Source organism: Brachyhypopomus gauderio, unplaced genomic scaffold, assembly GCF_052324685.1.
Source record: "Brachyhypopomus gauderio isolate BG-103 unplaced genomic scaffold, BGAUD_0.2 sc148, whole genome shotgun sequence".
NCBI classification, from domain to species: domain Eukaryota; kingdom Metazoa; phylum Chordata; class Actinopteri; order Gymnotiformes; family Hypopomidae; genus Brachyhypopomus; species Brachyhypopomus gauderio.
In genome coordinates, this window is record NW_027506969.1 from 1 (window position 1) to 120982 (window position 120982).

General features: G+C 43.1%; 4 protein-coding genes and 1 long non-coding RNA gene across 6 annotated transcripts; all 5 read right to left on the bottom strand.

Annotated features, from left to right (window-relative positions):
- Positions 1-152: 152 nt before the first annotated feature.
- Positions 153-66484, bottom strand: LOC143500408 (calmodulin-binding transcription activator 2-like; the record flags this gene model as incomplete). The annotated part of the gene is given in 23 exon segments (XM_076994530.1): positions 153-214; positions 216-236; positions 238-348; positions 4050-4070; positions 4607-4678; positions 23610-23826; positions 25475-25641; positions 30643-31052; positions 31820-32081; positions 32297-32372; positions 32486-32667; positions 34517-34689; positions 46865-46999; positions 48159-48285; positions 48550-50639; positions 52690-52827; positions 55391-55535; positions 56007-56078; positions 56529-56664; positions 56974-57041; positions 58281-58378; positions 62766-62863; positions 66292-66484. Coding segments are annotated over 22 exon segments (4814 nt in total), but the record flags the coding sequence as incomplete, so codon positions are not given.
- Positions 66485-69509: 3025 nt separating this feature from the next.
- On the bottom strand, positions 69510-78224 carry LOC143500418 (stress-associated endoplasmic reticulum protein 1-like). Its single transcript, XM_076994541.1, has 3 exons — positions 77863-78224; positions 72227-72302; positions 69510-70411 (listed from the first exon to the last, which is right to left on the bottom strand). The coding sequence occupies exons 1-3, from the start codon at positions 77944-77946 to the stop codon at positions 70371-70373; spliced, it is 201 nt and encodes a 66-aa protein (XP_076850656.1). The 5' UTR covers positions 77947-78224; the 3' UTR covers positions 69510-70370.
- Positions 78225-90561: 12337 nt separating this feature from the next.
- On the bottom strand, positions 90562-92253 carry LOC143500414 (uncharacterized). The gene is made up of 2 exons (XR_013126786.1): positions 92115-92253; positions 90562-91593 (listed from the first exon to the last, which is right to left on the bottom strand). It is a non-coding gene; the product is annotated as an uncharacterized LOC143500414 (long non-coding RNA).
- A 9000-nt stretch (positions 92254-101253) lies between these two features.
- On the bottom strand, positions 101254-105980 carry LOC143500403 (beta-enolase). Of its 2 annotated transcripts, none has more exons than XM_076994522.1 (12): positions 105862-105980; positions 104232-104317; positions 103567-103662; positions 103384-103442; positions 103163-103232; positions 102854-102987; positions 102486-102708; positions 102173-102370; positions 101886-102087; positions 101652-101760; positions 101511-101569; positions 101254-101433 (listed from the first exon to the last, which is right to left on the bottom strand). In XM_076994522.1, the coding sequence occupies exons 2-12, from the start codon at positions 104314-104316 to the stop codon at positions 101364-101366; spliced, it is 1305 nt and encodes a 434-aa protein (XP_076850637.1). In that variant the 5' UTR covers position 104317; positions 105862-105980; the 3' UTR covers positions 101254-101363. The 2 variants fall into 2 exon arrangements, with proteins under 2 accessions (XP_076850637.1, XP_076850638.1); XM_076994523.1 differs by lacking the exon at positions 105862-105980 and adding an exon at positions 105182-105339.
- Positions 105981-111042: 5062 nt separating this feature from the next.
- LOC143500404 (profilin-1-like) lies at positions 111043-113854 on the bottom strand. Its single transcript, XM_076994525.1, has 4 exons — positions 113700-113854; positions 113331-113477; positions 111729-111924; positions 111043-111582 (listed from the first exon to the last, which is right to left on the bottom strand). Exons 2-4 carry the CDS (start codon positions 113460-113462, stop codon positions 111485-111487), a joined length of 426 nt encoding a protein of 141 aa, XP_076850640.1. The 5' UTR covers positions 113463-113477; positions 113700-113854; the 3' UTR covers positions 111043-111484.
- Positions 113855-120982: the final 7128 nt, after the last annotated feature.

Here is a 120982-nt window from a genome sequence, read left to right on the forward strand (position 1 = left end):
GTGTATATATGTGTGTGTGTGTGTGTGTATGTGTGTATATATGTGTGTGTGTGTGTGTGTGTGTGTGTGTGTGTGTGTGTATGTGTTGTTATATATGTGTGTATGTGTGTGTGTGTGTATGTGTATATATGTGTGTGTGTTGTGAGTCGTACCTGATTCTGCTGCTGAGAGGTGCAGCTGTGCGTGATCCTTGTTTGAGTCGTTCGTACTCTTTTGTAACTACGGTAGTACTGCTGTTATCAGCACGGCGGCACGACGTGACTGCTGGAAACGTTTCTGCTCGTAGTAGCTACGGAACTTACTCTGGATCAATATGGCCGCCTGCGTCATCTTCTTATAGAGGGCATACTGACAGGAGAGAGAGGGAGCTGTTACACACACACATTTATACACACACACACGCATACACACACACACACACACACACACACATTTATATATACACACACATGCATATATACTAGTGGTGGGCCGTTAACGGCGTTCGTTAATTTGATAATCTTATCGGGCGATATAAAAATTATCGCCGTTAATCTATTCTTAAAGTTGGGTTGGGAACTGGGTCAAAATGGGTAAGCAAACTATGATGACTTTCAACTTGATAGTTTAGCTCGGCTGTATTCCTAAACCAAATTGCACAGTAGGGGGCTAGAACAAGTTTTCAAACCTGTGAATTACAAATCGTACGTGTTTTTACATGGATGCAGCCACGAAGTCGCCAGGTTTTGCTTCATGAAAAAATCATTTTTAGGAACGTAAGATGTTACCGGAGCGGAGCTCGGAGCGGTCGTTTTCTGCATGGTCCTAGCGCTAGATTCGTCGCTATTTAAATATTTCTTTTTAACCGTTAAAACTGCAGAGGACCAAAACCGACTTTTGAAAAAGTCCCCCCCCCCTCCCAAATTACGTCCGTGAGGTTAAATGTACTAAATGTTGGCTTACATTTCAAATATCATGTTTAGCTGAATAAATATGTTATCAACCCCTTTTAATGTACAGTATGTAGACTTACAAATTCATGTTTAACTGAATAAACCGTTGAACACGAGTAGCCTACATTTTATTGAGCATGTTTTTTTTTCTTCAAGTATCAAAGTAGAACAGCTTTCTCAAGCAGTCATTGATGCATTTTGGAAACAGGAGATGAGCCCCTGGTCTAATGCACCCTCTGTATTAAGAAACCCTATCTCAAAAACTGACTTTTAGTCATTACGTGGGTAGCACGCATATGAGCCATTTTAATATAGATTAATCTAGATTAATCTAAAACTAGATTAATTTCAAGATTTCAGTGAGAATAATCTAGATTAAAAAAAATTAATCTATGCCCACCCCTAATATATATACACACACACACACACACTCACATTTATATATACACACACATGCATATATATACACACACACACACACACACACACACACACACACACACGCATATACATACACACACATTTATATATATACCAGGGTATCTGCACATTTTTAAATCTCAAATTCAATGACTTTTAAGACCTTTTTAATACCTCTCACAAGAAAAAAATAATACTATTACTGGGGATGCAGGTGTGTTCCACATCGTTGACGGGGGGGGGGGGGGGGGGGGGGGGGGGGGTATGGTGGCGAACGAGAATTGTTGACGGGGGGTGGGGGGGGGGTTGGCGAACGAAAATTGTTGACGTTGTTGAGGCCGTATACTCCAACGCTAGGAATCTAGCACTAGGACCCTGGAGCGGTTATTTTCTGCATTAGCGCTAGATTCGGCAAAGTTCACATTGCGCCAGAACAACTGAACAGCACACACTATTTAATGCCTCCCCTCATAAAATTCCAGACATTTTAAGACATTTTTAGGCCTTGAATATGGAAAACTAAATTTAAGACATTTTAAGACTTTTTAAGGACCCGCGGGTACCCTGTATACACAAACACACACACATATATATATTCAAACACACTTGCACAAATACACACACAAACACACACACACACACTCTTCGTAATGAATGTATATTCATACAAATTGAGACAAACACTCATTTGATTCTGATACCTAAATCTGTAAAAAACATAAAAGTAATAAATGTACTGAATCTTGCACTATTTAAGAAAGTTAGAAAGAGTTCTAGGGTTAGGGTGTACCTGACCCTCACCTTTGACCCTCACCTATAACCATGAAACAAAAATACAGCTAAAACATTGACATTACTTCCTGTGTAAATCAAATAGGCTGACCCAAAACAGTCAAAACACTGAATTTAGACAATCCTCAGAACTACAACTGTTTACAGACCATCCTCAGAACTACAACTGTTTACAGACCATCCTGGATGGTAAACAGACCATCCTGTCTCCTGCAGTAATAGATGATTTTAGTAATCTGAGGCATGTTGAATGGAAGTGTTGTTAAACACTGTTTTGAAGAAACTGGTGTAGCAATGAAATATATCGTTGATATGAACACAAACACCAAACAGATTAGTTTACACACAGGATAAGCAGGCCATCTGCTATCTGCTATTCTGGCCTGAACAGGTCACTCAGTAGAGCTCAACATTTGTGTTAACTGCACTGTAATGTCTACTGCACAGACACATTCCACATCTCTGTCTGGATCTGTTTTGGTAGAATTCATCACTCATGTAGGTAGTGAACAAGTCACTTGTGCATCTTCTGTAAAACAGCAGCGAAATTACCTCCTGAGTCATGCATGACCTCCTACTGTGATCCTCTCCCACCCACACAGTGATCCACTAGTGTGATCCTCTCCCATCCCACAGTGATCCACTACTGTGATCCTCTCCTGTCTCCAGTGATCCACTACTGTGGTCCTCTCCCATCTCCACAGTGATCCACTGTGATCCTCTCCCATCTCCAGTGATTCACTACTGTGATCCTCTCCTGTCTCCACAGTGACCTCCTACTGTGTGATCCTCTCATGTCGTCAGTGATCCACTACTGTGGTCCTCTCCTGTCTCCACAGTGATCCACTACTGTGATCCTCTCCTGTCTCCACAGTGATCCACTACTGTGATCCTCTCATGTCATCAGTGATCCACTACTGCGATCCTCTCCTGTCTCCACAGTGATCCACGACTGTGTGATCCTCTCCTGTCTCCACAGTGACCTCCTACTGTGTGATCCTCTCATGTCATCAGTGATCCACTACTGTGATCCTCTCCCATCTCCACAGTGATCCACTACTGTGATCCTCTCCTGTCGTCAGTGATCCACTACTGTGATCCTCTCCTGTCTCCACAGTGATCCACTACTGTGATCCTCTCCTGTCTCCACAGTGATCCACTACTGTGAGCCTCTCATGTCTCCAGTGATCCACTACTGCGATCCTCTCATGTCATCAGTGATCCACTACTGTGATCCTCTCCCATCTCCACAGTGATCCACTACTGTGTGATCCTTTCCTGTCTCCACAGTGATCCACTACTGTGTGATCCTCTCATGTTGTCAGTGATCCACTACTGTGTTATCCTCTCCCATCTCAGCAGTGATCCCCTACTATGTGATCTGCTGTTTCCGCAGCGATCCCCTACTGTGTGATCCTCTCCTGTCTCCAGGAAAAAAACTTTTAAAAAGTTACTTCTGGCTTTTTAATACAATTTTCCCACCTTTCTATTGTAGAAGTAATAACTTCTGGATAACACGTTTTCTGAATATCTTGTCACCTGGATTACCTCTGGATAACTCCTGGATAACCCGTGGATTACCCCTGGATAATCCGTTACCTGGGTTACCCCTGGTTAACCCGTTACCCTATGATCCTGTCACCCAGGAATCCGTTACCTGCATCTACACAGGCGTATTTGGTGAAAACACTCAATTTCAGGCATGACACACTTCCATTCATGATACACACACACTTCAGTTCTCGATACACACACAGTTCAGTTCTCGATACACACACAGTTCGGTTCTCGATACACACACACTTTCATTCAGGACACCGTTCAACGGGGAGACAGAGACTCAAGGGGCACAGTGAGGGAACTGCACTAAAGGGAGACAGGACTTCAGTTTGAGTTTGAGTTTACCTTCAGTGCAATCCATGTTAGCTAGCAAGACATCAGAGAGAGAGAGAGAGAGAGAGAGAGAGAGAGTGAGAGAGAGCAAGTGAGAGAGTGTGAGTGAAGGAGAAGAAACGAGAGAAAGATGGGGAGAGAGTGAGGGAGAAGGAAAGACAGGCAGAGAGAGACAGGGAGAGAGGGAGAGAGAGAGAGAGAGAGAGAGAGCAAGAGTGTAAGAGGTCAGTTATATTAGTGAATGTTAGTTACAGAAATATACCAAAAATACACATACATAAATACACACAAACCAAAATACACACACATTCATAATAACACAAACCAAATAAAACCTAAATACACATACGCAGACAGACATACACAAATACATGCAACAACGTGTATGTGTGTGTGTGTGTATGTGTGTGTGTGAGTACATCAGTGTGTGTGTGTGTGTGTGTGTGTGTGTGTGTGTATGTGTGTGTGAGTACATCAGTGTGTGTGTGTGTGTGTGTGTGTGTGTGTGTATGTGTGTGTGAGTACATCAGTGTGTGTGTGTGTGTGTGTGTGTGTGTGTGTGTGTGTACCTGTTTGTATTTGCGGTAGCATCTCTGTATCACTGCTGCTGCCATGTCCTGCTGCTCCTTCAGTCTCCGTCCCTGCAGACGATGAGATGTTTGATTGAGTGTGTCAATGTGTGTATGTGTGAGAGAAAGTGTGCGTGAGTGTGTGTGTGTGTATGTGTGTGGGTGTGTGAGCACATGGGGTGTGTGTGTGTGAGTACATGAGTGGGTGTGTGGGTGTGTGAGTACATGGGTGTGTGTGTGTGTGTGTGTGTGTGTGTGTGTGTGTGTGTGTGTATGAGTACATCAGTGTTTGTAAAGCTTATAACATGGGAACGTGTGTCATTGTGGGGACCTAAAATCGGGTGGGCATAGATTAATTTTTTTAATCTAGATTAATCTCACTGAAATCTTGAAATTAATCTAGATTAATCTAGATTAATCTATATTAAAATGGCTCATATGCGTGCTACCCAAGTAATGACTAAAAGTCCGTTTTTGAGATAGGGTTTCTTAATACAGAGGGTGCATTAGACCAGGGGCTCATCTCCTGTTTCCAAAATGCATCTATGACTGCTTGAGAAAGCTGTTCTACTTTGATACTTGAAGAAAAAAAACATGCTCAATAAAATGTAGGCTACTCGTGTTCAACGGTTTCTTCAGTTAAACATGAATTTGTTAGTACATTTAACCTCACGGACGTAATTTGGGGGGGACTTTTTCAAAAGCCGGTTTTGGTCCTCTGCAGTTTTAATGGTTAAAAACAAATATTTAAATAGCGACAAATCTAGCGCTAGGACCATGCATAAAACGACCGCTCCGAGCTCCGCTCCGGTAACACTTTACGTTCCTAAAAATTAATTTTCCATGAAGCAAACCTGGCGACTTCGTGGCTGCATCCATGTAAACACACGTACAATTTGTAATTCACAGGTTTGAAAACTAGTTCTCGCCCCTACTGTGCAATTTGGTTAGGAATACAGCCGAGCTAAATTATCAAGTTGAAAGTCATAGTTTGCTTACCCATTTTGACCCGTTTCCAACCCAACTTTAAGAATAGATTAACGGCGATAATTTTTATATCGCCCGATAAGCGTATCAAATTAACTAACACCGTTAACGGCCCACCACTAATATATATTTATACATACACTTTTGTAAATTTGCCATTATTTATATTAATTATATTTTTATTTACCACTTATTTTATAATTACTGTTGCTCTTGATTTCTTGTTACTTTTGTTGTAATGCTTTGGCAATACTGTTGTAATTACAGTCATGCCAATAAAGCTTAATGAATCTGAATGAGCCAATGAGGTTGCAGATTAGCAAGCAATTTAGTTCTCGACGTCGGAGAAGCTGCGTTTCATATGTGAGTTAGTTTTGGCTGTGAAACGACATGTTTGTTTTATACCACTTAAAACTATAAGTGCTTCATTAACCAGACTGTGGTGGAGTATAAACCATTAATAGTGCCGGATACGTTACATGTTAGCGTCAGTACCACAGCGTTCGGACTTGCGGTTAATGCTAGCTAGCTTTCATCCCTTCTGAGGCATTTTAGGGGGTCAGTGCGTGTTGTGTCCATGAACAAGATCGGGGAGTGTTCGCCATGTCCAAAAAAAAAATAAAAATTTTCTACCACATAGCACTGTCAATAAGTTTGTACTTTTGGGCTTATTAGTGATGGTTGTGTCTGTTTCAGGTGACAAAGCTAAAACGGCACTGGGTAAACATCAAAAGTTTCCTTTTAGCAACACGGTAAGAAACTGTTCTATTTCATGTGTTTTTCACTGGGTAAACGTCAAGTTCCCACAATGTACAATGTACCCTGACAGTGCTGGCAGAAGATTTCTTTGGGCTTACAGTGAGTCCTCACAATGGTCTTTAATATGCAAGTTCTCACAATGGTCTTTAATATGCAAGTTCTCACAAGGCAGTTGTCAGATCAAGTGTTCTTTCCTTGGTAGTCTTTCTACATACTGATGCTTTCAGACTGATTTGTTAGTTTAAATGTAAAAAAACAAATGAAAAATTTGTTTGTAAAACAATTTGTAAAAAAATTAAAATTGTTTAAATTAAGTCTAAACAGACTTTTGGGATTAATTGTCACTCATTGTCACACGTGTTCATTTGAGATCTGCCTCTCTGGAGTACTAGTGTTGCCTCCCACTCAAAATAATGTTTGACTTGTTTTTACCAGTGAAATCTTTGTCTCTTTTTTTTCCAGACAAATCAGGTTGCAGATGATGTGGTTTTGTTATACTATACTGGTCATCAACAAATACAAGTGAAAAACACTCCTCAGGTTAGACAAATTATCATGTTTCTGAATATAGAATAACTGATGACATAATAATCCTTTTAGCAGTGTTTACATGTGAGCTTTATTGTCTTCTATAGCTGGATGCCTGCTCCATTAGTAGTGTGGAAGGCAGTGAAGATGAATATGTTGCTGGGTCTTTAGAAAGTAGCTCAGATGAAAGAGCCTGCAGTCATAGGATTCAAGTTTCTGCAAGAAAAAACAAGACAATGAAGAAATAGCATTTATACAGCCCTAGTTGTGGTCAATCCAGTCCTGCTCCTGACCAGTCGAGCTCAGTTTTGGTCAGAGGAATTTCAAAGATGGCTAATAAAGCCAGCGTAGCCTATACAACAAGAATATACCGTTTGCAACAAACCACTGTCCAAAATGGCAAGACAATCTGAAGTTGCAAAAGCTTTGAGTTTTCCAAAAGGATCGAAAGAAAGCAAAAACTTACTAGAACACCTCGGGAATAGAGGGAATTTTGCACACAATGCTGAGGTCCTACAGTTTGGAAAAGGTGATCTTGGGCCTTGTAAGAAGGCCCAAGCTTTGTACACTGCTGCAACTGTCAAGGTCTCTTTGCAAAGACGTTCCTGTAGAAACATGTGAAAAAGTGTAAGCTGGGGGAAAAATCTCAAGCAGGAAAGAATAGGGTGCTTATATGGGACCTGCACCTCATGGAACTAGTGGACTGTGGAATCTTCTCAGTAACATGTGTCACGATAAGGTGCAACTTGCCATTGCCGGACATGTACATCAGATGATTGGGAGAGTATTTTTACAACAGAGTTGGCTCAGACACTGGTAAACACGAATATGTACGACAGAAAATGAGAGAGGTTGGAAGATTGTTAATTATAGCAAGGGAAGTCACTCCTTTGTGTAAAATGGAGGATTTTGTTGACCCAGCTAACTTCATGCATGTGGTCACTGCTGTCAGGAAAGCCAGTGGTTATGATGAAGAAAAGTGCACTTTTCAGCGACCATCTCTTGCCCTAAAGCTGGGTCATAGCTTACAGAAGATTGCTTCTTTGGTCTCATTTCAAGCAATTATGGATCGGGACACTGAAGGAGCTGAGAAGGCACGCAACTTTTTAGACATGTATGCAGCAAGATACGGTGAACTTATATCATCACATGCACTTCGGACACAGAGAGAAGTTAAGTGGAATGCTCCGCTTGTTCTTCCATTCACTGAGGATGTGAAAAAGCTACATTTGTATCTTCATCAAAAGCAAGAAGAGTATTTTCAGATATTGTCAGCAGATGCCTCTGCCAAGAACTGTACACATCTCGCGAAGGTTACTCTGGCTCAGACTATGCTCTTCAATCGCAGAAGAGAGGGTGAGGTCTCAAAATGCCTATAACCTCATTCGTCAGCAGAAACATGGATGACTTGCATGATGACGTTGCTCTTGCACTTTCAGAGCTGGAAAAAAACTGCCATCATTTTTCTCGCATTGAAATTCGTGGAAAGCGAGGATGGAAGGTTGCAGTTCTTCTCACACCGACAATGCAGAGAAATATGGAACTTCCTAAAGAAAAAAAGAGAAGAATGTGCAATTGCATCTGAAAATGTTTATATGTGTTATATTATTGCATATCCCCTGTATATCGCATTTAAGAACAGCATTTTGTAGTAGACGCCACAGCAATTTCAGTTTGGGATCTTAATGCATAGCTCTCTGTCTATAGAGCTTTTTCTCCCTGACAAGACACCATAACCCTCTTTCACCCATTCCTCCATAGAGTAGATTCACACACTAGCAACCATCGAGCAACACTGTAGAAACAACATGGCAAAATTGCAAAAGCTTCCTAGTATGATCACTGATATAAAACATATTAGCCACGTAAATAGTTGCTGCAGGCATAGACAAGGCACCTTGGTCTCAGGGTTCTACACTCTCAATCAAATGATGCAGACCTTTTATTGCACTCTGTCACATGTGACGTATAGAGTTCCTTTATATAATGTGTGTCATTAAAAGCAGGGAGTGTCATTAAAAGCTGGGGTTCAGTTCATTTCTACAGTCTACTTGGATAAATAAAAACATTCAGCATCACTTAGCATTGGTTTACTACCTCTTTACAGACTACATATGATCTATGTCTTTTTTGGGCCTTAGTATGGCTTTAATTGTGTAATCCCGTGTGATGTGCTGAGGAGTTGTTGACAATTTTCTAGTCACCATTGTTATTGGATGTACTTTGCCCCTTTTTTATGAGTACTTTTACTTAACTAGATCTTGATGCAGAAGTGGATGTAGAACCATCTATAATGCAGAAGCTGGAAACCACTCAAAATCAGGATTGGAATCAACCAGTACCACAAGCGTCGGAGCCAACCAGGTGTTCCCAAAGGTATTGTCTGACACACCATGGAAAGCTGTAGAGGTCGAAAAACATTATTTGACTAATGTTGTCTTCCATTTATTCAGGTGTTAAGGTGGTTAAGAAAAGGAAATGGGAAAACGATGAAGTGAAAGCTGTGGAAAAACACCTGAAACAGGTTTATTAAAACTTGCACTGTGCCAGGAAAAAACAACAGTGTGAGGCATGTATAAAGGCTGAACCTATTGCATTGAAAGACAGAGATTGGTTGGCTATGACATTTTTTGTAAAGAACAGGATCACTGCTCTTAAAAGGAAGCTGTAAATCTGAACACTTCTTTAGACTACACTTTCTTTTGTTCATTGTTCATTATAGAACACAGTCTTTAGTAAAAAAAAAGTTTGGAGAGACATCTTTAAACAGTTTACATTTCTTTTATTTTTTCATACACTTTTTGTATTTAAGGCTTAGCAGCTTACTGTTGAGCTTTTGAAAGGCTTAAAGCATTAAATTTGTTAGATACTGCATCACAAATGGCTTAAGAGCTAAAGGGCCTGTTATTTAAAAAACTATACCAGTTGTCTTTCCTTGCAAATATGCATTCTAGCTGCAACCTAGTTGTTAGTAAAAAAATCTGTCCCCAGATTTGGTGTGTGTCTCTCTGCTGGTACTCACATCATAGTTCCTATGGGTCTTTGATATCCTTGAGTTTGTGAATCTGAAAAAAGTTCAAGGCCCTGAAAAGTTTTTGAAAACAGGTATAAAAGACAGCCGTCCTTGAAAGTCCTTGAATATTTTAGGAGGTTTGAAATTTCACATGGATGAAGACCGCAGTCAAGGAATAATAGGGCACAGTTGGTATGAAGTCAGTATTTAGAAATGATTGCTATCGGGGAGAAAGATGGCGGCGTAGAGGCAGCACCGTGTAAGAGCATGCTCCAGTAATCTTCATAAACTCATATGCGATTATTTTTTCCCGCATGGTTAAGAATACATAACTCGTAAGTTAACGTACTTTAATATGACTTTACCTTATTATTTCACCAAGAACAACAAGAATATGCCTAAAACTAAGAAAAGTTTGAGAAAGGCCACGCTTGACGAGGCCGAAGAAGTGCTAACGGCTAACGCTACTGCTGAGATGAGTGGGGAGCAGGTGAATATTACTACTGCATCCAAAAAGAACGAAGGACTGAATGTGGTAGTAACTTCTGAGGAGAACGAGCAGTTGAGTACTAATACTTTACTCGAAGTTAACAATGAGAGACTGTGCTGAACATATGCCCGACACTTCTGCAACCGCGTGTAACACCATTGAACCGGGAATAGTGCGAGCACTACAAGTCTTGACGGATAATCTTACTAAGGTGTTTGATGTCAAAATAGCGGCGGTTCTTGATGCTATCAACAAACAAACTGCTAAGATGATAGCCGTGGACGCTAGGATGGAAGAAGCCGAACAGCGGATTGCAGATGTGGAAACTATGGCCACTAACTCTGAATCAAAGATCGCAGACATGGAGAAGCACATCGAGCGTATGTCAGAGCGCATCGATGATTTGGACAATCGAAGCCGCAGGTGTAATGTACGCATACTCGTTGTACCAGAAGGCACGGAGGGTTCTGATCCAGTTAAGTTTTTTGAAAAATGGATTCCCGAACATTTACGCCTGGAAACATCCACTGGCTGCATGAAGCTGGACAGAGCTCATCGTTCTCTAATGCCGAGGCCGGATCATAACCAGCGCCCGAGGCCGCTCATCGTAAAGTTTCACTACTTCACAGATAAAGCTCGTGTAATGGAGGCCGCTCGGCGCATTGGGTCCCGACATTCAGATCAGAGAAGTCTGAGAATTTCTTTCTTTAATGATTATTCTGCAGTTGTGGTACGGAGAAGGAAAGCGTTTGATGAAACGAAATCCCGTTTAAGGAAAATGAATATGGTTTATTCCCTGACATACCCGGCCACTCTGAGGATAACGGTAGCAGGAAAACAGCGGAGATTTGATTCACCAGAGGAAGCCGCGGTGTTTGTGAGTTCTTTGGAACAAAATTAACATTTTATAACTGTGATGAATCAGAAGTGTGTTACGTTAACTACAATGACTATTTTTTTCTCTATTTTTCTTTAACCATGTGGAGGACTAGGGAGTTTTTCCTTGCCACTGTCGCCTTTGGCTTGCTCACTGGGGGCTAGGCCTCGGCACTTGTAAAGCTGCTTTGTGACAACAACTGTTGTAAAAAGCGCTATATAAATAAAATTTGATTGATTGATTGATTGATTATTTAACCTGAGGAGCATGCTCGGATACGTTTTGTGTCTCCTATGTTAAATTACAGGGAGGAAAGAAACTGCAGTCATGTTGGCTTTTCTGTTAATGATTCATTACTTTACATTATTTTTTTGGGTCATGGGCTGTGGGGGTGAGGTTTTGAGGCTGGTAACAGAGTTTGAAGTCTCCTGTAGACGGGCTTGTGGAGACACTCCCCATAAAGTTTATTCCTTTTTATGGGAATGTTGTTGGTTTGGTTGTTTTTTGTGTGTTCGCTGGTTTAGCAGTTTTTGTTTACACCGGGCATGTTTGTTTATAATTAAACTCGACACAATGGTATTTTTTTGGAGCACATGTATGGTTGAATCTTGCAACATATGGTATGACATCTAACAAACTTCGTTGTTGTACATGGAATGTAAAGGGGATCAATAATCCTATTAAGAGGCGCAAAGTATTAACCTTTTTGAGAAGAGAACACGTGGATATAGCTTTGCTGCAGGAAACTCATCTAGGCAATATAGAGCATCTAAAATTACAACAAAGTGGCTTTAATCAGGTGTTTTCATCATCATTCAGTTCAAATAGTAGAGGGGTAGCAATTCTGGTGCGAGCAGGACTTACGTTTACAATGTTGGAATGTTATACTGATAGCAGAGGTAGATTTGTTATTATTAAGGGTAAAGTTCTAACAACCGTAATTTCTATACTTAATGTCTATTGCCCACCTGCTCATCCATCAGATTTCATGACCAAAATTTTTCAAAAATTTTCTGAAATCCAGTCAGATATTGCCATAGTGGGTGGGGACTTTAATTGCATCCTAGATCCGAGAGTAGACCGATTTCCACATAAAATCATGCCTCTCTCTAAGCTGGCTAAATCATTGACTGCAGTCTGTGCAGATCTAGGAATGGTGGATGTCTGGAGGACATTACACCCTTTGGGAAGAGACTATACATTTTTTTCGGCATCCCATACGTGCCATACAAGAATTGATTATTTTTTTATGCCAGGACACTCTCTGAATCTGGTGCTATTTTGTTCTATTGGTAGCATTTTAATCTCAGATCATGCTTGTGTGACACTGGATATAGCTCTTAAAGGTTCTGGATTTAGCCCTAGACAATGGAGGCTGAATAATACAGTTTTGAAGGATCATACTTTTATTTCATATTTTAAGGACAATTTTGCTACCTTCCTTTCTATCAACTCTGAGTCCACAAATGATCACGGTTTACTGTGGGAAACTGGCAAGGCATATGCTAGAGGTATAATAATAGCTTTTGCTGCTAAGAAAAAGAAGCAAAAATTGATGAAACAAGAAATGCTTAGTGCAGAGCTTAAAATTAAAGAAAAAACCTACATAGAAGCACCATCCCCTATACTGTTGAAGGAAATAACAGCAATCAAATCATCACTTAATAGCTTATTGACACAACAGGAAGAAACAAAACTTAGATTTGTAAAACAGAGATTTTTCGAACATGGTGATAAATCAGGAAAATACTTAGCATACCTCACCAAGAAAAGGGCAGATTCATATTCGGTTGCAGCTGTATGCAATGATGAAGGCATCAGAGTACATGATCATATTCAGATAAATGACACCTTTAAACATTTTTACCACAAATTATATTTATCTGAGCAGCCAGAAAATGCATATGACCTGATGGAAAATTTTTTCTCAAACTTTAAGTTACCCACTTTGTCTCCAGAGCAACAGACTGCCCTTAATTCACCTATTTCTAGAGAAGAGGTTGTTAGTGCAATCAAAAAACTCAAAAACGACAAGCTCCTGGTCCTGATGGGTTTACTGCAGACTATTATAAAGAATTTATGGACCTCCTAGTAGACCCAATGCTAAATATGTTCAGTGATTCATTCAGACAAAATAGTTTGCCAGAGACGCTCAGAGATGCAAATATAGCTCTTATTCTTAAAAAGGGGAAGGATTCGGAACAATGTTCCTCATACAGACCTATAACATTACTGAATGTAGACAGGAAAATTCTGTCAAAGGTGTTGGCAATCCGTCTTGAAAAATTTTTGCCTTGCATTGTCAAGGAAGATCAGACAGGTTTCATTCAAGGTCGCAACTCTGAAAATAATGTTAGACGCCTCCTGAATGTCATTCAGGCTTTCCTTCATCAAAATACTGATGGCCTAGTGCTTTCTCTAGATGCTGAAAAGGCCTTTGACCGTGTAGAATGGAACTATTTGTTTTATACATTATACAAATTCGGGATTGGCGATAGTTTTATTCGATGGATCAAGGTGTTATATGATAGCCCGCGGGCATTTGTTGTGACAAATGGGGTCCGCTCAGACACCATTCCACTTTATAGAGGAATTCGACAGGGATGCCCTTTGTCTCCACTTTTGTTTGCTCTTGCTATTGAGCCTTTGGCAGAAGCAATAAGAGCCACACCCTCTATACAGGGTCTTTCCCTTAACAATATACACCATAAGATATCCTTATATGCAGATGACATTTTAATATTTATCTCTAATCCACAAATCTCTCTGCCAGCATTGATAGGGGTCATAGATTCATTTAGTAGATTCTCTGGGTACAAAGTAAACCTGGGTAAATCAGAAGCAATGCCACTCGGGAGTCTCAAATCGATACCTGTAATTCAGCCCAGTCACCTGAAATATATATGTGACTGGATTTCAGGTCATCCTCAGTCGATTTGGCTAGACATCGAGAATTCAATGTCAAAATACAATCTGAAATTTTTGCTGTTCTTCAGTAAGATTAAAGATGTGCGGCTGAGTTGCAGTAATCCTGTTACTTTGAACACAGTAAAGGCCTGGCGATTAACACGTAGGTTAGAAGGGAGATCTAAGATCACATCTCCTTTTACCCCAGTGATGAATAACCTTGACTTTCAGCCTGGCTTGACAGATACAGGTTTTCGTGTATGGTGTGACAATAGCATTGTTATGTTAAAGGATGTCTTCTACAATGCTAAACTCATGTCATTTACACAAGTGACAGAGAAATATAATATCCCCAAGCAAGACTTCTTTCGCTATTTACAATTACGACACTATATAAGCAATAATACAACTCTTATAAATGAGGTAGGAGCTTCACCAGTGGAAAAGAGGTTATTTCTAGAAAAGGGAAATGTTTCCATTAGTGATTTGTACAAACTAATGATACCCATCTCTCCAATTCCTCTGTGTAAACTGAGGGACACATGGGAGCGAGAACTTTCAGTTGTAATTAATGAAGAAGATTGGAGTAAAATTTGGAAATATGCTAAAACCATCTCTGTGTGTAATAGAGTAAGATCAATACAACTTAAAATTGTTCACAGGATGCATATTTCACCAAATCGCAGAAACAAGTTTAACTCAGATCTTTCTCCCATGTGCCTTAAGTGTAAAACAGTAACTGGGACTCTAACACATTGTTATTGGTCGTGTTGTGAGATAAGAAGATACTGGTCTGATATAGTTTGTGAAATGCAGAAAATATTAGGAATGGACATTGAAATGGATCCTATGACCCTTCTTCTGGGTTTACCGAACAAGAATATTACATCAAAAATTAAAAACAGATTGTTCTGCATACTGACTTTTGCTGCAAGGAAGAATATTCTACTGCAGTGGACTAGTGTAAAAGGACCTACAGTTGGAGGATGGCAGAAAGTCTTGTTTGATTTGGTGTCACTGGAATATTTAACATCTATAATAAACTCTAAATCAGACATTTTCTTTCGTGTTTGGGAACCGTACCTGACATATGTTGAACCAGAGGTTTCAACAATTATGCTCCAGGGATTTGGTTGAAGTACTATGTGTTTGTTATGTGCTAAGAATGTACCGGTGTTGTTTTGTTTTGTTCTGATGTAAAAATGAAAAATCTAATAAAAAATAAAGATAAAAAAAAAAAAAAGAAATGATTGCTATGAAAAAGATTGTCATGATGTTTTACATTTCTCATCATTTTGTTAAAAAATATGATCTGATATGATAGTTGTTATAAAGATTTTAAGAAAGTCTGCAAAGTGATTCCTTTAGCATTGATTCAATTAATAAAAAAAGAAGATTTAAATTTGATGTGGATTCATGTACCTTTTGTAAGTCAGAAAATGAATTCCAGGAGCATGTGTTTTTTCATGTCAATACTCACAAAGTTTTTGCATGGACACTAGAAACTGGATTAATCTCAAACTGGATTAATCTCAAACCATTTTACTTTATGTGGAAAACTTAAGTTTGGATTTCTCTGATGCCATAAATGTAGTCGTACTTTTAGCAAAATACCACATTCACTACAGAAAGTGGAATTAATTAAATTCATATTACTCTTCATTAAGTATATTAAAAAACTTGGACAATGCTAGAATCTCACCAGATTTCTCAAGAAATCTATAGTTCTAATCTAATGTGTATATGCATATGTGTATTACTGTTATTATTATTGTTATTATTATTATTATTATTATTATTATTATTTGTCTACCGTCAACGTGTCATTATTTTGCCAGCACAAGTTCATTTAAAACAGGGGTCTCCAACACGTCGCTCGCGAGCTACCAGTAGCTCGCCACCCCTTTCCGAGTAGCTCGCCAAAGGTCCAATAAATTACATATAAATTTGTAAACCTAATTGGTCCCATCAAGAAATCTACTTAAATTTATGTCCAATCAAAATTCACAGTTGTCCCTCCCCTTCTAACACTAAATGATTATTCGCCAATTATACAACAGTTAGTTCACAATCCGACTGGTTGAGAAGTGTTCTAACCCTGCAGATATGTGTGATAACAGCACGGTATTCTCATTCTCTGTATCACTCCGCGGACGCGTTGTCAAGTAACGGCATGTACATATATTCACGATAACACACTCCCTCTCATGTTCTATTGCTCAATTCGCTGTCAATCAAAAAGTTAGGCTGCCGTCAATATTGAATAAACCAGGGGTTACCCACGTCATGAGTCACCCGCAGGCTTGTTTTAAAAATAGCTCACTATAGCGCCATGCACCAAAGCGCTGCATCGTTTATGTTTTTGCTACTATTATAGATTGTCCGCGGCTGCTAGCGGTCTTCCCGCTTAGCAATTGACACTCGCACACGCAACTTTCGTTCGCCACCCCCCGGTAGCCCTCCGCAATAACTGGTATCCAAGAAGTAGCTCCCAGTTCCAAAAAGGTTGGAGACCCCTGATTTAAAATTACATTGATTCTACAGGGCCTATGCAAAAGGCAGGGCCTATGCTTATACTTTGCAAAAGTTTGGTCATTCTCCTGTAGACAAATTTGTTTGTTCAGCACCGAAAGCTAGTGTTTCCTGTATGTAGTTAATGTATGTGTAGCCACTTTACGTGAATGCCACCTTCTCACAGGTGCATTACTAAATTGCCAGTCATGTTGAGTTTTTGTTGAATCAGCAATTAATGACATCAGCCCCGTCGACAGGGGGGGACAACCGGGTCTGTTGTCCCGGGCCCCAGGGCCAGGGGGGCCCATCAAAGAGCCCAGCAATTTATTTTTTATTTAAAGTCTATAATTTTAAATAATCCTGAAATCTTTCATAAAATATGAAAATATAATTGCCTGCCGTTTCCACAAAAAAAGTGGAGATAACTTTTTTTTCACACCTTTTTTTGTTTTCCCACCACATTATTAACTGAAAGCTGCGTGTGATTGGTCAGATGTGTGGAGCACATGCTTGACATGCGGGCAGTGGAGACATTCTTTGCAGTGTTGTTCGAAACGATATGTGGTAGTATAAAGAAACACCCCTCAAAAACAGGGGAAGGAACATTTACCTGACTTTTACCTGGTCTTTTATTAGTTCCACAAATTAATAAGGTAACAGCAGGGGGAAGAGCCTTTTCTTATAAGGCCCCCTAGCTTTGGAACAACCTCCCAAAATGCGTACGGGACTCTGACACAGTCACAATCTTTAAGTCTAGGTTGAAAACCCACCTATTTGGTTTAGCGTTTGATAATTAATATCCCACCTTAGATAAAGGTACAGATCCAGGGGTTCATAGATGAAGGGTTTTAGACGGGCGCTGGTGCTGTCGTCCTGTCACTGCTCGTGGTCACTCAAGTTTGTTGACAGTGCAGTGGATGGATGCCATTGTCTCAGAATGCCCCCAAGCCTATGTTACCTTCTGGTTCTGCCTTTTTAGCTAGGCTGAAATAGTTTAACTTAATGCCGGAGTTGCTGCCACACTCCAGAAATGTGTTAAATCTCATCTTGTATCTGTCCTCATACAGAGCTAATTTTCCCTGTTTTATTTTCTCCACATGGCTGCCCGCCTGCTCGAGGAAAAATGAGATGAGGAGAGGCAAGCGAGTTATCCAGTGCCAGCCACCTACTGCCTGACCGGATGAGCCTACACCATGATGGACATTACTACATCTTTTCCTTTTCTTTATTTCTTTCTGTCTAAATTGTTGTTGTTGTCATGGTGACCGGTGTCGGCCAGAGGAGGATGGGTTCCCCCCCTGAGTCTTGGTTCCTCTCAAGGTTTCTTCCTCATGCAAAAAAAACTAGGGAGTTTTTCCTTGCCACTGTCGCCCTTGGCTTGCTCACTGGGGGCTAGGACTCGGCACTTGTAAAGCTGCTTTGTGACAACAACTGTTGTAAAAAGCGCTATATAAATCAAATTTGATTGATTGATTGATTGATTGATGAAAATTAATGTTGCATTGTGTTCCAGGTTTGAAAAGTGCTAAAGTAGGCACTTGAAAATGTAACTGTATTTTTTTTCACAACAAATAGCTGTCTGACTGAATCGCAGGCCTGATAGTTTTCAGGCGCCACGCCGGAATTCCGGCGTACCGACATATACGAGAGAAAAAAAAAGGTTTGCTTAGTGCATGAGTTAAAGTTCTCCGTCACCACGATTTCCGTCATTTTTTGGGGGGGAAATCCGTCAAATCATAATAATAAACCACATGCGCGCGCGTGCTATCTGTTTTGAGGATGAAATATGATCCTCTCACTGGCGCTCATCAGCGCTGGATGGATGACGGCGGTGTCATTTGATTGACTTGCGGGTCATCCCGCCTTCTGATTTTCGGACATTACGTAAAAAAGCTACCTCCCTCCTGCCTTAAGTCCAGTTTGTTTTGGTCAGTTTATGTTTTCAACTTGTTTGGTCGTGCCGAAGACATTATTGCTCCCGATTTAATCGACATAATCATCATACAGGTGGTCCACGAGTTACGATTTTCCGTGGTTACTACACATCTCCCATTTACCAGATAAAGCCTCGTTTGGACCCAAGTGGTTCTGCGTCGTAAACGGAATTTGGTGTTTGGTGTGCGCGGCATCAGGATAGGCCTTTAGCCTTAGTTAAATGAAGCTACGGATAAAGGTATTTGCCAAAAGGCTAGCTTTAGGATAGGATAACTGCGTATAGTACGTTATTTACGTACAGAATGTACGTATGTTCCGATTTACACCGAAAATCGATTTACGACAGATCGACGTCGTAACCCGGGGACTGCCTGTATTTCAGACATCGGAAGAACTTCAGAGGTAGATACAAGATAAATTCAGTATTTTATCTTTATTCTGATGAAGTTTAATTATAAGAAAGTGGTTTTTTTTTGAGCCGGTACAGGTGGTCAGACGATCTGGTTCATCATGGCCGCCTTACGGCGTAAGGTGTAATACATGGGCTGTGTTCGAAATAGTCTACTACATACTACTGGCATACTGATCGAGCCCCAAATCAGTATGTCGTATGCAGTATGTGACCAAAATGAAAATTTCCAGTACGCGAAACATACCCGGATGACTTACTACTTCCGCAAAATATTCCAGTACGCGAACAGAGCTATCTTCGTGGTGTACTGCATCCCATCATGCAACGCTACGTTCACGTGACCCCGTAGTGTGCTTTGCTTTTGTCGCATACTGGAAACTGTACTGCATACTACTACGAGGACCAGTATGCAGTATCCAGTATATACCGAGTCCAGTATGCAGTATCCAGTATGTAGTAATCTATTTCGAACACAGCCATGAACAAAAGCACAAAATGTATGTCCTAATAATCCAACACAAAATATTTATTAAATATTTATATATTAAAACTAACTATAATCATAATACTTGTAATTATTTTTAACTTTATTTGCATAATTCTTTGAGTTGTCTGGTATCCTTTGATTTACTAACAGTAATGAATAAATAATTAATCATGCCGGTTTTTAACATATTGTGTCTAATTGTGTTAACAGAATCTTTAGGTTACAGCATTTTCTCAGAATATTAATAGAAATTTGTTTTTTTTATTTCACCATAATGAGTTATTTATTATTAATTAATTTAAAGATTAATTATAAAAAATTTAAAATATGGTACACTTCCACAACACCCCGCGATTGCGTCATTTTCGGCGCAGGGACCCTCGCGCTGGTCACGACGTGCCAAGTATAAACTTAGCTTAGGCACTGACTGAGGAAATAAACTCTGTAATAATAATAAATATAAAAACCACTGGCAGAAGCAGAGCAATACGCGCAAGGAGAGGAAGAGACAGCGAGGCACCGAACGACAAATAAAAACGATGTTGGACAAAAACTGTGGCACTGTGGCACGTGCAGAGCACAAGCGCAATACTGAAGGAAAAAGCGGCTCCCAAATAGGATCCTAAAACGGCTCCCATTGTGGAGCCGGTTCCAATCGTTCACTTCAAAGAGCCGGCGGCTCTTAGAACCGGATTGTTCGCGAACAACACATCACTACGTCCAACAGCGGGAAATACAGTGGTGGATAGTTAAAGTAAACAGAAATCTGAAGCACAGAAAAGAAAGGAAAAACATTTACCTGACGAATTTTAATGTTGCATTGTGTAAAGTGATGGCTGCCCTCCCTCACACTCTATGTGGATACAGGAATTGTGCAGTGTTAAGTTAGAAAGGATCAGGTGCATTAAATGTAATTCTACAGAGATAAAACCTGGAACCCCTTTTCCCGCTATTTGGAGAATCTGTCCTTATTAGACTTCCCCTAAGACCTTTACGTGGGTTAATATCTTATATTATTGTTCTTTCTGATGTCCTCAAGTATGACTGCAATATATTGTGAACTTTGTATCTCATTTACTTATATTCTATTTAACTTTATTTATTATTGTTTACTTATTTTATTTTTTGAGGGGGGGGTTCTGATTTCTGTTTGTATTTGTACAAAATTGTCAAAACCCTAATAAACAGAAAAAATAAATAAATTGGTATCCGCAAAAATTAAGAATTAAGAATCGATTTATTTCGATTTAATCTGATTTAATCGATTCGATTCGATCCAATTTGGGGTTTAGTGTTATTAAAAATGTATTTGAGCTGTTTCCTGACTATGTACAGAAGCAACATGTTAAAACTAGTATTATATCGATATTAATCAGCAAATAGTTACTGGTAGTTACTGATGTCTGGACAATAAACAGAGGACATCTTTGAGGTGTCTATATCTGCAACAGTGGACTCCTACTGGGACACTAACCAGTGCATTATTATTATGATTGAAATAATTAAGAATTCACCCAAAAGCTGTTGCTACTAAATGCATTTTTATTTTAAAAGTGCTCACACTTAATAAACTGAAAGTATAAAATGTAAACGTGTATTTTTCTTTAAAGTGCGAATATAAGAACAGAACTGTCACGTTACGGTCCCTGACCCCTCCCTGTTGGGCGTGTTAACATTGTCTGCGTCTACTCGTCTGCGTCTGTAGATCTCCGTGGGTGCGGGTGCGTCTTGTGATAGTCCTCACCTGTGACTCGTCTCGTCATCACGTGGGGTTTATGTGGTTTGTCTATTTAATGTGTGTTCGCGCAGCGTCCTGTGCTCGTCGTTGTTTGAGTCACACATGTTATATGTAAACGTGTTTTATGTGCGCTGTCTGCGCTTTGGTAAATGTAATAAACGTAACGATTTGGAAAGTGCAAAGGATTATGTCTCGTCCATCGCCTTGCGCCCAACGTTACAAGAACATTTTTAACTTTTTTAAACTGTAAAAACACTGGGTAAACTGTCAGTGACATTAACTAACTGTAAATAGTCACTGACACTGGATAAACTGTCCTTCTGCTTTTAGATTGCCGATTTGACTATCGTCGATACCGGCACTGTCCGACGCCATGTTGTTTTACAGTTAGTTAGACCGAGCACGCCTGCGTGAATTCAGTGACGAGGCGGGGGTAAAAGTTCACTAAAAAATCGATCTTTGGACGTAGGAATCAATTATCAGATCATCTTATGCGAATCGATTCTGAATCGGAAAATCGATTTTTTCAACACAGTCCTAGTGTGTGTGTGTGTGTTTGTGGGTGTGTGAGTACGTGTGTGTGTGTGTGTGTGTGTGTGTGAGTGCACGGGAGTGTGTGTGTGTGTGTCAGGGTTCCCACGGGTCCTTGAAATCCTTGAAAGTTTGTGAATCTGAAAAAATAAGTTCAAGGCCCTGGAAAGTTTTTGAAAACAGGCATAAAAGACAGCCGTCCTTGAAGGTCCTTGAAAATTTTGGGGAGTTTGAAATTTCACATGGATGAAGACCGCAGTCAAGGAATAATAGGGCACAGTTGGTATGAAGTCAATATTTACAAAAGATTGCTATGAAAAAGATTGTCATAATGTTTTAAATTTCTCATCCGTTGTTGAAAAATATGATCTGATATGATAGTTATTATAAAGATTTTAAGAAAGTCTGCAAAGTAATTATTTTACCATTAATTAAATTAATCAAAAATGTCATTTTATATTCAGAGTTGACTGTTTTGATGCCCGTGTTAAAAGAACTTAGTTGACTTCAAGTGTAATAACAAGATTATCACTTATGGTAAGAGACAAAAGATGTAATAGAGATTCTTTCAAGAAACGTCCTAATACAAATTCTAAAACCACAATGGCTTGTCAAATGGCCCATATCATCTAAAGTAAAAGAGACTCATTTCAAAATAATAAATAAGATATATCCTGTAGCCATGTTTCTTGAAAGAAGATTTAAACTTGATGTGGAGTCATGTACCTTTTGTAAGTCAGAAGATGAATTCCAGGAGCATTTGTTTTTTCATGTCAACATTGACAAAGTTTTTGCATGGACACTAGAAACTCGATTAATCTCAAACTTAACATTCGTTCTTTTGATACCATTTTACTTTATGCGGAAAACTTAAGTTCGGATTTCTCTGATGCCATAAATATAGTCGTACTTTTAGCAAAATACCACATTCACTACAGTAAGTGGAGTGGTTAAAAGCCTTCTTTTCTCTTTACGAATGAATTCAATTCGTATTACTCTTCATTAAGTGGATAAAAAAAACTTGGAAAATGCTAGAATCATCTCACACCAAATTTCTCTAGAAATATATAGTTCTAATCTCATTATATGGCTTTGCTCCTCTGTTTTATGTATGTACTGTATGTGTATATGCACATGTGTATTATTGTTATTATTATTTGTCTACTGTCAAGGTGTCATTATTTTGCCAGCACAAGTTCATTTAAAATTATATTGATTCTACAGGGCCTATGCTGACTTTTACTTTGCAAATGTTTGGTCATTCTCCTGTAGAGAATTTTTTGTTTGTTCAGCACTGAAAGCTAGTGTTTCCTGTATGTAGTTAACGTATGTGTTTGTTTGTTCAGCACTGAAAGTTAGTGTTTCCTGTATGTAGTTAACGTATGTGTTTGTTTGTTCAGCACTGAAAGCTAGTGTTTCCTGTATGTAGTTAACGTATGTGTTTGTTTGTTCAGCACTGAAAGCTAGTGTTTCCTGTATGTAGTTAACGTATGTGTTTGTTTGTTCAGCACTGAGAGCTAGTGTTTCTTTTGAATTTGCATTGAATTAACATGGTTTTTTGATAACATATTCAGGGGTAACAGTAGGTAAATGGTGCCAGGTGCAGTCCTTGAATTTGAGGAAGTTGGTCCTGGAAAGTCATTGAAAGGTCCTTGAATTTGATGTTAACCAAGGTGTGGGAACCCTGGTGTGTGCGCGCGCGCGTGTGTGTGTGTGTGTGTGTGTGTGTGTGTGTGTGTGTGTGTGTGTGTGTGTGTGGGTGAGCAAGTACATGGGTGTGTGTGTGTGTGTGAGTACATGGGTTTGTGTGTGTGTGTGTGTATACCTTATATCTACGGAAAGCGTTCTGTATGATGCGTGCAGCTTCGTAGAGTTCTCGCTGCTCACTGTCGGTCAGTGTCAGCAGAGCAAAGTCCCTCTCCATCCTCCCATTGGCTGAGGCGTTAAGAAACTCCGCCCACGCTACACTGCTGGGGGGGCGAATCCGCTGCAAAGCTAGAGATCTTAAGGGGGAAGGGAACTGTGTGGTTGGAGACACACAGCTAGAATACCACCATATACACACACGCACGCACGCACACACACGCACACACACACCTTTAGGAAGACAGCAACTTACAGAAAATGAGTGAGCAGGCAAACCATAGCAGGCTAGCTGGATACGATATACAAAAATGGATTTCTAAAGTCCCTTGTATTACCTCACAATGCTTATCACGTGTATACATTTGTTTATGATTGATGATAGTAAAAAATAAACAAAAATGCCCCACTAAATCCAATTATTGAAACCTGACACTCGAGAAGCAAACCAGTCAGACCAGATCCACACTACTATAAGGATATTCTCTGCCTCACACACAGTGTTTTACAAACTAAATCCACATGTAACTCTCTCCCTTCTGTGCCCGCTCAAACTCCAAAAACGCATGTGAACCAACAGATCAAACATGTCAAATGGACAAACACTTGAGGGATTAGCTGTAACCTCACCAATCTGTGAAGTACATGTTTACGCCATAAGCCCTATAAAAGTGCCACAGGTGAGTGTAGGGTTAGGGGTTAGGGGTAGTGTTAGTGTTAGGGGTAGTGTGAGTGTTTAGTTAGTGTTTTTTTACATTATTTAAAAATATGGCACATTACATTAGTGTTAGGGGTAGTGTTAGGGTTTAGGGGTAGCGTTAGTGTTAGGGGTAGCGTTAGGGTTTAGGGGTAGCGTTAGGGTTTAGGGGTAGTGTTAGGGTTTAGGGGTAGCGTTAGGGTTAGGGGTAGCGTTAGGGTTTAGGGGTAGCGTTAGGGTTTAGGGGTAGTGTTCGGGATTAAATGAAGACCAGTCTGTGCAGGTCACATCCCCTTCAGTCCTGTGTTCTGCACAAAACAATTTCATGTCAGTTTCTAGTAGGTGTAGACAACGTTCTCTTTCTTCAGAGAACTGTGCCAATGTGACAAGTGACGATAAGTGCTGCGTTAACGTGGTGGTAAGACCACGATGTGTGCTGCGTTAACGTGGTGGTAACACCACGATGTGTGCTGCGTTAACGTGGTGGTAAGACCACGATGTGTGCTGCGTTAACAACGTGGTGGTAACACCACGATGTGTGCTGGGTTAATGTGGTGGTAAGACCACGATGTGTGCTGCATTAACAACGTGGTAACACCACGATGTGTGCTGGGTTAATGTGGTGGTAAGACCACAATGTGTGCTGCGTTAACAACGTGGTGGTAACACCACGATGTGTGCTGGGTTAACGTGGTGGTAAGACCACGATGTGTGCTGCGTTAACAACGTGGTGGTAACACCACGATGCGTGCTGGGTTAACGTGGTGGTAAGACCACGATGTGTGCTGCGTTAACAACGTGGTGGTAACACCACGATGTGTGCTGGGTTAACGTGGTGGTAAGACCACGATGTGTGCTGCGTTAACAACGTGGTGGTAACACCACGATGTGTGCTGGGTTAACGTGGTGGTAAGACCACGATGTGTGCTGCGTTAACAACGTGGTGGTAACACCACAATCTGTGCTGCGTTAACGTGGTGGTAACACCACGATGTGTGCTGTGTTAACAAATTTATAGGACATCACATTTCAAACTATTTAGAAACCACAACAAAAATGGGTCACAAACTGCAGTGCACTTTTTCAATAGAAAACAACTTCAAGCAGTGTGTGTGTGTGTGTGTGTGTACCTGTCAATGTTATTCAGGTAGGGTGCAAACCAAGGTAGGGTGTCATGACTAGCAGGGTTGTCCCGCCTCTCTCGGAGTGGAGACTCCACCTGCCTGGAGAAATCCTCCTGTTTGATTCGCTCAGGTGTTGCCTCAATGATTTGTTCTGCCAGTGTTGCCATGTCAACCTTAAAACAGCAATAAACATCAAGTCAAGTCAAGATGTTTTATTGTCATTTCAACTACATACAGAGTACACAGTGAAATGAAACAACGTTCCTCCAGGACCATGGTGCAAAATAAAACAGTGCAGACAGGACATAAGTGCAACAGACAGACAGTACAACACAATACAGACAGTACAATATACAGAGTGCAAAATATAAAACAGACACTTCACTAGAGAGAGAAGTGTAAGAGGTAGGTTTGGTTAGTGCAAATTGTGCCGTGTGCAATACGCAGTATATATAAAAAGGGAGTCCCTGTCACAGTGAAGTAGTGTGTGTATCACCACCAGAAACCAAAACATATACAGCTGTGTAAATGCACAACACAACCAACCCCTAACTACAAACAACCAACCCCTAACTATACACAACCAGCTCCTAACTATAAAACCAACCACTAACTATACAACTAACCCCTAACTACACACAACCAACCCCTAACTATACACAACCAACCCCTAACTATACACAATCAACCCCTAACTATACACAATCAACCCCTAACTACACACAACCAACCCCTAACTACACACAACCAACCACTAACTATACACAATCAACCCCTAACTATACACAACCAACCACTAACTACACAATCAACCCCTAACTATACACAATCAACCCCTAACTACACAACCAACCCCTAACTATACACAATCAACTCCTAACTATACACAACCAACCCCTAACTACACAACCAACCCCTTACTATACACAATCAACTCCTAACTACACAACCAACCCCTAACTATACACAATCAACTCCTAACTATACACAACCAACCCCTAACTACACAACCAACCAACCCCTAACTACACACAACCCACGCCTAACTACACACAACTAGTCCTTAACTATACACAACCAACCCCTAACTACACACAACTAGTCCTTAACTATACACAACCAACCCCTAACTACACACAACCAACCCCTAACTACACACAACTAGTCCTTAACTATACACAACCAACCCCTAACTACACAACCAACCACCAACTACACAACCAACCAACCCCTAACTACACAACCAACCCCTAACTACACAATAATAATATAATAATAATAATCTTTATTTGTATAGCACCTTTCATACATACATGTAACTCAAAGTGCTTTACAGTATAAATAAAAGAAACATTAAAAGGAGATAAGACAAAGACAAAAAGAAAATGTTAAAAGAAATTAAAGATAAAAATATTAAAATAACATAAAAAGTAAAAAGTGAACTAAGATAATAAAAAGTAAATTAAATAAGATAAAACTATTAAGATAAGAGTTTCTTAACTAAAAGCGGATCTAAACAGGAATGTTTTGAGACTGCTCTTAAAACTATGCAGGGATGAAATGCCTCTGAGCTCTTCAGGAAGAGAATTCCAGAGCTTTGGGCCATAGTGGCTAAAAGCACCCTCGCCAATCTTTAATCGGCTTTTAGGAATCACCAGTAGATTACTGTTTGAAGACCTGAGAGACCTGACTGGAACATATCTAACAATCATTTCACTTAGGTAAAGAGGGGCAAGACCATGAAGACATTTAAAAACCATGACTAGAACCTTAAAATCTATTCTAAAGCTGACAGGTAACCAGTGCAGTGAGTGGAGTGCAGGTGTAATATGATCTCTCTTTCTCCTGCGGGTCAGAACCCTTGCAGCCGCGTTCTGAACTCGCTGTAGGTGCGAAATAGAGCTCTTTGGAAGAGCAGATAGAACAGCGTTACAATAATCTAGCCTTGATGTGATAAATGCATGGACAAGTTTTTCACTGTCAGCAGGAGAGAGCATATCTCGGACCTTAGCGATGTTTCGAAGATGAAAGTAAGCTGTCTTGCATGTAGTCATGATGTGTGATTTGAAGCTGAGCTCATTATCAAAGGTGACGCCCAGGTTCTTAACACATTGTCTGGCTTTCAGATTCATTTGATTTAAATAAGTCTGGACATCATTCCTTTGTGAATCACTGCCAAGAACAAGAACCTCTGTCTTCTGTTTATTTAATTGCAGAAAATTGTCAGACATCCATGTCTGTATATCATCTATGCAGTCAAACAGTGAGCAAATTGATTTTAGGGCTTTAGGTTCTAGCGAAATATAAAGTTGAGTGTCATCTGCATATTGATGATAACTAATACCATGTTTATTAATGATGTGTGGTAACGGAAGCATATATAGGTTGAATAGTAACGGCCCAAGAATTGATCCTTGGGGGACTCCACAAGTTATTTTTTGACGTGTGGAGGAAGAGGTACCTAATGCTACATAGTAATCACGCCCAGTTAGGTACGATCTAAACCAGTCTAAGACTAAGCCACTAAGGCCTACCCAGCTCTGTAGTCGATCAAGAAGTATTTCATGATCAACGGTGTCAAAAGCGGCACTTAAATCTAGCAGAAAAAGGACTGAGAGTTTGCCTGCATCCTTATTCAATCTCAAGTCATTTACTACCTTAACTAGGGCTGTTTCAGTGCTGTGGAGAGCTCTGAAACCAGATTGAAGTGTGTCATTTATTTGATTTACTTTTACATAGTCATTCAACTGGATTGACACTACTTTTTCAATGATTTTGCTAAGAAAGGAAAGGTTAGATATAGGTCGATAATTATTAAGAATTGTGGGATCAAGATTTCTGTTCTTTAATAGTGGTTTAACCATTGCAGTTTTAAAAATTTTAGGGAATTCACCCAATTGCAGAGACTGATTAACAATCGTTAGAACTTCATTTGCTAATGAGCTCAGAACCTGCTTGAAAAAGCTTGTTGGTAAAGGGTCCAGTTCACAAGTAGAGGATTTTAGTGATGAAATCACATCAAGTAGTGTTACCATGTCAACTTCTTGGAAATAAGACATATTAAAGTTAGGTTGAGTAACTGATATAAGGGTTGATGGTCTATTAGTGCTTGTTGCTATGTTCTGCCTTATACTAGTAATCTTGTCCCTAAAAAATATAGCAAACTCCTCACATTTTTCAACTGAAACAGTCTCAGGGAAGCCACAGGAGGTGGGGTTTACTAGCTGATCTATGCTTCTGAACAAGACAGCTGAGTTATTATTGGATGAATTGATTAAGGTAGAGAAATAGTTTTTCCTTGCTGATTTCACTTCACTGTTGTAATTCTGCAATGTTGTTTTATAAATATCAAAATGTACTTGCAATTTTGACTTTCGCCAACGTCTCTCAGCCTGCCTACAATCTTGCCTAAATTTTACAATAGATGGAGTGTTTCTCCAGGGCATCTTAATTTTACCAGAGATTATTTTAGTTACCTTTGGTGCCACAGCATCAATACAGTTCCTAACTCTGTATGTGAATGTTTCAACTAGCTCATTCCCATTTTCTGAGAGGGGAGGGAGGGACTGTATCATGTCTGTGAAGGCCACGGCACTGCCAGCACTGAGATAACGCTTGGTTATTGTGCGCTTTTCACTGAGTGTTCTAGTAGATAATGACATGTTGAAAAATACACCAAAATGGTCAGAGATTGCAACATCAGTAATTTCAGTATTATTAACCTCTATACGTTTAGAAATGACCAAATCTAAAATGTGGCCATGCTTATGAGTTGGGCCTGATACATGCTGTATGAGATCAAAAGAGTTAAGCATCCTCATGAATTCTGAAGTGATTGGATTTGTGGATATATCCATGTGAATATTAAAATCCCCAGCAATTAAAACATAATCAAAATCCATTAAAATCCTTGAAAGCATTTCTTCAAAATCTTCAAGAAAATCTGCATGTAGTCTGGGAGGATGATAGATAACAATCAAAAGAACTGAATAAGTACTGTTGAGTTGTACTGCCAGATATTCAAACGTAGGATGTTCCCCTAATGAGATCTGCTTACATCGGAATGCTTTATGGTAAAAACATGCAACACCACCACCTCTCTTATTTACCCTGGAGACATTAAAATAGTTAAAGTCGGGAGGTGAAGCTTCATTTAGCACTATTGCTCCATTGCTATCAAGCCAAGTCTCTGTTAGAAAAAGAAAGTCCAGACAGTAATCTTCAATTAATTTAGCTATTATAAAAGACTTGTTTGTGAGTGAGCGGACGTTTAGTAAGGAGACCTTGAAGACTTGATGTGTTTGATCAGCATCGCTTACATCACTTGTGCATTTCACTGGGATCAAATTTTGTTTGTTACAATGTTTTGTACCCTTATGTTTTCTTCTGATTACATTTTTATTTCGATTCTGAGAGCCATGCCACCGGCTATTTAAAATAACTGGAATGTAGCACTGACTAGGAGCATGGGTTCCAGTGTGTCAGACCTGAGAATTCACTGAGTGTGCAGGAGAAGTGGGTGAGTTCCTGCAAGACAGCAGACTGTAGTGTTGCAGAACCTCTTCAATCTCCTGGAGTTTACCTCTGAGACTGTGGACAGATTCTCTGACAGGAGATGGTGGGCTCCTTTGACTGACATTACTGACGTTACTGCTGGCGGTTGGGTGCAGGTTCTGCCTGCACCCAACCAACCCCTAACCCCACACAACCAACCCCTAACTATAAAACCAACCCCTAACTATAAAACCAACCCCTAACTACACAACCAACCACTAACCACGCTTATCCAGAGCGACTTACAAAGTACTTTGCATCCAATCACATAATTCATCCTAGGTAATAGTACAGATAGGCCAGAATTCAAGATACCCATGAGTAAGACTACTACTAAACTACAGGAGTCAATGTCCTTACCTAGTGTTTTGCAAGTTAGACATTTGCCAAGAAGCACAAATAACCATAGACAGACATACAATTTAAGAACAAGTATTATTATAAGTATCACCTGTATTATGTCTGTGTCTTACAGTGTTACATCTGTGTGTGTCTCACCTCTTGTTTATGTGTGTCTCACCTGTGTTACGTCTGTGTGTCTCACCTGTTATGTTTGTGTGTCTCACCTGAGTTATGTCTGTGTGTGTGTCTCACCTGTGTTACATCTGTGTGTGTCTCACCTGTGTTACATCTGCAGACACGTAGTGCTCATTTTCAGCATTCTCACTGTAGTTGAGTAGCTCAGCCTCAAAGGAAGTGTGTGTGTATGGGTGTGTGTGTACTGAGTGTGTATGTGGAGGTGTGTGCACCAGATGTGTGTGTGGAGGTGTGTGTTCTAAGAGTGTGTGTGAGGGGGGGTTCATAAGGAAGTGGTGGGACGATCCTCCGGTGTAGCTCCTCCCCCCCACCTCCTGAACATGCTCCCACAGACCTGGGGAGCAGGGAGGGGAGGAGCTAGAGGAGGTGTCCATGGGGTCAGGGGGGGCGGAGAATGGAGAATTAGGCTGCACTGAGCCACTTGAGTAGGCGGAGCTGGGGGAGGGAGAGGGCGGGTCACTGGGGGAGGGGATACTGCTAGATGAACTCAACCCTGAGAGAGGAGAGAGAAAAGACAGAGAGAGGATGAAGAGTGAGACAGATCCCACTGCAATTACTGATTAGAAAATGCACAGACGCATAAGCCAGTGTATACATAGGTTTGTACTTTGTTAAATGAATAGCCACCCATGTGATGTAAGAGGAGAATGCTAATGTAAGAGGAGACTGTTCATGTAATAAAAGGTTGATAATGTAACAAAAGGCTGCTAAAATTATACAATGTTAATGTAATAGATCATTAATGTAAAAGAAGATTATTAATGTAATGCCAAATGTTTTGGATGCCTATGTTTATAAGTGTGTGTGTAAGAGGGTCAGAAAGAGAGAGAGAGAGGAAGAAAGAGAGAAAGTGAGAGTGAGTGAGTGAGTGAGTGAGTGAGTGTGTGTGTGTGTGTGTGTGTGTGTGTGTGAGTACCCAGTGAGTTGCTGTGGTGTAGGTTACAGGTTAGGTTAGGGTGTAGGGTTAGGTTGGAGAGTTAGGGTGTACGGTGCAGAGTTAGGTTGGAGTTAGGGTGAAGATTTATGGTGTAAGGTTAGGTTGAAGTTAGGGAGTAGGGTGTAGGGGTAGGTTGGAGTTAGGGTGTAGGATGTAGGGTTAGGTTGAAGTTAGGGTGTAGGGTTAGGTTGGAATTAGGGAGAGCTGTTTGAGAGAGCTCGGTTCTGAGACAGGTGCGAGTCAGAGACGTGCGTGTGTGTGTGTTTGTGTGTGTGTGCGTGTTTGTGTGTGTGTGTGAGAGAGAGCACTTGTATCCGTCTCACCTGTATCAGGGCTAGCAGACAGTGGAGACTGTCTGGGTGGTGATGTATCCAGCATTAGTGTATGTGTGTGTGAGTGTAGGGGGGGTGAGTCCAGAGTGTGTGTGTGTAAGTCCTCAAGGCAGTGCGCTAGACGTGTGTGTCCGCGAGAGCGGGCTACAGCCAGGGGGAGGCGCCCTAGAGAGTCAGGGATCCACAGTGCTTCACTGTTCCACTGGTACAGCAACACAGCAGAAGACTGGTGGCCCAGAGCACACGCCCACATCTACACACACACACACACACACACACACACACCAACAAACACACACACACACCAACAAACACGCACAAAGGTGTACACACGTGTACACGCAAACATGCATTCACATGCACACACAAAAAACAAGTCAGCATGTGTAGTTAACTGTATCTGGGGTGCGTGCATGTGTGTATGTGTGTGTGTGTGTGTGTGTATGTGTGTGTATGTGTGTTACTGACCAGAGGGGTACAGGAGAAGTGGTCAACATTAAGTGGATCAACCTCTTGCTCTAGATTCAGATCAGTACTCAAGTTCCTGTGAGGCAGGAACACACACAGAACATACTGGAGATCAGAAACCTACAACATTTAGAATTTTAAAGTGGAAAAAAATGTAGCAGCTTGTGTGTGTATGGTGAGTGTGTGTACCTCCAGCGCATGAGTGTGTGTATGAGTTGTGTGTATCCCTGTGCAGCGGCCAGGTGCAGTAGTGTCATCCCTCTGTGTGTGACGGAGTGTGTGAGTCTCTCTCCATCACCTGCAGCCCAAGACCCACTCTGCATCATCCTCTCACACACTCTCACGATACGCTGCTCAAACCAGGGTCCTGACTGAAAAAGAGGAGAGAGGGAGAGATAGAGAAGGAAACAGGAGAGAAAGATAGTATACACCTGTGTCCGTGTCCCGAATACACCTGTGTCCGTGTCCCGTATACACCTGTGTCCGTGTCCCGTATACACCTGTGTCCGTGTCCCGTATACACCTGTGTCCGTGTCCCGTATACACCTGTGTACGTGTCCCGAATACACCTGTGTACGTGTCCCGTATACATCTGTGTACATGTCCCGTATACACCTGTGTACACATCCCGTATACACCTGTGTATGTGTCCCGTATACACCTGTGTCCGTGTCCCGTATCTACCTGTGTACACGTCCTGTATACACCTGTATCCGTGTTCTGTATACACCTGAGTGTCCGTCGCGTATACACCTGTGTCCATGTCCGGTATACACCTGTGTCCGTGTCCGGTATACACCTGTGTCCGTGTCCCGTATACGCCTGTGTCCGTGTCCCGTATACGCCTGTGTCCGTGTCCCGTATACACCTGTGTCCGTGTCCCGTATACACCTGTGTCCGTGTCCCGTATACGCCTGTGTCCGTGTCCCGTATACGCCTGTGTCCGTGTCCCGTATACGCCTGTGTCCGTGTCCCGTATACGCCTGTGTCCGTGTCCCGTATGCACCTGTGTCCGTGTCCCGTATGCACCTGTGTCCGTGTCCCTTATGCACCTGTGTCCGTGTCCCTTATGCACCTGTGTCTGTGTCCCTTATACACCTGTGTCCGTGTCCCTTATACACCTGTGTCCGTGTCCCTTATACACCTCTGTATGTGTCCCGTATACACCTGAGTACGTGTCCCGTATACACGTAGACATAGATAGAGATGTATATACTGAGATCTGTCACCAATTGTGTAAGCAGAGGGTTTCTGAATTTCTAGGAGATGAAGTCAGCTTAGAGAAAATAGATGTTTAAATCATAACTTTCATTCCATGGGGTTCTAAAGTTCAGGGAGTTCCCTCCCTCCCTCTCTCTCTCTCTACCCCCTCTCTCCCTCTCTCTCTGCCCCCCTCCCTCCCCCTCCCTCCCTCTCTCTCTCTCTACCCCCTCTCTCCCTCTCTCTCTGCCCCCCTCCCTCCCCCTCCCTCTCTCTCTCCCTCTCTCTCTCAATCTGTCCTCTCTCCTTTCACCCTTTCCATCAGACTAAAATGACTAGTGAGTTTTCCACTGTGAGTCACCTGATAGGAAACATTACATCCATACCACATCAACACACACATATGCAACACACACACCCACACACACAGACAACAACACACAAATGCGCACACACAGACACACCTTAGCCCCTCCCTCAGATTTTTCCCCTTACAACACCCCACCCCCCCCCCCCCACCCCCCCCGCACTGGTCTGACGCATGATTTAAAAAAGTTAAAGTAGCAGGGCAACATCTGGGTAGTGTGTGTGTGTGTGTATATATATATATGTGTGTGTGTGTGTGTGTGTGTGTGTGTGTGTATATATATATATATGTCTGTGTGTGTGTGCATGTGTGTGTGTGCATGTGTGTACATGTGTTTGTATGTGTAAGTGTGCATGTATGTATGTGTATTTGTGCATGTGTGTATGTGTGTGTGTGTGTATGTGTGCATGTGTATGTATGTGTGTATGTGTGCGTGTATGTATGTGTATTTGTGTGTGTGTGTATGTATGTGTATTTGTGCGTGTGTGTGTGTATGTCTGCGTGTGTGTATGTCTGCGTGTGTGTATGTATGTGTGTGTGCGTATGTATGTGTATCTGTGTGTATATGTGTGCGTGTATGTGTGTGTGTGTGCGCGTATGTGTGTAGGTGTGTGTGCGTGTGTGTGTGTAGGTGTGTGTGTGTGTGTGTATACCTGGTTTTCAGTTGTGAGGCATGGTGAGGAAGCAGGTAAACTCTGCTGCCGTGCCAGGTGCTGCTGCTGCTGTTGCTGTTGGTGTTGTTGGTGTTGACTGTTGTTTGCCATTTCTGCCATCCTCCTCTCCATCTGCTCCAGCCTCTCCAGGATCGACATACGGAACTGGTTATCTGCACAGAGACAGGACACCAACACTGGTTATCTGCACAGAGATACGATACCAACACTGGTTATCTGCACAGAGATACGATACCAACACTGGTTATCTGCACAGAGACAGGAGACAAACACTGGTTATCTGCACAGAGACACGATACCAACACTGGTTATCTGCACAGAGACAGGACACCAACACTGGTTATCTGCACAGAGACAGGACACCAACACTGGTTATCTGCACAGAGACAGGATACCAACACTGGTTATCTGCACAGAGACATGATACCAACACTGGTTATCTGCACAGAGACAGGACACCAACACTGGTTATCTGTACAGAGACAGGACACCAACACTGGTTATCTGCACAGAGACAGGACACCAACACTGGTGATCTGCACAGAGACATGACACCAACACTGGTTATCTGCACAGAGACAGGACACCAACACTGGTTATCTGCACAGAGACAGGACACCAACACTGGTTATCTGCACAGAGACATGATACCAACACTGGTTATCTGTACAGAGACAGGACACCAACACTGGTTATCTGCACAGAGACAGGACACAAACCTTTTATTATAAAATTAGAATTTTATTATAATTTTATAAATTATTTTGTTGAAATTGAAAATAAGATTTCTGAAAGAGTGCCAGTGAAAACACCACTGTATAAATGCACAGGGAACAAACCAGTGTAAACTCAACTCAACGCGAGAAGGGATAAAATAAATCAACTCTAACAAAGGACAACAAGAGAAGTAGCTGGCTCTCCGACTGTAGCCAAAAGTAACAAAAATCGCTTCCCAAAACAACTAGCAACGAACAGAGAAAAACACAGTGAAATTAAACTTGAGATAGGCCAGGAAGAACTGCGTGAGCATAGCATAGGGCTACAAACAATTCAGCAGTGAGACACTGCAACTGCCTACCCCCCCTTAAATAGGGGACAAGACAGCTGCAGGTCATCACTGCTGATTGTGCCTGAGATTTCGGGAGCTGGTTTGTGGGTTTACCCTGGTGGTGGCAGGGGGAACGACCCTGGAACCAGCCCTGACAATCCCCAAAAACTGTACAACTATAGGCCACTCTCTAATTTTACTGATTTAAGTAGTAAATGAACTCTGAACATCCTCTGACAAAGGACACGTTACTTTTCTTATACTGTTAGACCTCAGTGCTGCTTTTGAAACCATTGATTATAATATCCTACTTAATAGGCTGGAGACACTCATTGGCATAAGAGGTCAAGCACTCTCCTGGTTCAGGTCCTACCTGACAGATCGAATGCTCAGAGCATACTAAGGTAAAATATGGTGTCCCACAAGGATCTGTATTGGACACCATATTATTCTTATTGTATATGCTACCGCTGGGCACAATCATTCGCAGGCATGGTATTAGCTCCCATTGCTACGCAGATGATATATTGCATATTGTATATTGAGATATACTCAATTGTATATATCCTCCAATCCAGATTTTGTCAATACTACTCCCAAAATTGAGAAATGTGTCTAGCAGGCATGAAAATGGGTCAGGGGTTAAAAAGGTGAGAAGACCGGGGGGCGGGGCATGTGACGTCATGGGGATACGGCGACGGGGCGTTGACATGTGACGTCATGGGGATACGGCAACGGGGCGTTGACATGTGGAGGGGGGGCGTCGACATGTGACGTCATGGGGATACGGCGACGGAGGGTGGAGGGGGGGGGGGGGGGGGTTGTGGCTGCTGGTGTACGGGGGTACAGCAACAGGTGATTCCAAATATTACGGAGCCCGTAAGGTGACATCAAGTAAAATATATAATAACGCGTGGCCACGACTTACTAACGCGTGCGAACGACTTACGTGCGAACGAGATAATTAACGCGTGCGAACAAGATAATTAAGTATTACTTTATATAAAGCCAGGTTTACCTTCCTTGGGCAGTCAGTTCGCGAACATCCCTGGGATCTGCTTGCTTTGCTGTGAAAAAATAAACTTTTTTGCCGCGTGTGAAAGGCGACATTAGTATCTCGTTCCCACGGGTTAATAAGTCGTGACCACGCATTATTATTTTTTTACATTATGTCACCTTACGGGCTCCGTAAAATATAGTAAAATCCATAAAAAAAAATTTTTTTGACTGACTTGTCAATAGATTCAATGTATGCAGCCAGATCCGTAAACGCAAGAAGCCGCTTTCGCCATTCCAGATGGCTCAGTCAAAACCATTACGTCTTAATAAACCAATAAATACATCAGCGGCGAAAATGAGTGTAAAAAATACCAGGGTTCACATGTTTTTATTTTCTAACATGGGCTAAAGCACAGGGTAGACTCAAATGACAAGAGTTTACAAATTCATCTTCAACCTTTTCAGCCCTGGCGCGAATGTAATCCTCACACGTCCCTGGATTCACCAGTTACAACTACAGACACACTAGAAAAAAAATCTTGTTTCTTATTTTATGTCACCGTTAACTACACGGTGTTGACGCAAACTTAATAGGCCTATCTATCTACCTATTTATCACAAGAGCTTGTGGCTCTGACTGTGTTCAACGCTATAGCGAACGGCAGTAACTTTGTTTTACCGCAAAATATGAAAATGATTGAAACCATTAATAACCCAATTAGATCCACTGGGAAATGTACGATCTGGTAAATGTAGTTGTAGATGTACGATCTGGTAAATGTAGTGGTAAATATTAGGGGTGACCTGCAATAGTCGCTGATTCGACTATAGTCGACTATACCCCCTAGTCGACTATGAATGTCATAGTCGAATGTACCATTCTAACTGCATGGGGTGCCCAAGGATGCTGCTAAGAATTAGTTGTTACATGAAATGTCTTTGTTTTCGTTATATATAGCCTTTTGTCAAATGAAATCATCCTAATTTCTGTTAATAAATATTTTTATGATGATATTTGCGCATTAACAATAGACATCTTCCTTACTACACATTAATAAATCACACCCTGCAGTTGCACAATCCAAATGAGCGGATCTGAACACGCTACAGAATACGCGCAGCATCTGCCGAGATTATAAAGGCTACTAAAAAACTTATAAAATATTTTGAAAAAGATAAAGATGACTCAAACAACGTAAAGTGCAAGTTATGTCATCAATGTCTTTCATTTCGCACGACAACAACCAACATGGCATACCATTTAAAACGCGTAAGGTGAAAAAAACAGTTCAGCCGTTTGTCGTTTCGGTGTCGTCTCGTTTCGTCGCAGTGCGTCTCGGCAAGTAAGCCTATAAACATTTTTTGTTGTTGTTTGCTTTTAAACCCCGTTACTTGAACCTTTCCTTATATATTTTTGCTGTTGTGTGGCAATTTTTAAAATATTTTCAGGCAGGCATACTTTATTTAAAATATTTTTGACATTTTGCACAGTGCCTGTCTGACAGTTCGATATGCGCAATGCGCACTGACGGTTAATGTTCTCTAACGTTAACTCTAATGTTCTCAAAAAAATAAAAAAGTAAATAAATTAAAGCTGAATAAACCAACCTACCGTGTTTATTCATTTATCTGAGGTTTTTACTTTGAAGAGGAAAAAAGTTTTGAATGAGAACGGGATCCCATTTAAGGTGCTCTAAATAAAAAAATAAAACCCGATTCGACTATTAGTCGACTAAAGGGAAAAGCTGACGAATTAGATTCGACTATGAAAATCCTTAGTTGAGTACACCTCTAGTAAATATACGATCTGGTAAATGTAGTGGTAAATGTACGATCTGGTAAATGTAGTGGTAAATGTACGATGTGGTAAATGTAGTGGTAAATGTACGCTCTTCTGCCTTGTCCCCGATGTAGATAGCACTAGGTCCTGCTTCTCGTCCCGCTTAGCAGTAAATGAATAACATGAATGAAGAACGTTCGTATGATTGAAACGCAATTTGGCCTCTATGAAGGTTCTGGGCGGAAACTGCTGGCCACTGTGTCATTGAAATTGCCGATTTCGGAAGTGCTCTGTTTGCTTATTAAGTCAATATGATAATTAAAATATATACATATAATCTCCCGACCCCCCTCCCCCCACAACAAAAAACTCATCGGATCTACACGATTCACGTAGGTCACCCTTTTCACCTTCAAAACGGTGAATTTCGCCGAAAGGTGACAGATTTTCATGCCTGGTCTAGGAATTTAAAAACTGGATGGCGTCTAATTTTCTTCTTTTAAATTCCAATAAGAAAGAGTTGTTTCTTCTTAAACCCAAAGCTGCTAGAAGCAATTGGGCTGATATTCGCCAAACCCTTGATGTCTTTTCATCTACCGCAAAAAAGCTTAGGTCACTATTGGTTCAGATTTTTCATTTAACACACATTTATGCAACGTCACTAAGGCTGCCTTTTTCCATTTACGTAATATCGCCAAGCTGAGACACTTTCGTTAGCAGATGCAGAGAAGCTGGTCCATGCTTTTGTCTCATCGAGATTGGACTACTGTAACGGTCTTCTAATTGGATGCTGTAAACAGTACCTAAAGAAACTCCAACTTGTACAGAATGCTGCAGCTAGAATCCTAACTAGGGCTAGAAAATTTTGTCACATTAGTCCTACTCTCTCTGTTACACTGGCTTCCGATTAAATATCGAATTGATTTTAAAATTCTTCTGTTGACCTATAAGGCGATAAATGGTCTTGCTGCACAATATCTGAGTGAACTCATTGCAAACTATAACCCATCTCGCCTTCTTCGCTCCAAAAATGCAGGATTTCTTTTAGTTCCAAAAATTTGCAAGTCTACAGTCGGAGGCAGAGCTTTCTCCTTTAAAGTCCCTCAATTATGGAATAGCCTTCCAGCTCCAATCCGAGATTCTGACATGGTTCCAATCTTCAAGACTCACCTATTTAATCAAACCTTCAGTTAATATTCTACATGTGAAGGTGTGGAGCTCGGGGGCCCCCAGACATCGAGACTTCTGGTAATCTGAGATGCTGATGCTGTCATCCAGCTGTGTCATGGCATCACTCTAGTTGTGACAATGACTTTGCTGGAAAGCAATGTCTCAGTGAGCCCTCATGACTGTGGTCACCTCTGAACCCCTCCCTTTAGTTATGCTGCTGTAGATTAGCCTGCTGGAGCCACATGAATGAATGAATGTTCTTTCTAGATACTCAAGGTCGCTTTACAATTTTAACACAGGTAAAACTCTTACGCTACCATTCACACACCGGCGAGAAGCGGCAGCCAATTGCGCACAGCGTACTCTCTACCGGGATCCACAGTCCCCTGGGGGACTGAATGGGGTGCAGGAAGGGGAGAGAGGACAGACCCTAGTGACAGAGCACCATCCACCACTGGGCAAACAAACACATTCATGCACAGACACTCAGACAACTGCTTTTTTTAATTGAACATGAAGACACACAGACACACTCTGGGAGAATTTTTGTCAGAGAATCAGGGAGGACCAATTTACCTAACCTCCATGTCTTTGGACTGTGGGAGGAAACCGGAGACCCCGGAGGAAACCCACGCAGACACGGGGAGAACATGGAAACTCCACTCAGATGGGACTTGACCCCAAGACCCCAGTGCTGAGAGGCCAACGTGCTAACCACCAAGCCACGTGTTGCCCAAATCACATGCTAATCGAATCTTTTTTGTATGCTTCTACCAAAGACAATCCCACACTGGCACCTAGGAGATGGTCTGGCTTGGTGGATGTGTCGATGCCGTGGTTGGATGTTCCATTGTCGCAAGAGGACGCACTGATGCCAACTCCTACCTGAGGCTCACCATCTGCACTGAAGGGACTGTGACTACACGGATTGGAAATAGAACTATAACTTCCGGAGCAGACGCAAGTGGCTGCCTTGTCCAGTAGCTCCATCTTTGTGTTTCTTTTTCTCAAGTTTTCCTAACTTATTTTTATTGTCTTTTAACTTTATTTATTGTCTCTGTGCTTTTATGCACACCCAGTGTGTGTCTTATTTATATCCTAAGGATATTGGATCGTTAATATGCAGGACATCGAGTCTATTCCCGTGAACAACTGCTGGCCCTCCGACCCATGGGACACGGGGACATTGTCCAAACAATCCCGGGCTGAGGCAGAAGTATCGGGGCTAAGCTAAAAGCTAAGCTAATTTTTTCAAGAACTTCCCTCTGGGATCAATAAAGTACTTATCTATCTTATACCTATATAACTATATTTGAACTATAAATACAGACTAGTGGGCCGCCCAATGGAGGATGGGTTCCCTTTTGAGTCTTGGTCCTCCCGAGGTTTCTCCCTAATCCCCACCATCATAGGGAGTTTTTCCTTGACACTGTCGCCTTTGGCTTGCTCATTAGGGATCTGGACCCATACGATTGTAAAGCTGCTTTCTGACAACGTGTTGTAAAAAGTGCTATATAAATAAAATTGACTTTGACACCTAAAACTAAAGAGTTGTGCTGTGGAAATGGAGGAGTCAGGGTTAGGGTTAAGCAACCACAGCCCTAGTCCAGTCCTTCAGCCCCTAACCCCATATATATAATGAGCTTGGAATAGGTGTTAACCACTCCAGGGGCATCGGGAAAACCCTAACCCCTAACCCTAAAACCTAAACCCTAACCCTTACACTTAAACCATAAACCCTAACACTAACCATAAAACTGTAATGGAGACAGCCAGACATTACAAAATCACAATGTGGATTACTTTCATCTTGGAAGGCAAGAGACTAACCCATCCACAGCTCTAAGTGTATGTAAACATAAACACTGGTCCTTCGCTCGGTAACAATCACCAAGGAATTCCTATTCCTAACGGCTCTCCTCTCCAAAAGCTTAGGAAGACTTAACTTATCTGATCGTCTGAGAGTAAAACAAAGACCTTTAATGTGCTCTGGCCAGGATCAACCCTTCTCAGGAGGACACAGAGCACAGAGAGCAGGAAAGGTCTGCACTCATAAACTTAAATCACAGGCCTATCTGATTCCCCAAGGTTTGACGCCATTTTATAACACCTTGAATTCTTGTGTTAAGACCCAGAACTAAAGGTGCAATATTTTAGAAATCCTTGTAACTCCAAATTTGAACTGTACACGGAATTGGAATTCAGCTTACAGGAACCAGCTCGGCGGATGCAGTCTAGAGACACCAAACATGACTATCTTTCACCCAAGGGAAGGACAATTATGCATGGAACCAATATCCAGCTTCCCAGCCTTCAGGCACCAGGACAGAGTACCTCTGAATTGAACATTATGTGATCTGTAGTTGATATAAAGAAACCAATCGTGATCTTTCATGTATTAAGCATTAAGTAATGTTATCAGAATCTCTGTGGTTATATAATCACACCACATTGATGCATATCCATGTATTACTATAATTTCAGTAGTTAGATACACCTATCTTTGTAGCTTTGAATTGTATCGTGAAAGCATGCATGCATATACATATTCTTGTGTGTTCTGCTGTTTAGATATGCATGCTCATTAAGTTCTGTGTGTTAAGGTCATAGAGACCTACCTATTCTCATATCCATGTGCTACATTATTGGAGATCTATCAATACCCTTGTAGTCCAGTGTAATGTCTAATTAAGATTTAGGATCTATCCGAGTATCAAAATGTAATGTGCTATAGTAGGCATATACATATACATGTATTAAGTTGTGTCACTTACCAAATGTAACCATGTTCATATTTGCTTTTGTGACCTCATATTCATACCTGTCTGTGCATTACGTGTCATTCAGTGTCCAGAAGTGGAAATTAAGAATGGCTCAAGGTATAGGCTGGTAGAGTCAAATTAATACTTATTTAGGCAGAGCATACAAATCAATTTATTTAGGAATCAGAGAATTCCAATTGTCTTGAAATTGTAATAGTCTGCTTTTGTCTCCCATTAACTAAATCTCTGAGAGACGGGCAGGGTCACAAACCCCCCTTCTCTCCCTTCTTCCCTCTCTCTCCTTTCTCGGATTACCTCCTGTCTGGGCAGAGATTATGCATATTCAGGAATCAGAGTCCAATGATCACCAGAATAGCAACTCATGGGGAACTACAGTCACACCCCTAAATGTTGCTTAAAAGGTGCCCCTCGAGAAGTGAATGAAGAAGAGTTGGAGTGATGCCAAGAGACCGCAATTAAGTTTGAACTTAATCCAACTTCTAGGAGATCTTCGTTATAATTTATTTCTCGAGAAAGTGTTTTATTTAGTCTGTGTCTTCGTCAAACTTACTTTTGTTTTCATTGTTTTAAAGTCAAGCTCATCTTCCTTTCTTAGTTAAATTCGAGTTATTTCTGTTTGGCCGATAGAAATTAACTTTAGTTTAACTTCAAAGTCCATCTCATCAAGTGAACTGCTACCCTCCAGCCACGACTGTGACGTCATCGCCAGGCCTTAGCGATTCGAGCCGTCTTGAAAGACAGACTCAGCTGACCCAGCCACCTCAGGAGTGAACGAACATTGAACGCGCGTCGGTCGACACGCCTTCCTCCCCCGGACTCACGCACGAATGTGCCGGGCAACGTCACAGTAAGACCCAGAGTTCACGTGCTGTTTGGGGTTGCCAGTTTGTCTGTTAGCGAACAATTATATCTCTACCTCCCAGAGTCCGATTTAGCAATAGTTGTTACTATAGTAATCTATGCCCGGATCTTCACTTCATACTATCCTACTTTCTATTCTTTGGTGTTTACCATTATCTATCTGGTTTGATTAGTAGATTCACGTATAGGTTTAGTTTCACTTTGAGCCAAATCATTCCACATGTTATCCTTTATATCAATTGTCATATTAACCATTTAATAAATTTTGATATTTGTTCATTAATCTGGTCACGGTGGTAAATACATATTTTGATTGATGGTATTAGGTCACTGCGCGGAATCAGAACTTAACCCTTTTGTTAATGAGACTGATTAAACCATATTCCACTTATCTCCGTTATCACAATACTGGTTCCTGAGCAATCAGGATGGTGCCCCGTTCATAATTCACAAACTAACATATGTATCCGCTACAAAACCTAAACCCTAACCTCAACCTCACCAAACACCTAGTGATCCATCAGGTGCACATGGCTGTCACTCAAAGAAAGGAGTTATTTTTGGCACCAAGAAAATAAATGAAAGATGTAAGCAAGCGAATGAAGAGCTTTACTGTTATTCCATATGCTGTTTAAAAGTGTCTAATTTGCTTTGATAGTAAATTAATTTTCAGTGGAAAGATCTGAAGTTGTGTTACATCCTAAACATTTTAAAATGCCATTAAAAGGGAGAGGTGTTGTCCCCCTCTAAACAAAGAAGAAAAACAGTTAAAATTCTGTCATGTTATAAAATATTTTGTCATGTTATGAATATTTGATGCCATGAAGTGATTTTACTTAGACATAGTTAAAGGTCAAATGCATTTCACAATCAGAAATCACAGGAATGCAGTAAGTGTGCTATTTCTGACCACATCACGCAGTCCTCGTTGAGACTAATCTCTCCATAATTTACTGCCTCGCTGACTCCAGATGTCAACAGGTGACTTCAACTTTCAGTAGTGCCTAACAACCACACACACACACACACACACACACACACACACACACACACACGCATGCACACGCGCGCACACACACATGCACAGCACACAAGCTTATAGTAAGCAAATGGTATTCATGAAAAGGGAGAGAGAGAGAATAAATCAACCTGAGTGTCATGTCTCTAATCTCCTGTCATGGAAACTATTCTCTCTGATCTTGCCACAGTCATTCCATTAATGATAAGCACGATCTGCATGTGTGTGTGCCTGTGTGTGTGTGTATGTGTGTGTGCCCATGTGTGTGTTTATATGTGTGTGTGTGTGTGTGTGTGTGTGTGTGTGTGTGTGTGTGTGTGCGTGTGCCCGTGTGTGTGTGTGTGTGTGTGTGTGTGTGTGTGTGTGTGTGTGTGTGTGAGCCCGTGTGTGTGTGCGTGTGTGCATGCGTGCGTGCGTGCGTGTGTGTGTGCCCGTGTGTGTGCCCGTGTGTGTATATATGAGTGTGTTTGTGTCGGAACAAACTGATCTAAAATTCCAGAAAGTCACACACCATCACACTCAATTGTAGATAAGCTAGTTAAGAAATAAGATTCTTCTCACATATTCACACATACAGACATAATTGCAACTGTAATAATTGCTATTACATAAGTCATGATTCTCTCTCTCTCTGTTACACACACACACACACACACACACACACACACACACACACACACACAGCCTACCTACATCCTGCATGGCTTCCTCTTCCAAATTAACTCAGTCTGCAGTGGGTCTCTCAAACACAGAATCCCAGCACCATCACCATCTCTGTGGCACCTCCTCTCTCTCTCTCTCTCTCTCTCTCTCTCTCTCTCTTTCTCTCTCTCTCCCTCCCTACCTCGTCCAAAGTGCCGTCCTCTCTGTCTCCCTATCACACTGTCTCTCTCACACAGTTAACACAGAGGCATAACAATGCACACACACACACACACACACACACACACACACACACAGCAAAACAAAAGCTGAAGACAGAGTAGGGCAGAGGTAGCAAGACAGACAGACAGGTAGAGTGTACAGCTAAGACATACAGACAGACAGACAGGTAGAGTGTACAGCTAAGACATACAGACAGACAGACAGGTAGAGTGTACAGCTAAGACATACAGATAGACAGACAGTTAGAGTGTAAAGCTAAGACATACAGACAGACAGACAGGTAGAGTGTACAGCTAAGAAAGACAGACAGACAGATAGTGTATAGCTAAGACAAGACTGACAGACAGACAGGTAAAGTGTACAGTTAAGACATACATACAGAGAGGTAGATTGTTCAGCTAAAACAGACAGACAGAGTGTACAGCTAAGAAAGACAGACAGACAGAGTGTACAGACAGACAGACAGACAAGAACACTTCGGCTGTCCTAGAGAAAAAAATAATATTCCACACAAGAGGAAAAAAGAAACGTCACCCCACAAGTACACACATACACTGGCCACTGCCAGGGAAAGTCCCAAATGAAGCTACCGATGGGCTTCACACTCTCTCCGTGTGTGTGTGTGTGTGTGTGTGTGTGTGTGTGTGTGTGTGTGTGTGTGTGTGTGTGTGTGTGCCAGCGTGCACGAGTTCACATTCCTCTACCCAGACTCAGTCATTAAGAGATGCCAGAGATGAGAGATGGACAGAGACAGAAAGATGCAAAAAGAAAGAGAGAGGGACACATACACAAACAGAGTGAGTGAGAGAAAGACAGAGAGAGTGATGAAGATAGTGAAGGAGGGAGTGAGGGAGAGAGGGAGACATACACAGACAGAGGACATGGAAAATGTATACTCACTCACTCACACACACACACACACACACACACACTCACTCACTCACTCACTCACTCACTCACTCACTCACTCACTCACTCACACACACACTCACACACTCACTCACACACTCACACACTCACTCACTCACTCACTCACTCACTCACTCACTCACTCACTCACTCACACACACACACACACACACACACACACACACACACACACACACACACACACACACACACACACACACACACACACACACACAGGCTCTCATGGGTTTAAATAGGTTTAGCCATGAGACAGAAATAGCCTCAGGCTGGACTGCACACTGAAACACACACAAGTAATAAACTCAGCACACATGAATGCACTCTAACCCTAACCTACCCTAATCCTAACTCTAACCTTAACCCTACCCCAACCCTATCCTACCCTAACCCTAACTCTAACTGTAACCCTAACAATAAAACCTAGCCCTACCCCTAACCCTAACCTACCCTAACAATAATCCTACCCCTAACCTACCCTAACCCCCAACTCCAACCCTAACCCCTAATCCTAATTTTAAATCTAACCCAACCCTAACCCTAAACTACCCCTGCCTAACCACTTGGCTAACATCTAATTGGAGTTATGTAGCAATGGCAACAAGCTGACCTACCCCCATGTTTATCACGGTGGAACTACACACACCTGTGATTGAATGTAAAGTGGTTGTGTGTGAGGTGTGTGTGTGTGTGTGTGTGGATGGTTGTGTGTGAGGTGTGTGTGTGTGGATGGTTGTGTGAGAGGTGTGTGTGGACTGTGAGAGAGAGGAAGAGAAAGAGAAAAGAGTGTGTGTGTGTGTGTGTGTGTGTGTGTGTGTGTGTGTGTGTGTGTGTGTGTGTGTGTGTGTGTACTCACCGTCCAATGAGAGCCAGTCTAGCTGTGAGCTGGGCAGTGATGTAGCATTACGAGCCCGATACTCAAACAGCACTGATGATGAAACAGCGTCCAAACCCTTCATCACACGCAGAGCCACCACACCTGCTTCATGAGCTACACACACACCACACACACACACACACACACACATACACACATATATACACACCACACACACACACACACACACACACCATACACACACACACACACACACACACACACACACATATATACACACCATACATACACACACCATACACACACACAGACACACACATATATACACACCATACATACACATACCATACACACACACACACACACACACACACACACACACACACCATGCACACATATATATATACACACCATAGATACACACACCATACACACACGCACACACATATACCCACACCATACATACACACACCATACACACATACACACACACACACACACACACACACACACACACACACACACATACACACACACACACACATATATACACACCATACATACACATACCATACACACACACACACCATGCACACATATATACACACACCATACATACACACACCATACATACACACACACACACACCATGCACACACACACACACACACACACACACACACACATATACACACACCATACACCCATATACACACACACACACACACACACACACACATATATATACACACACCACACACACACACACACACATATACACACACACCATACACACATATACACACACACCACACACACATATATACACACACCATACATACACATACACCATACACACATATATACACACACCATACATACACATACCATACACACACATATATACACACACCATACACACACACACACACACCATGCACACATATATACACATACCATAGATACACATACCATACACACACATATACAGACACACCATACACACACACACACCATACATACACATACACACATATATACACACACCATACATACACATACCATACACACACATATACACACACACAAAGGGAGTGAGAATGAGACAATGTTTACATTGTCCTACCAAATCAAAAATCTAAACATTTAGCAAATGCAAAACAGAAACACAGCGCCCTCACATGGATATAAAGCAACATAGCAGGTGTGTGTGTGTGTGTGTGTGTGTGTGTGTGTGTGTGTGTGTGTGTGTGTGTGTGTGTGTGTGTGTGTGTGTCTATATGTGTGTGTGTGTGTGTGTGTGCATACTCACCTGGGCAGTAGCAACGCAGCACACCTGCTTGTATGAGTGTGGCAGGAACGCTGCTTTGATCAAACACACACGAGTACCTGACACTCTCCTCTGACCATGGACCTGTGATCAACACCTTCACCCCCCCCTGTGTGAGAGTGGGGCAGAAGAGACAGGAAGGGGGGGAAGAGGGGTGGGAGTGAGAGAGAGGGGGGGGAGGGAGAGGGAGGGAGAGGGAGAGAGAGGGAGGGAGGGAGAGTGAAGTAGAGGGAGGGAGAGGGAGAGAGAGAGAGAGAGAGAGGGAGGGAGGGAGAGAGAGGATGAAGGGTGGATTACTGTGTCATGAGCGTAACTGTGCCAAACTTTGTAGGTATTTTAATGTTACTGTGCCAGTTAGCTGGAAGCATCTTACCTCTGGATAAGACCACTCAGGTGAGAAATCTGTGATACTGGTCAGACACAGGGAGCCTTCTCCTAGTCCAGGGTGTGTGTGGGAGTGTGTGTGTGTGTGAGTAAGGATGGGGAACGGTAAGTAGGAGGTGGCTGGTGTTGGCTGGGGTGGCACCATATACCGCACGGGGAATGTGGGCGGGGCCAGGGCGGGGATTTGGCAGGAACTGGACTGTTGAGTGTTTAGGTGATGTATCTCCTCAGTGATGAGCTCAGATATCAGATCAGGGAAGGCGGAGTCAAATGACAGTTCTGCCCCCTCGTTGTCTGGAGGTGTGGCACTGGAACTGTGGGTAGTGTCCATGGGTGTCTCCTCAGATTCAAAGTCTCGCAAAATGGGTGGAGATTTCTCCTCCTTAATCTGAACAGGGCTACTATGTACACCGGGTGGGTGTACAATCATGTCAACGCGCGTGTGTGAAGGTGTGTGTGCGTCTGTGTGTGTGGTCGAGGGGGTGTGTGTGTGTGTGTGTAAAGCTGGTTGGCTCAGACTGTGTCTCAGACCTCGTCCTGGGTGGCTCGCAGCATGAGTGTGTGTGTGTCCAGGAGTGTGTGTGTGTGTCATTATAAGACCAGACCGTGTGTGTGTGTGTGTCATCATGACACTAGACTGCGCGTCACCATAGTGATTCTGCCTAGGCTCTGCTCTCTCCCCAACTCCAGGCAGCTGATTGGTCGGTGGCTGTTTTGGCAAGAGCTGACTGGGTATAATTTGGTTGGGTTGATGGTCTGGGTGCTGATTGGACAAGCAGTGTGTAGGCAGCAGCTGGCTGTGCTGGCGTGGTGGTTCTGGCGTGAGCAGCTCACGTTCATCGCAGTCAGGAGGCTGCTGCACAAACAGGGGGGAGGAGCTTTGGTGGGAGGAGCTTTGGTGGGAGGAGCTTTGGTGGGTGACATCCAATGGTGATGAAGAGTCCCGAGCGTGAAGACCGGGACTTAAGGGCTGGGAGAGCGAATCAAGACCCAGGGAGGAGTCAAGACAGAGCTGAGGAAGAGTGGAGGAAGAACAGGAGGGAGAGAGAGAGAAGGAGAGAGAGGGGGAGTGAGAGGAGGAGCTGGGAGTAGAGGTGGGTGGAGAGAGTGAAGAAAGGGATGAAGGAGGAGATGCTGGGGAAAGAGAGAGCACCAGGGATGGAGAGGCTTGTGGAGAGGAGGAAGGGGGCGGGGACGGACAAGAGGAGGCGGAGTTAGTTGGGTTGGGAGGCATCAGGGAGGAGCCACCATACGTTTGGCCTTGTTTGGGGCTGTTGAGAAAGGAGTCGGGGTCAAAGGGCATTGGGGCACAGGGTGCGATGGTGGGAACAGAGGCAGAGCCAGTCGACAGGGGGGGAGGGGCCAATAAAGAGGGGGCGGGGCCACGGAGCACGCTGCTAGGTGTGTCTGAAAGAATGCGATCGGTCAACAGTAGCCCTCCAATTACAGGACTTGGCAGGAGAGTGAGTGACAGTGTAGCCACACCCTGAGTGGGAGGAGCTTTACGAGAGGGCGGCATGGGGCTGGGAGGGGAGGAGACAGTGGGAGGAGAGGGCGTGTCCTGTTTGGGTGGAACAGGAGACAGGACAATTCTGCCGCCCGCACGTGTGAGTGACAGGTGTGTGGATCCCAGCTCGTCTTTAGACTCCTCCCCTCCTCCACCCAGAGCCGCAGTGGTCGTCATGACTATCACCGCATTCTGTGGTAGAGCAACTGTTGCCAGACCACTACGCTGGTCACCATAGAAACCACTTCCGTTGCTAAGGGCGATGGTGGCGGCACGCTGCATTAGGGGCGGACTGGAAGAGGAAGTGGAGGGTGATGTTATTCCTCCACCGTCTGGAACTGGGCTGCTGCCTCTCGGCCTACCAGATGCCTGCGTTCTGTCAGAGGCCACGCCCCCTGATGACACATCCCCCACCCCAGACTCTGGACTGACCCCTCCTCCTACAACCTCGTTGGTTAGATTCTGCACCTCAGTGAGGGCGGGACAGAGGGAGGGGCGGCTCGGCAGCTTTGGAGAGATGATGCGATGTTTGGTGCTGGTACACCGGTGAGGAATGTTCACTCCAGGAGAGGCTGAAACACACACACACACACACGCCTATCAGTTATCTTGAGAAGCCACAAAGTGGACTATTGGAGGTTGTAATTTGTCATTAGTATGCAACAAATAGTGTGAGAGAGTATTTGTGTGTGTGTGTGTGTGTGTGTGTGTGTGTGTGTGTGTGTGTGTGTGTGTGTGTGTGTGTATGTGTGTGTGTGTGTGTGTGTGTGTTTGTGAGTGTGTGTGTTTGTGAGTGTGTGTGTGTGTGTGTGTGTGTGTGTGTGTGTGTGTGTGTGTGTGTGTGTGTGTGTGTGTGTGTGTGTGTGTGTGTGTGTGTGTGTGTGTTTGTGAGTGTGTGTGCGCATTGCTGGGTGATACTGACAAATACAATGTGTAAGCGTGGTTGGGGTTTGGAGTATATTGCCATGGATAGAGAGGCAGGTGTGTGAGCGTGGTTGGGGTTTGGAGTATATTGCCATGGATAGAGAGGCAGGTGTGTGAGCGTGGTTGGGGTTTGGAGTACCGTATTTTCCGGATTATAAGTCACACTTTTTTTCATAGTTTGGCCAGGGGTGCGACTTAGGGCATACTCACACTAGGCACGGTTTGCTGGTTCCGTGCTGGGGCCCGGTTATCCCCCCTCCCCACTCCCCCTCTGGCCTGCACTCACACTCGCTTCAGCAACCCGGCCCGAGCACGCTTACGTCATCACAACGCCGCTTTATTTGGAAAAAAGCGCGCTCGCACAACACTATAGAGTTCACGATTCTCTTTTTATTGTATTTTTGGAGTCGTTTTGGGAGTGCAGAAACACGGTGCAAGCACAGATTTATCGATAATTTAACACAACGGTTGTCTGCTAATCGCTTTGCCGCTATGACTGTTTAACGTGAGCGTCGCATCACTGACGTCATGTTTGAGTTCCAGCGAAATGAACCAATCAGACGAGGCACCAAGCGGGCCCGGGCACGGATAGCGCTCACACTAGAAGCGAACCGTGCCCGAGTCCACATGAATCGTGCCCTGGCCCACCTCTTCAAAGCGGGCCCGAGCACGGTTAACTGATCCGGGCCCGGATCACAGAGCCTAGTGTGAGTACGCCCTTATACTCCGGAGCGATTTATAGCCCGGAAAATACGGCACGCATATTGAGAAACGGCCATGGTAATTTCACATGTTCGCTATTTTCACACTGCAAGAGGCTCTAGGCTTGTGTACCTGCTACTTCTGTACCACTGAAAATTTAAAAAAAGAAATAAAGTTTCAACATAAAAAAAATTACAACTGAGAAGGAGTGAAAAAAATGCCATCGAAAATAAAATCATATTCTGCAGATTACAAACTGCAATTAGTGAAATATGCAGCCAAAAACGGTAATCGAACAGCAGAAAAAAAGTGAGCGAGAAACTTGTGAGAGACTGGCGAAAAGCAGAGGTTACTCTTACTGCAATGAGAAAAACTAAAAAAAGCTAATGGTGGGCTAAAAGCTAGGTGGCCACAGCTAGAGGAACGAGTTCACACATGGGTTTGTTGTCGTTATCTGAATAACTGTTCAAGTTACCCTAACTTGGACGTTATTAAATAACCTCCCCCCCAAAAAAAATGGGACTTATACTCCGGTGCGTCGTATATGTTTTTTTCTTCTTCACTGTGCATTTTTTGGCTGGTGCGACTTATAGTCCAGAGTGACTTATAGTCCGGAAAATACAGTATATTACCATGGTTACAGAGGCAGATGTGTGTGCGTGGTTGGGATTTGGAGTATATTACCATGGTTACAGAGGCAGGTGTGTGTGCGTGGTTGGGGTTTGGAGTATATTACCATGGTTACAGAGGCAGGTGTGTGTGCGTGGTTGGGGTTTGGAGTATATTACCACAGTTACAGAGGCAGGTATGTGTGCGTGGTTGGGGTTTGGAGTATATTACCATGGTTACAGAGGCAGCTGTGTGTGCGTGGTTGGGGTTTGGAGTATATTACCACAGTTACAGAGGCAGGTGTGTGTGCGTGGTTGGGATTTGGAGTATATTACCATGGTTACAGAGGCAGGTGTGTGTGCGTGGTTGGGGTTTGGAGTATATTACCATGGTTACAGAGGCAGGTGTGTGTGCGTGGTTGGGGTTTGGTCTGTTGAGACTCCAGAATCTGCTGCACCAGCTGCTCAATGGAGAGATCAGACCCATTCATACCAGAACCAGAACCACACCACTTCATACTGTAAACTACACACACACACACACACACACACACACACACACACACACACACACACACACACACACACACACACACACACACACATAGAATTTACTGTGTGTCAATCATTAACAGAATGTTAAAATTGATGTATGCTAGCTAGTGTTTCCCTTCTAGTAGACCTCACCATCACCTAACCACACCATCACCACCTAACCACACCATCACCTCCATCACCTAACCACACCATCACCTCACCATCACCTAACCTCACCATCACCTCACCATCACCTAACCACACCATCACCTCCATCACCTAACCACACAATCTCCATCACCTTACCACACCATCACCTAACCACACCATCACCTCCATCACCTAACCACACCAACACCTCACTATCACCTAACCACACCAACACCTCCATCACCTAACCACACCATCACCTCCATCAACTAACCACACCAACACCTCCATCACCTAACCTCACCATCACCTCCATCACCTAACCACACCATCACCTAACCTCACCATCACCTCCATCACCTAACTAACACATCCATCACCTCACCACACCATCACCTCCATCACCTCCATCACCTCACCACACCATCACCTCCATCACCTAATCAACACCTCCATCACCTAACCACAGCATCACCACCTAACCACACCATCACCTCACCACACTATCACCATCACCTCCATCACCTAACCACACCATCACCTCATCAACTAACCACGCCATCACCTAACCACACTATCACTTCCATCACCTAACCACACCATCACCTCATCAACTAATCACACCATCACCTCCAACACCATCACCTCACCACACAATCACCATCACCTCCATCACCATCACCTCACCACACCATCACCTCCATCACCTAACCACACCATCACCTCCATCACCTCACCACACCATCACCTCCATCACCTAACCACACCATCACCTAACCACACCATCATCTCCATCACCTTACCACACCATCACCTCACCATCACCTAACCACACCATCACCTAACCACACCATCACCTCCATCACCTAACCACACCATCACCTCACCATCACCTAACCACACCATCACCTCCATCACCTAACCACACCATCACCTCACCATCACCTAACCACACCATCACCTCCATCACCTAACCACACCAACACCTCACTATCACCTAACCACACCAACACCTCCATCACCTAACCTCACCATCACCTCCATCACCTAACCTCACCATCACCTCCATCACCTAACCTCACCATCACCTCCATCACCTAACCTCACCATCACCTAACCTCACCATCACCTCCATCAACTAACCACACCAACACCTCACTATCACCTAACCACACCAACACCTCCATCACCTAACCACACCATCACCTCACCATCACCTAACCACACCATCACCTCCATCACCTAACCACACCAACACCTCACTATCACCTAACCACACCAACACCTCCATCACCTAACCACACCATCACCTCCATCAACTAACCACACCAACACCTGCATCACCTAACCTGACCATCACCTCCATCACCTAACTAACACCTCCATCACCTCACCACACCATCACGTCCATCACCTAATCAACACCTCCATCACCTAACCACAGCATCACCACCTAACCACACCATCACCTCACCACACTATCACCATCACCTCCATCACCTAACCACACCATCACCTCATCAACTAACCACGCCATCACCTAACCACACTATCACCTCCATCACCTAACCACACCATCACCTCATCAACTAATCACACCATCACCTCCAACACCATCACCTCACCACACAATCACCATCACCTCCATCACCTAACCACACCATCACCTCATCAACTAACCACGCCATCACCTAACCACACTATCACCTCCATCACCTAACCACACCATCACCTCATCAACTAATCACACCATCACCTCCATCACCATCACCTCACCACACAATCACCATCACCTCCATCACCATCACCTCACCACACAATCACCAAAACCTCCATCACCTAACCACACCATCACCTCAATCACCTCACCATCACCTAACCACACCATCACCTCACTTTCACCTCCATCACCTAACCACACCCTCCTCTATGGAAAATATCTGATTAATCTAAAATGATGACACTCCATAAAAACATAAAATACATAAAAATGTCCTGGATTGTATGCACACATACCTGCATATGAACTGCATATTGGTCTGTCATATGTGAATTTATGACTGGATACTTGTACTTCTGATTGGTTACTCACACATGGGTTTGAGTTGTGATTGGTTACTCACACATGGGTTTGAGTTGTGATTGGTTACTCACACATGGGTTTGAGTTGTGACTGGTTACTCACACATGGGTTTGAGTTGTGATTGGTTACTCACACATGGGTTTGAGTTGTGATTGGTTACTCACACATGGGTTTGAGTTGTGACTGGTTACTCACACATGGGTTTGAGTTGTGACTGGTTACTCACACATGGGTTTGAGTTGTGATTGGTTACTCACACATGGGTTTGAGTTGTGATTGGTTACTCACACATGGGTTTGAGTTGTGATTGGTTACTCACACATGGGTTTGAGTTGTGAGAGCAGGTCCTCTCGGCTCCAGCGGAGACCGTCCCGTCGGTCAGCACACAGCACGGGCCCACACACTTTCCCACTGTCCTCCACACTTGGGACATTCAGATAGTGGACCAGTACAATATCTGGGTTCTACACACACACACACACACAAGAACATCGTCACAGGAGACACAGAAACATGGACATTGTCATGGACAGACACACTCATACAAACAGACACACACACACACACACAAACACACACACACACACACACACACACAGACACACAGGTGTGCATCTGAAACATGCATTAAAACCTGTGATAACTCTACTGCTAACACATTCAAACACCACTAAACACACTTTCTAACTCTATCATTAACTGTAGTTCTAACCCAGAGTTAAACCAACGAACCCTAACCCAATTTTAAGCCTAGTACTAATCCTATTCACTTTCTCCCGATGCAATGGCCCAACTAAGGCATGCTAGGAGGCTTGGGGCGTGCATTTATGAAGAGTGTTAATGTGTTTAAGAAGAGTGCTTGGGTATTTATGAAGGTTAGCCAACCCTGGCTAACACAAACACAGATAGCGACCGGTCACGAGACAGAAACTGACCTGCAGAAGCCAGTAGCACCTCCTGTGGAATGTTGGGATAATGGAGGAATGAACATAACAGCCATACAGACACTGGAGAAAGAGAGAGGAGCGAGAGAAAAGAAGAGAGAGAGGGGAGAGGGAGGAGAGAGGGAGGAAAAGAGAAGGAGGAGAGGAGATGGGATGAGGGAAGAGAGAGAGAGAAGGAGGAGAGGAGAGAGAGAGGGGGGAGTAGAACTTAGGAAGTGTGTAACTTAAAGTGTTCGGTAAAGTATGCTGAATATGTGAAGCGTACAAGTACTCTCCAGGCGTGTGTGAATTTTAATGATCGTGTGTAAGATTTTGTATATGTGTATATGTATGTGTGTGTGAGTGTGTGTGAGTGTGTGTGTGTATGTGTGTGTGTGTGTGTGGTTGTGTGTGTGTGTATATGCGTGTGTATGGTTGTGTGTGTGTGTGGTTGTGTGTGTGTGTGTGTGTGTGTGTGTGTGTATGGTTCTGTGTGTGTGTATGGTTGTGTGTGTGTGTGTGTGTGTGTCTCACCTCTGTTTTCTGCACTTTGAGTTTCATGTGATCTTCTCTTGTGGTTTTTCCATCTTTTCGTTTCTTCCAGCAGTATCCGTCCTTCCTGTACTGAACCTTCTTCCTGTTGTACAGTAGAATCGACCCATTCTGTGGCCTGTCCACACACACACACACACACACACACACACACACACACACACACACACACCACACACACACACACACACCTTGGAGTAAATAACAGCAGACAATATACACATATTCACACGTGCAATCGTATGTGTGAATGTGGGATTGACATGTACACACAAATATATACATAATCACTCATAAGCATTCATCCATGCATACACAGAAGTGTCAGTCAGTGTGTGTTACGTGTTGTGTGCATGTGTCTGTGTATTTGCGTGTAAGTGTCTAAGAGGGTGTGTGTTGATGAATGGGGCGGATTACGCACACACACCTGGTCTTGAGTGTGCAAGATAGCCACTCTTCATGTCTGTCAAATGAGATCAAATAGGATGCAATCTCCTGTAAGACAAACCCAACACACACACACAGATTAGGTGACGTATCCTGGCATCTCCACATGAATGATGACATGTATGAAATAGTCTCAGGTTCTTTTAGTAGGGCTGGTTTAGTAAGGCTGGTTTAGTAAAGCTGGATTAGTAAGGCTGGATTAGTAAAGCTGGTTTAGTAAAGCTGGATTAGTAAGGCTGGATTAGTAGGGCTAGATTAGTAGGGCTGGTTTAGTAAGGCTGGTTTAGTAAGGCTGGTTTAGTAAGGCTGGATTAGTAGGGCTGGATTAGTAGGACTAGATTAGTAGGGCTGGTTTAGTAAAGCTGGATTAGTAGGGCTGGATTAGTAGGACTAGATTAGTAGGGCTGGTTTAGTAAGGCTGGATTAGTAGGGCTGGTTTAGGAAGGCTGGTTTAGTAGGGCTGGATTAGTAAGGCTGGATTAGTAGAGCTAGATTTGTAGGACTAGATTAGTAGGGCTGGTTTAGTAGGGCTGGATCAGTAGGGCTGGTTTAGTAAGGCTGGTTTAGTAAGGCTGGTTTAGTAGGGCTGGTTTAGTAAGGCTGGTTTAGTAGGGCTGGTTTAGTAGGGCTGGATTAGTAGGGCTGGATTAGTAGGACTAGATTAGTAGGGCTGGTTTAGTAAAGCTGGATTAGTAGGGCTGGATTAGTAGGAACTAGATTAGTAGGGCTGGTTTAGTAAGGCTGGATTAGTAGGGCTGGTTTAGTAAGGCTGGTTTAGGAAGGCTGGTTTAGTAGGGCTGGATTAGTAAGGCTGGATTAGTAGGGCTAGATTAGTAGGACTAGATTAGTAGGGCTGGTTTAGTAGGGCTGGATCAGTAGGGCTGGTTTAGTAAGGCTGGTTTAGTAGGGCTGGTTTAGTAAGGCTGGTTTAGTAGGGCTGGATCAGTAGGGCTGGTTTAGTAGGGCTAGATTAGTAGCCTTAATAAATACTGTTATTGAATAAACAAACAAGGAGAAGGTTTTATTAAACTGCTGCACACATTTGACCCCAGGGTTAGAGTTAAAGTTAGGGTTAGAGTTAGGGTGCGAGTAACCCACATGAGGTGCGAAATTGAGAGTTGCCTGTGAACTTTTATGAAGCTTCTATTGAAAAGATAAAGCTAATTAAAACTCTTGCCCACAACCCTCACACACACACACACACACACACACACACACACACACACACACACACACACACACACACACACACACACACGCACACACACACGCACACACACTCCCTACCTCGTTGGTATTCCAGCGCAGTCTCTCTTTAGGCAGGGTGCTAGGATGTGGTAAACACTCCAGCAGCTTAGTGAACACCTTCATCTGATGGTTATTCTCTGGAACACACGAACACACACACACACACACACACACACACACACACACACACACACACACACACACACACACACACACACACACACACACACACGAGCATACACAACCATACATACACACACAAATGAGCATACACAACCATCCACAAACACGAGCATACATAACCATACATACATACACACACACACACACACACACACGAGCATACACAACCATACATACACACACAAATGAGCATACACAACCATCCACAAACACGAGCATACATAACCATACATACATACACACACACACACACACACACACGAGCATACACAACCATACATACACACACAAATGAGCATACACAACCATCCACAAACACGAGCATACATAACCATACATACATACACACACACACACACACACACACACATACACACACAAATGAGCATACACAACCATCCACAAACACGAGCATACATAACCATACATACACACACACACACACACACACACACACACACACACACACACACACATATGAGCATACACAACCATCCCATACATTTGCATGTGCATACACAAACATGAACACACACACACCTACGAGCATTACCAGTTAGGATTCAGCTAGCGTTAGCACAAAGCTAGCACATATAGCTGTAATGCTGTTATCATTCGTGTGCTGTAGCTTTATAAAACTATGTTATCCATTTACATGTCGTTTTGTAGGTGAAGGATTTTGGGTTCAGTTCTACTAATCCCACTACAAATGTATTTATTTTACTCTTATTCTATTCATCTGGCTGTTTTTATGGAATTGTGGAATTGTGGCTGTTAATTATGGAATAGAAAGCACAAGCGTGACATTTCCTTTAGGAATGTGAAAAACATGAACTCAAAAGCCCCGACAGCTGATTTGCAACTCAGCCCCCTGGTTTACCAATAAACTTTGAAAGATGAAGGTAGCTGGGCTCTTGAGCCACGTACACGGCATCTGGCCTCACTGTTCGTACGTTAACCTATAGAGAACATCAAAAGGCTCACTTCTACTCTAACATCATCAAAAACAGTCCAGGAAACTCCAAGCAACTGTTCTCTACTATCAATAATCTTCTCAAAACACAAACACCCAAACGCACAGAAATTACAGAGATACTCTGCAATACTATTATGACCTTTTTCACAACAAAAATGGACTCTATTCATATAACCCTTCTGAGTAAATCCATTCTACCTGTGCAGACTGCCTGTTCAGTGTGAGGTGCCCCAGTCTCTTAACTGCTTTCCAGACACCTCGCAGCAAGAGGTCATCAGCAGGACGAAACCTCTTCCTGTGCCTTAGACCACTTCCCTACAGCTCTAGTGAAAGCAAACCTGTCTGCCATGATAACCTCTGGAATAAACCGCTCTGTGCAGGTTGGCCAGTTCCATTTGCCTTAAAAACAGCCATAATCAGACCACTACTTTAAAAATCCACCCTTGATCCTAAAGTGTTTGCAAATTACAGGCCCATCTCCAATCTTCCTGACGGCTGCTGATGACTGGTTCACCTTCCCTCCTCATCCTTCTCAAGAACCACAAGATACTCCTCAATCGGAGTACATCACACCACAGGGCTGACAGGTATCGCCCTAGCCTGGTTTCAGTCCTATCTCACTAACCTAAAGTCCCAGACACATGCTATGACCTGTGGAGTGCCCCAGGGGTCAGTTATCGGCCTCATTCTCTTCACTATATACTTGCTCTCCCTTGGTGATGTCACCAGTCGCTATGGCATTTCATTTCATTGTTATGCAGATGACATCAGAAATGGGGACTCAAGTTTTTGTACTCGAGTCGCACTTAAGTCGCATATACAGTGACTTCAGACTCGACTTAGACTTGTATTCAAAAGACTTCCAACTCGACTTGGACTCGTGATTTGAGACTCGTGAACAATCTTTTATTTGTAATGTTCTTGTGTTTCATTTGACAATCTCTTCTCCACCTGTCTTTATGCTTTTCACGTCCCACTGATGTAAGGTTTTCGGTGCGCGGATCCTCGCGCCGGTCGCGACATGTCAATATAAACCTAGCTTTACGTGACACAAATGTGCGCGCCGCAAACCATCGCGATCATGGCGGCGCTGGTGAGGACACTCGCTTCTGGTCCACCATTCATAATAATATTTGGGTACAAAAACTTTGGCACAAGTAGCAAATAGAAGAGCAGCAAACTGCAGCATGTGTGGCATAAAAATACAGGATGCTGGCTCCACCACATCTAATTTTATTCGCCACCTGAAAACCCACCCGGAAAGGTTAGTCACTGCCTGAAAGGTTATTAGCATCTGCTACAAACAAGCTTAGAGTCACAGTTAGTGTGTTAAGTATAACAACCTAATGTTTACCCAGTTATCTTGGTATTGACTTGCCACCAGTGCAGCAGTAGAGAGGGTGTTCAGTCATGGAGGCCTCATAATGCGCCCTCACCGAGCCAGGCTAAGTGCAAGTACCCTGTCAATCCTGATCTTTTAAAAATGTAATGCGTTAGTTGCATAAACATTTTCCTTGTATTGGGACACTGAAAGACACCATGAAGTTCAAATAGATTGTGTTTGATCCAGTTCATTAGGAGTTCAATGACTTGGACTTGACATCAAAGACTTGAGACTTGACTCGAACAGACCTATGCTTTAGAGGAGCTGTTCAGTATCGATATATGTCCCGATCGCCCCCTCCTTGGCATTGTGGTTGCCATGGCAACGCCCCTCATGTTCTTGTTTCAGTCTCCACCTCCATTCCTCTGTTCAAGCCCCCTGTTTCAGTCTCCACCTCCGTTCCTCTGTTCAAGCCCCCTGTTTCAGTCTCCACCTCTGTTCCTCTGTTCACACCCCCTGTTTCAGTCTCCACCTCCGTTCCTCTGTTCACACCCCCTGTTTCAGTCTCCACCTCCGTTCCTCTGTTCACACCCCCTGTTTCAGTCTCCACCTCCGTTCCTCTGTTCACACCCCCTGTTTCAGTCTCCACCTCCGTTCCTCTGTTCACACCCCCTGTTTCAGTCTCCACCTCCGTTCCTCTGTTCACACCCCCTGTTTCAGTCTCCACCTCTGTTCCTCTGTTCACGCCTCTTGTTTCAGTCTCCGCCTCCGTTCCTCTGTTCACGCCTCTTGTTTTAGTCCCCGCCTTCGTTCCTCTGTTCACACCCCCTGTTTCAGTCTCCGCCTCTGTTCCTCTGTTCACACCCCCTGTTTCAGTCTCCGCCTCCGTTCCTCTGTTCACGCCTCTTGTTTCAGTCTCCGCCTCCGTTCCTCTGTTCACGCCTCTTGTTTTAGTCCCCGCCTTCGTTCCTCTGTTCACGCCTCTTGTTTTAGTCCCCGCCTTCGTTCCTCTGTTCACGCCCCTGTTTCAGTCTCTGCCTTGTGTCTCTGACCTCACCTGTGTAGTTTAGTCGTGTACTTGTACCTGTATTTGGTCTCTGATTGTTGGTTGTTGCGTGTATGTGCGTAAGTTCTCTTTGCATAGTTGCGTATTTTCTAGGTCAGCCATTCGTGTGTGTAGCTCCGTTTTTGTGTATTTGTGTATGTTTTTGTTTATGTTCTCCTCTATGTCAGTTTTCCCATTACTTGCTATGTGATGCCGTCATATTTTCAGTTAGTTGTGTTTGTGTTGTAGTTTGGTTTATCAATGTGGGATTTTGTCGTTTGTCTTCACTTTTCTGCTTGTTTTGTTAATAAAATGTTTATTCTCCCACACTGGTTCCATCCAGTTCCATCCTCAAGACCCACCTACCAATATACCTCTCCTCCCTCCTCTGTCCAAACCATCTCAATCTCGCTTCTCTAATTTTATCTCCAAAACATGCAACATGTGCTGATCCTCTAATAAACTCATTTCTGATCCTATCCTTCCTCGTCACTCCAAATGAGAATCTCAACATCTTCATCTCAGACACCTCCATCTCCCTCACCTGTCTCTTTGTCAGTGCCACTGTCTCCAGTCCATACAACATAGCAGGTCTCACTACTGTCCTATAGATCTTTCCTTTCATTCTAGCCGACACCCTTCTATCACAGATAACCTACCATTACAATATCTAGTTGAATCATCATATTGGTACTGAACATTTTCACAACCCTACACATGAGCATCAATACACACATGCACACACACACACACGCGTATGAGCATACACAAATATCAATACACACACACACGAGCATACACAAACATAAATACACTCACACACACACACACACGAGCGTACACAAACATCAATACACACACATACACACACAAGCATACACTAACACCAAGACATGTGCATCTGACTGTGTGTGTGTGTGTGTGTGTGTGTGTGTGTGTGTGTGTGTGTGTGTGTGTGTGTGTGTGTGTGTGTGTGTGTGTGAGATACAGACTGACCAGACTCTGAGGTGCTGTCCTTGTTGTTCATGGTGAGACACACTCACTCTGTCCAGCCTACAGGGCCAGTCAGATCCACAGCAGCCCAAACTGCAACTCTAAGACACAGATGAACAAACACATGAGCAAAAATCCAGTAATAAGGCACATACAATATAGCCCAGTAACAAAATCCAGTAATAAGGGACATATAGTATAGCCCAGTAACAAAATCCAGTAATAAGGCACATATAGTATAGCCCAGTAACAAAATCCAGTAATAAGGGACATATACTATAGCCCAGTAATAAAATCCAGTAATAAGGCACATATAGTATAGCCCAGTAACAAAATCCAGTAATAAGGAGCATTAATACGGCCCAGTAATAAGGAGTATAACCCTGTATTAAGGCCAATTTCTATGGCCAAGTAACAAGTTGTTTTTCAAAAACAAGGCCCAGAAATAAAATGTGATATATCAGTAGCCTCTCTTGTAAACAGCTCCCCCTCACCCACCCTCACAACCCACCACCACCACCACCACCCACCCTCACAACCCACCACCACCACCACCCACCCTCACAACCCACCACCACCACCCACCACCCACCCTCACAACCCACCACCACCACCCACCCTCATAACCCACCAACACCACCCACCCTCACAACCCACCAACACCACCCACCCTCACAACCCACCAACACCACCCACCCCCACAACCCACCACCACCACCCACCACCCACCCTCACAACCCACCATCACCACCCACCCTCACAACCCACCACCACCCTCACAACCCACCACCACCACCACCCACCCTCACAACCCACCAACACCACCCACCCTCACAACCCACCACCACCCTCACACACCCTCACAACCCACCACCACCACCCACCACCACCCACCCTCACAACCCACCATCACCACCCACCCTCACAACCCACCACCACCACCACCCACCCTCACAACCCACCACCACCACCCACCACCACCACCCTCACCACCACCACCCACCCTCACAACCCACCACCCACCACCACCACCCACCCTCACAACCCACCACCACCACCACCCACCCTCACAACCTACCACCACCACCCACCCTCACAACCTACCACCACCACCCACCCTCACAACCCACCACCACCACCACCCACCCTCACAACCCACCACCACCACCCACCACCATCACAACCCACACCACCACCACCACCACCCACCCTCACAACCCACACCACCACCCACCACCACCCACCATCACAACCCACACCACCACCACCACCACCCACCCTCACAACCCACACCACCACCCACCATCACAACCCACACCACCACCACCCACCCTCACAACCCACCACCACCCACCACCCACCCTCACAACCCACACCACCACCCACCACCACCCACCATCACAACCCACACCACCACCACCCACCCTCACAACCCACACCACCACCATCCACCACCCACCATCCCAACCCACACCACCACCATCACCCACCACCCACCCTCACAACCCACCACCACCCACCACCCACCATCATCACCACCACCCACCCTTACAACCCACCACCACCACCCAGGACTCCAAACCAGTCTCTATTACCCTCTGTTGCCTAGTTACCACCGCAGTGTACAGCAAGAGAGAATGAAGGAGAGAAGAGAGAGAGAAGAAAATGAGAGAGAGAGCGAGAGAGAGAGAATGAGAGAGAGAGAAAAACGTGGGATCTTTTTGGAAACATAATGGATGAGAATATATGGATGGAATGTAACAATATAAATAAATTAATTTAACCTTTGATTTTAATCAACTTTTAAACCCATAATTATTTATATTTGCAGCATAACATGTCAACATGTCACAGTTGCTATGATTGACCCTAACAACCTGCCTTTGAGTGATTACGATTACTTCCTTTGACAGAGTAGTAAGAGACACAAAACCCCTGGAGCACAAAGACACACACACACACACACACACACAATGTCATTCTCTGTAACAGTACCCTTTGGGAGTCTGGGTTTAATTAGCTAATGTAGTGTTCAGTAGCACTACAGAAACACAAGCTGTGAGTTATGGTGGATCTGGAGGAGTATCAAAACATTTGTGTTGCCCCACTAATGATAAATAAATACCAGTATCCACCCACTAACACAGTAACTGTAAACCAGACTCCACCCCAAACACTAACACTGGGAACCAGACTCCACCCCCAAACACTAACACTGAGAACCAGACTCCACCCCCAAACACTAACACTGGGAACCAGACTCCACCCTCCAAACACTAACACTGGGAACCAGACTCCACCCCCAAACACTAACACTGGGCACCAGACTCCACCCTCCAAACACTAACACTGAGAACCAGACTCCACCCTCCAAACACTAACAGTGGGAACCAGACTCCACCCCCAAACACTAACACTGGGAACCAGACTCCACCCTCCAAACACTAACACTGGGAACCAGACTCCACCCCCAAACACTAACACTGGGAACCAGACTCCACCCCCAAACACTAACACTGGGAACCAGACTCCACCCTCCAAACACTAACACTGGGAACCAGACTCCACCCTCCAAACACTAACACTGTAAACCAGACTCCACCTCCAAACACTAACACTGGGAACCAGACTCCACCCTCCAAACACTAACACTGGGAACCAGACTCCACCCCCAAACACTAACACTGTGAACCAGACTCCACCCTCCAAACACTAACACTGGGAACCAGACTCCACCCTCCAAACACTAACATTGTGAACCAGACTCCACCCCCAAACATTAACACTGTGAACCAGACTCCACCCCCAAACACTAACACTGTGAACCAGACTCCTCCCCCAAACACTAACACTGGGAACCAGACTCCACCCCCAAACACAGTAAATGCTGAGCAGTGAAAAGTTAAGCTCACTTCTTGAACTTGTCAACCACAGTTATCCAATCAGTAACCAGAAATCCATCAGTGTAATATCAGTGTATGAATATCAGTGTAATATCAGTGTATGGCTCATGAACCAAAAATTATTAATGCTTTTTTCTATTATGCTATAAGAACATTTAAATATTATATATAAACTGCCATCCATCCAAAATTCATAACATATACACACAAGTGAAATCTGACAGCATGATTTTTGGCGAGATGCTCTGTGCACGGTCCTCAGTAGCAAATCAGACAGGCCAAGAGGAACATGATGGTGCAGACATTATCAGACATTATCAGAGGTTGACACTGACCACTACAATTTTCACATACAGCATGAAACTAAAAAACAAATTAAGTTTACATGCAAACTTTACAATAGAGGCAAATTAACCGAAATTAAACGGCAGCAGTAAACGGGCTCACACAAGTGTGATTCAGAGGTGTCAAAGCTATTACTATATTACTACACCATTATGTAATTTTTCCGCTTAGTTAAGAACTGAGCAGAGATCCTTCCCATCACAGGTGGTCGACCTGATCTCACTCCCATTCAGTGTCTGAACTGTGAAATGGTGCACTGGGTTAAAGAGCGACTGTCTTACCCAGCACATGGAGTTAACACCAGGGTGAAGCTGAGGGCCAGATCACAGTCAACACACTTCGCTCAAGCATCATCACACAGACACACACGTTACACCAGAAGATCGGCGTGGACCATAAACCCTGAAGATGCTTAGATGGATCTACTGCTCATGTGCGCAGCGACACCTCGTCAGGCTGAGTGGACATGTCCAGGTCTTCACCACACCACCGACACCACCCTACCGAGACCCGGGGACCCGCTCAACGCCAGCGAGGCCCCCGACACCTACTGACACTCCCGGCCCACCTAACCGCGGAGTGAGGCTCCTGTAGCGGGGACGCGGGCGGGGGCGCGGAGGGGCGCGGCGGGGACGCGGGCGGGGGCGCGGCGGGGACGCGAGTGGGGACGCGGGGACGCGGAGGGGCGCGGCGGGGACGCGGGCGGGGACGCGAGTGGGGACGCGGGGACGCGGAGGGGCGCGGCGGGGACGCGGGCGTATCACGGACCCGAACAGCGCGCTCGCTAGTCCATCGAGACATGTTCCGTATACACAGACAGTGAAGGCGAGGACAGCGGGTCCTGCGCCGCGTCACCTATAACCACGAGGAAGAACAGGTCCTCCGTGGACCGTGGAAGGTTTTAATATCGGTAATCAGAAGTACGGAGCGCCGTGCGGAGCTCGGGGTAAGAAGACAGAAGCGGCGACAGCTCCTCACCTTCCGCCTTCTCCCGCGCCGCCATCTTGTGAGGGCTGACGTCACCGCGCAGAGCGTCACGGGCGTGGGGGGGGGGGTGTGCAGCTCATATATATATATATATATATATATATATATATATATATATATATATATATATATATATATATATATATATATATATATATATATATATATATATATATACACACACACACACACACACACACACACACACCACCCAACACCCTAGCAGAGCACGAGACCTCTTCACGTTCAACTCTTATTGCCTCAGACTAATATTAAAGAAAAAAGTATTTAGTAATAGCATTGTATTTAAATTTAATAATGACATTTAGTACATACATATATATATATATATATAGTTTTTTCCTATACTCACTTTATTGGAAGTGCATTTTTAACAGTAACAATGTATCTCCTGACATTTAAATAATGTATCTCCTGACATCACGTTTGTGTTGCTGTGCGGTGTTATTTGTTAACATAATACAAGCGAAGTGTTCAGTCAGACAGCTATTTGTTGTGAAACGAAATACCATTACAATTTCAAGCATTTTTAGGTAGGCTACGTTAGCCTAAATTCCAGCACTTTTCAAACCTGGTACACAAAGCAACATTAAAATTTGTCAGGTAAATGTTCCTTCCCCTGTTTTTGAGGGGTATTTCTTTACACTACCACATGTCGTTACGGGAGGACACTGCACAGAATGACGTGTACGCGCTCGCGCTCTCACAGGGTCGCTCGCAGCGTGCGGAGTCGAGCGCTACGGTCAGACGCAAAAGTATAACTGAGCCAAGAAGAAAGCAAATATATATTTTTACTAGAGAAAATAAAAATAGTAACGCACAGTTACTTAGATAAGTAACTTTAATCTGATTACTGGACTGGAAATAGTAACTCGTTATATTACTCGTTACTGAAAAAAGTGGTAAGATTAGAGTTACTGACATCACTGCACACTAAACTCTGCAGAAAGACCAGTTTACGCTACAGCTAGTCGTCTAGCTTACAGAATACAATAATGCAGCAGTCAGAACTCTGAGGTAGCAGATGCTATCGATTCCCACACAACTGCAATGGATACCTGTGGCTTCCAGAAGTGTGTAATGTAAATGTGCCATATTTGTCAATTGTGATTTTCACCCCAACAGAAATTTGTCCTCCACATTTACCCATCTGTGCAGTGAAAACACACACACCAATGATTACTAAGGAGCTGTGGTATACACACACACACACACACTAGGGGTCGGTGGTACACGTACACACACACATGCACACTAGTGATCACTAGGGGGATGTGGTGTGCACATACACACACACACACACACTCACTCACTAGTGATTACTAGGGGTGCACACATGCTCAGAGTGGTGGGCAGCCCTAGCCTGGTGCCCGGGGAGCAGTTGGGGTTCAGTGCCTTGCTCAAGGGCACCTCAGTCATGGCCAGACCCATGCTGTCATCTGTCAACAAACAGAACATACTCACTCACACAGATACAAACAGAACACACTCACGCACACAGACACAAACAGAACACACTTACTCACATAGACACAAACAGAACACACTCACGCACACAGACACAACCAGAACACACTCACTCACACAGACACAAACAGAACACACTCACGCACACAGACACAAAAAGAACACACTCACGCACACAGACACAAAAAGAACACACTTACTCACACAGACACAAACAGAACACAATTACTCACACAGACACAAACAGAACACACTCACGCACACAGACACAAACAGAACACACTCACGCACACAGACACAAAAAGAACACACTTACTCACACAGACACAAACAGAACACAATTACTCACAGACACAAACAGAACACACTCACTCACACAAACAGAACACACTCACGCACATAGACAGAACACACTCACGCACACAGACACAAACAGAACACACTCACGCACACAGACACAAACAGAACACACTCACGCACACAGATACAAACAGAACACACTCACTCACACAAACAGAACACATTCACACACAGAGACACAAACAGAACATACTCACACACACAGACACAAACAGAACACACTCACGCACACAGACACAAACAGAACACACGCACTCACAGACACAAACAGAACATACTCACGCACAGACACAAACAGAATACCCTCACGCACACAGACACAAACAGAACATACTCACACACACACACACACAAACAGAACATACTCACGCACACAGATCTTATACAGAAAGGCGACAACTGTGCATGTACAGAAAATATGGTTTATTTATGTATAAAATCCTTGCATAGCAGTAGTAATCTGGTATGGTGCAGGGTACGGCTGGAAATACACCATCACTGCAATTATTGTGAGTTCATATTAATCTATTTTTCATATTAAACTTGCAGTTAGGAGTCTCTCTCACACACAGACATGCACACAAAGTGTCCAACAGTTCTGAGGGGTCAATGTTTGTGTGTAGATCAATGTTCTCTCTGTGCACACCTGTGCACACCTGTGCTTCAGAGAAACCCTGGATACGCAGGACCTCTTACCTCTTATGCAGCATGCCACAGGTCTTGTGATACGTGGCATGTTAAATAAATGACCATGATAATCACCATATACTAAAAATCAGGTAACAGATGTAATAACTTGTAGACAGACACAAAACTGCAGTGTGTAAGCAGTCTGTGGGCCACACTATAGGAGACATAGTGCCCAACTGAGTTATGGCTTACTGAATATTTTGCAGTATATATTTTTGCAGTGAGATTAATCTTTAATGCAAGTCTTCCAGAATTTAAAGAATTCTTTAAAACCAGACAGTCTTCCACTAAACATATTTGAAGTGAGCACTGTGGATATTCACAGAGTCTTTGGGATGCAACCCTGTGCATTTACACCACAGTGTAGGCTAACACTAACCCTAACCCTACAGCAGATCACATGATCACATTGATCAGAGAGGAGGAGATGCTAGGGTTAGGGTTAGGGTTAGGGTTAACCCTAGGGAGTGTCAGGCAGGTCCCACAGTGCTGGGTTGTGGATTCACTCTCACATTTGAAAACAACAGCTATTCTCTGTCTCTCTCTATTAATCACATACACACAAACACACACAAAGTAGAACTGAAAATTCCTGAAACGTACAGCAGTCACTGCAAATTGTAAGTAGACACTCAGTCATATCACCTCTAAACAACTCAAACACCACCATGTAGGAAGAGAACCATCCAATTTTACAGTGGGTTCGAGCTTACAGAAACTAACACAGGCGCAGAGTTGAAGGATCATGAGATGATTGCTGAGCTTGGGGGAAGAGGGAGGAGCATCCCGTGGGTTGTCCAAGGAAACAACACACCGCTCATCCAAAGAGTGCCACCTACATGCCCTGTCTAATACTCTGGATGATCTGGAAGATAGCTGTGAGGAAGAGATGGAAACCGACAGAACAGAGAGAGAAAGAACAGAGAGAAGACAAACAACAAAGGAAGAAACAAAACAGTGAGACAGAAAAAAAGGGAGAAAGGCAGAGAGAGGAAACAGGACGGGGAAACAGACAGAAAAGAGAGACATAAAAATAGAGGGAGACAGAGAGTGAGAGAGAGAAAGGGGAGAGAAGGAGACAGAAGAGCAGGGGGAAGAGAAAGGGGGAGTGTTATGAGGTGAAGAGGAAGGAAAGGCACTCAGGGATTACAGTTCAGGAGTCATTTCTCACATTCTTCACAGACGGCTTTCCATGTCATGCAAACAAGACCACGGAGTATTCAAATCATTCATGACAGTTTCCCCAGACTGCACTGCACTGAAAACAAAAATGAGCACAGAATTGACTTGTGTGAAAGCAACTTTTACCACTGTGATCATGCCATGGTGAGTCTAAACATATACAACTGTTACCACTGTGATCGTGCCATGGTGAGTCTAAACATATACAACTGTTACCACTGTGATCGTGCCATGGTGAGTCTAAACATATACAACTGTTACCACTGTGATCATGCCATGGTGAGTCTAAACCAGGGGTCTCCAACACGTCGCTCGCGAGCTACCAGTAGCTCGCCATCCCTTTCCGAGTAGCTCGCCAAAGGTCCAATGAATTACATATAAATTTGTAAACCTAATTGGTCCCATCGAGAAATCTACTTAAATTTATGTCCAATCAAAATTCACAGTTGTCCCTCCCCTTCTAACACTAAATGATTATTCACCAATTATACAACAGTTAGTTCACAATCCGACTGGTTGAGAAGTGTTCTAACCCTGCAGATATGTGTGATAACAGCACGGTATTCTCGTTCTCTGTATCACTCCGCGGCCGCGTTGTCAAGCAACGGCATGTACATTGTACATATATTCACGATAACACACTCCCTCTCGTGTTCTATTGCTCAATTAGCTGTCAATCAAAAAGTTAGGCTGCCGTCAATATTGAATAAACCAGGGGTCACCCACGTCATGAGTCGCCCGCGGGCTTGTTTTAAAAATAGCTCACTATAGCGCCATGCACCAAAGCGCTGCATCGTTTATGTTTTTGCTACTATTATAGATTGTCCGCGGTTGCTAGCGGTCTTCCCGCTTAGCAATTGACACTCGCACACGCAACTTTCGTTCGCCACCCCCCCGGTAGCCCTCCGCAATAACTGGTATCCAAGAAGTAGCTCCCAGTTCCAAAAAGGTTGGAGACCCCTGGTCTAAACATATACAACTGTTAACACTGTGATCATGCCATGGTGAGTCTAAACATATACAACTGTTACCACTGTGATCGTGCCATGGTGAGTCTAAACATATACAACTGTTACCACTGTGATCATGCCATGGTGAGTCTAAACATATACAACTGTTACCACTGTGATCGTGCCATGGTGAGTCTAAACATATACAACTGTTACCACTGTGATCGTGCCATGGTGAGTCTAAACATATACAACTGTTACCACTGTGATCGTGCCATGGTGAGTCTAAACATATACAACTGTTACCACTGTGATCATGCCATGGTGAGTCTAAACATATACAACTGTTACCACTGTGATCGTGCCATGGTGAGTCTAAACATATACAACTGTTACCACTGTGATCGTGCCATGGTGAGTCTAAACATTCACAACTGTTACCAGTGTGATCGTGCCATGGTGAGTCTAAACATATACAACTGTTACCACTGTGATTATGCCATGGTGAGTCTAAACATTCAGAAAGCTGCTGGTTCAGTGGAATGACGTGAACACTCACCTGATCCACACACCACGAACACGAACAGCGCCAGTAGCCACGGCCCCACCGGAGACTTCTCCTCATTCACCACCCGCTACAACGCAACACACACACACACACACACACACACACACACACACACACACACACACACACACACACACACATCTCATATTTCCTGTTTTCACTGATGGTCAGTTGCCCCTTGAGAAATTAAACAACAAACACGATACAGGAAATAGGCTATATGGTAAATGAAATGTGCAAAGAAGCATTTTGATAAAGGGCAACTAAAATGTAAAGATGCTGCAAAGGAGTCGAGTTGGGAATGGGGTCGGGGTGGGTGAGTGTGTGTGGGGGGGTGTTTCCTTTATTTTGTTTTTAAAAAGTGTAATATGTAAACTGTATTTTCATTGCTGTAATTTTTGTATTTGTATTATTACAATAAAAATTAGTGGTGGGACTTTAACGCGTTAATTTCGAATAATTAAGTACAGGAAAATTAACGCACTAAAAATATTAACGCATTTTAACGCATGAGACACTTTTGCACCGTGGAATGTTTCTCCGTGCACGAGTTCTTACGTATGAGGTTAAGAAGTACTTAGCGCTAAGAACATTTTGGGAAACTCACCCCTAGTTTTTAAATTACCTTCATTGGACCATTAAGACTGGATTAAACTTTCGCGAGTGAATGTAGCGCGCGACTCCGCATATACATGACGCGTCACATTATTTACAGTGCTGTTCGCTCTCTGTGGTCGAAGATAAAGGCTTACAAGAAGCGCTGCACATTGCGTCAACTGATGCAAGTTACGAACTGCCGTCCAGAAGGACAATGTCGAAGAAAATCCAGCCGCTGTAGGAAAGGGAAGTAAAACAGGTTATTGTGAAGAGCTCTGACTGGGGATCACTGGACCTCTGTTAGCAACAAGAATTATCTTGGTGTGACAGCTCATATTATAGATGATGAATCTGATGAAGATCCAGTCATTTGCTTTGAGCATGCAGAAGACCACTTCTAGGCACTATGGAGATCCCTGTGGCAGAGGCCTGGGAAATTAAAGAAAAATATACCATCTAAAATGGTATTAAAAACATCTTCTGATTTACTTCAATTCTTCCAATATCCTGAGCAAAACTTCCGAAATTAAACAACATTTTTGGTCAGAATTTCCAGTGTTCTGAACTGTTTTCTGTACTCATCTATTGGTCTATGTAGTAGACTGGTGGAAAAATAAACAAGATGTTGAAGTTTATGATTATGTTCATTGATTCATTCATCATTCAAACTTGAATTAATATTTCTCATGTTAAATACTAAAATGCAATTAAAATGCGATTAATTTCGATTAATTAATTACAAAGCTTCCGATTAATTCGATTAATTTTTTTGATCGCGTCCCACCCCTAATAAAAATATAAAAAAAATTTTTAAAAAGATGCTGCAAAGAAAATTCCCTCACATTCCATGAGTTGAACCAAATATTTTTTTATTCCATGTTTGGAATAATTCAGGGTTACAAGCATTTGATACCACCGCAAATTCACGAAATTCATAGCCATGAATTCATGACCATGATGGTGGAGCTAGTTAGTAATATTTAATACATCAGCACATTTATCAACATAAAATATATTCCTATACACTGTGTAGAGCATTTGTCATTTGAATAACTATGATATACTGTGTGACAAATTATGCACGTGTGAAAATAAATACAATATATTGTATTTCCAGTGCGTGACATGAATACTGCGTGTTACATGAGTACAGTGCGTTACATGAGTACAGCACGTTACAAGAATACAGCGTGTTACAAGAATACAGTGCGTTACATGAGTACAGTGCGTTACATGAGTACAGCGCGTTACATGAGTACAGCGTGTTACATGAGTACAGCGCGTTAAATTAATATAGCGCATTACGAGAATAAAGCGCATTACATGAACACAGCATGTTACAAGAATACAGCGTGTTACATGAATACAGTGCGTTACAAGAATACAGCGCGTTACAAGAATACAGCGCATTACATGAGTACAGCGCGTGACATGAATACGGCGCGTGACATGAACACAGCGCGTTACATGAACACAGCGCATTACATGAACACAGCGCGTTACATGAACACAGCACGTTACATGAACACAGCGCGTTACATGAACACAGCACGTGACATGAACACTAGTCGATTCATATATCAAAAATCGATTCTCATTTACTACGATTCAGAATCGATTTTAAATGTCCCAAAATCGATTCTAAGTCGTGGTGAAGTCTCGCGTTACGTAATTACAAAATTACACGAGACTTTACGCAGCATGTTCTGGGACACACTCATGCGCGGAAAAGGTTCAAAACACATGGAGGAAAGAGATATTCAACCTGTCCGGTCTTCATTTAAGGCAAAAAATATGGGTTCATTTTGGTTTTTACCGAATGCCGGGGAAGACCGAACTGGACCCAATGTAGCTCGTGTGTAAGGCTTGTGTAACGCGGTGATCACGGGAGCGTTAATATAGAGAAGGGTGAGAAATAATATAGAGAAGGATGGACCCAAGCAGGCCCGTTGACAGTCTTGCTGGGGCCCGGGACAAGAAAGTTTCATGTGCCCCCCCCCGCACGTCATTTGAATTTTCTCTGTAGCAGACAATCCTTCTGTTAGGTCATATAGTATATAATATAGCCACACATCAAAGCTGTTTCTGACAGCTGACTGGTTTATACTTGACGCGTCGCCAGCGGCGCGAGGGTTCGCGCGAAAATGACGTAATCGCAGTGGCTCCGCCCGTACGGAGGGCCTCGCGCGCTGTCGGTTCGCGAGGTCGTGCACCTCTCGAATTTTGTAACTTCGCGCCGCGCTTCAGCGCCATGAACAAAGTCATGTTTGTAGGGTTCATACACCTTTACAAGGTGGAATTCAAGCACGTGTACGTCACTTTAAAGGTCCATTTCAATATTTTCCAGCACGTTAAACTTAATTAAGTTAAATATTTATACATATACTCGAAATGATTCGAAATAATTCGCTTTTTATCACATTATTTAATGGTTGTTTATTTTCAAAACGCCCAATCTTAACGTCTTCACGAGAACTGTTCAGTCAGACAGCTATTTGTTGTGAAACGAAGTAGTTACAATTTCAAGCATTTTCAAGTACTTTAGCCTAAATTCCAGCACTTTTCAAACCTGGAACACAATGCAACTTTAAAATTCGTCAGGTAAATGTTTTTCCTTTCTTTTCTGCGCTCCAGATTTCTGTATTTACTTTAACTATCCACCACTGTATTTCCCGCTGTTGGGCCAGTACCAGCCGGCTACGGTCGGTGCTCGATCAAACCATTTTCCAGTGGGAGGCGGGGGTGTATGCACTTAATGGAAAATATGCAGATAAGTAAAAAACATATATATTTGAGCCATTGAGCTTATTATGAGTACATAATTTTATATTAATGAAAGATTTCAAGATTATTTAAAAATTATAGACTTTAAATAAAAATTAAATTGCTGGGCTCTTTGATGGGCCCCCCTGGCCCTAGGGCCCGGGACAACAGACCCGGTTGTCCCCCCCTGTCGACGGGGCTGGACCCAAGTGCCAGCTCGCAAGAGCAAGACGTTTGACACTCGTCACATGTATTAGCGAGAGGGAAACGCGCACAGCGACCCAGAACGAACAAACAAAACAACACGGAAGACTCAACGCGCACGAGAATAGAAAGCAAAACCGTGAGGGCACGGAGGAAACAAAAAAACCAATGCGGAAAATACAACGCGTGAAAAATAACACTCAACCGTAGTGAGACGGGAGGAAGAAACAAAACAACAACAGTAACTAAAAAACAGCGCGGATAAATGCAACGCGAAAACGAAACCAAGGACACCAGCAGAAATAACTGGCAAAAAGCGCTGCAGCAAAATAAAACCCTTCCCAAAAATAAAGGCAAAACGGATAGGAAGACATACAGGATTGGGAAAACTTGAGATGGGTCAGGAAGCGATGCATAAGATACTCGAATAAGTAAAGAGAAAGCATAACAGAGAGAGGTGGCGAGACACCATTAATCGATAAGCAATCACAGAGAAAGCAGAGACTGGCTGAGAACGTACGGTTATGTCGGTTTAGTCTGGGACTGACTCTGGTGCCCCTAGCGACGGCTGGGGGAACTGCATCCGAGCCAGCCCTGACAGCTCGCAAAATGAAGCTCAAGAATTTTGGTAACAACAAAAACCATTTTATTTTACCAAAGCACTTAATTTTTGTTAATTAAATGTGAAAGACACTTAATTTTCTGTATTTGTCATTCTGTCTTGCAAAGCAGACTGTAGTAGATCATGCAGATTTTATAGACTGAAGCAGACATTTTTATAAATCAAATCGTTTTTTGAATCAAAAATCGTTTTGAATCGAAAATCGATTTTTGAATTGAATTGTGGCCCCCAAAATCGGAATCAAATCGAGAGATAGTAAACGATTCCCACCCCTAATGAACACAGCTCGTTACATGAACACAGCGCGTGACATGAACACAGCTCGTTACATGAACACAGCGCGTGACATGAACACAGCTCCTTACATGAACACAGCGCGTGACATGAACACAGCGCGTGACATGAACACAGAGCGTGACGAACAAAGCGCGTTACATGAACACAGCTCGTGACATGAACAAAGCGTGTGACATGAACACAGCTCGTGACATGAACACAGCGCGTTACATGAACACAGCTCGTGACATGAACACAGCGCGTTACATGAACACAGTGCATTACATGAACACAGCACGTGACATGAACACAGCTCGTTACATGAACACAGCGCGTGACATGAACACAGCTCGTTACATGAACACAGCGCGTTACATGAACACAGCTCCTTACATGAACACAGCGCGTGACATGAACACAGAGCGTGACGAACAAAGCGCGTTGCATAAACACAGCTCGTGACATGAACAAAGTGTGTTACATGAACACAGCGCGTGACATGAATACAGCGCGTGACATGAACACATCGCGAGACATGAATACAGCTCGTGACATGAACACAGCTCGTGACATGAATAAAGCGCGTTACATGAACACAGCTCGTGACATGAACACAGCGCGTTACATGAACACAGCTCGTGACATGAACACAGCGCGTTACATGAACACAGCGCGTTACATGAACACAGCGCGTGACATGAACACAGCGCGTGACATGAACACAGCTCGTTACATGAACACAGCGTTACATGAACACAGCTCCTTACATGAACACAGCGCGTGACATGAACACATCGCGTGACATGAACACAGCTCGTGACATGAACAAAGCGCGTTACATGAACACAGCTCGTGACATGAACACAGCTCGTGACATGAACACAGCGCGTGACATAAACACAGCGCGTGACATAAACACAGCGCGTGACATAAACACAGCGCGTGACATGAGTACAGCGCTTGACATAAACACAGCGCGTGACATGAGTACAGCGCTTGACATAAACACAGCGCGTGACATGAGTACAGCGCTTGACATAAACACAGCGCGTGACATGAGTACAGCGCTTGACATAAACACAGCGCGTTACATGAATACAGCGCTATAACTGACACCGTGACCCGAGCACGAGCCGGTGTGCTAACGCGAGCGCGCGCCCGTTACCGTGGCTCTCTGGACGTGCCCGCGTTGCGTGATGGTCTTGCTGTGTTTTTCATTCGCTACTTTCATCCGCTGGACTGCCGACATGGTGACGACTGTCAACAGTAAAATAACCTCCAGTCCCGCACAATTAAGTCAAACAAAACACACCAGCTGAGTAGATCATAGATCGGAAAACAAAATCATCGATAGAATCAATAATATTATCGCAGCAACGGTCGCTCACTGCTCGAGATCACCACGTGATCACACACGCTCCTAGCCCCATCACGTGATCCTGCAGTCTCAGCCCCCATCATGTGATCACACGGTCCAAGTCTCCATCACGTGACTGCCTCCGCTCGTGCAGTGCTGCGGCGCACGCTCCCTCCACTGCGGTCAAGCCAGCCCTCACTTAAAAAATCTTGGTCAAGCCAGCCCCCGAAAAAATTGCGAAGTTGCGCGTATACCATAGATTACGGTAATGGGTGATGCTGCCTGTGATTCCACATTTAATTCCACAAGTAAATCGTTTAATTCAGAACTAATAAATCATGACTCAAACTGTATTTAATGTCTATGAAAATGAAAACCTTGAAAGTAAATTTAAATTATTACATTTGTTACTTTTACACCGTTTTATATTTACAGTGTCATTAAAAAAAATCCTCCTGATTGCACTGAATAATTTCACTACAGAATGGTAGAACACCACCTACAGATGTCACTCAGTCAAGATCAAGAAGATCTGATGTGGCATTTCAAAGTAAAGGTCCTCAAATTACCATATTTGATAAACTTTATTCTATGTTTACAGTGTCATAAAAAAAATCCTCCTGATTGCACTCAATAATTTCACTACAGAATGGTAGAACACCACCTACAGATGTCAATCATGTAAGATCAAGAAGATCTGATGTGGCATTTCAAAGTAAAGGTCCCTCAAATTTCCATATTTGATCAATTTTATTCTATGTTTACAGTGTCATTAAAAAAAATCCTCCTGATTGCACTCAATAATTTCACTACAGTATGGTAGAACACCACCTATAGATGTCACTCATGTAAGATCAAGAAGATCTGATGTGGCATTTCAAAGTAAAGGTCCCTCAAATTTCCATATTTGATCAATTTTATTCTATGTTTACAGTGTCATTAAAAAAAATCCTCCTGATTGCACTCAATAATTTCACTACAGTATGGTAGAACACCACCTATAGATGTCACTCAGTCAAGATCAAGAAGATCTGATGTGGCATTTCAAAGTAAAGGTCCCTCAAATTACCATATTTGATAAACTTTATTCTATGTTTACAGTGTCATAAATAAAAATCCTCCTGATTGCACAGGATAATTTCACTACAGAATGGTAGAACACCACCTACAGATGTCTGTCCGTCAAGATCAAGAAGATCTGATGTGGCATTTCAAAGTAAAGGTCCCTCAAATTACCATATTTGATTAACTTTATTCTATGTTTACAGTGTCATAAATAAAAATCCTCCTGATTGCACAGGATAATTTCACTACAGAATGGTAGAACACCACCTACAGATGTCACTCATGTAAGATCAAGAAGATCTGATGTGGCATTTCAAAGTAAAGGTCCCTCAAATTTCCATATTTGATCAATTTTATTCTATGTTTACAGTGTCATTAAAAAAAATCCTCCTGATTGCACTCAATAATTTCACTACAGTATGGTAGAACACCACCTATAGATGTCACTCAGTCAAGATCAAGAAGATCTGATGTGGCATTTCAAAGTAAAGGTCCCTCAAATTTCCATATTTGATCTTTTTTTTCTATGTTTACAGGGTCATTAAATAAAATCCTCCTGATTGCACTCAATAATTTCACTACAGTATGGTAGAACACCACCTAGAGATGTCACTCAGTCAAGATCAAGAAGATCTGATGTGGCATTTCAAAGTAAAGGTCCCTCAAATTACCATATTTGATAAACTTTATTCTATGTTTACAGTGTCATAAATAAAAATCCTCCTGATTGCACAGGATAATTTCACTACAGAATGGTAGAACACCACCTACAGATGTCTGTCTGTCAAGATCAAGAAGATCTGATGTGGCATTTCAAAGTAAAGGTCCCTCAAATTACCATATTTGATTAACTTTATTCTATGTTTACAGTGTCAAATAAAAATCCTCCTGATTGCACAGGATAATTTCACTACAGAATGGTAGAACACCACCTACAGATGTCACTCATGTAAGATCAAGAAGATCTGATGTGGCATTTCAAAGTAAAGGTCCCTCAAATTTCCATATTTGATCAATTTTATTCTATGTTTACAGTGTCATAAAAAAAATCCTCCTGATTGCACTGAATAATTTAATTACAAAATGGTAGAACACCACCTAAAGGTGTCACTCAGCTAAGATCAAGAAGATCTGATGTGGCATTTCAAAGTAAAGGTCCCTCAAATAACCAGATTTGATCATTTTTTTTCTGTTTACAGGGTCATTAATAAAAATCCTCCTGATTGCACTCAATAATTTCACTACAGTATGGTAGAACACCACCTAGAGATGTCACTCAGTCAAGATCAAGAAGATCTGATGTATCATTTCAAAATAAGGCACTCCACATTATCAGATTTGATACATCTTACTCTATGTTTACATTGTTATTAAAAGGAATCCTCCTGATTGCACAGAATAATTTCACTACAGAATGGTAGAATACCACCTAAATGTGTCTCTCAGTCAAGATCAAAAAGATCTGATGCATTATTTCAAAATAAAGGTCCATCAAATGATCAGATTTGATCAATTTTACTCTATATTTACAGGGTCATTAAAAAGAATCCTCCTGATTGCACAGAATAATTTCACTACAGCATGGTAGAATACCACCTACAGGTGTCACTTATGTAAGATCAAGAAGATCTGATGTGTCAATTCAAAATAAAGGTCCATCAAATGACCAGATTTGATCAATTTTACTCTACATTTAGTGTCATTAAAAAGAATCCTTCTGATTGCTCAGAATAATTTCACTACAGAATGATAGAATACCAACTAAAGGTGTCACTCTGTCAAGATCAAGCAGATGTGATGTGCCATTTCAAAATAAAGGCCCACTAAATTATCATTTTGATCAATTTTACTCTGCATTTACACTGTTATTAAAAGGAATCCCACTGATTGCACAGAATAATTTCACTACAGAATGGTAGAATACCACCTAATGGTGTCACTCTGTCAAGATCAAGCAGATGTTATGTGCCATTTCAAAATAAAGTGTATATGTAAAATATTTTTAATATTTTATAATATTAAATAATAATAATAATAACAATTTACTGAACCAATAACATCCCTTATTGTATTCCAGACTTTCTTTCATATGGACTCTTTATATATAGAGAGACTACTCTAAGTAGTCTGTGTCACGGTGAGGCGGCCCCCTACCGGTCGCCTCTGTCCACAGCGGCTGTGTTGTTGTTGTTTTGTGATGTCGTGTACGCCCCTCAGGTGGGCGGAGCCCGTGATCCGTTCCCACCTGATGGTCGTTTGTCTGTCTATATAGGTCTTGTCTTTGTACCAGTTGACCGCTGGTCATTATATCCTTAATTTGGATCTATTGCACGGGTTTTGGTTTGCACACTTTCTATTAAACCATCCTTTTTCCCTGAGACTTGGCGTGATCGCTTCCTTTTCGTTGCTCACACCTGCCCGTCACAGTCTGTCTATCATTATCAATAAATGTATCTCATTTAATGACATCATTGCCCACCTGTTATCCTGAGTTACCTTCTATCACATCAGGTGATCTGAGGAGGCAGGATGCAAGTGCAAGAAACAAACAAACCAAGAGAACAAAGACAAAATTAAAGTAGAAATACTGACTTATTGGCAAATCAATAAAATAATAAAAAACTCCAAGCAAATATAAGGCAAACAACCAGGGATATATACAGGCACAAATGACAAACAGCTGGGGCTAACAAGAGGGAGACAACCAGAGCAACTGAAAGCATGTTTGCTTCTCTGCACTGGGGTCTTGGGTTCAAGTCCCTATCTGAGTGGAGTTTCCATGTTCTCCCCGTGTTTGCGTGGGTTTCCTCCGGGGTCTCCGGTTCCCTCCCACAGTCCGAAGACATGGAAGTTAGGTAAATTGGCAGTCCCAGACAAATTCTCCCTGAGTGTGAATCTGTGTCTGTTGTCTGAGTGTCTATGCTTGTATGTCCAGTGGTGGATGGTGCTCTGTCACTAGGGTCTGTCCTCTCTCCCCTTCCTGCACCCCATTCAGTCCCACAGGGGGCTGTGGATCCTGGTAGAGAGTGCGCAGTTGGCTGCTGCTTCTTGCCGTTGTGTGTGATTGGTTGTGTGAGACTTGTCATCCCCGGTAGCTCAATGTGTTCAGCCACATAATCCCAATTAGAAACAAAGGGCAGGAACCTCTGAAGTTTGGAACCTCTGAAGCCTGGTGGTTAGGGAACTGGTCTTGTGACCGGAGGGTCGTAGGTTCGATTCCCAGACCTGAGGCCATGACTGAGGTGCCCCTGAGCAAGGCCCTTAACCCTCAATTGCTCACTTGTATGTTAAAAAAAAGAGCTAAAAATGTAAGTCACTCTGGATAAGGGAGTTTGCCAGTGTTAAAATTGTAAAGCGCCTTGGGTATCCTGAAAGGCGCTATATAAATTGAACATTCATTCATTCATTCATTCATGAGCGTGTGAGGTGCGGTGACAGTGGGCGGACACTAGGAGCACATGGCAGAAATGTAAACACAGGCACATGGCACTGACAGGACAATGAAAACAAAGACAGAAAGACAAGAATGAAGCAGGGCAGAATATGACACCTGTTTGCAATTGTCATGGGCAGACGACGAGGTTAGGCACGTTAGGCAGGAGTCCCCTTGGACTATGATGTTTGCTGATGACATTGTGATCTGTAGTGAGAGTAGGGAGCAGGTGGAGGTGAGCTTGGAAAGATGGAGATATGCTTTGGAGAAAGTGAGCAGGAGTAAAACAGAGTACATGTGTGTGAATGAGAGGGCAGACGGTGGACAGGTCCAGTTACAAGGAGTTGATTTGGTGAAGGTTGACGAGTTTACCTACTTAGGGTCAAGGGTACAGAGTAATGGAGGAAGTGAAAGAGAGGTAAAGAAGAGAGTGCAGGCAGGCTGGGGTGGATGGCATAAAGTGTCTGGGGTGATCTGTGATAGAAGGGTGTCAGCAAGAATGAAAGGAAAGATCTATAGGACAGTAGTGAGACCTGCTATGTTGTATGGACTGGAGACAGTGGCACTGACAAAGAGACAGGTGAGGGAGATGGAGGTGTCTGAGATGAAGATGTTGAGATTCTCATTTGGAGTGACGAGGAAGGATAGGATTAGAAATGAGTTTATTAGAGGATCAGCACATGTAGCATGTTTTGGAGATAAAGTTAGAGAAGCGAGATTGAGGTGGTTTGGACATGTACAGAGGAGGGAGGAGAGGTATATTGGTAGGAGGGTCTTGAGGATGGAACTTCCAGGCAAGAGGAGGAGAGGTAGACCTAAGAGGAGGTTTATGGATGCAGTGGAAGAGGATATGAGAGTGGCTGGTGTGTCAGTGGAGGACACTCAAGACAGGGCCAGATGGAGGAGTTTGATCCGCTGTGGCGACCCCTAAACGGGAATAGCAGAAAGAAGAAGAAGAACACTGCCTGACCTCCTAGAAGATACAATACAATGTTAGGCATGTGTGTGGGATTTGGGGCAAACGGCTTTCCAATGCCCCTGTTTTATTGTTTTAATCAATTCTAGGAAGACGTTTGCTTATTTGAACTAATTCCCATTCATTGTTCAGCAGCAACCTGCTGAATAAATGATAAAACATCAAGGTTTACTAAGCAATGGAATGATAATGGGGCAGCAGCATCTTGACTGCAGACAGGAAGCAGAATGACCAACTCATTAAGAGGGCCTGGTCTGTCCTGATAAACCTCTTGGACCCAGTGCAAGAGATGGCAATATACTTAGACAGCACTGGACAGCTGCTACAGTCAATAGTTTCTTCACTTTAGTCTTCATAGTTTTCTTCATCTTTTCCACTGCTGTTAGACTACACAACCCACACTGCTCCTAGTAAAACCCACACATCAGCAGACCACCTAGATGTACAGAATATTGCGTGTACAGCCAGCACTACTCCCAAAGAAACTCTGGTCATCAGCAGTCCACATTCATATACAGATACTATACAGAACTGTGAATATGAATATAGCGCAAAACATTTGATACTCTGTTTTATTTCACTTTACTTTTTATAAAGCAACTGTATAGCTCTTATATGTTATTCATTCCTTAATTCTACTTAAGACATTATGCTTTTTTAATTCTGTGATTGTATTCTTATGTCCATTGTTTTATTTTTTTAATTTAATTTCTGTCTAGCTTCTGAAAACAGGAATCGAAGTGTTTTATTTAGGTGCAGCAACTCCACAGACATATAGAAAGGTCTGTAGTGGACTAAACATTTTTTTGATTATTACTCCATATTTTAGTAATTTCAGGAACCTTTATTTTGAAATGACACATCACATTTTCTTGATCTTGACTGAGTGACACCTTTAGGTGGTATTGTACCATTCTGTAGTGAAATTATTCTGTGCAATCAGAAGGATTCATTTTAATGACAGTGTAAATGCAGAGTAAAATTGATCAAAATGATAATTTAGAGGGCCTTTATTTTGAAATGGCACATCACATCTGCTTGATCTTGACAGAGTGACACCTTTAGTTGGTATTCTATCATTCTGTAGTGAAATTATTCTGAGCAATCAGAAGGATTCTTTTTAATGACACTGTAAATGTAGAGTAAAATTGATCAAATCTGGTCATTTGATGGACCTTTATTTTGAAATAATGCATCAGATCTTTTTGATCTTGACTGAGAGACACATTTAGGTGGTATTCTACCATTCTGTAGTGAAATTATTGAGTGCAATCAGGAGGATTTTTATTAATGACCCTGTAAACATAGAAAAAAAATGATCAAATATGGAAATTTGAGGGACCTTTACTTTGAAATGCCACATCAGATCTTCTTGATCTTACATGAGTGACATCTGTAGGTGGTGTTCTACCATTCTATAGTGAAATTATTGAGTGCAATCAGCAGGATTTTTTTTAATGACACTGTAAACATACAGTAAAATTGATCAAATCTGGTTATTTGAGGGACCTTTACTTTGAAATGCCACATCAAATCTTCTTGATCTTGACTGAGTGACATCTGTAGGTGGTGTTCTACCATTCTGTAGTGAAATTATTGAGTGCAATCAGGAGGATTTTTTAAAGACCCTGTAAACCTAAATAAAGTTGATCAAATCTGGTAATTTGAGGGACCTTTACTTTGAAATGCCACATCAGATCTTCTTGATCTTGACTGAGTGACCTCTGTAGGTGGTGTTCTACCATTCTGTAGTGAAATTACTCAGTGCAATCAGAAGGATTTTTTTTATGACACTGTAAACATAGAATAAAGTTTATCAAATCTGGTTATTTGAGGGACCTTTACTTTGAAATGCCACATCAGATCTTCTTGATCTTACATGAGTAACATCTGTAGGTGATGTTATAGGATTCTGTAGTGAAATTATTGAGTGCAATCAGGAGGATTTTTATTAATGACCCTGTAAACATAGAAAAAAATGATCAAATCTGGTAATTTGAGGGACCTTTACTTTGAAATGCCACATCAGATCTTCTTGATTTTACATAAGTGACATCTGTAGGTGGTGTTCTACCATTCTGTAGTGAAATTATTGAGTGCAATCAGGAGGATTTTTTAGGACCCTGTAAACATAGAAAAAAAATGATCAAATATGGAAATTTGAGGGACCTTTACTTTGAAATGCCACATCAGATCTTCTTGATCTTGACTGAGTGACATCTCTAGGTGGTGTTCTACCATACTGTAGTGTAATTATTGAGTGCAATCAGGAGGATTTTTTTAATGACCCTGTAAACATAGAATAAAGTTTATCAAATATGGTAATTTGAGGGACCTTTACTGTGAAATGCCACATCAGATCTTCTTGATCTTACATGAGTGACATCTGTAGGTGGTGTTCTACCATTCTGTAGTGAAATTATCCTGTGCAATCAGGAGGATTTTTATTTATGACACTGTAAACATAGAATAAAGTTAATCAAATATGGTAATTTGAGGAACCTTTACTTTGAAATGCCACATCAGATCTTCTTGATCTTACATGAGTGACATCTGTAGGTGGTGTTCTACCATTCTGTAGTGAAATTATCCTGTGCAATCAGGAGGATTTTTATTTATGACACTGTAAACATAGAATAAAGTTAATCAAATATGGTAATTTGAGGGACCTTTACTTTGAAATGCCACATCAGATCTTCTTGATCTTACATGAGTGACATCTGTAGGTGGTGTTCTACCATTCTGTAGTGAAATTATCCTGTGCAAGCAGGAGGATTTTTATTTATGACACTGTAAACATAGAATAAAGTTAATCAAATATGGTAATTTGAGGGACCTTTACTTTGAAATGCCACATCAGATCTTCTTGATCTTACATGAGTGACATCTGTAGGTGGTGTTCTACCATTCTGTAGTGAAATTATCCTGTGCAATCAGGAGGATTTTTATTTATGACACTGTAAACATAGAATAAAGTTTATCAAATATGGAAATTTGAGGGACCTTTACTTTGAAATGCCACATCAGATCTTCTTGATCTTGACTGCGTGACATCTGTAGGTGGTGTTCTACCATTCTGTAGTGAAATTATCCTGTGCAATCAGGAGGATTTTTATTTATGACACTGTAAACATAGAATAAAGTTTATCAAATATGGTAATTTGAGGGACCTTTACTTTAAAATGCCACATCAGATCTTCTTGATCTTGACTGAGTGACATCTCTAGGTGGTGTTCTACCATACTGTAGTGAAATTATCCTGTGCAATCAGGAGGATTTTTATTTATGGCACTGTAAACATAGAATAAAGTTTATCAAATATGGTAATTTGAGGGACCTTTACTTTGAAATGCCACATCAGATCTTCTTGATCTTGACTGAGTGACATCTCTAGGTGGTGTTCTACCATACTGTAGTGAAATTATTGAGTGCAATCAGGAGGATTTTTTTTAATGACCCTGTAAACATAGAATAAAGTTAATCAAATATGGTAATTTGAGGGACCTTTACTTTGAAATGCCACATCAGATCTTCTTGATCTTACATGAGTGACATCTCTAGGTGGTGTTCTACCATACTGTAGTGAAATTATTGAGTGCAATCAGGAGGATTTTTTTATGACCCTGTAAACATAGAAAAAAATGATCAAATATGGAAATTTGAGGGACCTTTACTTTGAAATGCCACATCAGATCTTCTTGATATTGACTGAGTGACATCTGTAGGTGGTGTTCTACCATTCTGTAGTAAAATTATCCTGTGCAATCAGGAGGATTTTTATTTATGACACTGTAAACATAGAATAAAGTTTATCAAATATGGTAATTTGAGGGACCTTTACTTTGAAATGCCACATCAGATCTTCTTGATATTGACTGAGTGACATCTGTAGGTGGTGTTCTACCATTCTGTAGTAAAATTATCCTGTGCAATCAGGAGGATTTTTATTTATGACACTGTAAACATAGAATAAAGTTTATCAAATATGGTAATTTGAGGGACCTTTACTTTGAAATGCCACATCAGATCTTCTTGATCTTGACTGAGTGACATCTCTAGGTGGTGTTCTACCATACTGTATTGAAATTATTGAGTGCAATCAGGAGGATTTTTTTAATGACCCTGTAAACATAGAATAAAGTTAATCAAATATGGAAATTTGAGGGACCTTTACTTTGAAATGCCACATCAGATCTTCTTGATCTTACATGAGTGACATCTGTAGGTGGTGTTCTACCATTCTATAGTGAAATTATTCAGTGCAATCAGGAGGATTTTTTTTAATGACACTGTAAATATAAAACGGTGTAAAAGTAACAAAATGTAATAATTTACTTTTTACTCATTCTGTTCACCATTTAGATTTAAATGTGGAATCACAGGCCACATCACCCTTTACCGTAATCTATGAAATACGCGCAACTTCGCAATTTTTTTGGGGGCTGGCTTGACCAAGATTTTTTAAGTGAGGGCTGGCTTGACCGCAGTCTCCCCTTAGCGACTTTTCAGACTCTCTAGCGCAGGGGTGCCAAACATACGGCCCGCCAGGGGATTCAGTCCTGCCCGCGGAGTAAACCTGCATTATTAAAGAAGAATAAACTCCGTTTTATAAACTCAATTTTATTTTAAATATGCAGTTCCTATATTGTCCGCGTGTTTTGGTCAGTTACATTTACATTTATGGCATTTAGCAGACGCTCTTATCCAGAGCGACTTACAAAAGTGCTACGTAGTTGCTTGGAATCTCCAAGGTAGAATAGATAGTCCTGAACACAAGGTACTCTAAGCTGGAAAAACCACTAGACGAAAGTCATATGATACCTAACAATTATGCCAAGTCATTATTATACCTGAATATACACATCACCCGAGGAATAAGACAGTAAGCAATTCCTATAACCCAATTATGCACAATACCTGAGACAGTAAGCAATACCTGTAACAAGCACCTGAGGAAAGAGACGATAAAGCACAATAGACGAAGCATAATTATGTAAAGTGCACTTGAAAGACGTGGGTCTTCAGTCGGCGTCTGAAGACAGCAAGTGACTCCGATGTTCGGACACACAAGGGAAGTTCATTCCACCACCTTGGAGCCCGGACAGTTCTATCGCTTTACCCGCCTTTCCTGTTGACCCTGGCAACCTATTAAGTGACATGTCAAAAAATAAAAGAGTCTAACGATTTTTTGTGGTTTTATTGGAGACTTTTGAAAACTCTGAGATGACCGCTCATGCTCTTCAGTTGCCGTCCTCGGCGAGCCGCGGGTGCAGCAGAGTTGCCAGGTTCGCTGTTTTCACGCCAAATTGGGTTTGTTTGAAACTCCTTCCGCGGGTAAAAATTCTGGGGTCGCGCGGGGTGCGGTTTTTTGGGCTACTTTTGAGTTGGGCCAGCGCGGGAGTTACAAGTCAACACTAAGAATCGATGGCGATATGATACTTAATTTGTCTCTATTTTAACACTGCTTCCCGGGTCGACAATTTACACCCCCCCCCCGCTCAACAACTTACACTCGCCGCCAATACCCCCCCCCCCCCCCCCCCCAACAACTTTGGCCTTTGGGCTAGTTTAGGCTTCTGATGGGCGGATTTTACACTGACTTTGGGCGGGATATTTTTGTAGGACCTGGCAACACACCCACCGACGGTGCAGACTTGCGTGTACACGGACATGCACCACCCATAACCAAAATCCTGTCAGTCAATATAATACTAACACAATTTAGAACCAGATTTAAAATAAGATACACATTAAAATAAAAAAATCTTAAATTATGCAAAGGACAGACATGGGTTCTGGACCCATAGGGTCCCATAAGGTTCTGGACCCATAGTATTGTTAACCTTTTAAATCCTGTAAAGCGCTTTGTGACAACATGTGTTGTGAAAAGCGCTATACAAATAAACTTTGATTGATTTATTGATTGATTGACAGACATCAGGGTTTCTGAAAACATTAAAATGAAGCTAGTTAAATTGTTAACTCTTTAGCTAAAATCACATACTTTACCTGTTAATATGTTTTATTTTTGTTTACACTCAGATGTTTAGGCAAGTTTTTTGTTGTTGTTTGTATGGAGCATTTTGTTAGTTTAGTTAACAGTCCAGCCCAATTTCACTTGAGTTCATGAATCCTGATAAATGTCCATTGTTTTACTAGGTTCATTAGCTACGTGTGGCTTTATGAAGCCAAACCGTCAAGATTAGAGTGTCTGTCAAGATGAACTAGAGTCTGTCTAGAAGATTAACAAGAGTCTGTCAAGATGAACAAGAGTATGTCTAGATTAACAAGAGTCTGTCAAGATTAACTAGTCTGTCACGATGAACTAGAGTCTGTCAAGATGGGGTGCTGCCGACCGCACTCGCGTGACTAGCATAGCTAGCTACCTACATAAAAATAATTTATTTGCCTGAGTGAGATATAGGTCTATGTTAGCTAAATGATTAAGATGACAATTAATGATTTATTTAGCTACTAGCTAGAATTAAAAGTTTTGCCGAAATGTCAGAATTATCAACGTTAACTGGCTTCTACGCTAACTGAACTACCCAGATAGTAACGTCTTGCTTTCTGTTTGTTTTACCTCTTCTTTACTTCAGTAACTCAAACATTTTTTAAACCTCTTCTGCTGGACCGTGATCTTCTAAGATGAAAACATCTTGATGGGCTCTGAACTCGTTCTGCGTTTGTGGGCCATTTAATCTTTTTTACTCCATATTCTGGGCGTTAAGTTCTCCGTTATGTTCTTCTGAGAACGTTTTCAGATGCATGTTTACATTTGAAATAAAACTTGAGACTATATGCGTAGAGTTGAATCTACAATGACAAGTAAACTACATTCCTATAAGCACAAAGACTGTTTCAAGAAACAGTAAAGTACAATCAAGCAGTGATGGCAGACAACTGGTGCTGTACCCTTTCTAGGAGGAGAGTATGAAACTGCTGGGTAGAAGAACAGAATTCAGTGTTTATATTTGATTCAAAACATAGTTATGAAACTTTATCCCTGAGTAAAAGGAAACCAGCCAATGAATGTAAAACATGTTTGAATTAATAGTACAGTCAATATATACTATATTATTTACTTCACGGTTTCAGCTTTGCAAATTTTGATCTGATATTTAATCATTGATTATACATTATAAATAACATTTGCACACACAAAACAAACACAGACAGGGTTAAACTCATGTTAACTTTCCACCGGAAGCAAAAATGTCCTAATCTACAGAGTGCAAACATGAACAGAAATGCCATCACATCCGCTAGTGCAGATGATAAAGATGAGCATGTATACGCAGTGAGTACACACATACACATTTAGCCCTGAAAGAAAACTCAGGACAGGTCATATGGTAATAGACACCAGGGAGAGGTGTATTCCAGATAACTGACTGCAGGTCAGATTTGAGGCTATCACTACCTCAAATTATCACATCATAGATCTGATCCAGGCTCTGATCTATGATCTGATCATAGATCTGATCAGACTGCTTACCTAAATATTTCCTAGACATTCTTCTGATTAATTGACTTGTCTTTAAGTCAGTCAGTAGTCAGTTGTGTTACACTATTGCTATGTTAGTTCAAACTGCAGCCAGACCAGCTGAGCTGGGTGTCAGTCACATGCAATAGTGTCAAACACAGCAAGGACTGTGTCTTTAAACACAGTCGAATACAGCAAGGACTGTGTCTTTAAACACAGTCAAATACAGCAAGGACTGTGTCTTTAAACACAAACACCGCAAGGACTGTGTCTTTAAACACAGTCAAATACAGCATTTCTTCTCTTGAGTGAAGAGTCTCAGACATTTCGGGCAGAGTGTTGTCGTGTGGGTGTTTCGGGGTGGGTGTTGCACGTCCCAGACCAAATGAGTTCCTATCCTTCTTCTTCTCATTGATTTGGGGGAGAAGAGGGTTTGAGGGATGAGAGACGAGTCAAGTCTATGAGGAAGAATAGACACTCCTACAGCAGCAGGCATCTCTCACACGTGTCCAGGCAGGTCCAGATGATTCCTCAAACAGAGGAAAGCTCTCAGAACTTCCATTCACCATCACTGCAGGTCTTGAAAACATTCAAACCACATTATTGGATTTAGGCTTTATCATAAAGCTCAGCAAAAGCACCAGAGCAGGTCTAAGAAGGTGTGTTAGGGTAGGGTAATATATAATGTATAAATAAATGTGTGTATGTATGTATGAATATATATGTGTATGAGTGTTTGTGTGCATACCTGTGTGTGTTAGCACCCCTTACCCGTGTGTGTTAGCACCCCATACCTTTGTGTTTTAGCACCCCATACCTGTGTGTGTTAGCACCGCATGCCTGTGTGTGTTAGCACCCCATACCTGTGTGTGTTAGCACCCTATGCCTGTGTGTGTTAGCACCCCATACCTGTGTGTGTTAGCACCCCATGCCTGTGTGTGTTAGCACCCCATACCTGTGTGTGTTAGCACCCCATACCTGTGTGTGTTAGCACCCCATACCTGTGTGTGTTAGCACCCCATGCCACTGAGAGCACCAATGCGGTCCACTTTCATGCCAAAGCATCCACGTGCAGAGTTCTTCCTGCTCCGCCCCCTCACCTTCTTCTGCCTGTTCAGGAAGTCCAGAAGAAGGCGTGGCACAGCATTTGGAGGCTCCGCCCCTGGGTCATGCACTAGCAGTCTGTGTCTGTCACTCCATGGTGAGGTGGAGCTCTGAACTGACACACCCCCCTCCACCATCTCTGGTTGCTTCAATAAAAGAGGAGGGATCTCTGCTCCTAATAGATCCTGCAAAGCCTGACACACACACACACACACACACAAACACACACAAACACACACAAACACACACACAAACACAAACACACACACACACACACACACAAACACAAACACAAACTTTATACTTTATTTGATTCCATATACAGTAAATAACATCATCAGGAAACAAAATATTGCTAAAAAAAACATCCAGCATGGTATACAGTTCATTTCTCAAGTGCGATTTCAAGGATAAAGAAAACAGCGCCTTTTCCAAATGTGCAGACTCCACAATAATTGCTGAGATTGAGCAACATCTCACCACCTGTTTGGCTTTTGTTTTGCTAACTCCCCCAAGTCTAAGACCACGTACTGGAAGTTTATGTACATGACCAAGACTTCCGAACACCAGGACTATCAGTTGGCATTTAAATCCTAAGCCTTCAATAGTATTCACTAATGTTTGGTAGTTTAAAATTTTTGACTTATAAGACTCCTCCATATACAGATCAAATGCACATTTCGTATATTATAACCCGCTTCTGACTCTGAGAAATACAAATGATATCTGGTGTATTAGCAACTCCTTGAAATATTTCAGATGTTACATTAAACCACTCAGGTCTAACTGTAGAGTGTTTAAAAATGGATTCATTCTTTGCGTATGGAATTTGAACTGATATCAAGTCGACTAGTCTATCATGACGTGCAATGTACAGACACACACACTCCATGTAGCCGCATGCTCCCACTAAACGCACCCGTCGTAACTGCCGTCGAAAAGTAGAGAAACACAAACACACACACAAACACACACACACACACAAAATAAACACACAAACACCAAACACATAAACATGCATACACAAACAAACACACACACACAGAGACACACAAAATAAACACACAAACACCAAACACATAAACATGCATACACAAACCAACACCAAACACACCCACACAGGTATACATACACATGTATATAAACACACCCACACAGGTATACATACACATGTATATAAACACACCCACACAGGTTTACAGACACACCTAGCAACACAAACACACAGCAACACATGTGCATGCAAACACAAGCATGCATCATTTTATTGTCAATTAATTAATTGAGAATTAAGAATTAATTAATTCTTCAAACTGAATCTCATAGCAAAAGGTAGATGGTAAAAAGCCAATTAAAGCCAGTCACAACCTGTGAAATAACTAATAACACTACAGGCCACTGTACAGTAGTTATGTAACATACATTTGTCCCGGGCATTAGTTTAGAAACGACTCCCTCAGACATGAGAGCGCTGCAGTGTCTCTGATGCAAACTCTACACACACACACACGCGCACACACACACACACACACGCACGCACACACACTCACCACTGCAGCATCTCTGATGCAAACTCTAGATGTTTGGTTTACTGATTAATTTATTTTAAGATATTCCTGCTGTCTCAAAACTGTACTCTGATGAACAAAACACAGATACACTTAACCCTGAAGGTTTAGTGTTTTGTGTTTTCCTGCCAACCTCCACACACACACTCACACACACACCACTGCACCTGAAACGTGAGAACATTCTGTGGTCTGACAGCTGAGGAGAAAAGATGAACTCTGTTTGGACATGATGACAATGTGCCTAACACTCACCTCAGATTCTGGTCTCCGTGGTGATGGTTTACTTGCCACCTGTGTCACCATGACGATGCAGATGAGGAATTGTGGAAGAAGGCAAGGAGTCATCCCGAGATTTAAACAATGGTAAAGTCTTACACTCCTAACAAATACTCAGATTCTCAAGGGGAGAATCAGTCAGACATAGTGCGGTGCTGTAGAGCTGGGTAAGAGAGTGACCTCACTTCTGTGCTGCAGAGGCAACATGCGTCTAACAGCGGACGCCAGGGCGGCCATTTTAAAGGGAAGCACTGTGATGTCACACATTCCAACGCGTTACCCTCGGCAATGCCAGCATGCATCCAAACTCTCATCTGTCTCTCTTTCATCTGTCTCCCTCTCCTGTCTTTCTCTCATGTCTCCTGTTCTATGTCTCCCTCTCACCTCTCTCTCTCTATGTCTCCCTCTCACCTGTCTCTCTCTCTGTGTCTCCCTCTCACCTGTCTCTCTCTCTGTCTCCCTCTCACCTGTCTCTCTCTGTCTCCCTCTCATCTGTCTCTCTACCTGTCTCCTTCTCTCATCCTAGTTTCCCTTTTTTGCTCCTCAATCTTTTCAGCTCCACTCTAATGATCTGACTGTATTCATTGGATATAACTTGATCAGCTCTCTGATCATTAATCCCTCCTGTCTGCCTGTGTTCGTGTCTTTCTGATCATTCAACCATCCTGTAAATCAGTGTGTCCAGGTCTCTGTTCTCTGTAAATCAGTGTGTCCAGGTCTCTGTTCTCTGTAAATCAGTGTGTCCAGGTCTCTGTTCCCACTAGACCACAGTTCCACTCAGCAGCTTGTTCTGCTCTTCACCACTTCCACAGACGCCTTTGAGACGTGTGTGAGACAGAGAGACATGCCAAAGAGCCTGCCTGTGAAGTTGGACTATAATGTAGACACACACTCACACACACACACACACACACACACACACACACACACACACACACACACACACACACACACACACACACACACACACACACACACACACTCACACTCACACACACACTGTTCTTTTTACAGTTTCTTCCTCTTTTATGACGGTGTAGAGAAATAACACAGTTCTATGACCCCTGACCCTTTCAGGTTCCGCCCCCCATAAAACTTCCCCCTGGAAACGACAACCACGCAGGAACTATTTCCTCCTGTGCGTATGTAATGTAACAGAGACACAATAGTTCCACACAGAGGGAGAGTTTCCCCAGTGACGACCTAAGACGGTCACGCCACAGCAACCAAGAAAGACGGACAGAGAGAGAGAGAGTGAGAGAGAGACACTAATTTCGTATTGATTTTAAAATTCTATTATTAGCATACAAAGCACTACACGGGCTTGCTCCTGAATACCTCCAGGAACTTATTTCCTACTATGAACCCCCACGTCAACTAAGATCACAGGGTGCTGGTCTGTTATTAGTTCCACAAATTAACAAGGTAACAGCAGGGGGAAGAGCCTTTTCTTATAAGGCCCCCCAGCTTTGGAATAATCTTCCTAAATGTGTCCGGGACTCTGACACAGTCACAATCTTTAAATCTAGGTTGAAAACCCACTTATTTAGTCTAGCGTTTGATAATTAATATCCCCCTTAGATAAAGGTACAGATCCAGGGGTTCATAGACGAAGGGTTTTATGGTAGACTGGGGTGCTGGTGCTGTCATCCTGTCACTGCTCGTGGTCACTCAAGTTTGTTGACAGTGCAGTGGACGGATGCCATTGTCTCAGAATGCCCCCAAGCCTATGTTACCTTCTGGTTCTGCCTTTTTTTAGCTAGGCTGTAATAATTTAACTTAGTGCCGGAGTTGCTGCCACACTCCAGAAATGTTTATAATTTTACCTGTCCCGTATATGTCCTCATACAGAGCTAATTTTCCCTGTTTCATTTCTCCACATGGCTGCCCGCCTGCTTGAGGAATAATGAGATGAGGAGAGACAAGCGATCCATCCTGGCCGGCCACCTCCTGCCTAACCGGATGCCTACACCATGATGGACATTATTACATCTTTTTCGGTCTAAATGGACATTATTGCATCTTTTACATTCTGTCTACATTCTGTCTATATTGTTGTTGTTGTCATGGTGACCGGTGTCGGCCAGAGGAGGATGGGTTCCCCCCCTGAGTCTTGGTTCCTCTCAAGGTTTCTTCCTCATGCAAAAAAACTAGGGAGTTTTTCCTTGCCACTGTCGCCTTTGGCTTGCTCACTGGGGGCTAGGACTCGGCACTTGTAAAGCTGCTTTGTGACAACAACTGTTGTAAAAAGCGCTATATAAATAAAATTTGATTGATTGATTGATTGACACTACTCATACATTCCCAAAGTCACTCCCACATGTTCTTTTTGTCTGTCTTTGACCTCTGCATCACACACACACACACACACACACACACACACACACATTTATCTGAGTGATGGATGGCAGGTTGAGTCTCGTTCCTCTCTATGACGCACACTACTTACCCCCCACAGAACTTTCCTCTAACATTCGTCCCAACACAGGTCCCCAATACCACCCAACACTAGCGCCACATCACCCCAACAATAACCCAACACCAGCTACAACTACCCCAGCAATAACCCAACACCAGCTACAACTACCCCAACAATAATCCAACACCAACTACAACTACCCCAACAATAACCCAACACCAGCTTCAACTACCCCAACAATAACCCAATGACCGCCCAATACCAGCTACAATGACCCCAACAATAACCATAACCCAACACCAGCCAAAACACTAGACCATTGTGGTAAATGGACTGTCCAGTTCCAACGTAATCCGGTACCAACACAGTGAGTAACTAGATTTCTGGTCCAGCACCAACCCAGCAATTCAAGATTCATGATTCTTTATTTTTCTCCATTAGTACATGTGGGTAAGTGTTTGTCCATGATGCTGCTGGATGCTTTTTAATGTTCACGTTTAATGTTAGTTACGGTTAGATGTTAGTTACGGTTAGATGTTAGTTACGGTTAGACGTTAGTTACGGTTAGATGTTAGTCTCTGTTGGGCCTGCTTCTTGGTGGCAGATATGTTCAGGGCCTGGTAAGGTTCTGAGAAATGTGCAATACAGGACTTGAAGCTGCTCACCATCTCCACAATGTTCAGACTGAGAGGAACGTGTGTCCTTCTGAAGTCCACCACCACCTCCTTTGTCTTGTTTAAATTTGGGAGATGGTTCACTTTGCTCCACTCCTCCCATTAGCTCACCTCATCTCTATAGGCCACCCACTACGGTGGCATCATCAGCAAACCTAGCAATTAAGTTACTGTTTTGCCATGTAGCTAACAGTGAGTGAACAGTGAGTGTAGTCCATGACAGTAGACATTTGGGCCAGACCTGTATACAAGCCAGAGAGTAGAGATATAGTCAAAGACATGTGTAGGGGCTTTTTATGTCCTGTGTCTGTGTGTGTATGTGGAACAGTGAGGTTTCACCAGAGTATGCACACCAGTCTTTGTGCAGAACACCGTTTTCACTAGAGAAAAGGCTACATACCAGCCTTTGTTGCCACCTTTGGCTTTGCAGTGAGATGTTAGGGTTAGAGGTTAGAGTCAGGGTCAGAGTTTAGCTGTTACCCACTCTGGGCACCTCCCCCTTAGCTGTTTAGGCCAATGACGGTCTTTGTTTCCTCAGGATAAACAGTGCTGCTTGCTGCATTTCCGAGTTATAGTGAGGAGGTGTAGTCAAACACCAACCAGTGTTAGTGGGAGGAGATCTGGTCCAACGCCAGCAGGTGTTAGTGGGAGGAGATCTGGTCCAACGCCAGCAGGTGTTAGTGGGAGGACACTAACACCTGCTGTCACAAAGCAGCTTTACAAGTGCCAAGTCCTAGCCCCCAGTGAGCAAGCCAAGGGCGACAGTGGCAAGGAAAAACTCCCTAGTTTTTTGCATGAGGAAGAAACCTTGAGAGGAACCAAGACTCAGGGGGGGAACCCATCCTCCTCTGGCCGACACCGGTCACCATGACAACAACAACAATTTATACAGAAAGAAATAAAGAAAAGGAAAATATGTAGTAATGTCCATCATGGTGTAGGCTATCCGGTCAGGCAGAAGGTGGCTGGCACTGGATAACTCGCTTGTCTCTCCTCATCTCATTTTTCCTCGAGCAGGCGGGCAGCCATGTGGAAAAAATAAAACAGGGAAAATTAGCTCTGTATGAGGACATGTACAGGACAGATGAAATTAAACACATTTCTGGAGTGTGGCAGCAACTCCGGCATTAAGTTAAACGATTACAGCCTAGCTAAAAAGGCAGAACCAGAAGGTAACATAGGCTTGGGGGCATTCTGAGACAATGGCATCCATCCACTGCCCTGTCAACAAACTTGAGTGACCACGAGCAGTGACAGGACGACAGCACCAGCGCCTCAGTCTACCATAAAACCCTTCGTCTATGAGCCCCTGGATCTGTACCTTTATCTAAGGGGGGTTGTTAATTATCAAACGCTAAACTAAATAAGTTTAAATAATAAAAGACCAGCACCCTGTGATCTTAGTTGACGTGGGGGTTCATAGTAGGAAATAAGTTCCTGGAGGTATTCAGGAGCAAGCCCGTGCAGTGCTTTATATGTTAATAATAGAATTTTAAAATCAATACGGAATTTAACTGGGAGCCAATGCAGGGCTGATAGGACTGGTCTAATATGCTGAAATTTTCTAGTTCTGGTCAGAACTCTGGCTGCGGCATTTTGAACTATTTGAAGTTTATTTAGATTCCTATTTGAACATCCTGACAGTAATGCATTGCAGTAGTCTAATCTAGAGCTAACAAAGGCATGCACCACTTTTTCTGCATCATCCTGTGATAATGCATTTCTTAATTTGGCAATGTTGTGGAGATGTAGAAAAGCTATCCTAGTAGTATTATCTATGTATTTATCAAATGATAGGTCAGAGTCGAGTATGACGCCTAGGTTTTTGGCTACTGTGCCAGGTGTAATGGGGTAGTCTGCAAGATTAAGCATTAGATCTGGAATTTTTTGTCTTGCGGCCTTAGGGCCCACAAGGAGAACTTTGTCCTCATTTAGTTGGAGGAAGTTTAGAAACATCCAGCATTTAATATCTCTTACACAGGCCTCAATTTTTCCTAAACTGAGTTTGTCATCAGGTTTGGCTGATATGTAAAGTTGAGTGTCATCTGCATAGCAGTGAAAATTGACACCATGTTTGTTTATAACTGTGCCCAATGGTAGCATATATAATGTAAATAATAGTGGTCCTAAGATGGAGCCTTGCGGGACCCCATATTTAACTATTGTACGTTTGGATGGAATATTATTGAGCTCTACAAACTGATGGTGATTTGTCAAGTAAGAATAAAACCATGAAAGGGCTGTGCCTGAGACTCCAACCCAGCATTCTAACCGCTTTAGCAAGATCCTATGATCAATTGTGTCGAAAGCTGCACTAAGATCAAGAAGCACTAACAGTGATACATAGCCTTGATCTGAAGCAAGGAGGAGATCATTTGTTACTTTGACTAATGCTGTTTCAGTACTCTGATGGGGCCTAAAACCAGATTGGAACTTTTCAAATATGTTATTCCTATGCAGATATAGGCATAATTGCTGGGCAACAGCTTTTTCTAAGATCTTAGATATAAATGATGTGTTCGAAATGGGTCTATAATTAGATAGGACAGTCGGATCAAGATTTGGTTTCTTGATCAGTGGTTTAATAACTGCTAGTTTACATGATTTGGGCATGTGACCTATTGTAATGGATGAGTTAACTATAGTTAGAAGAGGTTCAGTTACAGCTGGTAATACTTCTTTTAATAACTTTGAGGGAACTGAGTCTAGTGTGCAGGTAGTACAATTTAAGGAAGAAATTATTTTCTCTAATTCTGATTGTGGGAGTGGATGAAAAGCATCAAGTTTTTCCCCTGGTATGTAATTTAAATCAATATCAACCAAACCAGATGACATACCCGTTGTATTAAAAGGTTTTATATTTTTTCTAATATTCTCTATTTTATTATCAAAGAAATCTATAAATACATTACTAGTGAGGTTTAATGGAATCTGAGGTTCTGCACCTGCTTGGTTTTTTGTAAGTTTAGAAATAGTATTAAAAAGAAATCTAGGATTGTTTTTATTTTTCTCTATCAGTGAGGCTAAGTATGCTGAGCGTGCTTTAGTGAGTGCCCGTTTATATTCAATGATGCTATCCTTCCAGGCACAGTGGAATACTTCCAATTTAGTAGATCGCCATTTCCACTCTAATTTACGTGCTATTTGTTTTACGTTTCTAGTTTGGTCAATGTACCACGGGGCGAGATTTTTGGATCTAGCCTTTTTATATTTGAGTGGAGCTACTATATCTAGTGCTGATCTGCAGGTATTCTCTAAGCAGTCGGTTAGACTATCTAACTCTCCTGGATCGGATGGCGAATGAGCTAAAGCAGTTAAATCAGGGAGGGTTTCAATAAACTGTGTTGCTGTTGATGAATTTATTGAGCGCTTTATACACTGCCGAGGAGACGAGCGGATGTGTATGGATGGATTTAGCGAATTGGACTAAATAGTGATCAGTTTGCTACGGTTTGCGGTTTTATTTATATTATCTACATCGATATCCAGCGTTAAGATTAAATCTAGGGTATGATTTTGATAATGTGTAGGTCCTACTACATTTTGTATAATGCCGACAGAGTTCAATATAGAAGTAAAAGCCCTTGTCAGTGTTAGTGGGAGGAGATCTGGTCCAACGCCAGCAGGTGTTAGTGGGAGGAGATCTGGTCTAACCTCCTGCTTGTTTGATCAAGCCTCAGATCTCCAATGCTGCTGCTGTTCATGTCATTTCCACCTGTCAAAGCTCAGTTTGTGTACATGTGTGAGCCACAACCTCTCTGCTATATTCCACAACTTCCAGTATATGTACACACACACACACACACACACACACACACACTTTCTCTCACACCCTCTTTCTTACTCATTTGGGTTTCTGGGTCATTAAACTTATGCTGAAGTTTCTGCATGCTGACCGTTGCTAAGTGATCGCTGCTCCTAAATGCAAAACCTCATTTTCCTTTCACACATGCATGGGCCCAGACGTCAGAGTGGGGGAGTGGCCTACACGAGCAGACGTCAGAGTGGGGGAGTGGCCTACACGAGCAGACGTCAGAGTGGGGGAATGAATAACACACACACACACACACACACACACACAGTTGGGTCATGTATAATTCGTCTGACCACACCATGTCGAAAATGAATTCAGAGATGCATTAGCCTCCATCCCCAGTACTGGAATGCAGCTACTGACTTATTGACACAGTCACAGTTTAAACGGTTTAAGTGCTCCTTTTTATTTCAAAACTTGTGAATTGTTCTGAAACTGCAAGACATTAGTCTGAGAATGTTGTGAGGATGAGGATGATGAAGGTCCACAGTTCAGTTAACTTTAGGGTGACGGAAGTCTCTACCAGCAAACCTCGCCTTCTCTCCCAGTTCCTCCTCGATCCTACAGGGGGAGCCAGACCAGGTTAACATGAATCACCACAGCAGCTCACTGGCATCATTTGGTTTGAGAACACCAACCTCATCAGCTGGTTATACTTCGCCAGCCTTTCCGACCTGCAGGGGGCGCCGGTCTTGATCTGTTTAAGCAAAAACAAAATCATTAGTAGCTCTGGCCATAAACCCCAGAGATGTGAACCCGGTAGTAGCCAGGTACATTACCTGTCCAGTGCAAAGACCAACGACCAGGTCAGCAATGAAGGTGTCCTCCGTCTCCCCTGAGCGATGACTCACCATCACACCCCAGCCGTTGGACTGGGCCAGCTTACAGCTAAAGACACAGAAGGCATGTGTTGGTTCCACTGTGGCGAGGGCTCTTCCCTGCTGGCTGGACTGGCTCAACGACATCTACAGAGTCATACATTAGGGTCAAGGGTCATGGCTGTCTGTACTCACGCCTGTATGGACTCTGTAACGCTGCCGATCTGGTTGACCTTGAGCAGCAGACAGTTGCAGGCCTTCTTCTCCACGGCCTGCTGGATGCGTTTGGGGTTGGTGACGGTTAAATCATCCCCCACCACCTGAATGTCCACAGAGCCAGTGAACTTTGACCAGTTCTCCCAGTCATCCTGGTCAAAAGGGTCCTCGATGGACATCACTGCAGGACAAGTGTGCAACACATCAACCAACACGAACCCCACAGCAAATCACAAAGCAGGATGCGTGCGAGCGTGCGCGTGTACCTGGGTAGTTCTTGATGAAGCTCTTGTAAAGATCTCCCAGCTGCCCTCCTGAGATGTAGCGGCTGGAGTCGTCTGGAGACTTGAAGTCCAAGTCGTATTTTCCTGCTTTATGAAACTCGGAGGCAGCCACATCCATTCCAATAATGATCTTATCAGGATACCCAGCCTTCTCTATGGCAGACTTCAGCAGGTCTAGAGCTACACACACACGAACGCAGACGTCAGCAGGTCTAGAGCTACACACACACGAACGCAGACGTCAGCAGGTCCAGAGTTACACACATGAACGCAGACGTCAGCAGGTCCTACACACCCTCGTTGTTCTCCAAGATGTTGGGGGCGAAGCCGCCCTCGTCTCCCACGTTGGTGGCGTCTTTTCCGTATTTTGCTTTGATGACGTTCTTCAGGTTGTGGTAGACCTCAGCACCAATGCGCATTGCCTCGCTGAAGCAGCTCGCCCCTACTGGCAGAATCATGAACTCCTGCATGGCCAGCTTGTTCCCGGCATGGGAGCCCCCGTTGATGACGTTAAACGCCTGCAGAGGGGAGTGGGGAGGGGTGCAGCTCTGATCACGTGCATCACACAAGTTGGATCACCAATCCCTTTGTGGCATTATGACATTACAACCCAGCACCACACCAGTGTTTACACACATGCTACTTAAGGAACCTCCCACCCACCGGCACAGGTAGGATGACGTCTTTGTTCCCAGCGAGGTCTGCGATGTGTCGGTAGAGGGGAACACCCTTCTCCGCCGCGCCAGCCTTACACACGGCCAGAGACACTCCCAGGATGGCATTGGCACCAAACTTGGCTACACACACACACACACACACACACACAGAGAGACCCAGTCCCAGTCTTAAGGAGTGCATGTGTGATGGGAAGCCGTGTGTGTGTGTGTGTGCCTGCGTGTGAGATGGGAGCCACAGATTTGTGTGTGTGTGTGTGTGTGTGTGTGTGCGTGCGTGCGTGCGTGTTGCACCTACATTTGTTCTCAGTTCCATCAAGCTCCAGCATGAACTTATCGATCTTCTCCTGTTCAACAACACTGAGTTTCTGTCGTCACACAAGCAGAGAAGTGTCACACACACACACACACACACACACACACACACACACACACACACACACACACACACACACACAAAGACCTTGGTGCTCATGGTAAATATTTCCAAGCTTCAGCACGCTGGTAATTGAGTTTTACCTTCTCAATCAGTTTGGGAGCGATGTCCTTATTCACATGGTCCACAGCCTTCTGAGTCCCTGATACACACAAACACACACACACTTCAAAACTCTGAGTAAGGATGTAACAGGTGTTTCAGCCCATGGCCCGAGTGTGTGTTTTGTGCACGTGTGGTTTAAGTACGTGTGTATGTGTGTGTACCTTTGCCGAGGTAGCGGCCCTTGTCTCCGTCACGCAGTTCCAGAGCCTCATGGACTCCAGTAGACGCCCCACTGGGAACAGCAGCACGAAAACGACCTGGGGGAGGAGGGGGAGGGGTGTGGGGGAGCAGGGGGAGGGGTGTGGGGGAGGAGGGGGAGGGGTGTGGGGGAGCAGGGGGAGGGGTGTGGGGGAGGGGTGTGGGGGAGGGGTGTGGGGGAGCAGGGGGAGGGGTGTGGGGGGAGCAGGGGGAGGGGTGTGGGGGAGGAGGGGGAGGGGTGTGGGGGAGGAGGGGGAGGGGTGTGGGGGAGGAGGGGTGTGGGGGAGGAGGGGTGTGGGGGAGGAGGGGTGTGGGGGAGGAGGGGGAGGGGTGTGGGGGAGGGGTGTGGGGGAGCAGGGGGAGGGGTGTGGGGGAGCAGGGGGAGGGGTGTGGGGGAGCAGGGGGAGGGGTGTGGGGGAGGAGGGGGAGGGGTGTGGGGGAGGAGGGGGAGGGGTGTGGGGGAGGAGGGGGAGGGGTGTGGGGGAGGAGGGGGAGGGGCCAAGCCAGACATTGCTCTTGTGCTCATCATCATGTAGAGAAAATGTTATAATGTCCATCCTTCTGCCTTAGGCCTACACCAGTATATACACGTGTGTGTGTGTGTGTGTGTGTGTGTGTGTATATACACCTCTGGCAGTGTACAGGTCCACTTCCACAGTAGGGTTTCCTCGGGAGTCGAGGATCTCACGGGCAATAATTTTTGTGATTGACATCCTGGGGGGGAGGGGTGTCAAACTTAATCATCTTCCATATTCACGTACACATAATATTGTTTATAGCAATAATAATTTCCACTTGTATAGCGCAAAGTACCTAAGGACGCTTTACAGACAAGAACAGAAGCACATGCAGGCCTGCAGGAACTCATTCCAGTTCTGAGGAATGACACTTAGAGGAACACAGGACATGTGGTGTAATGTCTATAGAGCTCAACTCAAGAGTCTAGGTGACCTTTTTCAGAGCCCTACTGAACCCTGACATTTCTGTGGAAACATTCTGACCTTGGTGTGTGTGTGTGGAATTTGTGGAATATTCCAGGAGACTGGCAGACCAATCCAACAATCTAACCCCATCCAATCTGCTGATGAAGCCCAACTGAAGCTCGGAAAGCTCGGAGCTTGCACACACATCTGGCAGGACCCAATCAAACCCTAAAATTTATGAATTGTCATATCTGTAAATGGGTGGACAAACTGAAGTCTCCACAAGGGGGACTTTGTCGCCCTCTGTAGCTTCCAGTGGGAAGTGCAGCTTGAACAAACCACAGAAATGAGTTGAGTACTAAATTATCGACTTGTGTAATGATGCCCCATAAACTGAACAGATTAATTTGCCTATATAAATGAAACAGAAGTAAACAGAGCCAAAGAGGACGAGATCGTGGACAGTCATCACAGTATCTGAACACGCATGACCTCACACTCTCGACAAGTATTTTTCACCGTCTCAGGAGATGAGCCGCTCCTACAGGTCGATATGCCTACAATATACAGGTCAGATCATCACCATAAACCAGACACAGGCCACACGGGCCGAATGCGTCACGGATCTAGACTCGCAGATACAACCTTAACTCACCTGTCACCAGTCCGGCTCAAAAGAGCGATCACGAGTCAGTGAGTCATCTCGTGGTTGAGAGGCTGCACAAGTGCACGTTTGAGGTCAAACACACAGGGCTGTGCGCACCTGTCGCAATGCAGCTCATCATTTCCTAACTGAACTTTGTCCTAAAAGGGGAAGAAGCCACTTGCGCCGTTTCAAACAGGGAATAAAATCCAAACTCATTTTGATCCAGTTGTATTGGCCAACGAACACGCGACCTCGCGATATCGGTCACTTTAAACCCATTGTGGTTCTTTATATCTCCACATACTTCATATCTCCACATACTTTAGTCTTCTGGACCTGTAGGGCGCTGACGTCGTGCGGCCCGGGCGCGCGCGTGGGGAACGTTCTATTTACGGAGATGTCGCGCGACCTACACCCTAAATACATTCAACACGCGTCCACGGACTTCACCCATTTCGCTCGAGTTTAGGGCTTTAAGTGCTACTCTGTGAAGAAGTTTGTGTGAGATATGTGCACTCGTAGCGGGGATCGTTCCGCAGAGCCAGCTCCACTCCTCCAAACAGGAACTGCTGCAGTAAACCTTCAGGTCGCTCGTGCTCGTGCTTACAAAAGGCATCAAGTGTCTTAACAATGTTAAATTAGCAGAATGCACACGAAGTCGGCAAAAAGTGCGTTTTATGTTTCATTACCTGAGTGTGGTCTGTAACGGGGTCGCCTGTGTGTCTGACTGCGAATTCACGCCCCAAATTCAACTGCGCAATTTATAGAGGCGACAGGGCCGTATATGGCGTACACGTTAGGGAGCGTCTGGCAACTGACCATAACCGCTCCTGTAACGAAGACACAGCTTGAAGTACTCAAGAGAAAACTTTACACATGAACTTCTTTAAATGTTTAATCGTTAAGTCAGCTGCGTGGGGGCAGCTTCCATCATGCTTGATTGTAACCATGACGATGTCAGTGTGTGTGACAGGTTGATTGTAACCATGACGATGTAAGTGTATGTGGCAGGTTTTCCCCATGTGCAACACCAGTCAGAATCACTTAAAACCTTCAATCACTTAAACCCTTGGCAGCTGAGTGTATGAATTACATTAAAATATCAACATCACATTAATCCACAGGGAGTGTAAAGGGAGATGAGTGTTACAGTAATTCATTGCGTGGCAATGAACAGGGGTTTATACTCACTAAACACAGGCCTACTGGGTCTACACTCACTACACATAGGCGATGAAAGACCTCAGAAACATCCTGTATCTCTGAAAACTTTAAATTACAATTTTTAATCTCTCTCGCTTCCCGTCTGTACATATGGTGAAGTGATTCATTTTTACTGCAACAGTGTAAAATTGAGATGCTCCCTTGTAAAAATTGTCACTTCAAAGAAAGGTCAGAGTTCACTTTAAATGGAAAATATGAGAGTGGGTTTGGGTTCTAAAAGGGCACACAACGCACGCACTCTCCCTCTCTCACACACACACATGCACTCTCTCCCTCTCTCTGTCTCTCTCTCTCTCTCTCTCTCAAACACACACACTACGCATTTCCTATTCTATGGCTAATACTAGCTATTTGAGAGGTTTCATAGTGGTGTTTGTGTTCTGGATACTAGGACTAGGTGATAAAGGTGTGTGAGTGATAAAGGTGTGTGAGTGATAAATGTGTGCGAGTGATAAATGTGTGTGATTGATAAAGGTGTGCGAGTGATAAAGGTGTGTGAGTGATAAATGTGTGTGAGTGATAAATGTGTGCGAGTGAAAGGTGTGTGAGTGATAAAGATGTGTGATTGATAAAGGTGTGCGAGTGATAAATGTGTGTGAGTGATAAAGGTGTGTGAGTGATAAAGGTGTGTGAGTGATAAATGTGTGATTGATAAATGTGTGTGAGTGATAAATGTGTGATTGATAAAGGTGTGTGAGTGATAAAGGTGTGCGAGTGATAAATGTGTGCGAGTGATAAAGGTGTGTGAGTGATAAATGTGTCCGAGTGAAAGGTGTGTGAGTAATAAAGGTGTGTGAGTGATAAAGGTGTGTGAGTGATAAATGTGTGTGAGTAATAAAGGTGTGTGAGTGATAAATGTGTGTGAGTGATAAAGGTGTGTGAGTGATAAATGTGTGTGAGTGATAAAGGTGTGTGAGTGATAAAGGTACGTGAGTGATAAATGTGTGTGAGTGATAAATGTGTGTGAGTGATAAAGGTGTGTGAGTGATAAATGTGTGTGAGTGATAAAGGTGTGTGAGTAATAAATGTGTGTGAGTGATAAAGGTGTGTGAGTGATAAATGTGTGTGTGATAAAGGTGTGTGAGTGATAAGATAACTGTGTGTGTGATAAATGTGTGTGAGTGATAAATGTGTGCGAGTGATAAAGGTGTGTGAGTGATAAATGTGTGTGATTGATAAAGGTGTGCGAGTGATAAAGGTGTGTGAGTGATAAAGATGTGCGAGAGATAAATGTGTGTGATTGATAAAGGTGTGTGAGTGATAAATGTGTGTGAGTGATAAATGTGTGTGAGTGATAAAGGTGTGTGAGTGATAAATGTGTGTGATTGATAAAGATGTGCGAGAGATAAATGTGTGTGATTGATAAAGGTGTGTGAGTGATAAAGGTGTGTGAGTGATAAATGTGTGTGAGTGATAAAGGTGTGTGAGTGATAAATGTGTGTGAGTGATAAAGGTGTGTGAGCGATAAATGTGTGTGAGTGATAAATGTGTGTGAGTCATAAAGGTGTGTGAGTGATAAATGTGTGTGAGTGATAAAGGTGTGTGAGTGATAAATGTGTGTGAGTGATAAAGGTGTGTGAGCGATAAAGGTGTGTCAGCGATAAAGGTGTGTGATTGATAAATGTGTGTGAGCGATAAAGGTGTGTGATTGATAAATGTGTGTGAGTGATAAAGGTGTGTGAGTGTTCAGTGATAAACGTGTGTGAGTGATAAACGTGTGTGAGTGTTCAGTGATAAACGTATGCGAGTGATAAAGATGTGTGAGTGATAAAGGTGTGTGAGTGATAAAGGTGTGTGAGTGATAAATGTGTGTGAGCGATAAAGGTGTGTGATTGATAAATGTGTGAGTAATAAACGTGTGTGAGTGATAAACGTGTGTGAGTGTTCAGTGATAAACGTATGTGAATGATAAACGTGTGTGAGTGTTCAGTGATAAACGTGTGTGAGTGATAAACGTGCATGTGAGTGCTGCTCACATTTACGTTCAGTGTTTAACTGAATTGTTAATGTACAGAATTCACAAAACACATGACCACGTTCAGTGAACACATCCGTACACAACAGTGGGTGTGTGTGTTCTGAACACCAGTGGGGAACCGTCAAGGCCCTCTACGCCCTCTCAGAGGGCCTAAAATATTCTTAAAACATAAATATATATAATATAATTTATCCAATTTTATTTTATCTACTTACAGTTTGACATTCGACATCTAACAATTACAAATATATAAGCAAATAAATTTTTCACCCGTGTCTATTCAATCTGTGTTGGAAGGTGAGGGGTTGAGTGGAAGCCTGTGAGTCTGTGTCTCCCCCTATCAGGACTGTGATGACCGCTGTTCATTTACAGAGGGCCTGGCAGTTATAATTCAGCGCAATACCAGTTTCAAATGACAGTAAAATTGACCAATCATATCTTCCCTCTTAGTGGGCGGGCTTAACTGTATGATCATTTCCGCCCGCAGTGGCGACGCTAGCTGTCGTTAGCACCACCGCTAGCTAGTTTCGATTCAGTCCTTTGATGTCCTCGTGCGCGTTGTTTACATATTCCGCTCCCGAGGAACACGGAGCTGTTAACCTTATTTTGCTTAAGAAGTTATCTAGTACAGATATTATTGTTTATTGCGTTTCTAAAGCTGGACTGTCGTCTGGATTCTTAATTTGTTTTTTAATTGCAGTGGGAGCGGGCCCAATTTTAACGGTCACGGTTCGCTACTGCTGAACACTACAGCACTTGAGTGTATGACACGATCCACTGTGATGTGTGTGATGTGTTAGTGAGTGTTAGAATGTTCCACATTATTCTACAGTGTAGCTTCAGGGTGAGAAGATAATGTACAACATAATTAAGATGATTAAGATGATGGTGGATAAGCCCATGATCCACTGGGTGCTGGACTACCTGTTTGCTAGACCCCAGTATGTGAGAACCGGAACCTGCCAGTCTGATCATCTGGTCAGCAACATCGGTGCGCCACAGGGAACTGTGCTCTCCCCCTTCCTTTTCACCCTGTACACCACTGACGTCCAGTACAGGTCTGACCTCTGTCACCTTCAGAAATCTTCTGACAACTCAGTGGTGGTTGGGTGCATCAAAGACGAATAGGAAGGAGAATACAGAGACCTTGTGGACAGATTTGTTGGGTGGTGTAAAAGGAAACACTTGATCATCAATGTGACCCAAACCAAAGAGATTGTGATGGACTTCAGAAGGAAGAGGTCCACAATCTGCCCTGTCACCATCATGGGTCAGGATATTGAGCTGGTAGACTCCTACAAGTACCTGGGTGTGCTGCTGGACAACAAACTGGACTGGTTTGGCCAACACTGACGCTGTGTACAAGAAGGGGATGAGCAGACTATACTTCCTGAGACGACTCAGGTCCTTCAATGTGTGCAGCAAGCTGTTGGAGATCTTCTACCAGTCTGTTGTTGCTGGTGCTATCTTCTTTGCAGCAGTCTGCTGGGGAAGCATCATCAGAGGAGGAAACACCAGGAAGCTCAACAAACTGATCAAGAAAGCCAGCTCAGTGCTGGGCTGCCCAATGGATGGTTTTGAGGAAGTGGTGGAAAGAAGGTCACTCAACAAACTCACTTCTATACTGGACAATACATCACACCCTCTCCATGAGCTACTGGTCAGACAGAGGAGCACCTTTAACAACAGACTCACTTCTATACTAGACAATACATCACACCCTCTCCATGAGCTACTGGTCAGACAGAGGAGCACCTTTAACAACAAACTCACTTCTATACTAGACAATACATCACACCCTCTCCATGAGCTACTGGTCAGACAGAGGAGCACCTTTAACAACAGACTCACTTCTATACTGGACAACACATCACACCCTCTCCATGAGCTACTGGTCAGACAGAGGAGCACCTTTAGCAACAGACTCACTTCTATACTAGACAATACATCACACCCTCTCCATGAGCTACTGGTCAGAAAGAGGAGTATATGTGTGTGTGTGTATGCGTGTGTGTGAGTATATATATGTGTGTATATGTGTGTGTGAGTATATATGTGTGTACATATGTGTGTGTATGAGTGTTTGTGTATATATATCTGTGTGTGTGTGATTATGTGTGTATGAGTGTATGTATATAAGTGTGTGTATATGTGTATATATATGTCTGTGTGCATGTGTGTCTGTATATATGTGTGTGTATGAGTATGTATATGTGTGTGTATATGTGTATATATGTGTGTCTGTGTGCATGAGCGTGTGTCTGTGTGTGTATATGTGTGTGTGGTGTTCTGCCAAATAACTGCATCAAAACCACAACTCTTGAAGTTTCATAACTCTACCAACAGATGGAGCCAAACCCACAGCTACAATTCACTGTCCACTAGCACACCTTCCAGTTAAGGACAGTCTTCACACAGCAAATGAACCATATGTTCCCCTCTGTGTGTGTGTGCGTGAGTGTATATGTGTGCGCAAGTGTGTGTATGTGAGCGTGCGTGAGTGTGTGTATGTGAGCGTGCGTGAGTGTGCACAACAGAGACAAAGTTCTTTCCTCTCACTGTTCATAATGTAACTCCACTTTGAAAGGAGAAGTGCATGTACTCACACCCCCCCCCCCCCCCCCCCCCCCCCACACACACACACACCATAAATAAAGGCTTGTCCATCTTGGTATACATTTCCTCTTTATTTGGCTGCACATGGGCAGTTTGTTCAGTAACAGCATCAAGAAACAAGTAAACAGTTAAAACAGCCTAAAATGAAGCTCTGCCCATCCAGTGCAGTACCATCTGTCAGCCAATCAGTGAACAGATAACCAGTTGATCAGCCGGCTGAAGCCTGGTCTCCACACTCCACACCAACAGCTGGTGCAGACCACCTGGGTGGAGGTGTGTGTGTATGTGTGGAGAACAGACAGCAACTCTCCGAGATAAGGTGGCGAGAGACAGGGTTCTGATATCAGACCAGCATTAGACAACTCACACACACACACACACACACCATGCACACACCTGATCTCCAATCAGAACTGTATCTCTTAACCACTGTGTGCGAGTGTGAATGTGTGTGTGTGTGTGTGTGTATGCAGCAGGACATATGGCAGAGTGCTTCAGAGGTTCAGCTTCCTGAGGTAAGCAGTCATGTCAAAGACGAGAGGGTTCACCTTTCCTCCGTGTGCGTCTTTCACACCCTTGGCTATGATCAGAGCTGAGAAACACAGACAGAGCGATAGAAGGGTTATGTCTAAACCTAAATGTAAGGGTTAGGTTTAGGGTTAAAGGTGTGTGCTCACATGTACGCATGTGTGTATGTATGTGTGTCAGCATGCGTGTATGCATGCACATGCATCTGACCTTTGCACGTTTTGCCCACGGTGAAAGAGTAGGGATGAGGGTCGTGTTCTGATGTCTTCATTTTGAGGTCCATGGTGTTCTGGCCGTCCACGTGCAGGGCGTCTCTCAGCACTGTGCACTTCTTCCCCCCTATGGTCACGCCACCGGCAAACAGTTTGCTGCGATCTGTGTCACACAGAGCCTTCACTTCCGCTGCCTGGGCAAGAACAGTACGGGAGAGGAGATCACATCTCTGCACACACTGTAGTCCAACCCCCTCACACACGCTGTAACATGCTGGTGGATTTTTGGAATGCAGTACCCCAACCAACACACCCACATTCCAGCTGTGGATCTGATCGTGTGTCATCATGTTTGAAGGGAGCTGTTTTACGTAAATCACCCTCCAAAACACAAACATGTGCAATACACACACACACACGAATATCAGTGTTTCTGGACACACATCTGCTTTTCAGATTTTTGACAATACAGTTATACATTTCAGTGTCACTTAGAGAGAGCACTGTAGCCACTGTGGTCATCGAGCCAGTTATACTGTACCACTGCACGGAGCTGCACTCTGTAGCACACACACACACACACACACACACACACACTAACATGCTGTGCAATACAGGTCAACAATGCTGCAGTGAATGTACCTGTACTAAGAGCTTGTGCAGATGCAGTTATGTGACACGCTCTACGCTGCATTTGTGAGCATGAGTGCATGTGTGTGTGCGCACGAGTGTGTGTACATGAGAGTAAGAATCTTTCCATTCTTGGTAGTTTTTGTTCAGTGTGTCACATGAATACAAGCACACAACATGTTCCTCGCTGTGACCACAGCACCACCGTCTCTGCTGTCACTAGTGACTTAGAGCAGGTTCAGCAAGTATCTGACCACCACCACCTGACCACACCCTCCTTCTCCTGGAACTTGCTCTAGGTAAGTAATACAAAATGCCTGGGGTCTTAAACTCAAATAATTAATGAGGTGATCAATGCATGTAATCGGTGAAATGTGAAGTGCTTGTGGGCGCGAGGCGGCCTGTGGGCGTGAAGGCGGAAGTGAGTCGACAGTACCCTTCACTTCCTCCATCGCGAGCGCGACTTTAATTCGCATGACCAAATAAGGAGCGTTACAGAGCTCGCGCGCTATGAAGGAAATCACTCAAATTTGGTCGAGCTGCAACTACAGATCACGGCGTTTAGAGAAAAAACACAAAACAAACTCCGGCACAAACTCCGGAACATTATAGCAGCACCCCATTTTCACAAATCAAAGTTTTGACTACTTATATTCGACCCTATGATGATTATACAGATGTCACTGTACAGGCAGCATGAACACCTAAACACGACGTGAACATGCTGATACTTTCTAAATAATCCCTTCTCCAGCGCACCTACACTTTCTCCATGCTTCTTCAACTTTCTGCCCTTCAAATGTATTTCAGGACAACATAAAGGTAATAAAGTCCTGTAAGTGCAGCTGTGGCTGAAGCAGGATCAGGCGTGATGGAGACAACAGCGTGTGTGCGGGACACCGGCACTGCCACACACACCCCACACACACACACACCCCACACTCTCATTAAACACCAACGTTATTAGTACCGTGATGTTTTTCAGGAACCCGTTTGGCGAAGACGCCCACACGGACTCCTGTCCACTTGTGTGTCCGACAATAACGGCTTCGTCCACCCAGTCGCCGCCAGTAAGATTGGTGATGTAGCTATCCCAACTCATCTTGAGCTTTAAAAACTTGGAGACAAGACACAATTGAACAAACATGAGTAAATACACTGTATTTACATGTATAAATACTTGCATTTCACTATCTGGAAAAAATATCTAATTATGGTTAGCTATACTAAACACTAATACAAAATTAGTATCTACAGGTAAACATTCCCCGAGTGAAAGCTACTCTGAAGCCATAAGCGAGAGAGCTGCAAAATGTGTAAGGAAAGTGTCGCGTGCTACCTGTTGTCGGTCACCGGTGACTTTAGCAAAGCTGCAATGCAAAGTGAATACAAGGAAGTCCACGAGACTTTATATTGCCTGCGCAGACCCGCGCGCCCTACCCGCGGGTCACTTCCGCAAAGAAAAAGACAATGAGGAAATTGCAGAGGATGAGAATGAAACCAGAATGTAGTGACAAGAGAAAAGGAGGAGAGATTTTTTTATTTCCTTGCACAGTACAAAGTTTTAGATGCGCTCTCTCTCTCTCTCTCACACACACACACACACACACACACACACACACACACACACACACACACACACACACACACACACACACACACACACACACACACACACACATTTTATAGTTAATTCCTACATTGCTTCTGGTAGCCCTAAGTTGAAGTAATGGCCCACCATGCTAAATTCCTAAAACCATGTGGTAACACAAGGTGAGGTTTCTTTGGCCATATATCTGGGAGCTCTTGGGCCACAGCTACAGAAGAGCTATCAGACCTAGTGTGTGTGTGTGTGTGTGTGTGTGTGTGTGTGTGTGACTTCTACATTTGTGTGTTGTGTGTCTGATGTGTATGTGTGGTGTGTGCACATGTGTACTATATATGTGGCATATGTGGGATGTTTGTGTATGTGGTGTGTGTGTGTAGTATGTGAATGGTGTATGTGTATGTTGTGTGTGGTGTATGTGAATGGTCTATGTGATATATGTGTGTAGTATGTAGGAATGAATGAATGTTCGATTTATATAGCGCCTTTCAAGATTGCTTTACAGTTTTTAACACGGGTTTAACACTGTCTTACACTGGCGAGAAGCAGTAGCCAATCACACACAGCGTACTCTCTACCGGAGCCCACAGCCCCCTGGGGGACTGAATGGGGTGCAGGAAGGGGAGAGAGGACAGACCCTAGTGACAGAGCACCATCCACCACTGGGCACACAAGCACACACACACATTCATGCACACACACACACTCACACAACTGTTTTACTGAACATGCAGGGACACAGTAAGTAAGTTTTCACAGACAGAATCACAAAGTGCTTTACAATGATGGAGATTAATAGAAGACAATCGTATAGTGAGAGAGTTATTGTTAATGAAATACATAATATTAAATAAAATAAGTGAGCAAGTTAACACAATATACACTGAAATAACAGCATTATTTGAATGCCTGCTTAAAAAAGTGTGTCTTTAGTTGTTTCCACAGAGTCAGCTGTCCTCAAAGCCATGGGCAGAGTGTTCCAGAGATTGGGTGCTATGACCTCGAAAGCCTGATCACCTTGTGTTTTATGCTGGGTGCGTGGCACGATCAAGAGGTTGGCTTCAGAAGACCTTAGTACCCTCAGAGGTGCATAGCAGTGTCGGAGGTCACCAAGGTAGCGTGGTGCTTGACCCCTTAATGATTTAAAAGTAAGAAAACAATCTTAAAATGAACTCTCTGTTCCACCGGCAGCCAGTGAAGCACAAATAACAGTGGTGAGGTATGAGAATGTCCCCCAGACTTGGTGAGCAACCTTGCTGCTGCGTTCTGAACAGCCTGGAGGCGTCCCCGAGCACGGACACTAATAGATGTAAATAGAGAGTTACAGTAGTCGTGTCTCGAGGTAATAAAAGCGTGCACCAGCATCTCCAGCTCCTTAAGGGAGACCACTCACCTCAGGACAGCGGAGAAGATCATCGGGTCTTCTCTTCCACCTATCCAGGACCTCACACCAGTGCGCCGCATATCCCGTTCACTCAACATCATCGGTGACCCCTCACATTTCTGCACTTCTACACTTGTACACTAGATCCTTGTTGGCTCACTCTCGCCACGGACTTTGGTGAATCCTGGAATGCCATCTGTCATATTCTTGAAGTCTTCTCTCAACCCTGGTTACTGGAATCTATTGCAATGCACTACTGTCAGGATGTTCAAATAGGAATCTAAATAAACTTCAAATAGTTCAAAATGCTGCAGCCAGGGTTCTGACCAGAACTAGAAAATTTCAGCATATCAGTCCAGTCCTATCAGCCCTGCATTGGCTCCCAGTTAAATTCCGTATTGACTTTAAAATTCTTTTATTAACTTATAAAGCATTGCACGGGCTTGCTCCTGAGTACCTTCAGGAACTTATTTCCTATTACGAACCCCCACGCCCACTAAGATCACAGGGTGCTGGTCTTTTATTAGTTCCAAAAATTAATAAGGTAACAGCAGGGGGAAGAGCCTTTTCTTGTAAGGCCCCCCAGCTTTGGAATAATCTTCCTAAATGTGTCCGGGACTCCGACACAGTCACAATCTTTAAGTCTAGGTTGAAAACCCACTTATTTAGTTTAGCGTTTGATAATCAATATCCCCCCTTAGATAAAAGTACAGATCCAGGGGTTCATAGACGAAGGGTTTTATGGTAGACTGGGGCGCTGGTGCTGTCATCCTGTCACTGCTCGTGGTCACTCAAGTTTGTTGACAGTGCAGTGGACGGATGCCATTGTCTCAGAATGCCCCCAAGCCTATGTTACCTTCTGGTTCTGCCTTTTTAGCTAGGCTATAATAATTTAACTAAATGCCGGAGTTGCTGCCACACTCCAGAAATGTTTATAATTTCACCTGTCCTGTACATGTCCTCATACAGAGCTAGTTTTCCCTGTTTCATTTCTCTACATGGCTGCCCACCTGCTTGAGGAATAATGAGATGAGGAGACCAGCGATCCATCCTGAGCCAGCCACCTCCTGCCTAACCGGATGCATACATCATGATGGACATTATTACATATTTTTTCTTTTCTTTCTCTTCTTTCTGTCTAAATTGTTGTTGTTGTCATGGTGACCGGTGTCGGCCAGAGGAGGATGGGTTCCCCCCCTGAGTCTTGGTTCCTCTCAAGGTTTCTTCCTCATGCAAAAAACTAGGGAGTTTTTCCTTGCCACTGTCGCCTTTGGCTTGCTCACTGGGGGCTAGGACTCGGCACTTGTCAATCAATCAAAGTTTATTTGTATAGCGCTTTTCACAACACATGTTGTCACAAAGTGCCTTACAGGATTTAAAAGGTTAACAATACTACGGGTCCAGAACCCTAATGAGCAAGCCAAGGGCGACAGTGGCGAGGAAAAACTCCCTAAGATAGTGGGGAATAGGAAGAAACCTCGGGAGAACCAAGACTCAAAAGGGAACCCATCCTCCATTGGGCGGCCCGTTAACACACAGATTACACAAAATACAGACAAATACACAAGTCACACACAAATCACACAATCAGACTAAGTAAAGGTAAAAATGAAAGTTCTGGGTTATGATATTGTCACTGTAAATGTCTGTTGATGAACGCCAGGCTTTCATTCCGTGTCGGAGCAGCGATGCTGGTATTGTAGGCTCCGACTGCAATGTTACTCTCCAGGTGAACCTCGGAGAAAAGATACGAGATGTAGTAAATATGTAACAGATTAATCAAAGGCCAAACTAAACAGATGAGTCTTTAATCGAGTTTTAAACATTGAGACTGTGTCTGAGTCCCGAATAGAGGCAGGAAGATTATTCCACAATTGTGGAGCTTTAAAAGAAAAGGCTCTTCCACCTGCTGTGATCTTTTTGATCCTAGGAACAGTTAATAACCCTGCGTCCTGCGAGCGAAGTGAACGCGCTGGGTTATATTGTTCAATAAGTTCACTAAGATAGTCTGGAGCTAAGCCATGCAGCGTTTTATATGTTAATAAAAGTATTTTATAGTCAATACGGAATCTAATTGGCAGCCAGTGTAATGACGATAGTACGGGACTAATGTGATCAAACTTTTTAGTTTTTGTTAAAACTCGTGCTGCTGTGTTCTGAACCAGCTGGAGTTTGTTTATCGATTTACCAGAACATCCAGCTAGGAGACTGTTGCAATAATCTAAAAGCTGTAAAGCTGCTTTGTGACAACAACTGTTGTAAAAAGCGCTATATAAATAAAATTTGATTGATTGATTGATTGATATTGTTACATTTAATTTAATCTAATTTATTTTTCTTTCTTATATATCCAATTCTCAATTCTCGTACACTGTGCGAGCCTACATGCCATGAAATTTTGTTCTGCGTACACCCGTGTACAATGAATGACAATAAAGATTGTCTAACTCTAAGTCTAAGTTTGCTGATGTTCCTTAAACGATAAAAACTAGACTTGATCAACAGGTTAATGTGGGAGTCAAACATAAGGGATTTATCAAATAAGACACCCAGATTTTGTACAGTGGGGCTCACTGCAGAGGAGAGTGGGCCTAGGCTCTTGATAATAGCAGGAGTCACTCCATCAGGTGCAGTAACTAGTGCCTCAGTTTCAGCAGCATTTAGTTGGAGTGAGTTACAGGAGGCCCAGTCCCTGATTGCATTAACACACTGTATGAGTCTATCAAGGCTAATTGTCTCACCCGGAACAAAAGACACATACAACTGAATGTCATCAGCAAAATGATGGTATGAGATCTTAAAACTCCTAATTAGCTGGCCCAGGGGCAATAGATATAATGAAAAAAAGCAATGGCCCCAAAACTGATCCCTGGGGAACCCCAAAGTACAGAGGGGTTGCGTGCGACTTATTATCATTGGAGGACACTGAGAAACTCCTCCCCTCAAGATAAGAGTTAAACCATTTGAGGGCTGGTCCAGTGATTCCAACCCAGTCCCTTAGCCTGTCAATCAGTATGGCATGATTGACTGTGTCGAAAACAGGACTGAGGTCAAGCAAAACAAGCACAGAGGATTTTCCAGCATCAGCAGCCATCAGTAAATCATTTTGAACATTATCAAGTAGACTCTGTAGAGTGCTGCTTTAAAATCCTGACTGGAAGTTGTTGCACACCTCATATTTGTCCAGGGTGGAAATCAGCTGATTCGTCACTACTTTCTCCAGGATTCTGGCTATGAAGGGTAAATTTGAGATCGGTCTATAATTACTGAGGACTGTTGGGTCAAGGTTAGGCTTTTTCAGGATAGGTGTAACAATAGCATGTTTAAAATGTAAAAAAAAGATGTAACACAACCACTTGACAATGAAGAGTTCACTATAGCTAAAATAGATTAATCGATACTGTGAAATAGTCTTAAAACAGAATGTGATGGTATTATGTCAAGAGAGCTGGTGGAAGTCTTCAATGACCTGATCACATCTAGTAAGTCTTGAAGTACAACAGGTTTAAAAACATCCAAAAAGGGATGAACCTGGTAAGTTTTGAGAAGCTTTAACCTCATCAACAAAGAAATTGAAAAGGTTGTTACACTCAGTTTCTGATAAGCAAGGGGTACTAAATGGGGGGAGGAAACAATATTGCTGACAATGTTAAATAAAAGCTTAGGTTTTCTCTTGGACACAGTCACACACATCAAGTTTCAAGTTTCAAGTTTATTTAATTTATATAGCACTTTAAAACACAAGTGTTACCCAAAGTGCTTCACATAAAACATCAATAAAAAGAACTAATAAAACAGAATAAAATAGACAGTGTGCGTGCACATATATATACATATACATACATACATACATACACACATACATATACACACATATACACATACACATATACACATACACACACACACACATGTATCTAACAATAATAAAGTAAAAAAATACCATATCACATCCACACAACATAACAATTTAGACAGCTCAGCTACAATCATAAGCCACAGAGTAAAAATATGTCTTTAATTTAGTTTTAAAACAAGTGACTGATGATGCTCCTCTAATATCAACTGGCAGACTGTTCCACAATTTTGGTGCTGCAATAGAAAAGGCTCGATCCCCTTTCCGCTTAAGTCTAGACCAAGGAACAGACAGCAGCAACTGTGACGATGATCTTAGAGCTCTAGGGGTCTCGTAATAACAGAGCATATCTTTAATGTAAGAGGGAGCCAGGTCGTTTAAGCCTTTAAAAACCAACAATAAAACCTTGTACTGTATGCTAGTCTTGCTAATATTGCTAATATTGGAGAAATGTGATCTCTTTTCTTACACACATGGACTGCCAAATTACCTGACCTCCATGTTTTTGGACTGTGGGAGAAAACCAGAGACCCCAGAGGAAACCTACATTGACAACATGGAAACTCCACTCAGATAGGGACTTGAACCCAAGACTCCAGTGCTGAGAGGCAAACGTGCTAACCACCAAGCCAAGTGTGTGTGTGAGTAGTATGTATGTGTAGTAAGTGTGTGGTACATGTGGTATGTGTGTGTAGTAGGTATACTATATTGCCAAAAGTATTTGCTCACCTTCCTTGACTTACATATGAGCTTAAGTGACATCCCATTCCTAATCCATAGAATTCAATATGATGTTGCAGATAGAACAGCTTCAACTCTTCTGGGAAGGCTGTACACAAGGTTTAGGAGTGTGTTTATGGGGAGTTTTGTCTATTCTTCCAAAAAGTCAGATTACAGATTACCTACCACTTCGTAGCTGAGTTGCTGTCGTTCCCAAACACTTCCATTTTCTCATAATACAGCTGACAGTTGACTGTGGAATATTTAGGAGTGAGGAAATTTCATGACTGAATTTGTTGCACAGGTGGCATCCTATCACAGTTCCACACTGGAATTCACTGAGCTCATGAGAGCGACCCATTCTTTCACAAATGTTTGTAAAAACAGTCTGCATGCCTAGGTGCTTAATTTTATACACCTGTGGCCATGGAAGTTGAACACCTGATTCCAATTTACATTTACATTTACAATTTACGGCATTTAGCAGATGCTCTTATCCAGAGCGACTTACAAAGTGCTTTGCTTCTGATCACAGAATACATCATAGGAAATAGTACAGATAGGCCAGAATTCAAGACACCATTGAGTCAGACTACTACTAAACTGCAGGAGTCAGTATCATTACCTAGTGTTTTGCAAGTTAGACATTTGCCAAGAAGTACAAATAACCATAGACAGACATACAATTTAAGAACAACGGCAAGTGGTATCAGCTGAGTTAGTGCTCTGGTAAGAACTCAACAAACAGGTGAGTCTTCAGTCTACGCTTGAAGATAGCAATAGACTCTGCAGTCCATCCGATCATTAGGATGGTTGAGCGAATACTTTTGGCAATATAGTGTACGTTTAGTAAGTGTATCGTGTATGTATTGTGTAGTGTGTGTTTGGAATATGTGGTATGTCTGTATGTGTACATCTGTCCCCACTCTAATACACCTGTTCACACTGTTCGACACCTGCCCCTCTCCTTAGGATTTAGTTGATCACCATTTCTGTTTCCCCAAAAATCTGTCTATATTAAGGTCAATATTAAGGCTTATATTAAAGGCTAGGGTT

Coding starts and splice junctions, on each gene's coding strand:
- LOC143500403 (XM_076994522.1), bottom strand. CDS start 104,316: ATGTCAATCACAAAAATTATTGCCCGTGAGATCCTCGACTCCCGAGGA. Junction 101,761..101,885: donor GTTACAGAGTCCATACAGGC/GTGAGTACAGAC, acceptor CTGTGTCTTTAG/CTGTAAGCTGGCCCAGTCCA. Junction 101,434..101,510: donor AAGTATAACCAGCTGATGAG/GTTGGTGTTCTC, acceptor CTCCCCCTGTAG/GATCGAGGAGGAACTGGGAG.
- LOC143500418 (XM_076994541.1), bottom strand. CDS start 77,946: ATGTCGGCAGTCCAGCGGATGAAAGTAGCGAATGAAAAACACAGCAAG. Junction 72,303..77,862: donor GGCACGTCCAGAGAGCCACG/GTAACGGGCGCG, acceptor GTTGCGTTGTAG/CGGGTGGTGAATGAGGAGAA. Junction 70,412..72,226: donor GTTCGTGGTGTGTGGATCAG/GTGAGTGTTCAC, acceptor TCTTCCTCACAG/CTATCTTCCAGATCATCCAG.
- LOC143500404 (XM_076994525.1), bottom strand. CDS start 113,462: ATGAGTTGGGATAGCTACATCACCAATCTTACTGGCGGCGACTGGGTG. Junction 111,925..113,330: donor GGTTCCTGAAAAACATCACG/GTACTAATAACG, acceptor GTTCTTGCCCAG/GCAGCGGAAGTGAAGGCTCT. Junction 111,583..111,728: donor CGTGGGCAAAACGTGCAAAG/GTCAGATGCATG, acceptor TGTGTTTCTCAG/CTCTGATCATAGCCAAGGGT.